The sequence below is a fragment of the Myodes glareolus genome, chromosome 10 (assembly GCF_982192425.1).
Source record: "Myodes glareolus chromosome 10, mMyoGla1.1, whole genome shotgun sequence".
In the NCBI taxonomy this organism is placed as follows: Eukaryota; Metazoa; Chordata; class Mammalia; order Rodentia; family Cricetidae; genus Myodes; species Myodes glareolus.
In genome coordinates this window covers 47,208,484-47,351,450 of record NC_142035.1, presented here as the reverse complement: position 1 = coordinate 47,351,450, position 142,967 = coordinate 47,208,484, and the positions used below count along the sequence as shown (strand labels likewise).

The 142,967-nt window shown below is 43.1% G+C and overlaps 4 protein-coding genes across 21 annotated transcripts; 3 read left to right on the top strand and 1 right to left on the bottom strand.

Moving 5' to 3' along the window:
• Window positions 1-2,248: 2,248 nt before the first annotated feature.
• Window positions 2,249-13,149, top strand: Ap5s1 (adaptor related protein complex 5 subunit sigma 1). Of its 5 annotated transcripts, XR_007236951.3 has the most exons (5): window positions 2,251-2,542; window positions 3,222-3,432; window positions 4,665-5,670; window positions 11,200-11,389; window positions 11,900-13,149. XR_007236951.3 is itself a non-coding variant. In XM_048459781.3 (4 exons), the coding sequence occupies exons 3-4, from the start codon at window positions 3,257-3,259 to the stop codon at window positions 5,089-5,091; spliced, it is 603 nt and encodes a 200-aa protein (XP_048315738.1). In that variant the 5' UTR covers window positions 2,249-2,542; window positions 2,642-2,777; window positions 3,241-3,256; the 3' UTR covers window positions 5,092-5,706. The 5 variants fall into 5 exon arrangements, 4 of the variants coding, with proteins under 4 accessions (XP_048315738.1, XP_048315736.1, XP_048315739.1 ...); XM_048459781.3 differs by lacking the exons at window positions 11,200-11,389; window positions 11,900-13,149 and adding an exon at window positions 2,642-2,777 and having other exon boundaries at window positions 2,249-2,542; window positions 3,241-3,432; window positions 4,665-5,706; XM_048459779.3 differs by lacking the exons at window positions 11,200-11,389; window positions 11,900-13,149 and adding an exon at window positions 2,642-2,777 and having other exon boundaries at window positions 2,250-2,542; window positions 4,665-5,706.
• An 8,329-nt stretch (window positions 13,150-21,478) lies between these two features.
• On the top strand, window positions 21,479-33,761 carry Mavs (mitochondrial antiviral signaling protein). Of its 6 annotated transcripts, none has more exons than XM_085696300.2 (7): window positions 21,479-21,569; window positions 24,890-25,037; window positions 26,359-26,536; window positions 27,553-27,722; window positions 28,638-28,776; window positions 30,976-31,466; window positions 32,205-33,761. In XM_085696300.2, the coding sequence occupies exons 2-7, from the start codon at window positions 24,921-24,923 to the stop codon at window positions 32,634-32,636; spliced, it is 1,527 nt and encodes a 508-aa protein (XP_085552426.2). In that variant the 5' UTR covers window positions 21,479-21,569; window positions 24,890-24,920; the 3' UTR covers window positions 32,637-33,761. The 6 variants fall into 6 exon arrangements, with proteins under 6 accessions (XP_085552426.2, XP_085552423.2, XP_085552425.2 ...); XM_085696297.2 differs by having other exon boundaries at window positions 21,481-21,569; window positions 24,857-25,037; XM_085696299.2 differs by lacking the exon at window positions 21,479-21,569 and adding an exon at window positions 21,579-21,801.
• A 23,037-nt stretch (window positions 33,762-56,798) lies between these two features.
• On the top strand, window positions 56,799-87,825 carry Pank2 (pantothenate kinase 2). Of its 7 annotated transcripts, XM_048459591.3 has the most exons (8): window positions 56,981-57,094; window positions 58,455-58,607; window positions 71,397-71,749; window positions 74,412-74,665; window positions 76,030-76,206; window positions 79,716-79,839; window positions 84,444-84,569; window positions 87,569-87,825. In XM_048459591.3, exons 2-8 carry the CDS (start codon window positions 58,544-58,546, stop codon window positions 87,617-87,619), a joined length of 1,149 nt encoding a protein of 382 aa, XP_048315548.1. In that variant the 5' UTR covers window positions 56,981-57,094; window positions 58,455-58,543; the 3' UTR covers window positions 87,620-87,825. The 7 variants fall into 7 exon arrangements, with proteins under 7 accessions (XP_085552428.1, XP_087767313.1, XP_048315550.2 ...); XM_048459593.3 differs by lacking the exon at window positions 58,455-58,607 and having other exon boundaries at window positions 56,806-57,094; XM_085696304.2 differs by lacking the exons at window positions 56,981-57,094; window positions 58,455-58,607 and adding an exon at window positions 56,812-56,967.
• Window positions 87,826-90,547: 2,722 nt separating this feature from the next.
• Rnf24 (ring finger protein 24) lies at window positions 90,548-135,729 on the bottom strand. 3 transcript variants are annotated; one of them, XM_085696307.2, is made up of 8 exons: window positions 135,591-135,680; window positions 108,794-108,877; window positions 103,296-103,372; window positions 101,578-101,727; window positions 99,086-99,128; window positions 97,399-97,440; window positions 96,300-96,379; window positions 90,548-95,682 (listed from the first exon to the last, which is right to left on the bottom strand). In XM_085696307.2, the coding sequence occupies exons 4-8, from the start codon at window positions 101,718-101,720 to the stop codon at window positions 95,544-95,546; spliced, it is 447 nt and encodes a 148-aa protein (XP_085552433.1). In that variant the 5' UTR covers window positions 101,721-101,727; window positions 103,296-103,372; window positions 108,794-108,877; window positions 135,591-135,680; the 3' UTR covers window positions 90,548-95,543. The 3 variants fall into 3 exon arrangements, with proteins under 3 accessions (XP_085552433.1, XP_085552432.1, XP_085552431.1); XM_085696306.2 differs by lacking the exon at window positions 108,794-108,877 and having other exon boundaries at window positions 135,591-135,709; XM_085696305.2 differs by lacking the exons at window positions 103,296-103,372; window positions 108,794-108,877 and having other exon boundaries at window positions 135,591-135,729.
• Between the last annotated feature and the right edge of the window lie 7,238 nt (window positions 135,730-142,967).

Sequence of the window (142,967 nt, the reverse complement as noted above, 5' to 3'; positions counted from 1 at the left end):
GATGTGTGGCTTAGTCATCTGCCAGAGGAGACGACGCCCAGGTTTCTTTTTATATTATAAACCTGAACCATGCTTAGCTCAAGCCTGTATCTTTCCAGTACAGGGAACAGATTCTATTACATTCTTAGTTTATTTATTTACTTTTGAGAAAGGTCTCACTGAGTATCCTTACCTGGTTGCCTCTGCCGCTCCAGTGCTGAGATTGAAGGTATGCAGTTTCTGGCTTTTAGTTTGTTTTTTGTTTTTATCCAAGACAGGGTTTCTCTTAGTTTTGGAGCCTGTCCTGGACTCCCTCTGTAGACCAGAATGGCCTCGAACTCAGAGATCCACCTGCCTTTGCCTCCCAAGTGCTGGGATTAAAGGTGTGCGCCACTACCGCCTGGCTTAGTTTTGTTTTAAAACCAGAATTCAAACTGGGCGGTGGTGGCACATGCCTTTAATCCCAGTACTTGGAAGGCAGAGGCAGGTGATCTCTGAGTCTGAGGCCAGCCAGGGCTCTACACACACAGAGAAACAACAATGAAAGAATTCAAAGTAAATGATTATTTTCGTGGATTTCCTACATTTTTAAAGTGCATGGCTAACACTAACATGAAGCGGACACTACTGAACTGGCTGCTTTTGATCATATCTGAGTCGGCATGGCTGAGTGTTTCCAGGGGGCCCCACAGACTCTCTGAAGCATAGCTTAAAATCAGAAGAGGCCAGTGCCACAAGAGAAGGCTCTTCCAAGGCACTCCTACAACAGCCCCAAGCAAAACCATCAGGTAAGACCTCCTCTGCTGCCTGTCCCCAGTGCTCACCAGGGAAGCCTTCTGTGATACCACATTCATCAGGGCTCTCCACCATCTTCCAGGGTGATGATGGTTCAGCGCACTTTTCTTCACACGCCCCACACAAGGTCAACTCTCTAGTGGTTTTGAACTTGACATGGACTGCCCGAGTGGTGAACGGAGGCCAGGATATCATGTTCCCAGTGCCCTCTGCCAGTTCTTAGTTACAATCTGCTGGCAGACATGAGGCCTGGCCCAGAGTGATAGGGACGGGGCACCAGGAACCAACATCATCCCCTGACTCTCTGATTGAGGCCCCACACTGCCTCTGGGCCCGTCCCTTCGCCTGCACCTGACATCAAAACCTCCATAGCCTGTGCACCATCTATTACCCCTGGCAGATGCCTGCCAAAGTCCTTCATGGGGGACTTTCTTCAGAAGCCCTGCCTGGGCCACTCTGTTCTTCTATTTCTTTGTCATCAGACAGTATTCAAGTAATCCCGGCCTTGGGGAGCGAAGTCGGGAACCATGGCAGAGATGGGCCCCACAAGAGACAGAAGTTTTGGTCAGAGTCACTTAGTAAATAATCTGAGGGGACAGCCTTGGTGGGGCCTTCGAGGCACATAAGACTGGGACAAATTTAAGGAAACCTAAGAATTCACATGCCTAGCAAGCGGTAAAAGAATGTGTGTGCACCTTTATCCCAAACACCGCTTGGGCCATGTTTCCAGACTGGATCTTCACACTAATGCTGGTAGTAGCACCACTTGGTTCAAACCTTAGTTTTAGATCTCTTAAGTTAGAAGTCCCTTGATGGCCTCCCTGTGAGGAGTCAAGCAGAGGCTGCAAAAGGGAAAGATAGCCTAAACACTTGCTCCAGCTGTCTCTAGATGGGGTTTCACTGGGGCCTAACAAAGTTGGCAGACCTGCCAGGGCTACACAACTACAACGAAGTTGGGACTAGAATTGGAATCCTATGTGAAATCCAGGATCAGTGAAATCCACTGAAGGAACCAACAATAAAGAATCTTTACAACTGCTCGCAGATCCGTATCCTTCCAAAGTCATCACCTTCTGGTGTGCGTTTCAGCAGGCAGGGCTCCGCTCCTGCAATTCGGTCGGTCGTTACCACTGCACATAAGTAGCTTGGGGGCAGCGGTGCGCAGGCCTCCGTGGAAAGTTCGGCTCATGGCGCGGTCGCCACAGCGCCCCCTGGCGGCCAACCCCGTGGTGGCCAGGCTACAGCTAGTCAAGGGCTTTCCAGCGCCTCCAGAGAAGCTCGCTGGCGCCCCGAAATCTCCAGGGCGCTCTGGCAGCTGAGGGGGATCGGCCGGTCAGAAGCCTGCGCGCCCTCGGGAAATTGGACCCCACGTCCGGGCCACAGGATTGAGTCCGCACTACAACCCCCAGAGTCCAGCGCGCCGCTGCCCGCGCAAGGCAGTGACGCAATGAGGCCGTCAGGGAAAGAGGGCGCACGGTGGCCGGGGTTGATGACGTATATGCTGGCGGCAGATAGGTGACCAGAGGTCAAGGCCTATAAATCTGACTTCCCTTCCTGAAGCGGGTTTGCGAACATACCTGTTGGATAACTGTGAATTCTTAATCTGTTTAGCCTTTACCGGGACTAACTACTGTGTCCCCTCAACCTTGCGACCCCGGGGTCGCCACTGTCTCACGTTGTCCAGAGCAGCCAGGGACTCCCCATATATCTGTGACTGACTTGAATTCCTGATCCTCTTGTCTCTACCTCCCGAGTGCTGGGATTTCAGGTATGTTCCACCATGTCTTATTTTTGAAATAGTTTTGGTTAACTAGATAGAGTCCTTTGGATAAGGTTTGCTACACTCGCTCTGTATTTTTTCTTCCAGCTGATCAGAGTTACGGCATTTAGAGATATTTTCGTGTGTATTTTCTAAAACAAAGACACATTTCTCCATTCAAACCAAGTGGCATTGATCAAGACTTCCAGCTCAGCCAGCCCTGTCTACAGAGCGAGTTCCAGGGGTAGGCTCCAAAGCTACCCAGAGAAACCCTGTCTTGAAAAACCAAAACCAAACCAAAACAAACAAATAAATATCCTTCCCCCTCATTTCATACTCCATACTTAAGTTGTCTTAGTGGCGCACACTGTGGAGTCTGGTTGTTTTTGTCCCAGGAGCACTCAGCTGTGGCCTCTGGTTTCCTTTGGGTCATCAGTTTTTCCTGCACTCTCATGACCTTGATGCTTTTGGAGATTTCCGGATAGTTTTGCAGAAGTGGGTTTAGTGTTGTAGGAGACATCTCCACCCTTGTTCTGCGATGCAGACCAGACATTACATTATTCAGAGGTTAGGCATATCTAAGTGGATAGGTGATTAGTGTCCAACCACAACACTCTCTGGACACACTCCCAGGCCACACCCTCCTTGAGAGTACCTCCTTAGCAGGGGTTTCACTTTCACCTCTTAGGTCTCTGGCTTCTCTGCAGCACCCACCCTGGAGCCATGGTCCATGCCTTCCTCATCCACACCTTGAGGGCCCCGAATTCGGAAGATACAGGCCTTTGCCGAGTGCTCTACTCCTGTGTCTTTGGTGCTGAGAAGTCACCCGATGATCCACGGCCACGTGGTGCAGAAAGGGACAGGCTCTTGCGCAAGGAACAGATTTTGGCCGTGGCCAGGTAATGTCACAGCCCTGCCCCAAGCTTCATCAGACACAGAGCTGATTATGAGGGATGCTGGAGTTGGACAGTGAAGGAAGACAAGGAGTCATGATGTTTCTCCTGGTCCCCACCACTGTGTATAAGTATTCCTATGAAAAAGAGTTAGAGAAAGAATGCAATTATCATTTTGGTGGTTCTGGGAATTTCATGTATATTATGTAATCCTCATAGTCCTCTGAGGTGGCTATATTATTATCTTCACTTTCCAGAAGAGTAAGCTGACGTTCGGAGGCTAAGGAACTTAACCTGCCCAAGGTTGTGCAACAAAAACATGGCTAGAAATGGAGGTTTGAGTATAAGCAGGCAGACTCGTGCACACAAAACATGCTTTTTAGTGGAAGTCTTCATAAGAGCGAGAACGTGATGATCAGCAGAGACTCAGGGCTGCTGAATGCCGGAGACTCGGAGCCGTTTTGGATAGCTCCGTATGAGGGAGGTGGCTAGACTGGGACCTTTCTTCCCAGACCCTTGTGAGTTGTGCAGCTCTTTGCCAACCCCTTATTCTTGACCTGGTTCTCCTCTTGCAGCACAGACAGAACTAAGCAATGACCTGTTGGAGTTATTTGTTTTGAGACAGAGCCTAATTTTCTGGTTCAGGCTGACCTCCACTTCTCTGTGTGTTCCAGGCTGGAGTGAACCGATCCCCCTGCCTCCTCCTCCCAATGCTAGAATTATAGGCATGCACCACCATACCTGGCTAAACGCAAGGCTTTAAAGCCAGTCTGTGAGCAGCCTGATCTAGAAGATGATTCAGGAAGCGGTGGGGGCAGCCTTGACAGTCACGTGGGAGGCGCTTAGGACTTGGAGAAGGGTGATTGGTTGAGAGGTCAGATGGCCACGCTGGACGACTTTGTTCTTCTCATCACTTATTTGCCTCTCTGTTGAGGAGGCATCTGCAAGGCGAGTGAGAGGAGACTTCATCCCTAGTCCTTTTCCCAGCCCAAGGAGCTGTGTTCAGATCCTGCCTTCTCTTGGCCATTTAGAGTAAAGTGATTCAGGCTGGAGCCTGGATTTCTGTATCCTCATATTTCCTTGACTCCGCATCACTGGGCAGATCTCTTAAGCTTTCTAAGCCTAAGTTTTCCTTACCCAAGATATGAGACATTAGCAGCTCCCAGCTACATTGGAAGTTGACAGAAGGGGGGGGGTGGCACCTTGGTGGTCTGCCAGTGACCTGACTTCTCTTCCAGGCAGGTGGAGTCACTGTGCCGGCTGCAGCAGCAAGCATCTGGATGTCCCTCCACAGACCCACAGCCTCAGTTCTCAGATGAGCCTGTGTCTCTGCATGAGGCTCCCCATGGAGCCTTCTACCTGGGAGCCGGGGACCCTTTCCAGGAGCCACAGACAGTGGTGTGGCTGGGTGTGCTCTCACTAGGCTTTGCCCTGGTGCTGGATACCCATGAGAACTTGCTGCTGGCTGAGAGTACACTTCGGCTGTTGGTCCGCCTCCTTCTTGACCACCTCCGGCTGCTGACCCCAGGTAGCAACTTCTTGTTGAGGGCTGACCGCATTGAGGGAATCCTCGCCCGCTTCCTGCCACATGGGCAGCTGCTTTTCCTCAATGACCAGTTTGTCCAGGACCTGGAGAAGGAATTCAGTGCTGCTTGGCCCCGCTGACCACCCACCAGAATGAGGCTTCTTGAAAGGACAGAGAGGGAGGGTAAAGATTACATACTTCAAGGAGAAGTTTGGCATCTCCCTCTTGCCCAGGCTGCTCCCTAGTTTGATAATGTGACTGCACTCAGGACAAATGGATTGGACAAGCTGGCAGGAAGGGGCCTGGGGAGAAGGCACAGGAAGCTAGCTGGGCCTTTTCCCAGTTCAGTGGAATTGCAGAACATCCTGAACCTGTAGCTGCCATGTGACACTCTGTGATGTTCACCATGCTAGCCCTTGACTTCCAGCCCTCCCAGCTGCCTGTACTGGAGCCATGTAATGCCTGCCAAGACTTTAGTTCACTTTCTCTATAACCCCAGCACAAAAGGAGTCTCTGAGACCCTGGCAAATCCTGGCCCCTCCCTTTGCACATCATCAAGGATATTTTCAACAAGGTCTGTTCTGCATCCAGCCCCACCACAGTTCAGAGCAGGGGGATTCTGAGGCTCCGTGTGTGCCGAGCCCATGTCCGCCGGGCAAGCCGAGTGCACAGCCGCTTTTCTTGTCTGTTGGCCAGCAAGTGCCAGGCGTCTGGCCCAGGTGATACCTTACTTTGAATTAAAAATAATGGCTGTCTTTGTTTTCTCTTTCTGTGCACCTGAGGGATGCAGTGCCCTCCTGCGCGTGAGCATTCGCCTGAGTGACCCCCAACCTCCTTGCCCTGCTACTTGCTCAAGCATCCTACGAGGCTTCCTTTTGAGACCTCCATTCCTCCTCCTCAATTGTTTCTTTGTGCTTTCTTTGGATGATGGTACTTGCTTTTTGCTGTAGTGTGTGTCACAGGTGGTTGGTTGTGTGGTGGTTAGTTAGTCTCTGAGAAGCAGAGACTGGAGGGCAGTTCTGTCCTTGCGCTGTGGGATTGTCCTTGCGCTGTGGGACTGTCCTTGCACTGTGGGATTGTTCTTGCGCTGTGGGACTGCCCTTGCGCTGTGGGACTGTCCTTGCGCTGTGGGACTGTCCTTGCACTGTGGGACTGCCCTTGCGCTGTGGGACTGTCCTTGTGCTGTGGGACTGTCCTTGCACTATGGAGCAAGCTCAGGCCGTCAACCTTCCTGGCAGGCACTTTTATCAGCTGAGCCATCTCTCCAGTATGTGATGTATTTTTTCCAAAGTAAAATGAAGCCCTTTTTTATTTCAGAAATGTTTTCCCAACTTGGGTTGTTAAGTAGCTGTTGTGTTTCATTATTCCATTCAGAGAGTCCAGCTGCACAACAGGTGAATCTCCTGTTGTTAATCTTCCCTTACCCTAACTGTGGCAGATAGCGGAAAACTCCAGAAGAGGAAAGTTACTTTTGGAAGATGGGTCGTTTGCGTACAATGAGAAAGGAACCACAGAGCAGTTCTGCAAGGAAGCAGTTTAGTTAACTAAGGAGGGAACCTGCAGGCTACAAAATAAGGTTCAACTGTATCCCATGTCTCTTCCCTCTTGGCAGTTCCAGATCATCCATCCAAGGTGGTTGGCTCTCATGGTATTCAGCTTCTTCAGCTCCCTCCTCTCTTTGCAATGGGGTGCCAATATCCAGTAACACCCCAGCATCTCAAGATCTGATGGAGCAGCTGGGTGGTGGTGGCACATGCCTTTAATCCCAGCACTTGGGAGGCAGAGGCAGGCAGATCCCTGTGAGTTCAAGTTCAGCCTGGTCTACAAGAACTAGTTCCAGGACAGGCTCCCTGTCTCCAGAAAGAAAAAGAAAAAGGAAAGAAAAAGAAAAAAGCTCTCATGGGAACATTTGTGTCTGCAAAACATGGTTTGCTCTACATTTCTGATTCTAATTCTTTGCATTTTGGTTATAGCTGACTATTAATGGACATTTAGGAAGACAGAGTTATACAGAACAACAGAGAAAAGAATCTCATAATTGATGATTATAGGATCCATATATTTTTCAGTTTTCAAACACTATAATGAAATACCTGAGGCTGGGTACATTTATAAAGAAAAGAGGTTTATTTGTTTGTTTGTTTTTCAAGATGGGGTTTCTCTGTAGCTTTGGAACCTGTTCTGGAACTAGCTCTTGTAGACCAGGCTGGCCTCGAACTCACAGAGATCCACCAGACTGTGCCTCCCAAGTGCTGGGATTAAAGGTGTGCGCCACCACCGCCCAGCTGAAAAGAGGTTTATTTAATCCCAGTTTTGAGGTTAAAGTATGGCACTAGCCTCACCTTGGCTCTGGTGACAACCTCATGGTGGGTGGCAATTCAGCGGTTGGAACGTGGGCAGAGAGAGATGGGAGGTGGCCGTACAGTAAGCTGAGGAGCAGACAGGAGCCAGTCATGACCTCACAGAAAGCTCTGCTGTAGATGACAGCTAGGGGTGCTTTATATCCATACTCTAAATTCTAAGAGAATATTGTAGTCTTGGGTAGAAAGTGTTCATATATCCATCTACTAGTTTGTTCTGAGCTAACCTGAAGTCTTTTTTTAAAAAAATTTATTTATTATGTATACAGTGCTCTGCCTGTATCCCTGAAGGCCAGAAGGGGGCACCAGATCTCATTACAGATGGTTGTGAGCCACCACGTGGTTGCTGGGAATTGAACTCAGGACCTTTGGAAGAGCAGGCAGAACTCTTAACCACTGAGCCATCTCTTCAGCCCCCTAACCTGAAGTCTTGATGTCTCAGGCTGAATGCAAGACTTTGTAACCTTGGTGTAAGTGAACGCCCCCTGTATTCCACACACAGGGAGAAGGAAAAGCAGAACGCAGATCCAAGCCAAACCACTTGAGTAAGACCAGACTGGACTTTGGAGTGATCGATTGTTTTTGTTTCCCCTCCCCATATAATCAGCCTACTAAAGACGAGGGGAAGACAGACTTGGAAAATGATAATCCTCTGTCTTCTCAGACTGAGCCTCTCAGAAAAGAGTGCAGTTTGAAGATTTACTCCTTTCTTTTTTAAGATTTTTATTTTATGTGTATAAATGGTGTGTGTGTGTGTGTGTGTGTGTGTGTGTGTGTGTGTGTACCATGTATATGTGTGCAATTCCCTGGAGGTCAGAAGAGGGCATCTGAACCCCTGGAACTGGAGTTAAAGATGGTTGGGAGCTGCCATGTGGGTACTGGGAACCAAACCCTGGTCCTCTGAATGAGCAGAATGTGCTCTTTACTGCTGAGCCATCTTTCCAGCCCCAAGATTCAGTTCTTTCCTCTGTTCACTGGCATCTGTAAGTATCCAGCAGCAATGAGCTCTGAATTCAGATATCTGGGTTACTTTAACTACCTCTGAAAGGTCTGCCATATACCAGTATCACACTTATTACCAAGATCCTAAGAAGTGAATCTGAGAGGCAAATTCCAGCACTTTGATTCTCCAGAGTTCCCAACTGTTCTTCCAAGGAGGTTTTAACCATTCTTGGTCTCTACTTGGGGCCTCTGCCTCCCAACAACTCTCAGATTGTCACTTTCTTCTTTTAAAGTTCAGGGCTGGGGAGAGGGTTCACTGAGTCCAAACACTTAGAGTGCAAACATGACTAGCTTGAATCCCAGAACCATGTAAAGCCAGGCTCAGTAGCCCACATCTGTAATTCCAGTGCTTCTGTGGTCAAAAAGGAGGCAGAGACAGGACAGTGCTGTGGGCTAGCTCATACACGGTGGCAAACAACATAGAAAAGAGACCCTTTTCCAAACAAGGTAGAAGGCAAGGATGGACACCCAAGATTGTCCTCTGATCTTCAGAGTGCTTCCTGGCACACACATGCACACTGTCACACACAAATAATATCTTAATTTAAAAGTTGTTTTTTGAAGGCTGTGGTCAGGCCTTGAAATTAACCTGTAGTCCCTCAGAAAACTGTGTGAGTATGGACGTTGGGGGTATGTTGCTGAGTAGTATGGTTACATAGCAAGACCTGATCTCAAAATGATAAGAACACTCAAATATATGCACAGTGTTGTTTCTTTTATGTAGCTAGATAAATATCCATGGACTTGGTGGACATCGAGGATGGGCCTCTCTCCTTGTGCCCTAGACACTTTAAGAACTAGTATAAAGTCCATCTTGTAATGTCAATCAGGGCAGTGGCCCCCTCGGTTGTTGCCCACTCTGCCTTGAGAGTGCTTGGTTTATTCTCTTTACTGTGATCATCAATCTATACTATGTGCTGCATATCTCTTTCAAATTAATTTAGTAGAGTGAAGAAACCGGACAGAGAGCAAAGTGAAACAAACCTGTTGACAGTTTCTATTTGTAGAGTGTTGTTATCATTTGAGACAAAAATCCTGTGCTTTGTGACGGGGTTTCTAGGGAATCCTTGAGGCTGGGAACTCTGAAATTTCACTATGTGCCAACCTTTTCTCCTTCAGTGCTGAATACAGAACAAGGGCTTTTTTATGCTTCCCAGGTGTTTTCCCACTGAGCTATACTCCTAGCCCCATGCAGGGATTTATCTCTCCTGGGATTCGGAAACAGCAGGCTCAAGGGTCCTGTTCCCAGGAAAGTGAGTTCTTTCTTCCATTGAGTGCTCCAGATGAGGCTAGAGCTAGAACTGGACATTAGTACACACCTATGGGTTCTGTCCTGAGGGAAAACAGGTGAAAAGGGCCCCAGAACTCCTCCCTCTTAGGAACAGTCACCTGATTTCTGGTGCAAGGTCAAAGCAGTTTCAGCCTGGCCTTGTCAGCTTAAAGAGCCACGAGCATTTGGAGCAGCAAAGATTTCACCTGTGGCAGGAGAGGGGCGGCATTTGGGCATTGCTTGGGAATGAACATTTGGTGGACTGGAAACGACATTAAAAGCCTTTGCAGTCCTCCATTTCATATGGTCTTGGGTGCCTACATGATCAGAACAAAGTGCTGGCAGACAGAGCAAACTTCAGCCTCTGAGAGGCCCAAGCAGAGCTGACAGTAAGAGGGTAAGCACAGAACAGCAGTTTCCTGGGTTCACAGACAGCAGGTTAGCAAAGATAAAGAAAAGATCCTAACCACTTTAAAAGGCAAAAATAAAACCCTCACAGTCAGGCATAATTAAAAATAAAGAGTCTGTGCAAAGACCTCCAAGGGCAGTGGGGAACAGAGTCTCAGTACCTGTCCCTGGGCAGTACCCCAGAGTGGCCTCAAACTCCCTATGAATGGAAGTTGACCTGAACTCTGTCTTCCATCTCCCAAGTGTGGGGTAACAGGCACACGTCAATCACCACATTGTATAAACTGATGGCGTGACCACTCCATGGTATGGTTAAGGAGAACGTTTTTATTGCAGATGAGATAGGGAACAACCAGAGACATCCAGAAGAGTCCAGATCAGAGAGAGAAAGAAGTAGACTGGACATGGTAGGGCTCTCTGTGAGAGAGAGAATACCAGGGGACAGAGACTAGAGAAAACTTAGCGAGTGAAGCAGGAGCCGCGCAGAGAGAACACAATGAGGATAGCAGGGTTATAAGAGAGTAGCTGGGGAGGGAAGCCCTCAGCTAGAGGGACCTTAGGGGAGGGAGGAGGTGAGAAGGGCCAGGATGCTAGTTAGTGTGGACTTTGAAGTGTATACCCGGTACCAGTGATACAGGCCAGCATAGGTTTTGCTATGCTGATAGGTGCCACAGTACCCATGTGCCCCTCCTGGCTGAGGTAAGGAAATGACTTCTTTTGGTGGAAAAGAACTCGTTTCCCAAGTTCCTGAGGATGTCAGCTTTCATGTAACCACCAGAAATCCTCCAAGTCCAAGTAAGCTCATTTCTGGATATTTGGAGTATCTTTGAAGTTTGGGGGTTTGGAGTACCCTTTGGACCTGACATACACCTGACTCCATATATTATTATTACTGTTGTTGTTTTGTTTTTGTTTTTGTTTTTGTTTTTGTTTTGTTTTGTTTTGTTTGAGACAAGAACTCTCGATACAGCTCTGGCTGTCCTGAAACTCACTATGTGGATCAGACTGGCTTGAACTCACAGAGATTCACATTCCTCTGTCTTTCAAATGCAGGGATTAAAGGTGTGTGCCACTATACCCAGCTCCAGATATTACTCTTATCTTAAATATTAACTAGAAAACTTGGAAAATAAAGCTAACCAACTAAGGGAGCACCACAAAACAGAAGGGATAATAGTCAAACGCAGGAATTTTTTTTTTTTCCACAGACAAGAAAGCCCAAATGTCAGTGGGGTGACGCACACCTTTAATCCTAGTACTTGGGAGGCAAAGGCAAGTGGATTTCTGAGTTCAAGGCCAGCCTGGTCTATATGCAAGTTCTAAAACAACAGACCTACAGAGAGAAACCTGTTTCAAAAAAAGGAAAGAAAGGAAGCAAAGAAAACCCAAAGACTCAAGGTTTGCAGCTGGGTCTGTGGGGGAGGAGGGATATGGGTGCTGTAGGCGGTCCTTAGAGATTTCCGTACTTTTCCACCCCATGCTTTATCACACCAGACAATGTGGCCTGGCATCACCCCTTGAGAGGGTGGAGGGTTTCTGTCCTTAGTGTGTCTGGGCTGGGCTAGCCTCCTTACTTGCATCGGCCCGGTACAATGTGGCAGAAATGACACTGCCAGTTTAGAGTCAAGGTCTCATGGGCATTTTGCTTTCTGCCATGAAAAACGTGTGGTTCAGGCTGATGAAGGGTAAGAAGCTACGTAAAGTGAAAAGAACCATCCCTGGGCTGGTGAGATGACTCAGTGGGTAAGACTGCACAAACCCTGGGACCTACTAGCTTCAATCTCTTTAACCCATGTAAAGATGAAAGGAGAAAACTGACTGAACCTACAGTTTCCTTTGACTCTCTCTCCTCTCTCTCTCTCTCTCTGGCATGTGCACCCCTCCCACAACAATAAATGACTATTGCAGCTAAAGAGAATCATCCCAGCTGAGTCCATCTGAGACTATCAGCTCCTAACAGAAGAGATGACTGACTGAAAAGAGGATTGATATCGCTGTCAGCACAGATGCCCAAGACCAGGTTCTCAGCACAAAGGAGATTTATTTGTTCCAGACGGACAGAGGGCAGGGAATAAGAGACCAACATGGGAGATCGAGAACGAGGGAGAAGGGGAAAGGAATGAGAGAGGGAGGAATATTTGCCCCCGAAGGGACTAAGGACTTCCTCTGGATAGAGAGGAGACAGGTGTGGCCGGTAGGCAAATGGTAAAAGGGGAAACCCTGTGTTAGGATGAGTTGGTTCATTTTAATTGGGTGTGTTAATTAGGTGAGCCAAAAGGGGGCTTTTGATTGCTGGACTTCAATACTTTGGTAGCTGGACATTGGTAGGAAGAGGAAGTGGCCAAATAAGGGAATAGACCGTGGTGAATAGTTTTGAGAATGTAATCTAATAGTTCTTAGCAAGGCAGAGGAAATGGGGGATGGGCAAAGCCCGATAGCCATGTTTGCCATGCTTGAGCCTGCTAGAGTCCTTCAGGTATAAGTGAGCCCAAGCATTGTGTAGCAGTCTCCTCTTAGATAAAACAGTCAGTGTTGTACAGAAGCTTGTTAAGGCTGGAGATGTTGGGTCTGGAAAGATGACTCAGAGGTTAGGAGCCCTGGCTGTTCTTTAGAGGACCCAGGTTCAATTCCCAGAACCCACATGGCAGTTCACAGCTGGCCATAATTCCAGTTCCAGAAGATCCAACACCCCTTTTGGCCTCTTCAGGCACCAGGCAGGCACACAGCTCACAGACATATATACAAGCAAGACACTCATTAAAAAAAATTTAAAAGACACAAGATATACGAAGACGAGATGAAGATGCTCCATCCTGAAGAGATGCTGTCAAGTAAACAACTCGAACGAAGTCTTCAGGAAGTCCCCGAAACTGACCAGACTCACTGGGCCCTTTCCTCCCCAAGCATATATAAGCAGTAAGCACTGCTTATTAACACAGCTGCCCAGAAGAGGTTCAGACCTCATAAGCTGCCTGGAAGAGAGTCTCCAGCCTGCTGAGCTGCCTGCACAGTGTGCAGCGTGCTCCGTTTCCCCAATTCTCCTGAGCTGTCACTCATGCTGGGAGCTCTTTGGTGATGCAGCTGCCTCTGAGTTCCTTCTTGTAAGTAACCTCAATAAAACATACTGGTTTACCACATTGAATTACGTGGGATCCTTACTCGGGAGTCTAAAGTTTAGACTGCCATAGACTCCCTATCTGGGGTGAATAGATAGGGCCTGAAGTTCGTGTCTTCCCAGGAATAGCATCACGCAACACCAAGTAAGATCAGAGCTGCCACAGGGAGGTCAGCCCCATGTCACCAGACAAACCACTGAACACAGCGGGCTCCTCTACCTTCTTCCAGGGAGAAAGGCTGGGGAACAAAGAACTATCCCACCTCCAGACATCTTGGTAGCGGGAACTGTAAATATGAAGTGAGTCAATTATTAGATGACTAATAATTAAATAGCCACATGAGCTATTTGAGGGACAGAGGACGTCTTCCTGATGTCATGTAACAACAATGACGCTAGGGTCAACGTCGGCTCCCAGCATTCTTGCCTCTTCTTCAGCCCCGAAGAGGCTTCTCAGAGCCATGTGAATGAGGATGGCAGCAGCCATCTCCACTTTTGATCAAGGTTTTCATGAGATTTGGGTTGTTTTGCTTTGTTTTAACCATTAACTTTAAATTTTTTTTAAATTTTTATATATTCATGTACATTGGTCTTTTGCCTCTGTGAGAGGGTATAGGATCCTGTGGAACAGAGTTACAGACAGTTGTGAGCTGCCATGTGGGTGCTGGGAATTGAATCCAGATTCTCTGGGAGAGCAGCCAGAGCTTTTAACCGCTGAGCCATCTCTCCAGCCCCAAGGTTGTTTTTTGTTTCGTTTTGTTTTTTTGTTACTATTATTTTAGGGACAAGCTCATACTGTGTAGTTCAGATACACTTAAGCCTGTGCTCTCTCAGTGGCCCAGACTGCATCAACTGACTCTCACACTGCACTGCTGCGATGGAGTCTCTTTGGAGAAGTCTGGAACTGCTGATAAAGCTAAATATAGCTCAGCCTCCGTCGGGCAGTTTACTCAAGGGAAATGAGCGTGTAATCCCACAGAAAGACTTCCTGTGGATGGTCATAGCAGCTCTACTCCTACCCATCCAAACCCGAGAGAGCCCAGATGTTCCAATATGAGCAGAGGAACAGAAGGAATGTGAGCATGCGAGATGGCCCAGTGGTAAGGAGTGTGCCTGGAAGCAGTAAGGCCCTGAGTTTGGATCCCAAGACCCTCATAACAAGCTGTGTGTGATCCTATTCTTCCTCTTTCTTGAGCCAAACCGTCTCTCATCTCCATCCTCAGTTGAAATGAACCAAAAGGACCGGTGCAATCTCCAGAAGCACACTTGGCAGGGACCTACTTCCTCCAGCTAGGCTCCACATCTGAAGTTTCCAGAACTTCATTGGTTGGGGTTCACGAGTTCAAAATGTAAGCCTAGGGGGAAATTTACATTCAAATCCTTAACAGTGATGGAATCAGAAAATTGATTGAATGGTGGGGGTGGGGGGGCGGGGTGTGATGGTGTTAGCACACTAGTAACCTCAGCATGCAGATGGTAAAAGCAGGAAGATCAGAAACTCAAGGTGGGGGCCACAGATGCTAGGATGGGAAAGGCACTGGCTGCCAAGCCTGATGAACTGAGTTTGATCCCTTGGACCCACATGGTGGAGGGAGAGAACTCTCACAGGTTGTCCAAAGGGGAAAACTCCAAGCACGCCAAGAAAGGGCTGGACCCTGACTTGGTACAAAATGATAGTCTAGGTTCAACTCAAGCTGGACTATAGAAGGATTTTTGGAAGATAGGTCAAAACCTACAGGCAGCATTCCTCAGGAACCTGTGAAATGGGTTTCTGCCTGCCAGAAAGGACCAGTTCCTTTGCCATATACCCGTGGTTACATACCAAAGTCCAAAGCTGACCTCCAGGCTCCCTCAGTTTCTAGTGATGCGCACCTCTTAGGAATATCAACGCCCACACCAGCCTTCTGGTTCTTTTTTTTTTTTAATTATTATTTATTTATTATGTATACAATATTCTGTCTGTGTGTATGTCTGCAGGCCAGAAGAGGGCACCAGACCTCATTACAGATGGTTGTGAGCCACCATGTGGTTGCCGGGAATTGAACTCAGGACCTTTGGAAGAGCAGGCAATGCTCTTTACCACTGAGCAATCTCTCCAGCCCCCAGCCTTCTGGTTCTCACCTCCCCCACGCTACCCCACTCTGCTAGCTCCCAAGCCGCTCCAGATTACAACTCACTCCCCTTCCCAGGCTCTGCTATCTTATCATGCCAAGGTCACCTCCCACACCACCGTCTTCTCTTGCTTCTCCTTCCTGTTTTCTCTGCTCCCAGGAGATAGCCCAGCAAGATTGTCTTTTTTCTCTCTACTCTGGACTCTTCCAGATGCTCTGGCTTCTTTCTCTTTCATATTTACAACAAAAACCTCCCAAACCATGGAGGAGTGATCATTTCTGTGGTTTCTTATTGTGTCCTAGCTTACAATCTTCATGGCTACTCTGTGATTCATGAACACACACACACACACACACACACACACACACACACACACACACTGAAAACCTTACAAGAGAAAAGTTCAAGGTCATCCTTTGTTATATAGCAAGTTTGTAAGTATCAGTTTTAAATATCAAAATAGCCTGGGCTATGTGAGACTCCCCCCTCTCCCTTTTTTTAAAGTGTGGGGGAGGAGTTTTTGAGATTTGGAACATTCTAGGGTTTTTTTGTTTTTTGTTTTTTGTTTTTTGTTTTTTTGAGACAAGGTTTCTTTGGATAGCCTTGGCTGTCCTGGAACTCTGTCTACAGACTGGACTGGCCTTGAACACACAGAGATCTGTCTGCCTCTGCCTCTGCTGGGCTCAAAGGTGCCTGCTACTTCCGCCCTTCTCATTCTAGATAGCCTGGAGCTTACAGCTGCAGAGAGGCCCTGCCACCAAACAAGGTAGGAGGTGAAGATGACACCTGAGGTTATCCTCTGACTTCCACACATGTGCTGTGGCGTGCATTTGTAACACACACACACACACACACACACACACACACACGTACACACTCACATAGATTAATTGATAGATGTGATTCACTGAAGATAAATTATGTTTCAGGCAGCCAAGCCTTTCCATGCATGAAGCATCCAGAGTAACTTCTATTTCCTGAGCTGAACACCTCACACTGAGGGACGGGCTCTAGACCAACAGGTAGCAAGGGGACTGAGGGCATGTATGGCCCCATGATAGGAAGCTGGAACCTGGAAGAGTCATGACCAGGGAAAGGTTCTTTGTATAATATGATTGGCATCTTGGAGTAGAGCTTACCTTCACCCAGTTAACCCTGCAGCTAATTGAGCAGAACGGAACAGAAGTAGCCAGGTCTGTGTTAAAGATAATAGAGCTAGCTGGATGATGGGCAGGCAGGGGTGAGGGTTGGGCTGCAACCATTACCCCTTTTCCTCCCCTCCCCCAACCACAAGTGATCTTGGGATATACTAGAGTTACAAGAAGTGGAAGGGGGTTAAGAGGGGCTCCACAATGCAGCTTCCGTGAGGTCATCATGCTGGGGTGGCTCTTGTGAGACAGCTGTTTTGAGGTCACCTCACCTGTGCTCTATAAGTGATAGGTAAGTATCTAACATTTTAAAGTTTAAAATTCTCTAATAATCTCTGTACTATAAGATCTGGTTTGTTTAGCTTCGTTCCTCCACAGACCACAAGAAAAGATGTTAATTTTTATTTTATGAGTATAGGGAGAGATACCTGCATGTATATCTGTACACTACTTGTGTGCCTGGTACCCACAGAGGTCAGAAGAGGTATGGGACCCCCTGGAGCTAGAGTCACCGAGGGTTATGATAAACCATGTGGGTGCTGGGAATTGAACTTAGGTCTTCTAGAAGAGCAGTCAGTACTCTTAACCACTGAGCCACTGCTCTAGCCACCCCCACCATGAACTTTGAATTGATAGCAAGTATATAAGTGCTAAGGCAGACTTGCCCATAGGAATAAACGTTCTGAATTGTGATCCAGTTTGTAGCCTTTGTAGAAGTTGGTGTTGTCCCTTAAAGGAGAAGGAAACCTGGGCATAAGGAATGTCTCCCCATTTGCCTTTTAACTATAAAATAGATCTAGCTGTAGTGAGTGTTAGAATTTAAATTACCTGACAACTTATGCTGGAGAGGTTGTGGGGAAAAGGGAACACTTCTGCATTGCTGGTGGGAATGCAAGCTGGTACAACCCCTTTGGATGTCAGTGTGGCGATTTCTCAGAAAATTAGGAAACAACCTTCCTCAAGATGCAGTAATACCACTTTTGGATATATATCCAAAGGACACTCAATCGTACCACAAGGACATGTGCTCAACTATGTCCATATCTGCTTTGTTTATCATAGCCAGAACCTGAAAACAACCTAAATGCCACTTGATCAAAGAATGGGTAAGAAAAATGTGGTACATTTTTGTCTACACATTTCTGTGTGGAGTACTACACAGCAGAAAAAAATGACGACAGCTTGAATTTTGCAGCAAAATGGATGGAGCTAGAAAATATCATTTTGAGTGAGGTAACCCAGACACAGAAAGACAATTATCACATGTACTCACTCATAGGTGGTTTTTTTTAATAACATAAAGCAAAGAAAGCCAGCCTACAAACCACAATCCCAGAGAATTTAGACAATAATGCAGACACTAAGAGAGACTTACATAGATCTAATCTACATGGGAAATAGAAAATATAAAAAGACAAGATCTCCTGAGTAAATTGGGAGCATGGGGACCTTGGGGGAGGATTGAAGCTGGGAGGGGCGAGGCAGGGAGGGGAGCAGAGAAAATGTAGAGCTCAAGAAATATCAATTTAAAAAATGTAAAAAAAAAAAAAGAATTTAAATTACCATCCACGGGCCATGCCTTTCCACCATAGCTCATACCTGGGCCACACTGTGTTTAAAAAATAATAATAAATGAGTCAAACAGTAGTGGCGCATGCCTTTAATCCCAACACCCGAGAGAGAGACAGGGAGATCTCTGTGAGCTAGAGGCCAGCCTGGTCTACAGAACGAGTTTCCAGGATAGCCAGGGCTACATGGAAAAACCCTGCCTCGAATAACCAGTGAATAAATAAATGAAGTCATCATTTAAACGAAAACATTATTTGGTATGAAGCTGTAAAGGATAATTTTATTTCGGGTCTAGAAGAGTTCCTGCACGGCTGAAGGATGTGGATGCTGCCCTTTTTGAGGTCCTCTGCCACTGTCTCTGGGCCTAACCACCGCTCTCTCGGGACAACATGAGCTGATTACTGCTGAGCCATCATAGTGGACACAGTCCCCTTGGAGCCCTGACCTGGACAACAGTGAATTGTGGCTATGGAACAGGGGAGATAACAAGCAATAAGACAAAGTAATATGAATAACCGGAGTCCATAAACTTCATTTTATCTTACTGTATAATTTCGAAAGAATTTCAGGTTTACAGTTTCCAAGGAACCCACGTGCCTCTTGTCCAGCTGCAGGGCATCAGTCGAACAGAACAGTAACATGACAGAGCGTAGTGCAGATCTCACCTTTGCCCCACTACTGTCCTTTCTCTGTTTCGGGACCCGGCCTAGGATGGCACCTTGCATTCAGTTATTATACCACTCTGGTCTCCTTTAGTCTGGAATAGTTCTCCGATCTTTCCCTAACTTTCGTGACTTTCACATTATCCCCCGCCCCCCACTTTATTTTTTGAGACAAGGTCTTGCTATGTAGCCCAGTTGACTTCAAACTTCAAATGGTCTTGCCTCTACCTCAGCCTCCTAAGTGCTGGGGTCATAGACTGTATCACATGACCTCAACATTTTTGAAATTATTCTGCATGCCAGTGCTATCCAGTAGAATGTTCTAAGAGAGACATGTTCTTTATCCATACCCAGATGAATTTCACATTTGGAATGTGGCCAGTGGGGCTCAGAATGCCAAAGGCATTTTTAAGAGCTGTTGACAGGTGATTGGGAACCAGGCAGGCCATGAAGCTGGATTGTTCCAATGCCCTTCAAAGTCCAGAAAGGACAGGGCTAACTATAACTACAATTAGAAGCCAGTTCTCACAGGCCTGATACTCTTTTTGCAAGAATTAAGTAAAAGCTCTGTATGGTGAATTCTAATTGGTCTTAATAATAAAAACCTGGAACCAGATATCGGGGTAAATACGGAAAGATCAGAGAAACAAAAGAGCAAGCCACTAGAGAGACTTCTTACCTCTACCAAATTCTCAGACCAAAGGGGCTGAGCTCCTGTCTCCTCTCTCCGCCCAGCCATATTACTTCCTTTCTCCACCTTCCTAGTGCTGAGATTAAAGGCATGTGATCCCAAGTGCTGGGATCAAAGGTGTGAGCTCTGTTTCTCTCTTAGACTGGTTAAACCTCTGTAAACCAGTGTGGCCTTGGACTCCTGATCTTCCTGCTTCCACCTCTCAATTCTGGGATTAAAGACGTGTGCCACCACTGCCTGTCCTAGTACTAGTGTCCTCTGCCCTCTGCCCTCTGCCCTCTGACCTTCAGGTAAGCTGTATATTAGAGCTCAAACAAAATATCCCCACAGAGGTCCTGCCTGCTTGCAGCAAGACTAAATCACTAATACTCACTTTTTAAAAAACTGCTTTTTACGTTTTCAAATTTATTTTGTAGTCAAGGGGACAGACAGTTGTGGAGCTCAGAAGGCGGCTTTCAGGAGTTCTTACACTGTGTTGGTCCCAAGGGTCAAACTTAAGTGTGATTTGTGTATGCTGAAAGTTGTGAACTGTCTACACAACTCCCAAGACCAGTGTGGTGGTTTGAATGAGGATGGCCCCCATAGGCTCATAGGGAGTGGCACTATTAGAAGATGTGGCCTTATTGGAGGAAGGTGGGTTTTGGGTTTCAGGAGCTCAACCCAGGCCCAGTGACTCACTCTTCCTGCCTGCTGCCCGAGGATCCAGATGTAGAAAGAGCTCAGCCTTTCTGCAGCGCCATGCTTGCCTGCACTGCCATACTTCCCACCATGAGGCTAATGGACTAAACCTCTGAACTGTGAGCCAGCCCTCAAGTAAACTGCCATGGTAATAGTGTCTCTTCACGGCAATAGGAACCCTAAATAAGACACACAGTAATAAAATCTCAGAGTTCCAGAATCATTGTCACATAACTAATTCTGTTTGGCAGCAGTAGTGATTTCCCATGGAATCCCTCAGACTTCTCTTTAGAATCTGTGCTAGACAGGAAAGTGTACCATTAAGTATGCCATGGATGCAGTTTTCAAAATTTTTCATGTTTTACATTTATGGGGGCATAGACGCCAATACGTTGGTAACTGATTCTCCTTCTCTCAGATTCTCAAGCTTGGCAGCAAGTGCCTCTACCTGCTGAGCCATCTCACCAGCCTTGCTGATACATTTTCACATATGCTCAAGCTGTGCACTCAGCACCCACAGACAAACTATAGGGCATGTCTACCCTTGGGGCGTGCCGCTGTAACAAATGTGACTTCTGTTGAAGGACATTAGTTTTTACTTCTTGTTGAAGCATGTGACTGGAAACAGAAAGCATGCATTATTTTGTCTCTGTTAGCTGAGCACCATTTAGCCACCCCACCCATTCCACTAAGTGAGATCCTACCCCTGTTATGTGCATCAAGAAGCTGTGACCTCTCACTGCTGTGTACTGGTCACAGTCTGCCCATTCATTTTACGGATGCACATTTTAATTGGTTTCATAATTTGCTTAAGAATAAAGACACTAGAACCTTTCCTAGTGGATGTAGTTTTTAAAAAGATTTTAATCTTAGCTTTAACTACCTGGGTAGGTATAGAGTGACTACAGGTGCCAGAGGAGGTCAGAGGTGTCGGGTCACCCTGATGTTGGAGTCAAAAGCGGTTGTAAGGCGCCAGACATGGGTTCATAGCTCAAAGTCTTTTGCTGCATCATATTCCCACGGTCCCTACTCGTGTCGCCTGGCTAGGCACTCACGCCCCTGTGACATTTGTGTGATACCGCACCTTTACGGAGCACTGCGTGCCAGGCACTGGTAACCCTCTCTCCTCCAGCATCTGGCTAAAAAGGAGAGTTGCTTTGCTTGAGGAGGTGGGACGGATCCAAGAACGCCAGTTTTCTGGGCTTCTGGACTTCCCGTGGAAACTGCTCTAGACCAAGCAGGGAGAGAATAATCTGCTCCTTCACGCCTTTGCAGGGAACCAGAACGGCCCCCAAGCAAGGTCTATAGAGCATTAGCAGCTAGACCAGCGGCTCATGAAACTCGGGGCGCATCCAAATGCCTCACGACCTGAATGGCCCTCCCCGGCTCAGGGCCTTCCTGCCCAACCAACAACCTTGCTTCCGACCCATCCTGTCTAGACCCTGCCCAGCCAATGGCAGAGTTTCCGGCCCCACCCCTCCATAGCTCCTCCCCACGCCCTGGCCAATGGCCGCGCGGCTCTCCCAGCGCCGCCCTCTCGATCTGGGAGGGTTCTGTACCGTCGCACGCGGGTCAACCTGTTGATTAGTCTGGTTTCCTCTCGGTAAGTTCGCAGCCCGGGAGTGGGTTGTCAGGGCTCAGTGCTCACCATTGCCCTTCAGGGAGGGAGCCTTGGCCGGAGCCCAGTGTGGCGCGGAGTCCGCAGGAGCGCCCACGGCCTGGGCACGCGGGGTCGGGGAGGCTCCTGACGGGATTATGGGAGAGCGCGTCCCGCCCCACTCGGATTCGGGACCCTGGGAGTTCCTCGAGCCGCATCCGGCACCTTTAGTGAGCAGGTAGGTGGTGCAGAGCGTTTGCCCGGGCTGGACAGGAGGAACCTCGGCGTGCCTCCTGCCTCTCCCTGGCCCTGATGACTCCAGCGAGGCCTGGCTGCGCGCAACGACCTGTGGCAGTCGCGCCAGGGAGTAGGCCTGCCAGCCCGGAGTACGGTCTGATCCCGGGTCTGGACAGTTGTGGGCAGTGACACCTGTTCAAAACAGCCTCCCTGCACTTGGAGACCTGGGCCCCGTCGGGAATCTAGTTTGAGGCCAGGAGACGTGTCCCTCGGGAGTGTGGATATTTCTTTCCGTGACCCGGTCGGAAACTCTGTGGAAGTCAGGTCGGAAGCTTTGCTGTGTCCAAGATACCCTTGCCATCTCCTTTTCTCTGATGGGAAAGAAGTTTGAGGAAAAGGATGAAAACAAAGGAAAGAAAAAAATGTTCTTTGGATACCGTCAAGCTTCCAAAACCTGAAGGGTGTTCGGCCTTGATCTCAGAACTCAGGTGTATGTCAGTGAGGGTGGCATTAATGCCAGCTGTGTCTGAGAGATTTATGCTTCCGAGAACCTAAGAGCTGCATCTTCTCACCCTGTAGACACATCCCCAGGCAGTGACCTTGACATAAAGATGGACTTTGTGACTCTCCTGCTGCTGGGGCCTCTGTGCTCTGTTAGTCCACGGCAAAAGGTCTGGGTTCAAATCCCACAGGGTCAGTATAGTATCACTTCCTTCTTGCTTATGATTGTGTCAGAGGACTAGCTGAAAGAACCGTAGGCTGCTCCTGGTAACATGAACCCTCAAGAGAGAACAAATGTGAGTCTTCTCTGCTTTTGGTGGGACTGCATGCCCCCCATCTGTGCCTTCAGGCTTGTGGCTGGAACTGCTGAAAATTGCTAGTTTGACTTCCTCGTCATATCTTTCTAGGTGATCTGGGGAAGTAGGGGCCAAGATTTTATCAGCCTGTCTGCCCTAGAACTCCTCTCTTCATCTCCCCTGAGGCTCAACAGACCTTAATCTTACCTCCCTGATCTCCTGGCCTTCCATCTGTGGCTCTCCAGAGGAATGTAGCATTTGGTAGTTAGCAGTGCAGGTGATACAGTGAGTCGTGGGTCACTAGGCAGAACTGGTATTTCCTCTCACGTGTGGCCAGGGCCTGCACCTGGAGCTGTCTCCCAGAGGTCCCATACTCAATAAAGAGCACTTGGTTCCCCCTTGCTTCTTCTCTTTTGAACAATACTCTTGGATTCCAGCAACAAGTTGACCTTGTCACAATGGAGCTCTGAAGTGCTGCTGTCTTTCAGTGACTTCCCCCTGACTTCCCTAGTGTAGGAGGTGGCACCTCCCCTGTCCCAGCTTCCAAGAAACAATGTTTCGTTTTTTTTCCCCCCACCTCCTGTGTACACAAAGCACTAGGAATGTAGCTGCCCAGCCCCACTTCTGTGATTGCCATCCTGGCCACACCTATCATCATCATCATCATCATTCCCCCTCCCCCATTGGTCTCTTGACTTGTCACTCTCCTTCCATCCTGGGCTTTCCCCTAGAGAGTTTTGTAATGCAAGTCGAGCTTCTGCTTTCCTGTGATTCCTTCTTTCACTCCAAGTAAAACTCAAAGTCCTTCCCACAACACCTTACCTGCTAGCCTCCTCTTTGACCTTGACTTCCGCCCCTCTTAGCATTCCAAACCACTTCACTCACCTGCTTTCTCTTCAGACACTCCAAGCACTTAGAATCTGGGGTGTTTGAGGAGAAACACACAGCTTAAACGTTCGCATCTGCTTTGCCTTCTGCTCAGAACTCTTTTCACAGTGAAGGACCGCACAGCTTAGATGCTACCAATCAGAGGGCCTTCTTTGAGCACTCAGTGTAAGCAGGGCATTTCCTCCTGGAGTTCTGTCCCATTGTCTCATTTCACTTTCTCCGTAATCAGAATACGTTCTGGACTTGTCATCTGGAGATGTGTTAACTGATCTGTGACCACTTCCACTCCATAGCACACAGGTCGGATGCCTGTGGAGGGCACAGAGACCTTGTCTTCCTTAGCCCTGATGGGGAGGATGCTGCATAAGTAATGCTTGCTTGCATTTAAGGGACTTTAAATGTTTACATTTAGGGCCTGACAGTGGTGGTGCACACCTTTAATCCCAGCACTCAGAAGGCAGAGGCAGGCAGATCTCTGTGAGTTCGAGGCCAGCCTGGTCTACAAGAGCTAGTGCCAGGACAGGCTCCAAAGCTACAGAAAAACCCTATCTCGGGGGGAGGGGAGAGGTGAGGAAGGTTTACATTTAGGGTCAGTGAAATGGCTCAGCTGGTAAAAGTGTTTGCTGTTTTATCCTGATGACCTGAGTTCAAGCCCTGAAACCCAAAATGGAAGGAGAGAATCAACTCAAAAACTGTCCTCTGATTTTCGTATGTGTGCTTGTGACTATGTGCACACATTCACACACCCACCATACACATACAATAGTAAGTGAATAAGAATTTAAAAGTGGCTCATTTAAAAAAATTTTAAGCCTAAGGGGACTGGAGAGAAGGCTCAGTGGTTAAGAACACTGGCTGCTCTTCCAGAGGGTCTGGATTTGAGTCCCAGCACCCAGATTGCATTTCACTACCATTTGTAACTCAGTTCCAGAGGATGGGATGCCGATGCCATCTGCTGGCCTCTGAAGGCATGTGCTGCATAGACGTACATGCAGGCAAAACACCCATGCACATAAAATGTAAATAAATCTTGGGGCTGGAGAGGTGGCTCGGTACTTAGAAGAGTGCACTGCTATTCAGAGGACCAGAGTTCAGATCCCGGCACCCACGTCTGGCAGCTTACGACTTCCTGTCACTCTTGCTCCAGGGGTCCAGTGCCCTCTTCTGGCCTCCCCAGGCCCCTTCCCTTATGCACATATCCATACTCATGCCCACACACATACACATAATTTTTTAAAATTAATAAAGGAAATCTTTTTTAAAAAAGTGAAAGTTTAAAAAAAAAAAAAAGCAAAGATCCTAAAAGCTGAGAAAGATTTGCCTTCTTCCAACCCTCTGCCAACTTGTTGCCCTGTGTGATCTTTCTTCCAGTCCGTCTCTCTCAATCCATCCCGTCCTTCCCAGGGCCGGAGTCCACTCCAGAAGCTGAACAGCCATGACATTTGCCGAAGAGAAGACCTATAAGTATATCCGCGACAACCACAGCAAGTTTTGCTGTGTTGACGTTTTGGAAATCCTGCCTTACCTGTCCTGCCTCACACCCAGTGACCAGGTGAGCCAGGGAAGCCACAGCTGGCCAGTGCTCTGAGCACAGAGCTGTCCCATCCAAGTTCAGCCTCTCCCAGCCCTTCTCCCAGACCAAGGCCTCTGAGGCTGCTGCCTGCCCTGCTTTTCTGACGTTTAGATCGAGTGTGTTAACGGTGGCTTTCCTAACATTGTTCGTTTCCTTTTGTTATTGTGTTGCACTCAGGAACTTGACCCCAGATCGGCAGGTGTCCAGGTTCTGGCTCCCTATTTTTCAGAACCTTCTCTTTGCCTGTCCTTGGAGCTTGGTCCTACTTGGCTCTGATTCGTTCTCTCCTAGGATCTTATCTTGGGATAGAGTCTGGAGTGTCAGTTCTGAGGACTCCACCACGACTTACTACGGGCTCCTGCTCTCACCAGCCAGTGAAGTGGTTTATATTTGGGCTCTTCTCAGATGGCATAGCTGAGCTCCCAGCAGCTGCCTGTGTGCTGTCGGGGTCTCCGGAGTACTGTTGTTTTCTGTGCAGGCTCTCGTGCAGACAGTGTTACAGTGCAGGGCTGGGCACCCCGGAGAGTCTCCTGGCCTCACCCTGCCATCTAGTGTGTAGTAAATATTTCTTGTGGTTTGTCACTTGTTTCTCTCTTCCTCTCTTCCTCCTAATCCTCTACCAAGTTTTCTTCCTCCTCCTCTCCCTTCCTGTCCTCTTTCCTCCTTCCTTTCTCTTTCTTCAAACAAGGTCTTCCTAGATAGCCCAGTCTGGTGCCAAACCCGTAATATCCTACTTCAGCTTCCCCAGTGTCGAGACTAACAAGCTGATTGGTTGTTTTCAAGTGGGGAATCCCAATGAATAATTAAAAAAAAAAAAAAACTACAGCTGCTGTCGTATTTCTACTCTTGCCTGCTTGGCTTCCCATTCTTGATCCCCTCCCTCTTCTTCTCTGCCCCTTTCATCCCATTGTTGCTGGGCCCCTTTTCCTTCTCAACTTACTCACTCTTCCCTTTGCTTTAGGAGCTGCCTGATTCAAGCTTTGCCCCCTTTGCTGCTTTGCTTCTGCTAAGCCTCTGCCTCTTCATGCGTAAAGTAGGGATGATCATAGCGTTTAATGGGACAGTGCCTGCAAACCTAAACATGGCCATTGCCTTTTCCTGGCAGCTGCCTTGATTGTTGATTGTGCTTCCTCATTCCTTACGTGGGCTACCACCCTGACCTTGTCCTGCCTCTCACCCAGTTCCAGGTAGCTGCCTTCGGCTTGTGGCTTTCTTAGTGTTCCCTTAGCAGTAGCTCTCGTCTGAGTGGAGGAAAGACGAGGCTACCCGGCCTGAGTAGGGCGACTGTGCTGTCTTCCAGGATCAACTGAGGGCTTCCTACAAGCAACTAGGGAACCGGGACACACTCTGGGACCTCTTCCATAAGCTCCAGCGTCGGGTTGGCTGGGTAGAGGTCTTCATCCGGGCCCTGAGAATCTGTGAGCTGCCTGGGCTGGCTGAGCAAGTGACTCGGGTGTATCGGAGCTACCTGCCTCCTGGTGAGCATCCTGCCCTTGCCTACTTCCTGGGCCCCATCTCCCTCTTCCTTCACCTTGTATCTCCTGCCTTTGTGTCTCCATCGCTCTCCATCATAGGATATACCTGGGTTTAAGCCAGCTAAGCCACTCACTAGCTGTGTCCCTTTGGCCATATCCCTTAATTTCTTAGTCTGTCACAGTGGGGCTAATGGCCACATTCCTCATGTGTGGCTGCAGTGGATAGACACCCCAGGGTGATGCCTTGAGTGTTAGCTAGGGTTTCATGCCTCCCCTATGCCCGGCACAAGGCACCTGCTGTCAGTTTTGTAGCTCTGATGTTTGCCTCCCTACTTGGTCCTCATTTTCTCTCCTATCTCCTCTCTCTACAATGTAGAGTGCAGAGTCTACACCTAATCGCTCGCCCCACTCTTCATTTCCCTCTCCCTCCCCAAGGTTTCTCTCAGAACATCCTGGTGTCTAAGCCCAATACCCAGCTGCCCAGTTGCTCCTTAATTCCTCTTAATGTCCCTGCCAAGTCATGTGGTGGTGGTGGGGGGGGGGAGGCGGTGTTGGTAGTTGTCCCTGAAGAGAAGATCCAGAAAGAAAAGCCGAGCCAATCTTGAACACACCGTGTTTGCTTTTCTTTCCCTTTTCCTCCCTTTCCAAGTTGGTGTCTTCATTTGTGGAGGTCAGCAGTGCTCTCTCAAATAGAGATGACTGTGGTAGGGTCATAGATGGGCCGTGGCAAGGGTCAGTTGAGGATGACAGCTGTGAGGGAAGCTTGAGACAGAGAGGAGTGACCACTGGCAGTGTGGCTGGGCTCGTGCCCCCCATCTCTCTTGCCACCTTTCCTGTCTTCTCCAGCTGCTCTCCCTCACCCCTCCCCAGTGATGCTTTCACCTCTAATGAATTCATCCCACATCAGGTCAGCTTTTGGAGTTATTTAAGGGAGACGAGACAGCCCAGAGCTTCCAGGTCTCTTCATTACCAGGACACTTGTGATTCTTTCTGGACATTACTATATCTTTGTCCTTTAGGGACTTCACTCCGCTCCCTGGCACCACTGGAGTCACCAGCAATTCCTGCCACAGCTCCAGGACCTTCTGCCTATGCTCCAGGCCACAGCATCCCCGACAATGGCTACCAAGAGAAACCAGGCTACCCCAGGCCTGTCCAGGACACCCAGCCACCAAGGTCTCCAGGAGAGGTAGGTTCTCACAGTCCACTTCAAGCTTGCTGCTTTTTGTTTGTTAGTTAGTTTTTTTGTTTGTTTGTTTTTCAAGACAGGATTTCTCAGTAGCTTTGGATCCTGTCCTGGAACTAGCTCTTGCAGCAGCCTGGCCTCAAACTCACAGAGATCCACCTGCCTCTGCCTCCCGAGTGCTGGGATTAAAGTTGTGCACCACCATAGCCCGGCCTGTTTTTGTTTATTTAAAGATTTTATTTATTTATCATGTATACAGCGTTCTGCCTGCATGTATGCCTGCAAGCCAGAAGAGGGCACCAGATCTCATTATAAATAGATGTGAGCCACCATGTGGTTGCTGGGAATTGAACTCAGGACCTCTGGAGGAGCAGCCAGTGCTCTTAACCAGTGAGCCATCTCTCCAGCCCCCCAGTTTTTGTTTTTCTAAAGCATTTGAGGTCATCCTGGGTGGCTGGATGTAGCTCTCAATTGTTGGAGTTCTTGCCTAGTATACATACAACCCTGAATTCATTTCCAACACCATTTAAACTGGGCATGATGACACATGCCTATACGCTAATGCAAAGGAGAAGCAGGTAGACCAGAAGTTATCTTTAGCTACATAGTAAGTTCAAGGCTAGGGTGAGATACAAAAGACCCTATGTGAAACAAACAAACAAACAAAAACAGTAACAGCAACAACAAAACCAAGTAGGCACTAAGAGCTCAAGACATATTAGGCAAGTATATTACTGATCAGTTACCCCATGGTATGTGAAGGTTACCTATGACCAGAAGCAAGGCAAGGGTTCCCAGGGTCCTGGGAACAGGAGCTGAGGCCTGTAGGAGATGCCCTATAAATATCTGCTGTTCTTTATAAATATTTATCAGCTCTTGGGAGAAGCAATTTCTTTATTACCATTTCCTCTGTTACAGAATTCAGAGCAAGTCCCACAGGCCAGCTTCGGGACTGGTGACTCCTTGATGCCCTCACCTAACCTCCAAGCTCTTAGTCCTCAGCCCTCCAGAGAGCATCATGGTCAAGAACCAGAACGGGGTGGCACGTCTACAGCAAGTATGCATAGAACGTGGTATCACAGGGTCTCTCAGACCTCCCAAGGGAAGGGTGGGGTTACAGTTACCACTTGGCCTTCCTCGGACAGGATGCAGGGTAGGAATAAAGGGTATTCACGTCAGAGAGCATGCGTGCTCGTGTGTGCATGTGTATGTGTGTGCATGCGTGAGTAGAGTAGCAGCAGCTTCAATCACAGTCATTTATTAGCACATGGCTCAGCTGGGTAGGTCTTCTGGTCTTGTTGACTTCCTCCCATGCATTCCCTGACATGACCATATGCTCTGCTGCTGTCCATTGACTGGTGCCTCTCTCATCCTCTAGCATGCAAACCCAACTCGTGCCGTCAGGGCAAGACTCTGGATAAGAGGCAGGGCTGTGAGGCATAGCTCAAAACTGGCCTCATTACTCCTGCTGTGTTTTATGGTCAAAACAATAAGGGCAGCCCAGATTCCGAGAACGGATAAACTGGCACAGTCACACTGGGGAATGTGATTGCTGTGTAGGTGTGTTGTTGCACATTGCTACATGTGATAGAGAGTTAGGGCCATGTCTGCACTCGGGCAAGAGGGCTGAAGATGGGAAGGATAACACAGGACTGGCGGATGAGGGAGCTCTGAACTGCTATGTCAGCTGTGGTGGCTACAATCAGAATGGCTCCCGGAAGCTCATACATCTGAGTACTTAGTCCCTGGCTGGTAGAACCATGTAGAAAGAACTAGGAAGAGGTGGGCTTAGAAGTTTATTTTCTTTTATTTTATTATTACTTTTTTGTTTTGTTTTGTTTTGTTTTTTGTTTTTTTTTTTTTGTTTTTTGAGACAGGGTTTTTCTGTGGCTTTGGAGCCTGTCCTAAAACTAGCTCTTGTAGACCAGGCTGGCCTCAAACCCACAGAGATCCACCTGCTTCTGCCTCCCGAGTGCTGGGATTAAAGGTGTCTACCACTGACTGGCGGGCTTAGAGGTTTCAAAAGCCCATGCCATCCCCAGTTAGCTCTCACTCTCTCTCTCTCCCTCTCTCTCCCTCTCTCCCTCATGCTTGTGGATCACATGTAAGCTCTCAGCTACTGACTGTCCCAACACCATGCCAGCCTGCTACCATGCTCCCCACCGTGATGGTCATGGACTCTAACCCCCTGGAACTATGCGCCCCAAATTAAGTGATTTCTTTTCTAAGTTGTCTTGGTCATGGTGTTGTCACAGCAATAGGAAAGTAACCAAGACCCAAGGAAATCACTGAAGTGTTTCAGCTCCAGATGAGCCGTCAGTCGGATCAGAGCCTGGTGCTCCCCCGGGACTGTGCTCGGTCCACCCTGGCTTTCCAGGCTAGAATGGCTCACCTCTGCTTTCTTGATTCTGTCTGTTTGTCACTGGTGCCTGGTCAGCCCTCAGCACCCTGGAATTGCTGTGTAAACAGTAAAAGGTTGGGGAAAAACATCTTAGTACTCCCGACTTTTTTCATCCCCAAATAGCCCTCAGTCAACCGTTTGTGCTTTGTAATGTCAACTTGTCACAAGACATTTCTCAGGAAATACTGCTGTGAATCATGGGGGCAGAGGGCACTTCGTTTGTAATATGTTTGTGATTCCATGCCAGGAGATTTTGTTAGGTTTAGGGTGAGACAGCAGGCATCACTTCTGATGTTCGTCAGCCTTGACATGTATATCCTGAGAGTTCTGTGCAGAGTCTCATGTCATCAGCTTTATGTATGTTACTACCTGCTACTTCTGGATTCCCCAGATCAGGGTCCGTTCCTGGGACTACTGGGTCTTTATTCCTGGGGCATATGCCTGTTGTTTGAGTGACTGGTGTTAGTAGTTCTATTGGGCTGCCCTGCTGTCCCTTGCCTTGATTCAGGACAGTTCCTGCTGGAAGGTAGTGGGGGACAGCAGTGAGGGGAATGTCTCAGGGAGAAGAGGCAGAAGTGGGGCAGGAGGCAGGTGTCCAGGGTGGAAGGAAAAAATAATAATTTATAGCAAGCATCAAGCTTTTGGGTGTGAATGAAGGTAGAGGCCATTTCATTTTGGTGATAGGACAGACTAGGGCTCAGTGTCTAGGACTGAGGGAAAGAATCTTCCCCATGAGCCGAAATTGGGAGACCAGATGTGGCAGGGACAGTGTAACCAAGGGCCTGGGGGCCCTTCTAGCCCTCAACACAAAACAGTCCTTTGAGTTTGTTTCTGTTTCTGTCTCCCCACCTGTAGGTGTTGACTCCATTCCCACACCGCAGCATGGACCTGTGTCTCCCACTGTCTCCTTCCAGCCCCTTCCACGTACTACCCGTAGGACAAGCCACGTGCTAGGGGCCACGGGATCTGTTCCATCTCCTGATGCCTCCTTGTCTCCCTCTTCCACTGAATTGGCTTATGCAAAGGGAGCTGGTGACCAGGCCAAGGCTGCCACCTGTCTCAGCACTGATGGGGGAGTACTCACCAATTCTATAACTACCAGCTCAGTGCCTTCCTCTACCAAATTGGTATCAACAACTACCGTATCTTCCAAAGTGTCCTCCAAGTTGCCCATCAGTCCAAAGCCCACTGCTGCAATGCCCTCTTCTGTGCTCACCAATACAGCACCATCAAAGTTACCCATCAACTCAGCATATGCTGGCGCAATGCCATCCAAAGTGCCTGCTAGTGTGGCCAAAGCACCTGCCAACATAATGCCACCTAACAGAAGCAGCAACAAAGCCAAGGTGAGTCTTTCTTCCTCCTAATAGTGACTCAGTCCACTTTGCTAAGACAGCTACCCCACCCTCAGACCCTTTTAGTCTTTGTGCTGTCTCTGGTCTGGTTCTTCAAGGTGTTGGGACAAATGGAAATCAGCCTCATCCAGCCCTTACCCCTTGTTTTGCAGGAGGGATGGTAGTCATGAGAACTTCTTAGCATGGACCTTCAGCAGGGTGGGGCATGAGACCACCCACACTGACATGTATAGTAACTTATTTGGGGCTTTGAGCAGTATCACTTTGTACATGAAGTAGTGAGGAATGAACTTGGTGGCTCATGTGCCCTGTTCTTCATTGGACAGTGATCTCAAACATCTGTCTTGGAGCAGCTACTCCAACCCAGTGACCCATATAGCCACTTTCTCCAAGGTTTATCTGAAGGAACCAAGGTCACAAACCTTTGGATCTTGTGGCTGCCTTGTGGCTCTCGGGCCCAAATACTGCAAGATGGGTCACACCCCGGCAAGGGCTCCCTAGCAGTGACACCCGCAGCAGCTCATGGAGTGGGAGAGGGCTGCCCTGGAAGGGTTACTACAGGGTCTTGGTCACTTCCTTCCCAGCTGTGTGTGTGTATCATTGATGTGTTGACTCCCCAAGAGAGGGTGGTTTCAGCTATTATGGGATGCAAGTGCATGCCCTGACCATACAACCTAGTTTGTCTTCCTGTCACCTGAACTCCTTCCAACACTCTCCTTGTGTTTCCAGGAGACCCTAGAGCCTCCAGCAACCACAGTCACCACTAGAGGCAACCAGCCCGGGCCAGATGGCAGTTTCAGGAGCTTGCACTCCACGACTGAGATGAGCAAACCAGGTGTGCTGGTGTCCCGGGTGGAGGAGCCATTCTCAGGCTGCTCTGCGGACCTTGCCATCAGCTCCAGCAGCTCCTTCGGCTCAGGAGCTAGTCGTGGTCCGGAGGAGAATGAATATTCGTCCTTTAGGATCCAGGTGGACGAGAGCCCCAGTGCTGACCTCCTGGAAGGAAGCCCTGGGCCACTGGCCACCCAGAAGCCCCCAGAAGAGAAAGAAGAACTTTGTGTCAGTTCAGTATCCTGGCCTAAGTGGATCGGGGCAACCAGTGCACTCTTGGCCGCATTCCTGGCAGTGATGCTGTACCGTAGTAGGCGCCTGGCCCAGTGAGGCCTCAGCCGTGTGTCACTCACTTGCTCAGTTCCGTCAAGCATGTTCTCTAGGCTCGGGCTGGTGGAGGCTGAGTTAGGGGAACTTAGAGATGGTGATTCCTTCAAGCGCTCCATCCTCTGGGGTAGGGGAGAGACTCTTTCCATCCTAGTTCATGCCATCTTTTGGTCTTTAGGTGTTTGAGGCACTGGGTTAGCTCCACCACTTCTGACCTGGCCACATGACAGTTTAGGATTTCATGCTATGTTCTTCTAGGCAGGTGTCCCCGTCAGCCTCATCCCTCTTGGCCCAAGCCTGAAGATCAGGAGGTGTCACTCTCTGTTGGCAGTGCCCCTCATCCTTTCCAGGTTCCATGAAACACAAGCACAGGTGTATTGGTGAGAGCTCCCACAACATCTTGTGCTTTTCACCAGCAGTCGGGCCTGAGGCCTTGGCACTAGAGCCTGGGAGTAGCAGAGTGACTGGTCTCTAGGGAGCTTTGAATCCCCTCTCTCCCCCTCCACAGGCAGGCTACCCTAAGGGAAGGTCAGGCGGTTCCCTATGGACTCCAAGAAGGCCAGAAGCAGTTGCCAGGCCTGAGGAAGACCCTGGGAGCCTTACCGCCCCCCCTCTTCACTTTCCCCCTCCTGGTCTCCATTCTCTTTGGCTTTCTACACTGGATGATGGAACACCTAGTGGGCGGAGCTTGGCTGGGCTTGGATTTCAGTTCCATTCTTTCTCTGGCATTACCTGATCGATGTTTGGCTTCTCTAGTCTTTTTCCCAGGGTAGACAGTGAGCAGCTCTTGCTTTTGCTGGGCTCTTCTGAGACTGGAGGATGTAGATATTTACATAATGCCTAGCCCAGGGGGTGTGACCACCAAGTACTTACCCTCCTGCCCAGCCTGGTCGAACTAAGGTGAGCCTGAGAGGCAGAGGTCAGGTTTGTAATGGCACAGTCTTTGTCTTTAAGAGGACAGCCTTGGCCTACATAGTGCTTCCGTGTCTCTCTGGCCCTGAGATCTCTGACAAGGTATAAACCTCTGTGCCTTACTTTTCCCATGTGTGAAATGGGGCAAATATGCATACATATGTGCTAATATGTTCTAATTTTATCAAGATAAATTAAAAAAGTTTATCTGTGCAAGTTTTGTGAGTTCTATATTTCTTAGGGGTTGGATACATGTTATCACTTTTAAATGGAAAGGTGCTAGGGCTTTTGACTGCACAGTTAGAGAATAGTGCTACATGTTCTTTCCTCCTCCATGGGCAGGACGTTTAGTTCCATCTACATCAGACATACAACGAAGCTTAGGCTGATTTTGGTAGTGCACACCTTTAATCCCATCTCTCAGGAGGCTGAGGCAGGCAGATCTCTGTGAGTTCGAAGCCAGCCTAGTCTACAGAGCGAGTTCCAGGATAGCCGGGGCTGCACATTGAGACCCTACCTCCAGAGAAAGAAAAGAAATCTGGTAAGACATATTGAGGGTATCCTCATGGGTTCTCTTAAGGTGCCCTTTGCTGGGCAAGGGTTAGGCATGGAGCCAACTTCCATCTCTGGGCTCTGTTGTGAACACAAAGCTTAGAGGCATCAGGGATGGGATTGCTGTCACAGTCTTCCCTGCATGCCCTAGGGAAAAATGAACTAATGACCTATACTTTCTGAATTTCAAGGTACACTTCAGCCTGTGCCATGAATCTTAATGTAATTTGTCCCCCTGCCAAGTCTGCACTGCTTTTATCACCTTTGTTTCTTTAATTTTTTTGGTTTTTTTTGTTGTTGTTGTTTTGGTTTGTTTATTTATTTATTTATTGAGACAGGGTTTCACTGTGTAGTCCTACCTGTCCTGGAACTTACTCTGTCTTTGAACAGAGATCCTGCCTCTGCCTCCCAAGTGCTGAGATTAAAGCATGCACCACCACTGCCTGGCTCACCTTTGTTTCCAACCAACCCCTGGACTTCCTACTCTCTCATGCTGGCTGTGCTACTGAATGGTCGTACAGGGCACTAGCTTTAGTGCTGCCATTCCAGGGTAGCTTTAAAAAGAGATATCTCGATAATGCAATACATAGTCCTACAGAGTGTCACCCAGATGGTGAAATTTCAAGTGCAGTAACAGGTCACTAGGCATCTCTTAGGTCAAGGATGTGTAGGAAGTGTCAAAGGCCTTCTCTGCACTTTGCCTGTTTTGATGACTAGGCCTGCATTTAATGACATCAACATCTCAGCTGGTTTCAACTTGGAGGCATCCCAGATGCCAGCTTCAGGAAGAGGAAGGCTTTTATCGGCGAATCAATCCCACACCAGTTTTGTTTTAAGGGGTTATTTATTTTGGGGGGTAAAACTTACATACACCATAAACTGTCAGGAAGGGAGCCTAGTCGCTGGAGCAGGAGCCCGGAGCAGGAGCTGGGACCAAGCGCCGGAACCAAGAGGGCCTGATCCGGATCTGTGTCTCTTTTTAAAAGAGAAATATACCACGCCCCAGTGGGCTGGTATTTCAGCGGCTATTAGCTGACGGAGCGGAAGTCGCTCACCGCTGCACCGTGGGCTCGTGCTTCAGCGACTATTGGCTGAGGCAGCGGAAGCTACTCCCACAACAGGCTTTGACCAGGGTTAGGTCCCAGGAGTCCTGTGTTTGTTGCTTTCAGCTGCAGTAAGATTCATAGCTGTAGAAAAGAGGGTTGGGTCAGGTTACCGTCATAGCCATGATGTGGACAAGATGTGGCCACAGGTGTCTGGGTACACATCCTATGGATGTCAGGAAACAGTTTCCTTTAGGATGGTCACTGTTGGCTGGAGGAACCTGTGCTTCCTAAGCATCCAGATGATCACAGTTGGCTGGAGGAACCCGTGCTTCCTAAGCATCCATGCACAGATGTACCTGCAAAAGAGCCAGCCCTGTCCGTCTACTTTCTCTGAAGAATTCCCCAAAGCTCAAGAACTATATTGCTCTATCCCCAGCAAGCCCCAATAGGCCCTGTTGTGATTAATTCAGTACAGTACCACCCCTTCACTACCTTCCCTTGCTAGATGCCCTCATTATGGGACTCTGTCAGAGATGAAAGAGACAGCCATCATGGGTGTGCTCCATTACATCAGGGACCTGTGTCTTCTCATGCTACCTCAGGCTCGGCAACCTTTTATAGCAGGCAGAAATTTAAATTCGGTAACATGACCCCTTGTGCCCCGTAGGAATAGAATCACTCGGCCCCTAAGGTCCATATTTTCCATAGATGTACTATCTCAGAGATGATGGCTAAGACACCCTCCTCTAAGGGAAATAGACGGAGGGTTCTTGGTCTAATGTGTCTGTGTCAGAATTGGTTTCTTTTCTTAGAGCTTAGCCATATGCTCTACTGTGCTCAGTTTTCTGCTTGTATCTCTTTAGCCCAAGGCTACAATGGCTGTAGGACCTGTTAAATGTGGTCGCTAAAGAATTAACCACTGTTTCCGCTACTAACAACAGCAGCAATATGGTAAGGAATCCATTTACGCTGCATCCTGTTCATGTTCCAGGCTCTTTGCCCAACACTTCCCATATATTAGGTCTCTTAATTCTCATGTTGACCTTGTGAAAGAGACACTATCATGGACTCAATTTATAGCTGGCTTGTAAGACAGCAGGTGGAAAGATCAGAGGGGACAATGATCCCTGAACTCCAGATATGGATTTCCTTATGTCAGTGAACTTCAGCTGACCTGGTGTCTATCTGGAGCCAGAACCACATTCAAAGGGAGATTTTCCCACTGAAACATCCTGACCAATATGTCAAGATCTAGTATCTGCTCTAATAGTAAAGTAACAGTCTATAATTAATATTGTTTCAGGGATGACATAACCATGAGACTATAATCCCTGTGTATGTGCCCAAAATCAGAACCATCAGGCTGGGTGTGATGGGGTAGGAGATATGAACCTATAATTCTAGTCCTTAAGAAGTCCATGGATTTGGCAGGCATTGATTATTTATTAAAGGAGTTCATAACCGTGTATCATGTTCAAGGGGTAAGGTTAGGAAGACAGAATGGATGTATTCTGCTAGCTGGGAATCACAATATATGATACAGGGCAGTAAGCTTTCATATTATTGGTTTTTTGTTTGGTTGGGTTTGTTTTTGTTTTTTCAAGTCAGTTGTTTTTCTCTGCATAACAACCCTAGCTGTCCTGGAACTTGTTCTGTAGACCAGGCTGGCCCCAAACTCACAGAGATCCGTCTACCTCTGCCTCCTGAGAGCTGGGATTAAAGGCATGCACCACCACACTTTGGCGAGCCTGCTTTCTTGTAGAATTCAGGACCACCAACCCACAATGGGCTGGGCCTTCCCTATCAATCCCTAATTAAGAAAATACTCCACAGGCTTATCTTTCCGAGCCTGATCTTACGACAGGATTTTCTCAATTTAGGCTTCCTCCTCTCTGATTACTATATTGTGTCAAGCTGACATAAAACTAATCCAGTCAGCACATTGCTTCAACACAGTCTGGGAATCACTGGTGGCCAGGATTGTGGACTGACATCCCTGAAATTGAGTTGAAGTAATTTCTCTCTGTAAGTTGTCTAGATAAGTATTTTGTCACTGCTATGAAAACATTAACTGTCACATTAATATTTAGCAATGAATATGAAAGAATTTGCCCTGCACAGCGGTGTGCGTATAGCACTTGTACATGTGATGTTGAGCATGCCAGTACACATGAAAGAGTACAATCTATCGGTTATCAAATACAGAAACAAGCAAAGTTGACCTATGGGGCCAGGTGTCAGCATGGTGAGCCTAGGAAGGACAGAGCTGAGAGGGGACATCTCGCTGCTGGTCTGTTTCCTCACCGGTGTGCTGATTTTATAAGTGTGTCTTATTTGTGTTCAGGCCCCTACCATGAAAGTAAAGATCAAATGAAAACAGAGAAGCCATTTAATCAGAGCCTGAAAGATAGTCACTGTGCTTGCTAGTTTTAAATCAACTTGACACAAACTGGAGTCATTTGGGAAGAAGGAACCTCAGTTGAGAAAATGCCTCCACCAGATTAGCCTGTGGTGCATTTGCTTAGTTAGTGATCAGTGTAGGAGCCCAGCTGAGTAAGATGTGGGGAGCAAGCCAGGAAGCAGCACACTCTTCCATCAGTTTGTATCAGTTTGTGCCTTCAGCTTCCTTCCCTGCTTGAGTTCCTACCTTGATTTCTCTGGATGATGGACCACAAGCTTTAAAGTGAAATAAACCCTTTCCTCCCCATGTCGCTTTGTTCATTATTTTAAATCATAGTGATAGAAACCTAACTAAGACCGTTTCTGTATTTGGCAGGGACTCAAAAGCAGGCCGTTAGGGGGAGGGAGATTAAGGTCCTGTCCTGGGAGGTTGGTATGGGGAATACACATACCAAATACGACTGGTTTGGCTTTTTCTCTTGGTCCTGATCATAAGATGTGAAGTGGTTGGTTTGGAGACTGGGAGCTAACGTCTCTAGCTCTGCATTGATTTCTGCATAGAGTCCCAGAGTGTTCACTGTCAGAATTTTGTATCAGACGTCTGTTGCCAGGTAGGAACAGTTACTTTCCATTTGCAGGTTCCTTTTCTGAACTAGATGGGCAGGAGCATTGAGAAGGGCTGCTGCACTGCTGGATGGTACATCCCCATTTTCTCAAGCTCTCCACCCTCCCTGAGGTCAGAGGTGCCTGCCAAAGCAAATGAGTCTATAGCTAGCCGGCTCTCCTCACTATTTAGAGTCACACCCACATCCTAAACGTTCCAAACAACAGAGAGGCAAATTTAATTACTCCTCACCCACCATCTCCCAAACATTTGAGGAGTCTGTGCATCAGGGAGCCTTGTACCAGAGCCTCCCACCTGGCTGAGATGGGACCCACAGGCTAGTTCAGTGTCATGAGCTAGTGTCATGCCCTTCACCTTTCCAGGAAACTAATTCCTGGAAACTCGTTCAGAATATCCAGGCAGTGCTTTGGAACTTTGCTAGACATGCCTATAAAAAAGATTCAGTAGGACTCTATTTCTCTTTTAAACTGTCAGAAGGACTGGAGAGATGGCTCCACAGTTCAGAACATTGGATGCTCTTTCAGAGGACCCAGGTTCAATTCCCAGCACCCACACAGCGATTCTCAGCTGTCTGTAACTTCAGTTCCAGAGGACCTGACATCCTCACACAGACATACATGCAGGCAAAATGCCAATGAATGCTCATAAAATAAAAATAAATTATTAAAAAAAATTGTCAATTGGATGCTGATTTACCTGACTTTTTTCCTTTCTTCTTTTTTTTTTGTTTTGTTTTGTTTTGTTTTTCAAGACAGGGTTTCTCTGTGTAATTTTGGAGTCTATCTTGGCACTCACTCTGTAGACCAGACTGTCCTCAAACTCACAAAGATCCATCTGCCTCTGCCTCCTGAGTGCTGGGATTAAAGGCGTGCACCACCACTGCCCAACAGCCTGACTTCTTTCACAAAGCTTCCAGGTGCTTGTTCCTTATGCAGGAGTCTGATGTAAACAAATTCCAATTACAGTTATGTCATCCTCCTACAGAACTCTGGGAGATGGTCCAGCCAGTTTTACAATTGCAACCTTATGTTAACTCTCTAACTTTATACACTGTTAATCTTGTAAAATTTCTTTCCTCAATAATTGTCTCTTAATGTTCTCCACAAGGTTGAACAGTTATTGCCTCCTGACTTACGTTCTGGATCTTTACAACTGTTATGTTTTATTGTAGCCCCTTGGATGGACCCTCCTCTGAAGCTCTTTGACAGCAGCTTGAGACAGTTAAAGAGAGATCAGGGGACCCCTAAACCCCTGTAAACAATTTGGGTGAACTCAGAAAGGGGGACTAATGGGCCATGGGCCATTCACCCCTTCACTATTTTCACCCCTCTGGGCATTGCTTTTGAGACTCAGAATTAAAATTGCTGTGTTGAAGCCTTTTTTTGCATCAGTTAACCTTTCTGTCTCACCAGTACTAAAAAATAAAAACCAAAACCAAAAACAACTTAGATCAACTTATCATCCTTCAGGACCAACTGGATTCTTTGGTGATTTGCAGTAAGTAGTCCATGACTAGATGTGACTACTGCTGAGGATGGGATCCTACAGGAATGATGCTATGTCTGCACCAATAAATAAATCCTGACTGGTTTGAGATGGGGGGGCTCTGTGGTAGTTTGAATGTAATTGGCCCTCATAAGCTCATAGGAGTGGCACTTTCAGGAGCTGTAACTTTGTTGGAGTAGGTGTGGCCTTTTTAGAGGAAGTGTGTCACTTGGGGCTGGGCTTTGAGGTCTCATATATGCTCAAGCCACACCCAGTGTTTCAGTTCACTTCCTGTTTGCAGATCAAGATGTAGATAGAACTCTCAGCTCCTTCCCTAGCACCATATCTACCTGCATGCTACCATGTCCCACCATGATGATAATTGGGACTAAACCTCTGAAACTGTAAGCCACCCAATTAAATATAATTTTTAAAAGAGTTGCCATGATCATGGTGTCTTTTCACAGTGATAGAAACCCTAACTAAGATAGGGTCTAAGGGCAGAAGTGTGCAGAGCCAGGCCAACCCAAGACTGTCTCAGAGGTTCTGATGTAAGGACAAAGGGAACTTTAGTTCTATGTTGGTGTCCAGGAATGGACTTGGCAAGGCCAGTCTGGAGTCTGTGTCTTAGAGGAGTTAAGGTTGGGGTTTCTGGAGACCCAGCTCCTCCCTGTGGGCTGTCTTATCAGTCTTAAGGCAGCTGTGTCTGAAGTAGCCTGTGTCTCTTTGCCAACATTGTCTGACCTAGCTCTCTGCTGACCTTGGCCCCCGAAACAATATAGGAGATGTTGTGCTTCCTTTTCTCTTTTTTTTCTTCTCCTCTCCTCTCCTCTCCTCCCCTCTCCTCTCCTCTCCTCCCCTTCTCTCTCTCTCTCTTTCTCTCCCTCTTTCTCTCTCTTCTCTCTCTCTCTCTCTCTCTCTCTCTCTCTCTCTCTCTCCCTTTCTCTCTCTCTCTTTTGAAACAGAATCTCTCTACATAGCCCTGGCTGTCCTGGAACTCACTATGTAGACCAGGATGACATTAAACTCACAGAATCTGCCTGCCTTTGCCTCCCAGGTGCTGGGATCAAAAGGTGTGCATCACCACACTCAGCTGGTCTACTTATTAATAAACTTGCTTGGTATAAGAAAAGGTTTGTGAACAAATCACACTGGTGAATGTTTTGTACTCAGGAAGCAGAGGCAGTTGGATCTCTGAGTTTGAGGATAGCCTGGTCTATAGAGAGAGTTCTAGGACAGCAAGGGCTACACAGAGAAACCCTGTCTCAAATACTCCACCCCCCAAAAAAGAAAAGGTTTGTGCAAGACCTCCCAATTTCAGCTTTTATCTTCTCTGTCTTTCTCATCCCCTGGCACCTCCTCATCAGGATCCTGTCACTGAAAAATGGCCTGCTGGTCCAGATCACACAGGGACCCGACAAAAATTCAACCAGAAGCCTCTTTCTATGTACTGGCTTTTGGTAACCCTCCACGTGGCTCCTCCCCTTGATCACTTTCCTCTTTGTTATCTCCATACATATCTTTTCACCCTGTCTTTTAAATGTTTTATTTACTGAACTTCCCCTATACCCAAACAAAATGTTCCACATACGCTCTCCCAATGGCCCTCACCCTACAACAGCTCCATTTGCTCTGGTTGTTACTGATACATCTGCAAACTTTTAGATGCTGCGGAGGACGTCTGGCTATGAGGGACCTCCATCCCTTTCACCCAGGCCAGAGAGAATTCTTTACATTAGTTCTCCACCCCCTTCTATGTTCTCTAGCTCCCTGCTGCTGCTGCTGGGCCAGTTTGGTGCAGCACTCTTGGCAATGGGACTAGTCACTGTCCCCCTAAATCAACTCCAAACCCCCTTCCTTTCATGGGCTCACTCTACCTCTCTCACATCTACTCCTCCCTAAGCCTCTAACTCCCTGGACTAGCTCTCAGTTTCACTCCAGCCAAATCATCTGCTTACAGCTGAGTGACAGATGACCAATGACCTCCTCTACAACGACCTGGAAATAAACCCCTCTGACCGCAGCCCTCCTTAACAGCAATCAGCTAAGAAAGAATCTACACTTCCCACTTCTTTAGAGTTTGGAATGGTGGAATTGTTTCCTCTTTAAAATCTTGCTGCACCTTGCTTGGTAATCTGCTGAGATAGCCTGTCCTGCCTTGGGCAGGCGGCTCTGGAAGGCTGAGGTGCTGTAGTCACCACCACCACCACCACCCTCAGCCCCTCTAAAGGCTCAAGTCATCTTTTTTCCTCTGACAGACTGCTCAGTTTCCTTCAGCAGAGAGTCTGCTCTCTGGCTGTTTGTCCTGCCTGTCTGTTGAAGGTCAAACTCCTCTATTTTTTCTGCCCTCCATCTCTTTAAGCTGCCTCAGAAATCTAACAACCCTCTCCAGCCCTTCTCTTTTTCCACTGGGTCTCACTCTGTAGCCAAGGCTGGCCTGAAACTCATTAGATATCATAGGCTAACCTTGAACCTGCAGCAATTTTCCCGCCTTGGGCCTTGACTACTCCGTGTTAGATTACAGGCATGAGCCATAACAATGGCTAGAGGTTTTTGTTTGTTTGTTTTTTAAAGTTATAGTGAATAACAACCCCACCACCAAACAAACAAACAAGCAAACAAAAACCAGAGCACAGCAAAACAGAAAACCTGGGCCGACTGTTGATATAACTTAGTGTTGTAGTATGGCAGTTTCCCTGGAACTGAACCATTTCCCTCTGGAAGAAAGGGACATTTCCTGAGACTCAGGAAGTAAATTTTACTTGTCCTAGAAAGCTGAATTTCATAAGGTTCCGTAGGGCTCAACCCCAAGCTTATGGAAGCAGTAAACAACTGCTGGGGCCTAGACTCAGGCCCTCTGAGTATACAAGAGGAGCCTCTCGGATCTACTGGACTTCTGCCGCATGTATACTCAGGGATGCAGCTTTTGAGAGCATCATCAGTGTCGAGGTGGACTTCACAACAATGCTCCTGCATTTTAGCCATCTCTGATCTGTAAGCAATTCTATCCATGTTCCTGTAGGTGATTTCAATAAGAACTCTTTGGTCCACCAAGTTGGACTTCGGTCTCTCATGGGTTTTCCTAACTGGGGTGAGTAGGCACGTGTTGTGTTTCCCCAGGATAAGTTTCATACAATTGGTAGAAAGCTTATCTAGCCCTGTGTTTGATCCCCAATGTGAAAAAGGGTTTTTTTTCCTTTATCAAAAATAATTAGTGTAATAAAAGTGAGGCAGAGAAGCAGACAGACTTGTTCTCAACAGGCTGAGATTGCTTTATTGTAACTGTGAGGGGCCCCAACCTTTCTATGGGGTGAAGGTTGAGTGCATTTAGAGGAGCTGGTGGACATATGTACATACATATAGTACACACACACACACACACACACACACACACATACCAGGAAGTTACAGCTTTTTTTGTGGTTTGGCTGGGAGCAGGGTATGTTGTTTTTGACACTTGGGGATATTGTTTCTGTAGGTGGAACAGGACAGCCAGGCTAGAGCTGGGCTGTTAGTCACTGCTCAGGGCTCTTATCCAGTGCAGCCAGACTTAATGACACCCTCTTCCCCTTTGCACTCTAATCTCTTTATGGGGTTGGGATAGTCTACTCAAAGACAAGTTCCTGGATCTTAGAGGGTGTGGCAGGCTGGGCTGTCACCTGCATCCTAGGCTAGTTTAGTGGAGCTCCTTGTTGCCAAATAGCCCAGGGCAGTCAGTTTTCTCCCATGAAATTTTAGCTTCTGTACTGCTAGTCCCTTGAAAACAATTTATTTATTTAGTTAGTTTTTTTCAAGACAGGGTTTCTTTGTGTACGTAGCGTTAGCTGTCCTGGAACTTGCTGTGTAGACCAGAATCGCCTCAGAATCATAAAGGTTCTTGTGCCTTTGCCTCCTGAGTGCTGTGATTGAAGGTGTGCTCCACAATTTTCAGCAAAAAAAAAAAAAATTGTTTTATTTTGTCCTAGTTAGGGTTTCTATTGTTGTGATAAAAGATCATAATCCAAAGTAAGCCTGGGAGGAAAGGGTTTATTTTTTTCTTACAACTCTGAGGTCCCACTCCATCACTGAAGGAAGTCAGGGCAGGAACTCAAGACAGGTACGTGGACAGAAGCCATGAAGAAGCTGACTTGTTCCTTCTGTCTTGCTTAGCCCGCTTTCTTTTTTAACTTGTTGGTTTTTAAAATATTTTCATTACTTTTAGTTATGTAACGTATGTGTGTGCATGTGGGTATGTGTTCAAGTGCAGGTCTCCTTGGACACATCAGATTTCTTGGAAATTGACCTTATATATGGTTGCGATTCATCCAATATAAGTGCTAGAAGTGAAACCTGGGTCCTCTAAAGAAGTAGCAAGTGCTCTTAGCCACAGAGTCTTCTCTCTAGACCCTCATCCAGCTTTCTTATACCACTTAGTCAGAGATGGCACCACCCCCAGTGGGTTGGGCCCTCCTGCATCAATCACTAATCAAGAAAATGCCCCAGAGACAGGCCATCTGGTAGAGGCATTTTCTTAATCGAGGCTCCTCTTCCCAGATAGCTGAAGCTTGTGTCAAGTTGGCCAAAAACAAAACGAAAAGCAAACAGATTAAAACAACAACTAAGACATAACCACTAATATGTGAACACATGTAAAACTTTGAGTTTGTCAAATTTTAATAGAAATTCAAGTCCAGGTTCTAACTTACTCAGTCCTGGGTGTGGACTGAGACTGTGTTTCTGAAGAACCTTTTTGTTTGCTTGTTTGTTTTAAATAAATGCAAAAAACATCGACTGAGAGCGGGCCCTTTATCCTGCTGAAACTGGACGTATCTCTTATAGCACCCTATGATGCGATCTGGCCAAGCTGGGATGAATTGAGTTTCTGACAATAAATGACGTGAGAGTACAAATAATTTGGTCTCTGTTTCAGTTGATTGAGGACCCTGTGGTTTTGGGTTTTTCACCGCATGCAGGATGAAGCACCTAAACCACTGAGGAAATGGAGACCATGGAAAAACCAGAGCCAGGATCCCACTGGTCATGTGCCATTATCATTTTCCCTCAGTAATCTAACACCATTCCTCACACCTGTTTGAGGTTACATTGGTCAGCTGTCCATCCCAATAATGCAATCTTGAGACAATTATTAAAAAAAAAAACCAAAAACCAGTTCATTTGGCTCTTGGCTTTGGAGATTCCAGTCCATGATCAAGGGGCCACCATTGTTTTGGACCTCTGGTCAGATGGCATATCATGACGGGAATATGTCAGAGGTCCTACCTCCTGCTGGTCCCCAGTATCCGCCCCCAGTGTGACGGTCCACTTTGCCCACTTGATTGAACTGGGAGCTGCTGTAAAGCACACTTCTGGTCTACGGGTTTTGTTTGTTTGTTTGTTTCTTTTTTTTTTGAGGTTGGATATTTATTTAGTGGTTATGGAAGGTAAGGGAGAAGGGGAGAAGAACAGAGAGGCAGAGAGGGGGAGAGAGAGAGGGAGAGAGAAAGAGAGAGAGAGAGAGCAGAAACTGAAGCTGCCTCTTTGAGAGGAAGCCGGAAAAGAGAGAGAGAGACTAAGGCTGCTGGTTTCGTTTCTTATTGGTATGACAAGACACCTGAGCAAAGCAACTTAAGGAAAGATGGATCACTTGGGCTTACGGGTTGGGAGTGGTCAGGGAAGCATGGTGGCAGGAGTGTGAGGTGACTGGTCACACTGTGTCTATAGTGAAGAGGAAGGGATACATGCTGGTGCTCTGCCAGATTTCACCCGTGTATTGGTTGGGTTTCCAGTGCATGGGCTACCACCACCACATTCAGTACTGGTCTTTCCTCTCAGTTAAACCTTTCTGAAAACATTTTTTACAGATAATGCCTGAGGTGTGTTTTCTAGGTGATTTAAACCAATTTGAGTTGACAATGATTATCAACCATCAATTTGTATGGGTATGTCTTAGGGTTTCTATGGCTGTGAAGAGACACCATGACTGTGGCAACTCTTATAAAGGTAAACATTTAATTGGGTGGCTTACAGTTTCGAAGGTTTAGTCCATTATCATCGTGGCAGGACGTGGCAGCGTGCCAGCAGACGTGGTTCTAGTAAAAGATCTGAGAGTTCTACATCTAGATTCATAGGCAATAGGAAGTGAACGGAGATATTGGGTGTGGCTTGAACATTTATGTGACCTCAAAGCCCTCCTCCACAGTGACACACTTCCTCCAACAAGGCCACACCTACTTCAACAAAGCTACACCTCCTAATAGTGCCATTTCCTATGAGCTTATGGGGACCAATTACATTCAAATTACAAAAGGATGTTCCTAGCCTAATAGAGTTGACAGTGAAGACCAGCCACCAGTTTGTATTGGCATTTCTAAGGGGCTTAACATGGGAGAAGACTGGAGCATTGGCTGCACCATCCAGTAGGCTGTGAGACCTGTGAGAATAAAATGGGAGGAGGAAACCCACTGGGACAGGCATTCTCATTTTGGCTTCCCTAAGATACATGTTTTTCTCATAACTTGACATTCTATCATGTCTCTTCTTCCACCCATGCTTAGACTGAGATCTTTAAAGCTCCCAGTCAAAACAAATCTTTTTTTTCTTGTAAACTATTTCTCTTATTTACCATAGTAGTAAGACACTACCTAACCAACACATCAGGCATCAGGCACTAGTCTTTTTTTTTTTTAATGTATGCAGTGTTGGCATCAGACCTCATTACAGATGGTTGTGAGCCACCATGTGGTTGCTGGGAATTGAACTCAGGACCTCTGGAAGAACAGCCAGTGCTCTTAACTTCTGAGTCATCTCTCCAGCCCTTCAGGCACTAGGTGTTAAAACTAGTGTTTAACACCTCAGTCTTTATGAGAAATGCTGTGGTGAGAACCTGTGAGAGTCTGGGAGAGGTTCAGAAGAATTTATTTAGATGTATAGTAGGGGAGAACACTCACTGATACAGGACTGCTTATACACCACCACAGTTGTACTGCCCAGGGGGAAAGAGCACCAACAGCAAGCTACCTGCTCTGCTCCTGTCATCCAAGCCAGTACGAGACCAAGAGAGTGACCACTACTGGTGGGAATGCAATCTTGTACTACCACTCTGGAAATCAGTATGGCAGTTTCTCAGAAAATTGGGAATCAGTCCACCTCAACCAGTGATACCACTCCTGGGCATATATCTCCTTCAGCCAACAACTTTAAGAGGTTGTACCAAGTTAGGGCATGACCTTTTAGGTACCCAAAGAAAAGCCATCAGCCTGTCTAGGGCTCACTGTCTCTCTCTGGTTCCCATGGTACACACCTAAGGTTGGATTTCTCATTCCTGTTCTGTGAGTTTGCCCCTTATAATAAAGAAATATAAATGAAATATTTTGGTGTTAGCTTGGGATTCTTTGACTTGCATCCTCAACCCCCTTTCCAGTAACATCTGGCACCCAACGTGGGGCATGAAGACCAGTATAACCCCTTTTCAGGACCCCCACAGCAGCTACGTACTGCATTTGAGCACTGACTCTCCCTGCCAGCAACTCCAGCTAGCTGCCACCAAGCCCTGCGTGGTGCATAATTATAACTATCTATTTTTTAACTCCATCAAAGACTCCAGAAAAATATAGTATTACCTAAGTAAACAGGAAGTGCATTGTGAACAACTTCCAAAACTCTAGAATTGACAGAGATATCTTGCTGCTCAGACAGTCACCCAGAGTTCTTTTGTATCATTAGAGCATCCATCTTCAGCCTACAGAAGACTTTTCCATAAAGCAGGAAATTTTAAAGACAGTTCCACATATACTGGCCGTTTGTCAGTTACTTTTTCTGTGTTTTGTAGAATGTCTTGCAGACTCTTTTATGAAGCAGGAACCCCAAAGGATGGTCTCACCTTTAGGCAAGTTCAGCAATTATTTTTCTGTGGGTCCTGTATGTTCAAGTTCACACAGCGTATCATCAAGAAGTCCAGGCAAGGACAGTTTCTTGCCCAACTGGCTAACAAACTCCATAAGGAGTCTCTTTGATGCCCATCATCCTCTTGAAGTAAATTGGTGCTGCCAGGGGCAGATGTATCTCATGGTCATGAAAAGTTCTAAGTTCTTAAAACATTTTAAATGCCCTATTTTGAAGGTTTTTGAAAGATTTGAAGATTACCTATCTAAATGAAATATATCTCTATATAGCTAGAAAACCTAATTAACATGACTATAAGCTTGACTATTATAGATGACTACTAACCTATATTTCTTAATTATACATTACATTTTTTAAAAAATATTTATTTATTTATTATGTATACAATATTGTGTCTGTGTGTATGCCTGCAGGCCAGAAGAGGGCACCAGACCCCATTACAGATGGTTGTGAGCCACCATGTGGTTGCTGGGAATTGAACTCAGGACCTTTGGAAGAGCAGGCAATGCTCTTAACCTCTGAGCCATCTCTCCAGCCCTATACATTACATTTTTAAATGAGCTGCACAAACATAATACCTGAACCAAGAGCAGAAATAGATATGTGTGTATGTATAATAAAATTGACTTTAAATTTGTACCAACAAACCAAAATTCATGCCAATGCAAATCTCTGTAGCATATTCTCCTTTAATATAAAAAAATTATTAACAATATTTGGGAATATGGGCATAGTTCTCTCCAAACTGTTTTTTGCTTTTTTGGGGGGGGGTATTTTTAGGAGTGTTTACTGTGACCTTTTGGGGATCTTGGTCCATCAAACCACATTAGTATGGAATTAATCCACAGATTCTTATCTTCTGTGGAAACAAAAGCACAAATCCTTAGGCCCAAATTTTGGAAGTAAGATATCTTTAAAATATATAGGTTGGTTTAGCTTAGCAGCCCATACAATGAAATGTCTCTCTGTACTTAGCACCTTTACAGTAAAAATATTCAAAGAAAGAACAATAATATACATAATCCAGACTCTCTGTGTATATTTTGTCTTTACATTGCTTATTTTTTTATTTTATTACTTTTTTTTACAAGTTTAATATTTATTTTATTATCTTTACTCCTGTAACCTGTGACTGTCTGTACTCTTTTATATTGCATTTATAGTCTCTTTACTATTTTTCTTCTCTCTCCCAAGACTACATTTTTAAAACACACTGTGTCTTATTTAGAGGTCTTTTATGTCTGAATCTGTCCTATTGTATATCAGAAATCCTTTCTGTCCAGGAATGCTGCTTTTTTGTTTTTAGTTTTGTTTTTTGAGACAGGGTTTCTCTGTAGCTTTGGAGCCTTTCCTGGAACTAGCTCTTGTAGACCAGGTTGGCCTCAAACTCACAAAGATCTGTCTGCCTCTGCTTCCCGAGTGCTGGGATTAAAGGTGTGCGCCACCACTTCCTGTCCAGGAACTCTTCTTAAAATGCTAAACTGCAGTGTGACTAGGACTAAGGCTGCTTTGCCTTTTGGTTCCGCCCAGTTCAACATGGTGGAGGCATGTTCACTGCCTCTGCAAGCTGTGCACACCACCCCAGTTTCAAGTATGCAGTGGGTCTACGTTGCACCATTAAGCAGTTTGTAGCACGTTGCTCACAAACCCTATTTATATGCTCAGTCTCCTGAAAGAACCAGAGCTCATGCTGGCAGCACGGCCCAGGAAGCCACTGTTTTGAAACTGCACATTTGTGTTTGTTTGATTTTGCTACCACTAAATCAGGAAGATCTCTCTTAAGGGAGCAGCGGCATGCCGCCAGCCAAAAAAAAAAAAAAAAATGCGACTAAACTTTGTTGTCTGTGTGTGTGTCTAGAATTTCTTTCTAAGCTTTATCAGGTTTTCTGTGGATTTATTCAGGCCCACGTTGGGCACCAATCTGTTGTAAGAGGCTGCTTGTTTGTTTCCCGTCTGCTCAGATTCCTGAAATGATCACACAGAAACTATATTATTTAAATTACCACTTGGTCAATCACTTAAGCATATTGCTAGCTAGCTCTTATATCTTTGGCTAACCCATTTCTATTATCTGTGTATTGCCATGTGACTGTGGCTTACCAGGTAAACTTCCCTCTGACATCCGGCATCTGTCTCCAGCAGGGTTATATGGCTTCTCTTTGATTCCACCTACTCTCTCTCTCTCTATTTTTTCCAGCCTGGCTATATTCTGTTAAGACATTGGCCAAAAACAGCTTCTTTATTCATTAACCAATACAAGCAACACATAGACAGAACGACTTCCCGTATCATATACTCAAAGGGTACTCAACCATATCATAAGGACACTTGCTCAGCAATGTTCATAGTAGCATTTTTCGTACCAGCCAGAACCTGGAAACAGCCTAGATGCCCTTCAACTGAAGAACTGATAAAGAAAATGTGATACATTTACACAACGGAGGATGACTTTTCTGTAAAAGATAATGACATCATTAAATCTGCAGGCAACTGGATGAAGCTAGGAAAAACCATTCTGAGTGAGGTAACCCAGATTCAGAAAGACAAACATGATATGTACTCACTTATAAATGGATGTTAGATGTAAGCAAAGGATGACCAGACTATTATCCACAGCTCCAGAGAAGCTAGGTAACAAGGAAGACCCTAAGAGGGACACATGGATCATCCAGGGAAGGAAAATTAGATGAGATCTCCTGGGTAGACTAGGGATGACAGGGGGTGAAGCCAGTAAAGGGGAGGGGAATGGGAGATGAGAACATGAGGGAACTGGATGGTCAAGGAGAGAGAGGGATGGAGTGGGAGAGCAATGCAAGAGAGATCTTGATAGTAGAGACACTATGGGATTAGGGAAAAACCTGGTGCTAGGGAAATTCCCAAGAAGCCACAAGGATGACCCCACTTAAGACTCCTAGTAATAGTGGAGAGGGATCCAGAACTGGCCTTCCCCTGTCATCAGATTGGTGAATACCCCATACAGTCTTCATCCAGCAACTAACAGAACCAGCTGCAGAGATCCACAACCAAGCAACAGGTCGAGCTCCAGGAATCCAATCAAAGAGAGGGAGAAGGGAATATTTGAGCAAGGGAGGTCAAGATCATGATGGAGAAATCTACAGAGACAGCTGAACCAAGCTCGTGGAAACTCATGAACTCTAGACTGACAGCTATGGAGCTTCCATGGGACCAAACAGCTCTCCATATGTTGGAGACAGTAGTGAAGGTTGGACTATCTGTGAGACACCTGGCAGTAGGACCAGAATCTATCTCTGGTCCATAAACTAGCTTATTGGAGCCCATTCCCTACAATGGGATGCCATGCTCAGCCTTAATGCTGAGAGGATCTTGGTCCTGCTGCAACTTAATGTGCCAGGCTTTGTTGGCTTCCTGTGGGAACCCTTACTTGTTGGGAGGAGTGGATGGGGAGTGGGCAGAGGTGAGGTGGGGGAGGGCGGGAGGAGAGGTAGAAGGAGAATTGTGATTGGAATGTAAAATGAAATTTAAAAAAATAAACACACAGACACACAAAATAAGAGATCATGTCCGCAGACAAGAAGTCATGCCCTAAGACCTGTACTCCAAATCTATTGGTGGAATGAATTCCTACAACAGGATGCTCATTCAAACTATAGTAGAGGTGTACTAAACCATTGGAAATTATGCCAATTTCCCCCTTCCAAAACAAACAAAACAAAAACAAAAAACACCCACCAAAATTAAAATTAGTACCTCATAGTTTTTCTGTTCAGGTACAGGTTAGCTGGGTCTCTTGGCTGCATCAATGCGTGCCAAACAATGGTGGGAGCAAGAAAAGAGCCATCATCACATGGCAAGATAGGATGGTAGAGATGAGGATGGGGAAAGGGATCCAGTTATAAACTCAGATTGACTCCATCTGCTAAATGTCTCAGCCTCCTATACTGTCACTCTAGGGGCCATGCTTCTAATACAGGAATCTTTAAAGGGAACAAACCACATCCTAACCACAGTAATTTTCTATAAAGAGAGAGAAGACGGGAGTATGGAAACGGCTTCTCTGAATATAACACTTATATATTGATTTTAAATGTTGTTTACTTTTATTTATCTATTTATTTGTTGAAACAGGAGCTCATGTATACCAGGCTGGCCTTGAACTCACCATACAGCAAAGGATGACACTGAACATCTGAGCCTCTTGCCTCTCTCTCTCAAGTACTGGGATTACAGATGTGCTCCACTGTGCCTGATGTATGTAGTGCTGGCAATCGAACCCAGGGTTTTAGGCATGCTAGGCAAGCACTCTTCCAACTCAGTGTATTCCCAGAACTAAATTTTAACATTAAATCCTTATCAAATTGAATTGAGTTGGAATGGAAAACAATTGTGTTGATTACTGATCTCCATGAAGAGACTTTCAAATATAACAATCCTCTCTGTGGTATATGCTAAGGACATGAAGAACTGCAAATAAAATTAACATTTTAATTCTAAAACCACTACCTTTTTATTAATAAACCAGATACATGCCAATGTTGTTAGAACTTGAAGTTTAGGGTGAGATAAGAGAAATATAAGTCAGATATATTGAATGTCAGCAACTATGAAAATTAATGGGGAACTATTACCATAAGTTCATGATGTGTTTTTCTATTAAAAAATGGAGTTTGAGGCTTGCAAGACGGCCTAGTCAGTAAAGTACCTGCCATGCAGGCATAGAGGCCTAAGCTTATCTCCTTAGAACACACAGAAAAAACGGGACATGGTGCTCTGTCTGTTCCCCCTGCCTTGAGGATGAGGTGGAGACAGGAGGTTCTCTGAAGCCCATTGGCCGGCCAGTCAAGCTGAAATCAGTGAGCCTCAGGTTCAGTGAGAGACTGGGTCTCAAACAACGAAAGATGTGGAGCTCAGTTGAGGAAAGACACCAAAGTTCTACTTCAGCCTCTTCTCGCCCCACATACATGCTCTCTCTCTCTCTCTCTCTCTCTCTCTCTCTCTCTCACACACACACACACACACACTATCTATCTTTCTATCTATCTATCTATCTATCTATCTATCTATCTATCTATCTATCTATCTATCTATCTATCTATAGAAGGGCCTAGAAATGATGAGCAACCCCGTATTACTTTTCCATTGCTTTGATAAAACAAGGAAACTTCTGGAGAGATGTAAGCACCCGGTGCCGTGTGGCTATCTTCCCAGGCAGGGGGCGGAGAGCAGAGACAGACGGTGGAGAGGGACCTTGGCGCCTTGAGATTCTCCCCGGCAGGTGGGAAATTGCCATACCAAAGACCAAAGATAAAACAAAGCCCTAGGCTAAATCACCAGGCTGGCAGAAAGAGCACAGACGTTAGCAGGAAGCTTATTTGCTTAGCCAAAACAGTCCTTGCAATTTGCACCTCAAGGAGCAGGGGGACCCCCCCCTCCCGGGCCCTACAGAGAGAAAGATTTATTTGGGCTTTTAGTTAATTCCATGAAGATAACGGTCTTTAGGTTTCTGTTCACCCAAGCCAAGGGCCTTCTGTTTAGGACACTGTCCCAGAACTTCTGTTTTGGATGATGCTATTTTGGTTCTAACAACAGTAATTAAGATAATATCACCTTTTACTCTAGATAATGCTGTAATTTAGTTGCATGAAAACTCAGTGGAAACTCAGGTTTGTCTCATCACTTGAAATGAGGTTGGACTCATTGGGAGCCCAGGGCAGACTGTGGGCTCTCAGTTGCTTCTAAGAGTTTTCTCTTTTCTGATAGTTTTGTGTGATACCAATCCATCTTGAATACATTTGGCCTGTTTAGTAACAGGATATTGCATAGATAATGGAGTATGACCTCCCAGCCTATGTCATAAAAGATACTGTCACCTCTTCCTATTTTTCCATAGGACACCGGCTCTGGAGAAGCCAGCTGCTATGTTGTGAGGACACGTCAGCAACCCGAGACAGGACCACATTTTGAGCTGAGGTTTCCTGATCATTACCAGTACTACCTTGCCACCCCATGATAGCCAAGCATGATCCTCCAGCCTTTTTTCATTGATAGTTCTTTATTCTAATTTTATGTGTATGAGTGTTTGCCTGCATGTCTGTCTGTCTACCATGGGTGTGCCTGATGCCTGCCGAGGTCAGAAGAGTGCAGAAGTCTAATTCCTCTGGATAGTTGTGAGCTACCACGTCGGTGCTAGAAACTGAACCCTGTTGCTCTGCAAGACTAACAAATGCTCTTAACCACCGAGCCATCTCTCCAGCCCAACTGTACCTTTAAAAAACCCTAAGGCCAGCTAAGTTACTCCTAATTTCCTTACCTTGTGAGTTTGAGGCCGCCAGAATCATGTAGTAAAAAAAAAAAATGCTGTTTCAAAAAGCTAGGGGTTTTCACTAATTTATTGAAACTTGACTCTGTGCTGTTCATTTTCTTCTTGAGACAGAGTATTCCTATATAGCCCAAGGTAGCCTTGAACTTGGAAGCCTCCTGAATGCTGGAATTATAGGCATGGACTACCATGCTTGGCTACAATCTGTGCCTTTTTTTTTTTCTTTGCCAAAACAGGGTTTCTCCGTAGCTTTGGAGCCTGTCCTGGAACTAGCTCTTGTATACCAGGATGGTCTCGAATTCAGAGATCTCCTTGCCTCTGCCTCCCCAGTGCTGGGATTAAAGTTATGCGCCACCACTGCCCACTTTGGGTCTTCTTTTTTTTTTTTAAATATTTATTTATTATGTATACAATATTCTGTCTGTGTGTATGTCTGCAGACCAGAAGAGGGCACCAGACCCCATTACAGATGGTTGTGAGCCACCATGTGGTTGCCGGGAATTGAACTCAGGACCTTTGGAAGAGCAGGCAATGCTCTTAACCACTGAGCCATCTCTCCAGCCCCTTTTAATTACAAGGGCAGAGAATAGTTTATCTTCTCCTCCCATGATGGGAGCCCAAATCCAGGCTTCTTCACACTAAGAAAGCACTCTCTAGCGGAATTATATCCCCAGTTCTCTGTCATTTTTAAAATTTGTGTTTCTAGATAATTGCCTCATCACTCAAATCTAAGCCTTGATTTCCATACTGTACAAATAAAACTGGCTGAATTGGTCGAAGTTTTGTAATTCGTCAAAGCCCCACATCCCTGCCTGACTCCCCTGACTCTCTCTTGGCTTCAGTTTTGATTGAGGCTGCAGAAGCAGGAGCAGTAGTGGTAGCTGTTGCCATTAAGGGCAGCAGCCACAAATGTAGCTGGATTAGCTAAGCAGGCCTCGACCTTATCAGCAAGTGGGGAGGTGTGTTCAGTTGCCACAGATGGTGGGAGGCACTGAAGGTAACAGCCAGATAACCAATCTGCACACAACACTGGAAGCAAGAATGCAGTTTCCTCTGTGATAGTAAGCACTTTGGGCTTGTAGATCCAATGAACACTGCAGGATGATCAGCCCAGAGGAGGCAGGGGGGCTGCTATGTTCAGTAGCATGGCTTTGATGCTTCTTACTTTGTCTCATCTATGTCTCATCTTTATTGGTTGCGCGTAATTCCAATGATGCCTGCAGATTTTAGTGGTAATTCCTAAAGTGTAGAAGCAGCTCTTCTCAGGCCCTAGCCTAGTGCTTTGGGTTGGCAAAGTGGCTACACATGGGAGAGAGACAGTGTCGTGACTGGGCAGCATGTAGGTGCCTGGTACTCCAGGAGGGCCAGGAGAGTGAAATCCCCTGGAGTTACTGAAGATTGTGAGCACCATGCGGGTGCTGGGAATCAAATCCTGGTCCTCTGCTCACAACTGTTGATTGCTCTCTCCAGTTCTGCTATGGGTATTCTTGACTCTTGTTAGATCTGTATGGGGTGTTTTCCTGCAGGATCTGAAAATTCAAGTTAGGAAATAGGGTTTCCAGAGTTAGTCCTACATCGTGGGGCACTAGTTTGGAGTGAACATGGGACTATTATTCCACAGATCCAAAATAAGCTCAGCCTGATACTATTAATGATGGAGTAAGTGAAGATAAGAGGGTTGTCACTTGGGGAACACTATTGCCTCTCAGAGAAGGTACTTAGGAAATTGTGGAAAAGCCTCCATCACTTCAAATTGAGGGATGTCTTAGGGGGTATAACTGGGTAGGAATGCTTCCGGGGTCAGGGCACCTTTGGTAGTGGGGGATGTTGGGAAGAGCCTGTTATATGAGGGAACCTCAGGACTGTTAGAAAAGACAACACCACCACCACCAAATCCAGCTGCCAAATTCTTTTCTGTTCTCCAACATAAAAGGGGAAAAGGCTTCTGCAAAAAGTCAACCCACGGGGCTGGAACTATTGTTCAGTGGATAAGAGCACTTGTTATTCTTGCAGAGGCCGGGGTTAGGTTCCTGGGACCGTCTGGTGAATCTTCTGGTGAGTTTTCTGTCCTCAGTGAGCACGGACACGGAGCACAGACATACATGCATGCATGCAAAAAGCTCAAAGGCACACACACCAACTTCCAGGCCTTCACACCATCATGGGCCACAGACATACATGCATGCAAAAAAGCTCAGAAACAAACACGCACACATACCCCAATCCAACTTTCAAGCCTTCACACCGCCATGGACTACAGAAACAGACAGGCAGGCAGACACACACACCAACCCAACTTCCAGGCCTTCACACCGCCTCCTTCAGACAGGAGGTAAGTGAAGGATTTAGAATCCACTTCCTCCAGCCAGTTTCCATGGAGACCAACCCCAGTCTTTTCTTCCCTTCTGGTACCGGGAATGAAGGATAGTAGCCCAAACACAAAGAGATGGTGCCTGTACAGTACGGATGGTTGTTGGGCCCCTACCGCAGCTACAGAAACAGATCTAGACACAAAAACTAAGGTGAGACGCGGCACAAAGTCCTTCCTTCTGTTAACACTGGCTACTAGTGGCTTCGGGGGTTCTATTGGGCCGAAGGGAAGGCGCTATTCACGAGTGCCGGCACCCAGCAGCGAGGAGAGACTAGGCGACGTCCCGGGAGAGTTCTACGGAGAAGGGGAGCCGACCGGCCCACCCCTCCTGTGTTTGCGCAAGAGGGGGCGCACCTCGCTCAAGTGCTCAGTGGACCGCCGCCATCGCTCCCAGCCTGCTCCACTCAGTTGCCCTGAATGCCTGTCATTGGGTGACAGCGCGGTACCCCGCGGCTCGAGTCGGGAAGCCGATTGGACAAAAGCCCTGCCACTCGCCTTAAGTCAGCTCGGATTGGCTCACTCTACGTTGGCGCAACGGAAGAGGCGGCAGCCCGCGTGCGCTTGCGCTCAGCGGGCTGCGCGAAGCCGGCGAGGCGGCGCTGGGGGGCTGGCTCGGGCGGCAGCGTCGGCTGCTGCGGATGGGAGCGGGCCTGCTCGGCGCGCCTATGGAGCGCCAGGGCAGGGCTGCCGCCACCTCAGCCGCGGCCGGCGAGTCGGCGTCCGCGGACGCCGAAGCGCGGAGGCGGGAGCCGTTCAGGCGCCGGGCGAGTAGTGCGGCGCCACCGGGGTCCGGGGCTGCGGAGGGCGTGAGACGGGAGCGGCCTGGCTCCCTCAGCGGCACCGCCTCGGTCGTCCGCCCGCGCGGCGAGGGCCTCCGGAAGAGGCGGCCGCGTAAGTGCCTCGGCTGGCCGTCGTTGTTGCGCGCGAGCGGTGCCCGCGCTTTGGGTCCCCGCCACTTCCCGCCTCCCAGGCCGTTCTTCTCCGGAGAATGCCTCGGTTTTCGTCTTGAGAAGGCGCCTCCTCTCTCAGACCCTTTGAATCCCCAATCGCGTTCACAAATCGAGCCTTTTATTTGGCGATTTCGAGCCCACTAGAAAATGGTTAACTGTTTCCGCCCCTCCCTGAAGCGCCACAGGCCTAAAAATCGACTCTGGGTCGGTACGCCTCTTGCTTGCTTTTCTTCCCGAGAGAATTCAGGTCATCTCGCACCCAGAGGTTCCCCCATTTTCCTTCCTCTAGTTCGCGGGAATTCCGGTTTCAGCTGTAGCGTTCTGTGCACTAAGGCCTTTTCTTTGGATGGGTGTCGACTTGCTCCTCAGTTTTGTCTAGAGAATTACGCTTTCCAGAGAATCGGTATCTCAATTTACCATCAATTTGTGTGTGTGTATGTGTGTGTGTGTGTGTGTGTGTGTGTGTGTGTGTGTGTGTCTTGCCTTGTGTATTTACTATTGTTTAAAGTGTCAGTTGCCCTGATACTGTAATAGGAACTTTACAACATAGCTGTGTTTTACATGTGGTGAAGACTTGGTTGTCAGATTACCACGAGGAAGGTAAATGATTAATTCAGGCTGCGAGAGTTATGGAAAGTGGCCTGATATTGAGGTCTGTGTTGGATTGTTTGTGCCAAGCCCAACTGCCCAGTTTTTTTTTTTTTTTTTTATCAGTGATTTGAGTGATTGGATGTAGCTGTTTTTCATGGAAAGTTTGGAGAGTTGATATATATGTGAATATAGTCAATTTCATTTTGCAAGAGATTTGAAAATACCAGCCGCTTGGGAGGTGAAGGCAGAGGGATCTGGAGTTTTAAGACTCTGTCCTAAAAAAAAAATAAAAAAATAAAAAAGTCGTTTACTTGATTTAAATTTTTTAAATTACATTTATTTTGTGAATGTGTGTGGATTAGTGCATGGGTGAGTGTGTGTGTGTGTGTCTGTCTGTCTGTCTGTATGTATGTATGTATGTATCGGAGGACAACTTTCCCTAGTTCTGGGGTTGGCAGAACTCAATGAACCATCTCACTGACCCTGATGTACCTGGTTTTTTTGTTTGTTTTTGTTTTATTTATTTCTTTTATGTGCATTGGTGTTTTGCTTGCATGTCTGTGAGGGTCTTGGATTACTTGGACCTGGATTGCAGACAGTTGTGAGCTGCCATATGGGTGCTGGAAATTGAACTCTGGTCCTCTGGAAGAGCAACCATTCCTCTTATCTGCTGAGCCATATTTGCAGACCCTGTTTGTTTTTAATTTAAGATGGAGAATTGCTGTATAGCCAAGTTGGACCCAGGACAGTCCTTCTGCTGCAGCCACCTTAGTGCTGGGATTACAGATGTGCCACTACCATGCTCCTCTTAGGCCTTCATCTTCTTCCAGTAGTGGGTTTGAGCACAGGACTTTTACATGCCGGTACGTGTTCTGTCACTGGGTATATTATAATATTCCCAGTCCAAGTACCCAAGTTTTGTTGTTTTGAGACAGTCTCACGTAGTCTAGGATGGCCTTGAACTCCTGAACCTTTTGTCCACCTCCCCAAGTACTAAGATTACAGCCTGTGCACCAAGCTTCTGATTTTTAAGCAACACAAAAACAATTTATTTGTGGTCTTGTATTACGTTACTTGACATGAGTGTCAATTCTAGAGGTTTAATGTAACGATTAGCCGTATGTAGATGGTTGGTTGTGGCCACTGGACACAGTATCTGGAGTATTACTTAGGATCAGTTCAGCCTTCAGAGCACCTGTGAGGTATGTATGTGGTGGTAGTCTGTTTCACTGGAATGGTGCCCAGTGACAGGTGGCTACTCTGGTGGAATAGAAATGAAATTTATGAATCTTAGCCTTTGTGCTTCTGCTCTTATCTACTCTTTTACTGAATTGTTTGTCTTACTAGTTTTTGTTGTTGTTGTTGTTGTTTTTCATTGCTTTAGGCCAAACGCAAACATGATCTTTTGTGTTCAAGGCTGTCTGGAGGGGAAAAATTGTGACTGCCAAGTACTGAACATAAAAAATGACCTACAGGACTAGGAAGATGGCTTGGTCAGTAAATTGCTTGCTTCAGAAGTATGAGGACCCAAGTTCAAATCACCAGAACCCAGGTAAAAAGCTGGGCGCACTGGTATGTGCCTGTAATACAGTGATGGCCATCCATGTAGGCAGAGTCCTAGCTGGCTAGTTAAGCCTAACTTATTTGGCAGAGTTTCAGGCCAATGAGAGTCACTGTCTCAAAAAGTAGAAGGCACCTGCGGAACTACACACATGAACTTTAGTTTGCATTTATACTTTCTCATATATGAATGATGTAGAGTTAGAACAGATTTCAGGGCCCAATTTAATGGTTGGATTAAGAATTGGAGAGGTGGTGGTTCACATGTTTAATCCTAGCCCTTGGGAGGCACAGGCAGACAGATCTGTGAGTTTAAGGCTAGTCTGGTCTACAGATCAGTTCCAGGACAGCTACACACAGAAACCCTGTCTCAAAACAAAACAGATGAAGAGGTGTTGAAGAAGCTGCCTTTGCCAGGTGTGTGGGTGGCCCATGCTTTTCATCTGATTGAGTAGTTTGGAGGTAAGGATCCCTGTGTTGGAAGACTAGCCTGATGTACAGTGTGAGTGCCAGGACAGTCAGGGTTACATAGACATTGATTATCTCGAAAGGGGAAAAAAGTGTTGCCTTATAAACAAAAGTCGTTCAGATCCAAGCCATTCAAAGACAATTCTGAAAAACATTTGGGTTGTGCATGTTAAAGTGGTCTCAGAACTTTTTTGAAGACACTAAGCAGACAAAAGTTGGGTTTATTTTGGAGGGACTGTGTTTCATGTTTCCCAATCTAATTCTTAGCTGTGTAGCTAAGCTTAGCTGAGAATGACCTTAGACTTGGTCATCTTTACCTCTTGGAGGCTGGGATCACAGTTTTTTGTTTTTTTTTTTTTCTGTCTCCAGGTCTGCTTTATCTGGTGCTGGGGTTTGAACCCAGAACTTTCTGCTGGTAGGCAAGAACTCTGCACACTGAGCTATATCCCTTATTTTTTTCAAGTTTAAACAAACCACAGGCATTTATTTACTTATTTTTAAATTTATTTACTTATTTATTTTGGTGTGTATGTATTTGTGTGCAAGTGAAGGGCATATATGGAGAGTTCACAGGACAGCCTGTGGAAATTGGTTTTCTCCTACTTGGTGAATCCTGGGGATTGAACTCAGGTGGTCAGGTTTGGAAGCAGGTGTCTATACCCACTGAGCTATCCTGCTAGCCTCTGATTTATTTTTTTAATATGGTGTCTGATATTGGACATATTCCTTTTCTTTGCTTTATCTGATTCTCTGATAAATCATGAAAAACTGTATTTCAGATAATGAACCTGCTGAAGAAATAATTTTTTTTTTAATTGTTGGAGATATGGTCTAAGGTAGCTCAGGCTGGCCTTGAACTCATGATTTATCCACCTCAGCTTCCTGAATGCTAAGATTACAAGCAAGACCACCATTCCAGGATTCAAACAAGGTATTGACTGTTCTTATATCCATTTGATCTTCTGTACTACCCAGGGATACCCTGCTGCATGAAGAGCACAGCTTGTTGGCTGTTGAACCCTTCCGAGAGTGTACTTTAGACGTAGCTCTGAGAGACTCCTCTGACAACTAAATAATTCTTTATTGAGAGAAGCCATCTGAGGTTAGAAACCCTTATTTTGTTTCTAATACTTTTCTTTCTTTCTCTTTCTTTCTTCCCCTCCCTCCCTCCTTTCCTGTCTTTTTTCTTTTTTCTCTTTAAAGACAGCTTCTTATAGCACAATTAATAAAAACCCAGAGACAGATATTAGGGTTCAACCTGAAGGTCAGAAAAGCAAAATAGCCAGCCTCTGGCTCTTACCTCTACCTCAGTACAAAATGGCGATTGATTCTACTTTCAGAAATCTTCAGAATGAAACTGTCTGAGAACTGTCTCCTCCCACCTTATAGTCTTCTCTAGGCCTGGGATTAAAGGCTTACACCACTACTGCTCAGTTTCTATGGCAACTAGTGTGACTACTGGGATTAAAAATGTGTGTCACCACTGTCTGGTCTGTAAGACTGACTAGGGTGGCTATATTACTCTCTGATCTTCAGGCAAACTATATTAAAATACAAATGAAATAATTACTGCAGGTTCTCTCTACACAGCCCTGGCTGTCCTGGATCTTGCTATGTAGACCAGGCTTTGAAGTCACAGATACCTGCCTACCTCTGTCTCATGAGTGCTGGGACCAAAGGCATGAACCACTATGCCAAGCTTATACTACTTTTCTAAGGCACCTGGAACTAGTAGGAGCTAATTTGTTTTGTAATCTGTGATCATGATTTATAATACTGTTCTACTCCACATGTTGCTTGAGCAGTGTGGTTTCCAGACTGGTTTCATTGTAGGCTTCTGAATGAGAAAGGAGATGAGGGGCATGTGTGAGAAATGTAAAGTATTATTACATAAATTTGGGCCGGAATGTTGGCTCAGCAGTCAAGAGCATGTGTTTCTTTTGCAGAGGGTCTGGTTTGGATTCCTAGTACCACATTGTGGCTCACAATTGTCTGTAACTCCAGTCCTAGAGGATCTGCCTTCTTTGGACCTCTCGGGGCACCAGACACACATGAAGTGCACACACATATGGTCAAGCAAAGTACTCATAAACACGAAATAATAAAACAAATCTGGAAAAATAATATTAATGTTGTAGGTATATGGGCACACGTGCTGTGGTGCATGTGTGGAAGTCAGGAAAAGTTACAGGAGTTGGTTCTCTCCCTCCACTTTGTGGGTTCCAGGAATGGAACTCAGGTTGTTAGGCTTAGTGGTAAGTGCCACCAATTACTGCCATCTTACTGACCCAGAAGTTCTTTAAAGATTTTAGATCAGGTGGATGTTCTGTCACAGGATGAGGAAATACTCAATAAAGATATTTTAAAATTTCAGGAATTGCCAGGGAGATGGTTTGGTGGGTAGAAACACTTGTCATGTGTTGTGAGAAATTTTGCCCTGGAAGGAGAGGGCAGCCTCTCCCCATCTTGTCCTAAGGTTCTAATGACAAACCAAAGTTCACACTGAGGAATCAGTGAGCTAACTGGGGTTATCTCCAGCCTAAAAGCCACATTGCAAAGTGGATGATGGCTTCCCTAAGACTAGCCCCTCCCCAAGGAGCCATGTGCAGTTAGCGCAGTATTGCATACAGATGACTGGGATTAGTGTTTGGATACTCAGGTGAGGATCCAGTGACCCTTCCTACCCCCTCCTCCTGTGAAAGAACATTAGCTTAGCAGTCAGCAAGCCCAGTTTTGATACTCTTTGGAAGTGGTAGAGTTGAATTCATGAACCCAGAACCCTCTAATTCCAGCCTTTCTACAGCGAGATGGGAGGCAGAGACAACAGAATTGGCTAGAAGCAAAAACAGAGTTCCTGTCTCAGTAAAGTGGAAGGAGAGAACTGATTCCTGAGAAGTTGTCCTCTGACCTCCACACACGCTGTCGGCACAAGAGAATAGAGAAAATAAATTGTGACGGCTGGGGCCATAGCTATTTGGTTGAGTCCTTGCCTAGCATTCAGAAATCCCTGATTGATCTCCAGGATTGTATAAACCAGGTGTGGTGGCACCTGTGTAATCCCAGCACTAAGGGGGACAATACAGGAGGATAAGAAGTAAGAAGTTGAAGTCATTTTTGGCTATACAGTGAATTCAAGACTCGTCTGGGATATATAAGATTCTATCTCAAAAAAAAAAAAAAGCTGGATGGTGGTGGCACACGCCTTTAATCTCAGCACTCAGGAGGCAGATGCAGGCAGATCTCTGTGAGTTTGAGGCCAGCCTGGTCTACAGAGTGAGTTCCAGAACAGGCTCCAAAGCTACACTGGAAAACCCTGTCTTGAAAAACAAAACAACAACAAAAACCAAAAAAAATATGTGTTAAAGATGTAACTCAGAGTTCTTGCCTGGCAAATATTTGGCATTTTTAGCATTACTTTAAATAGGTAAAAATGATGGTAACAAGACGCTAATAATAGCTACAGCTACCCATTTGTAGGTGTTTGTTAGACACTTTGTCGCAGGTATTTTATTTAGGCCTCATTATCCAATGAGGTAGCAGTTTTTGTGTGAGAGAAAATGTGTATGTGTGTGCAAGTGAGAATTCAAATGTATGCATGGTCTTGAACAGAACTTAAGGTGTCTTATATTGCCGTGTGATTATTTGAGTTAGGGTCTCTTATTAACAGGATGCTGACCCTATCAGCAAGGATGGCTAGCCAGTGAATTCTTGGGACCCGCTGGTCTTCATCCCCTCATTTTGAGGTTACATGAATGCATGGCTAAGCTGAGGTTTTTTTATGTGCACTCTAGGGATTTGTGCTTGCAGAACGTAAGTCTTTATTCACTGAGCCACCTTCCCCTTCTTTCAATTTCCAGGTGGAAAAGTAGGCTTAGTGAAACTTTAAAAATTTGTTTAAGATATAATGACATACAGTAAAACATCATTTTGGTAATATATATACAGTACAGTGTACAGGTGTTTAGGAAGTATGGGTCAGAGTCCTCCTTGATGTTGTGGAGGAAAAGCTCTTTGAAGATGACTCCTTATATGATATAGCTCATGAGGGAGCTCTTTGGAACTTTTGTTCCAAATCACTTTGGTGATTTTTGGACTCATTGCCAATCATGGGATGTCCTTAAATTTTATTAGTCTAGAAAACAAAGCTTTTTGTAGCTTGTCAATACTAATTTAGAAAAGAGGTTCCTTGACTTTTGGAGAATATTGGTGTTGGTTGAGTGAAGCTGGTTGTTTTAAGTGTTCCTAGGTGGTGCGGGAGAATTATCTGTATTCTGTCAATCATGTATTTTAATAAAACGCTGATTGGCCAGGCAGGAAGTATAGGCGGGAAAGCCAGACAGGAAGTAGGGGTGGAGCAAAGAGACTGGGAGTTTTCTGGGACACAGGAAGCTCTCTTGCCACTCCTGTGCAGACCACTGAAGAGGCAACATGTAAGCTGTCACACTGAGAAAGGTACTGAGCCCATGTGGCTAAAATAGATAAGGATAATGGGGTAACATAAGTTACAAGGACTAATAAGGAGCCTGACCTAATGGGCCAATCAGTTTATAACCTTATGGAGTCTTGTGTGTGATTTTCTTTGGGCTTGCCCGGCTTTGGGGTACTGGGCAGGACAGAAACCCCAACAAGCCGGCCCTTATGTTACACCTAGGTTTGTTTGGAAACTAAAAGGTCTACTCTGCCCACCTCCCCCGCCCCATCCACATGATAAAGATTTTTAGTGCTTTTGATTTTCATGTTTTTTTTCTTTCTTCATTGTGAAGTACTTAAAACCTTTTGTTGTGGGTATATGATTTGTGTGTGTGCATGTGCACGTGTGCAGGCATGTGTAGGACATGGCATGGGGTGGAGGTCAGAGGACAATCTTGAGTTTGGGTCCTTGTCTTCCATTTTGGTTGAGACAGGTTCCCTTTGTTTGCTAGCTAGAATTTTTCGGGGTTCTCCTGTTTCCACCTTCCACTTACCTTTAGGAATGCTGGGACTGCAGATGGGAGCTGAGGTGCTCAACTCCTTTCATGTGTTCTGGGGACTAAGGCCTGTAGCTTCCAGATTTTACAGTAAGCACTTTACCCATGGAGTTCTGTCCCTTGAGCTAACTTTTTATGAGTTGTCCCTCCAACTAATATTAGGGTCCCTTTTAAACTTTGATACTTAATTTTAAAGTCTCTCCATATGAACCTTTTCATCTTTGACTTTGTAAATTAATTAATTTGTAGAGAAAAGTTAGGGACTGGGAATAGCTCAGTTGTAAGGTACTTGTGCAGAGATGGGAACCTGATTTGTATCCCTAGCACCCACTTTTAAAAGCATGATGCAGGTCTACGATTGGGGCCTGCCAGTATATGCAAAAGCTTAAGTTCTGGCTTTAGTGAGACACTCATACAATAAGGTGGACAAGTGACTGAGGTAGATACTCAGTGTTGACTCCTGACTCCATGTTCACACCCAGTCATACACATGAAGCTACTAGTTACTAGAATATCTCACCCCCACCTCACTTCATGCATTCTAGGCAAGCACTCTACCACTGAGCTCTTATGTTCCTAGCCCCGTCAGTGTTTACTTATCTATGTATATATGTGTGTATCCATGTATCCATCTATCCATCTATTTCATTTTTACAACGGGGTTTCTATGTATAGCTCAACACTCTGGTTGTCTTGGAACTTGCTCTGTAGACCAGACTGGCCTTGAACTAGAGATCTACCTTCCTCTGACTCTTGAGTATTATTATTGTTATTATTATTACTACTATTTTAGTAGAAATTTTAATAGAAATAGAGACAGTTTAAGAAAAAGAAGACAGTTTCAAGAATGGGAGTGTACTAGTAGGCTTGCAAAATGTATGTACTCAAAAGCTACTTTTTTTTCTGTTTTAATGACTTTTCCAAAACTTCATTTAATTTATTGATCAGTAGTACTATAGCTTTATGCACAATATTTTTCCTGTTTTTATTTATATCTTCCTTTTGGTGTGTGTGTACATGTACACACGTATGTGTAGGTATGCATGCCCCTACAAGTGTGGAGGTCAGAAGAAGACATTGTTCTATACGACCTGCCTTTTTGTTTTCTTTTTTTTGAAACAGGGTCTCCACTGAACTTGGACTTGGGCTGGTGGCCAACAAACCTCAACATCCTCCTGTTTCTACCCTCTGCAGTGATGGGGGAATAAACATCTGTGCAGCAACAACCACCTTTTTACCTGAGTGCTGGGCTACTAATTTAGGTTCTACTCCTGTACAACAGGTGCTCCAACCACTGAATCAGCTTTCCAGCTCTTGTTCTTGTCCGTCCGTCCGTGTTGTCCCCCCACCTCCCCTGTGCTTTATAGTCCTCGCTACCTGGCTATTGTGGTAATGCTCTTCCTGTTCAGCCTCCAGAGTGCTAAGACTGCCTGGCTTGCTTCTGCCTACTCTAGGTCTAGTCTGCTTTGTTTTTCTAGCACTTGAAGTTGTATATGTCATTATATACGTATATTTTTCTTCGATGAGATAGGCTTACACTATGTAGCCCAGACTGTCCTTGGACTTGTAGTCTGTAGATGGAAGTTTCTGTCCTGCCCATCAGTTCCCGGATAACCAACACAGAGGCTCAATATTAATTACAAATATTCAGCTGGTAACTCAGGCTTATTACTAACTAGCTCTTAATAACTTAAATTAACCCGTTTCTATTAATCTACATATTGCCATGTGACTCGTGGCTTTACCTCTCTTTGTCTCATAATGACTCTACTGACTCCACCCTTCTTCCCAGCATTCTCAGTTTGATTGCCTATACTTCTGCCTGGCTACTGGCCAGCCGGTGCTTTATTAACCAATGAGGTTATTCCACAGCAATTCTCCCCTTTTATTTAATTAAAAAGGAAGGTTTTAACTTAACATAGTAAAATAATATGTAACAAAACAGTTATTAAGTAAGAATTACAGTTATAATATCCAGCCCATTTGTATTTGGCAAATTTAGAGGAAATACTGTTATCTTATTTTTATGACTCTAAAGTTTTATACCTAATTAACCTTTTATCATAACTAAGGAAAACTTCAACTATGACTATCTAGTCTTCAAATCCATTAAAGACCCCAGAAGGATGAAATGTTACCTAACTACAAGGACATCTTGCTTGTTACCAGGACAGTTAGTCACCCAAGGTTCTTCTGTAACATTGGGGTATCTATCTTTGGCTAAAGGTCTTGTATTTCTGACACATTTCTGAGAAGCAGGGAATTTTGAAGGACTGTCCTACCTTGCCTTGGCAAAGTTTGACAGTTGCCTTTTTTGTGTCTTTCTGGTCCAGTTAGGACAGTATACTGTCAGCAGTTGAGACAAGGACATGTTTTTTTTGTTTGTTTGTTTGTTTGTTTGTCCCCCTCTCCCCCCGAAATGGCTAGCTTTTGCTATAAAGAAAGTAAATTCTATACAGAGTTTCTTCAATGCCCATTATCTTCTCTGAAGTAGACTGGTGCTTTCAGGAGCAGACATGTCTCGCTTCAAAGAAAAGCCTCAGGTTATTAAACATATTAAATGCCGTATTCTGTAGGTCTTTGAAGTGTTTGAAAATCATCTATCTAAATATCTCTTTATGACCTTGAAAACATACCTAACCTAAGTTTGACAATAATAGATGACTATTAATCTGTATTTCTTAATTATACTTTACTTTTTAATTGAGTTACATAAGCATAATACCCTAAACAAGAGTAGAAACATGCATATAGTATAGTAAAAATAACTTTAAATTTTTTTTTTAAATTTATGATTTATTTATCTTTTATTTTATGTGCATTGGTGTGAAGGCGTCAGGTCCCCTGAAACTGGATTTTCAGACAGTTGTGAGCTGCCATGTGGGTGCTGGGAATTGAACCTGGGTCCTCTGGAAGAGCAGTCAGTTCTCTTAACCGCTGAGCCATTTCTCCAGCCCAACTTTAAATTTTTATCAATAAACCAAAATCCATACCAGTATAAAATATTTTGAGATTAATAGTTGTTTTTTTGGTTTAAGCTTAGCATTTATAATTAATACTCAGTACCTGTGTTGGTTATTTGGGAACTGGTGATGAGGAAAGAAAAGTCCACCTACAGTAGTCCTCTTTCAGTTTCAGCCTCTTGAGCACTAGAATTACATACTTGTGCCACCATACCTAACTTAAAATTTGTTTTAGCTGTGTGTAAAAATATTCCTGTTTACAGAGATCTGTGTGATGTCTTGACTCATGTATCCATTGTATGTTTAAATCATAAGTGTTAGTTAGCATATCTACTCAAATTAATTTCTCTTTGGTGAAAATCTGCACAATCTTTTAGGACTGGGGATACATCTAAGTGGTGGGGTGTTCACATTACAATATGTGAGACCCTGGGCTGGATCTCCTGCCTAACCCCACCCCCAAACAGATTTATTACCTGTATCTAGTTATTTGAAAAATCTTATGTTCCTTCTCTCTTCTGGAGCTGCTTTTATCTATCTATCTATCTATCTATCTATCTATCTATCTATCTATCTATCTATCTATCTATCATCCATCCATCCATCTGACATGGGGTCCCATGTAGTACTAGCTGGCCTGGAACTCGACATGTAATCATGCTGGTCTTGAACTTGCAATGATCCCCCTGCCTTTGCCTCCCGAGTACTAGGATTACAGCTGCTACCACTGCATGTTTTGTTTTGTTTTAAAGCGTCCCTTTTTTGTTCTTGTCTCCAGTTGCTCAATCTTTTTCTCTTTCCTTTCCCTACAAGACAGACGTGCTGTGTTCACTTTCTACTCCTTTTCTCCTTGATGTCCTTTGTTGAAATTGTGTAAGTATTTTAGATCTTAAAGTTAGCATGTATTTATTCCTCTACTTATAGCTAATGGGTAAAAGTCTTTCTTACAGCTCTTGGAAGTGTAAAATTAAGCTGTTGTGCATTTACATGAATCAGAGACTTTCTTTGACTAGCAGTCCTTGTGTGTGAAGTTGTTTTTGAAAAGCTGGTTGACTAGCTAACACTTACAAATCTTTCCCTTTCTTTTTTGAAGCCTATGTACCTTTGTCTTCTAATACTCATGTTACTGATGAAGAGCACTGCTTACCTTTGTATAATTTATGTCTATTCCTAGGAACTTTGGTTCTTACGGTTTTCTGAAATTTCAGTAAGATTTCTTTGCTTGGGGTTGGACAGATGGCTCAGCTGTTTGGAGCACGGGCTGCTTTCCCAGAGGACTCAGATTCAATTCCAAGCAACTACATGATAGCTCACAACTGTCTGTAACTCCAGTTCCAGGGAATCTGACACCTTCATACCAAATGCACATAAAATAAAGTTAAATAAATATTTAAAAAATATTTCTTTACTTATTTTATTTTCATTTTTTAAGACAGAGTTTCTCTTTTAGCCTTGACTCTACTGGGACTGTATGGATCAGGCTGACCTCAAACTCACAGAGAAATACACTTTTACCTCTGCCTCCCAAATGCTGGGATTAAAGGGTGCACCCCCCAACCCCCAACTTCTTTATTTTTTTGAGACAAGGTCTCACTGGAGCACTAGGTGGCTTAGAACTCACAGAGATCTATCTGCCTGTGCTGGGAAAAAGTACCATATCTGACTCCAGTAGGATTTTTTTTTTTTAAGTCTTCCCAAGTGTTTCCACTCTGTCCTGAGAAATTTCTAGAGCTTGTAAAAGATAAGGCTTTGGGCTTTGAATTCTACCTGTATTTCCGATACTTTTTTGTACTTGAGAGACAAGCTGAGAGGGTTTCTTAGTTTTGTCTTCTACTTAGTGTGCCTGTACTCCCATTTTACTGCTAAGTGTATTTGTATGGCTTAGAGTATATAGCTCTGTGATTCTCATACCGCTGACCTGTACCTCTGAAGTCCTTACTCCTTTTAGCAGTGTGATCATACAGTTGGCGCTCTCTCCTCGCTGTGGAAGTGACCAGTTTGTATTTTCTCGAGACTGTAGCCTTTTCTGGAAGACTTCCTTCACTCGGCTTGTTTTTGAGTTTCATAGATAAATTTATGCTTTCTTTTTGCAAGGGCAAGTGTTGAAAGCACTCCCCCCTGATTAGGAACAAACTCTATTCGTCTATTTTTTTTAAAAGATTTATTTTAAAATTGTGTATATGTGTGTTTGTGTGTCAATATGTGCATGTGAGAATAGATGCCAGAGGAGGCCAGGAGAGTGCTGGATCTCCTGGAGCTGAGTTACATGTAGTTATGAGCCACCTGATAGGAGTGCTGGGAACGGAACTCTGGTCCTTTGCAAGAGCAGTATATGTTCTTTTCCTCTGAGCCATCTCTCCAGCTCCTATTCATCACTTTTACACAAACTTATAAGTATCTGATTCTGTTTGCTTTTGAAAATCATGCATTAATTCTTGTAGTTTTGGCAGTTTTTAGTTTCTAATTTTTCACAGATGAGATCATATTATGTGTCTGAAGACATTTACTATTCATTATTCCTGCAACTCTTTCTTCGGATACTTTCTCATTTTTGTGGCACTTGTTCCCTTTTGGTGATTCATCCTTTGGTGAGAATTGTTGTTGATCTGTAAATGTCTGTAGATTCTGTTTATTGTCTCCTGGGATGGGGTATAGTGGGGAGATGGGTGGAGGCTGTCATTCCTTGGTGTGGCAGCAGCCAAGTGGATGCCATCCTGACTCAGGGAAGAGATTGTTTGCCTTTGTGAGGGTGAGAAGTACTCTTGGTGGCCTGTCGAGTTGCTCCAAGTCTGTTTCCTGACCATATCCCGTATCAACATGACTGCTTGAACTTGTCCCTGTGTCATCCTTGGCAGCCACTCCGTCTGCTGCTTGGGTAGAGCACCCCTGTGTGCTTGCCACCGTCACAGCTGTTTCCAGAGCTCTATTAGCATTCCTGTTGGTTCAGAACAGACACTGACTAGAGTTTTGTGTGTGTTCCAGAGTTATTTTAGGGGAGAATGTTAATAAACTTAAGCCTTCATTAGTCATTTCTAGATTTAGGGTTGGGAAGGCACATCTGTGTTCAGCCTGAAACCTATGGAGGCCAGAATATCATATCCCCTGGAACTGTAGTTAAATATGGTTGTGAGCCACCAAATGACTCTCCGCCCTCTATTTAATTTTAAAGTGTGTTTTGGCAACAGATAGCTTGGACTTAAAGGCCATTGAAACCTTTTATTTTTAAGCTTTTCCATTTTTTCTTTTTTTGGCTTCCCAGAGAATGAACCTAGGGCCTGATGTATATATAGTAGATTAAGTTCTCTATCCCTAAGCTGTACGACTAGCCCAGAATAGCACTGAGAGGAACTGACCCTGGAGAGTCTTAGGTCAGGCCGGGCCTTTCCGAGCTCTGTAGTCTCAGTGCTCCTTCCTTTGAAGTTTAGGAAGGCTGAAGATTTTGTTTCAGTCTTTGTTTTTCAGGGTTGAAACTTGTTAGCTTTTAAGTATTCACAGTATAGTTTGGGCATACAGAAATATTAGTTTGTCCTAATACTTTGATATTTTTGATTCACATTTCTTTTTCCCAAACCTTTTAGTTTAGAATTTTATTCCTTAGAAACCATAGCCTATGGAATAAGTTGCTAGTCAAGTAAATACAAACTTTTGTTTTTAGAAAAAGGTATTTTGACATTTTTTTTCCTTTCCCATTTAGTTTTTCCATGGTTTGGCTTGGATATTGGTGGAACCCTAGTAAAGCTGGTTTATTTCGAACCTAAAGACATCACTGCTGAAGAAGAAAAGGAGGAAGTGGAGAGTCTGAAAAGCATTCGCAAGTACCTGACCTCCAATGTGGCTTATGGATCCACAGGGATTCGGGACGTGCACCTTGAGCTGAAGGACCTGACTCTGTGTGGACGCAAAGGCAATCTGCACTTTATACGCTTTCCCACTCATGACATGCCTGCTTTTATTCAAATGGGCAAAGATAAAAACTTCTCGAGTCTCCACACTGTCTTTTGTGCCACTGGAGGCGGATCATACAAATTTGAGCAGGATTTTCGCACAGTATGCATTTTTTTAGCTTATATACAATTTATGAAAATTTGATTGTTTAAAATGATGCCAATTACAAGTGGTAGAATCACTTCCATTTATAATGGAGCTTGAATATTCTTGAGGGAAATGAACATCATATAAACTAGTGATAGTCAGTAGTTGATCTTCTGGCGCTTGTTGGGTAGTATGCTTCTTAACTGGTTAAAATATGTTGACATATATCAGCATAGCATTTTACCATTCCTTTAGTATGAAAACTTTTGACTATGGGATAAGCACAATAAGAGTCTATGAGGAATACTATCATTACATTTTATTAAGGGGTTTTAAAAAAATGAAAAATTTAGTCCTGGACTAGGGAGATGGATCAGTTAGTAAAGTGTTTGGAGGACCTGAGTTCATTCTTTAGAACCCACATAAAAAGACTGTGTGGGCTGGAGAGCACTGAGCATTAGGTTTTGTTTTCCTTTTGTGACTACTGCAAGGTCTTGAGGCTAGATCTTTTGAGGGTCAACGTGGTGAAGGTGTGAGTACTAACAAATGAATTGTTCAATACCCTAGCTTTCAGAGGCAGTGTGTACAGAGTTAAAATGTCTTCACTAACCTCTTTTCATGCTACCAAATGAGAATGTTTGACAGAAGGAGTTTTTCCCTTTGTCTCTGTCAACACAAAGCATAGCTCTTGCTTCATAGGAATTAAGTTTATTCTGAACCAAATACAAGTAGCCAGTCTTGGCAACACAAATTTGGACTGCTCTGAACAGCATGAGTGACTTTTTTTTTTTTTTGTGGGAGAGGTTACATAGCAAAAGGAAGCCATAGGCAGTGCCTTTCAAAAAATAATGGTGAAGATGTCAGGTTGGCAGGTGCTATTTTAGATGTTGTCTAATAACTTTCTTAAATTTAAGCTAGTGGTCTACTAATACATTCCAAAGATTTTAGCTGATAGTCTAAAAGGATGTTAAGTATAAGAATTGGTGATGTCTATTAAGAGTACTAAAGAACAGTTAAGAACTAACCAGTTAGTCGGTATGCAGACTTGCCAACATGTACCTGGCTTTTCCAGGGAACTTGAGTTTATATTGTTTTTATGTCTCACTCTTTCCCCCTATGTGTCACTACATACTTTATGGCCTTGCTCTTTTCTGATTTTCTCCCCCATCCCCCAGCTGGCTGTTGTAATCCTAGCAGAAATGACATTCACTAGCTAATAAGATTTTATACTCTTTTTTGTTATTTTTTTGTTTCAAGGTTTCTCTGTGTAGCTTTGGAGTCTGTCCTGGAGCTTGTTCTGTAGGCCAGGCTGGCCTTTAACTCAGAGAGATCCGCCTGCATCTGCCTCCCAAGTGCTGGGATTAAAGGTGTGTGTGCCACCATGTCTGGCAGGTTTTATACACTTCCCTTGATTTTTCTTGTTTACTGGTTTTCAGTGGTTTCTTTTCTATCTATAAATTCAGGTAAGGAGTGGAGTAGCAAGTGCTCCTTTGTGAGAGTCTCCCAGTGAACTCTGGGTCATAACTGTTAGGTAGGTGGAAAAAGATTTCTGTTTCCAAGATGCTGTAGAGGCCCCATAGCAACAAACATTTGAAAATCATTCAGGCCATGAACAGAGCCTCAGTTGTGTGAGGATTCAAGGGAAGAGTGCAGACTGGACTACGTATCCTGTTTGTTAATTTTTTTGTTGGTTTTTGTTTTTATTTGTTTTTCAAGACAGGGTTTCTCTATGAAAAAGCCCTTGCTGTTATGGAACTCGCTTTGTAAACCAGGCTGGCCTCAGACTCACAGAAATCCACCTACCTCTGCCTTCCAAGTGCTGGGATTAAAGGTGTGAACCACCACTACCCGGCCTGGACTATGTATCTTAAGAATAGGCATCTTAGACATTGATACAGAAATACTCAATAAAATACTGGTAAACCGAATCCAAGAACACATCAGAAAAATCATTGACCATGATTAAATCGGCTTTATCCCAGAGGCAGGGATGAGTTAACATACGAAAATTTGTCAGTGTAATCCACAGTATAAACAAACTGGGGGGAAAAAAACCCCAAAAACCCCCACATGATCATCTCATTAGATGCTGAAAAGGCCATCGACAAAATACAACATTTCTTCATGATAAAGGTCTTGGAGATAGCAGGGATACAAGGATCATTCCTAAACACAATAAAGGCAATATACAGCAAGCCAATAGCCAACATCAAACTAAATGGATAAGCCATGGCCTCAACTACATCTATTTCACTGTCTCTTTCAGCAGTGGTTCTATGTTCTGCTGGTCACCTGTGACTTGGCACACAGCCCCACAGTTGCAGTGGTTTGGATGGAAACTCTTTGGGTCTGTGGGAACCAGAGTTTGTCTTGGCAGTCCATCCTCCTGTTTCCTTCCCCCAGATCTGCTCTACAAGCACATATAAATGCCACACATCCATGGGCAGGCATGCTTTTATGGTTCCTTCAGTGTACAGATGTCTTTTTAAGTGAAATTTAAAATTTTTCTGTTGGTTGCCAGAGGTGGTGGCTCATACCTGTAGTCCTAGCATTTAGCAAGTGGGGGCAAGAGGATTTGGGACCAGCTTAGGTTACAGTGAGACTTTGGTTCAGAAAACCATATTTAAAAAATTGTTGGCTTATTAGAAAATCTGATTACTTTCTTTTTTTATTACAGATAGGTGACCTTCAACTTCACAAATTGGATGAATTGGATTGCTTAATAAAAGGAATTTTGTACATTGACTCAGTTGGATTCAATGGACGGTCACAGTGCTATTATTTTGAAAATCCTGCTGATTCTGAAAAATGTCAGAAGTTACCATTTGATTTGAAAAATCCATACCCTCTGCTTCTGGTGAACATTGGCTCAGGTGTTAGCATCCTAGCAGTGTATTCCAAAGATAATTATAGGAGGGTCACAGGCACCAGGTAAATCTTTCATATAAATCATTGCTTATACTTGATATAGGTTTACTGAGTTCTCAAGTATCACAGAACCATACTTACAGCACCCATTAAAATTTTGTGAAAGATTAAAATTTTTGAAACTGTGCAAGGAAACATTGCTTCTTTTTAAACATTCTGATATCATGAGCTCTTTTAATCTCTTTTGCTTAGGTTTTATTGTTGTTTCATTAAGTGTTGACTCAACAAGACTCGATGCATCCAAGTTTATGGTGTGCATATATAAAGTAGCTGAAGTTAACCAGGTAGACTTTTGGAAGAGAAGGCAAGAAAAAGTCCTTCCTTTGAAACCTCTAGATTTTGTACATATACATGCGTACATGCTTTAACATGTGCATACATGCACTTATACCACAGGTTGGTATAAGGTGACCAGGGGATGACCATAGGATAAGGGATATTGATATTCATGGGATGGTGTGTATGATAGTTTGATTGAGGATGGCTCCCCATAGACTCATGTTTTAATATTTGCTTCCCGTTGATGGAAATGTTTGAGAAGGATTAGGAAGTGTGGCCTTGTTGGAGGAGATGTGTTACTGAGGGTGGACTTGAAGATTTCAAAAGCTAGGCATTCTTAGCTTTCTCTGTTTCATAGTTGTGTCTCAAGATGTGAGCTTTCAGCTAGTGCTCCAGTGCCATGCCTGCCTACTGTCATGCTCTCTGCCATGATAGCCATGAACTCTAACACTGAAACTGTATGCCCCAAATAAACTCTTTTCTATATAGGTTGTCTTGGTCATGGTGTCTTATCACAGCAATAGAAAACTAAGGCAGTATGGATCTAAAAGTTGAGGTACTGATAACTAGAAAAAATGATTTGAAAAGGGAGAATTAGATAAAAGAAGAGAATGAATGTTTTGGTTAATGTTCAAGGGTTATTTGAGGAAAAAGAACTGAGGATTTGATTAACTTTACCTAATAAGTATTAGCCAACAAATGAGAGTAGTTTGGGGAAGAAAGGTTTCAATAGAGGGATCTTGTGGTTTAGTGACAGGAACTGGAATGACTTCAGAGGTCATTCTGCACTTGAAGACAGAAAGTAGGTGCCAGTATGATGCTGGGTATGTTGGCCTTACTTATGTGTGTCTGAGGCTTTTCATCCTTGGCAAGAGTAGACTGCACTGGGAACATATACAGGGAAATGGGCTCTATGCATTTTGTGTTTATGAGGCACTTGTATTTATCTTCTTGAAAACTTACTGGTATTATGCATGATTTAACTGGGGCAAGAGTAGACTGATAATGAATGTTGTTTTGGGGTTCATAAGTCTTAACATCCTTTTCCTGTGTTTTAAAAATACTACATTGTTTGCTTTTAATCATAGTCTTGGAGGAGGAACTTTCTTTGGTCTCTGCTGTCTTCTTACTGGCTGTAGCACTTTTGAAGAAGCTCTTGAGATGGCGTCTCGTGGGGATAGCACCAAAGTGGACAAATTAGTTCGAGACATTTATGGAGGAGATTATGAAAGGTTTGGATTGCCAGGCTGGGCTGTAGCTTCAAGGTAAGGGAGTATGTACATAATAAGAAACATAGGAGTAAAATCCTGTTAGATATATGTTTTATTTTAAGCAGTTTCATTGAAATATAATTTATAAAGTTAAGCAGTTTCATTGAAATATAATTTATAAAGTTATCTGTTTAAAGTATTTAATTTGGGGCTGAGGATGTAGTTCAGTTAGTAAAGTATGTACTAATATGAAGAAGCCCTGTACTAGTGTATATGATCCCAGCACTATATAAACTGGGTATGGTATATACCTATAGTCTCAGCTCTGGGATGGAGGCAGGAGGATCAGGAGTTCAGATCATTCTCTGCTTCATAGTGAATTGGAGGCTAGTCTGGTATACACAAGCACTTGTCTTTTTTTTTTAAATGTGTAATTTAGTGGTTTGTTGTATTTTTAAAGAATTTTGTAGCTATTTCTATAATTCAATTTCAGAACATTTTTATCATTCTAGAAAGAAACCTTGCAGTCCTTAGCTGTCACTTTTTCATTTTACCCTTCCACCCTTCCCAAGACTGCTTTTTTTCTGTCTCTGCATTGCTCTGAACATTTTATATATATGGTATCATATAGTCTGATCTGTCATGAGCAGCTTCATGTCACTTAGTGCAATGTTTATATAATTCTTTTTATTGTTGAGTGATCTGTTATGTGAATATACCATATCTTATGTATTTATTAGTTAATAACATTAGGTATTCCCATTTTTTTTGTCATTAATAGTGCTGAAGACCTGTGTATTTGTCTTTGTATGGACATTTAATTCCTGCCTGCCTGCCTGCCTGCCTTCCTTCCTTCCTCTCTCCTATCCTCCCCACCCCCCCCAAGCCCCAGGGCTGACCTCAGACTCATAGAGATCTGTTTGCCTCTGCCTTGCTATTACTGCCTAACCGAGCGTAAAGAATTCTTTACATGTTGTTGATAAAAGTTCTTTTATATATATAATGTATATATTATATATGCATGATACACATAATTGATATACCCTCCTCTCCCCTTTTTTTTCTTTTCAATTTCTTGATGATATTTACAGTACATAAATTTATAATTTGTGGGGTAAGGTAAGGGGGGCAAGGTCTCCTGTATCTCAGACTGGCCTTGAGCTTGTTATGTTCTGAATTTTTGTCTCTACCTTCTGAGTACTAAGATTACATGTTTGTGTCAATACATCCAGATTATTTAGTGCTAGAAATCATGTGTATGGTTCCATATGTGCTAGGCAAGCAATCGAGACTACACCTGTAGCCTTATTTGGTCTTTTTGAGACTGGGTTTCAATGTGTGGTTCTTGCTGGCCTCAGGTTTTTGTTTCTCCTTCTACCTTTGCCCCTTGATTGCTGGAGTTATAGGTAAGTGCTATCAAACCCCGCCAGAAGCTTGCAATTTTGGTGAAGGCTCTTATGTGTTTATCTCTTGTGCTTTTAGTGACATTTGCCTCATCCAGGATGTGAAGATTAACTTCTAAGAGTTTTATAGATTGGGCTTTGACATTTATGTCTAAGACCCATTCTATGTTAGCTTTTCTGTATGGAACATAATAGAGCTCCATAGTCTCTTTTGCATGGTGTTTTTCACTTTATCTCTGAAGACTGTTCTTTCCCTGTTCTTTGGAGCCCTTTGTCATAGTAGTTGACTCTAGATGTTTGACTTTATTTCTGGATTCTTACTTTTCTTCTGTTCTGTGTATTTGTCTTTAGAACAGTATGACGTTCCCTTGTTTACTACAGTCTGGTACTAAGGGGGAAGTAGTAAACATACAGGATATAGCCCTCTAACTTGTTCTTCCTTTCCAAGATTATTTTGAATTTCTTGACTTTCTGTATGAACTGTAAGATTAACTTGGCAATGTCTATAAAGAAGACAGCTGGGATTTTGATAGGGACTATGTTAAATCTATTGACCAGCTCAAGGAGTATCGCCAACTTTTATTTATAATTATTATTTTTAAATTTTATATGTGTTTCCCTTGGATGTATATATGTGAACCCAGTGTCTGTTTGATGGCCGTGGAGGTCAGAAGAGGATATCAGTCTGGAAATATGAACCGTTGAACCTCTGTATGGGTGCTTGGAATCTAACCTGGGTCTTTGTAAGAACAAGTGCTCTTAGCCACTATCTCTGTAGACCTGAATATTACCAACTTAACACCGTCAAGTCTTTGGTTTAGGAAGGTGGGCTTCTTTCCATTTACTTACATGTTTTTTTGTCTTCCAGCTGCAAAAGATTTTTAGTACACAAGCATTATATTTTTTTGTTAAGTATATTTCTACTTAGTTCTCTGCAATTCTGTCAAAAATGGAGTCTGCTTATGCTTCCTCTTTCTGTTTTTGAGACAGGATTTCACTGTGTAGCTCAGGTCTCCCTTGATCTCTCACGTGCTGAGATGTTGGCCTGTGCTACCTTGCTCAGCTTGGGAGCTGTCTTTAATTTTATTTTGTTTGTTGTAATTTTTTAAAAAACTACTTTTATGTGTATGAATATTTTGCCTGAGGTATGTCTGTACACCATGGGTGTGCCAGGTGCCCACAGAGGCCAGAAGAGGGCATCAGATACCCTGGGATTGAAATTTTAGACCTATACTTGGTTATAACTGACATGTGGGTTCTAGGGATTGAAGGGGTTCTCTGGAAGAACAGCCAGTGCTCCTAACCACTGAGCCATTTTCTAGCCCCCTTGGGGATGTAATTTTGTTTTTTTTTGTATTAAAGTACATGTGTGTTGTTTTTGAGGTAATAAGGTCTCACTATGTAGTCCTGACTGGCCTTGGACTCTTAGAGATCTACTTGCCTCTGCTTTCTAAATGCTGGTTTTAAAGGTGCAAGTTACCATGCACAGCAGAGCACTTGGTTTCTAATAATAGAAAAGGCATTCGTGTGCAGGTATTTTCTGAGTAATAGGCACTGAGTAATGCTGTAGATTCTGTTTTGTTTGCAGCATTTGATCACTGGTCTTGATTGTTTCCTTATTCTTATTCTTGGATTTGGGTCATAATTACTAATGCAGCACTTTTGCTGATCAATAAATTTGGAAGTCTTTTATTTAACTTCTAGAACAGCCAGGTACTTTAGTAGCACACTGTGGAGTTCAGCTGTTTTGTACTCTATGCTGATAAAATGAGTTTTCTGTATTAGATGTGACTGTGACCCATCTGAGTGGAACAGTTGCACATAGGGATGCCCTGCTGATGAGAAATGTCTTTCTGGAGCCCTGGTGGCAGATCAGGCAGTGTTGCCTCCCAGTGGATCTGTAGGATGCTACTTGGATAGGGAACTATCTGGTACCAAAGTTGATTTTAGTAGAAGACAGGGCAAGTTACCTGCTCATTTAGAGTGCTTTGTGAACTTTTGTTTGAAGCTGAGCTCTCTTCAGTGGATGCTTCTATCATTCTGTAATAAAAAATGAAATGCTTATTGTAAAGTTGTTTTATCATAGTAAAGTAACTTTGAAGTTCTCTTGGACTGTATTGCCTTTGTTTCACCAATGGTGTATTTTTCCCTCCACCTCAGTTTTGGAAACATGATGAGCAAGGAGAAGAGAGAAGCTGCCAGTAAGGAGGACCTCGCCAGAGCTACATTGATCACCATCACCAACAACATTGGCTCCATAGCAAGAATGTGTGCCCTTAATGAAGTAAGGGGACATGAGATTGTTCTTTTCTCTAAGGGGAAATGATGACTTCCCTAAATGGGTCCCACCTTGGCCTTACACAGTGTCTGTCTTCTTACAGTAGTGCCCAAATGTAGTTACATGGGGGTAGACTTTAAATATGAGCTTTATTCTTGAGGATGAACTTTCTCCTCCCCATACACACACTTTTTCTTTTCCTGAAGATAAACATTGCTGCTGCTGGAGGTGAATGGCTTCTTTTGAGGAGAAAGTAGAAGGGGGTCAGGAAGGAAGCCAGAGTTAACTGGGGAGTGGGGTGAATGATGGGTAACAATGCTGAATCTAGATGCTGTGTTTTTGGGTGCTGTTGAGGTGTGGAAAGGAATTCACAGGAAGCCACTGAAGCTGGGAGAAGACTGAGCGGTCAGAGGAAGCCCACCTTGGTCCCCTCATCTCAGCAGAGCTGTCTTCGTGCTTTCAGCTTCTTTACAGTGCTGCCTTGTAGCATTCAGGTCAAGCAGCATTGTACAGGGCTATGAAAGAACCAAGAATGGGCTGCCCTCAGGGACAGAGATCTAGAATCCAGTTGGTGCAGCTTTATGGCTTGTCCCTATTTACACACTTTGGTTTAAATTGTTCTTTAAATAATATAGACATGTACCTTAAAACGAGACTTCAAGGCCCAAAGGATTTGCCTAAATTTTAATTTAGAAGAAACCATATACCAGATTTTAAAAAGTACTTCATTTGAGTAACATTATTTTACCCTTTATCGCATGTTCTCTTACCTGTGCTTAAGTATTTTAAAAATTTTTGAATTGATGTGCATACATTATATTTTTAACCTGAAATATATGGTTTGTGGCTGAATTGTGTATGTGTAAGTGCATGTGTGTGTTTGTGCAATTGTGAAGGTCAGATGACAGCCCAAGGTGTTCTCCGGTTCTGTCCATCTTGTTTTTTGATTTTTTTTTTTTTTTCAAACTGGCTATCAAGATCAGCTGGTCTCAAACTCTTAGAGGTCTGGCTGTCTCTGTCTCCCTAGTGCTGGGATTAAAGGTGTGCTCCATCATGCCTGGGTCTCCTTATTTTTTGAGACAAGGTCTCTCACTGATTGAAACTTGATTAGGTTAGGGTTGCTGGCCAGTGAATCCCTGGGATTTGACTGTCTCTGCCTTACAAGTGCTGGGATTATAAACTTGCCACTGCCCCTGCTTTCTTAGGTGGATTCTGGGGAATTCAACTCAGCACCTCACACTTGCATGGCAGGCACTCTACTGACTACGCTACCTCCCTAGGTCATAGGTATATAGTTGATTAGGTTTTTATTTTGTCATAATTATTCAAATAGAGCTGGGCATTTGGTTTCTTGAAAGTGGTGACTGGGGTAAGTATTTTGAAGTATGAACTTGTTCTTTGGCTCTTTTATTCATGATACAGGGCTGACTTGGGAGTGACTGTTGTGGTATCCTACATTATGATTGTACTTAGGGATCCTGATTGAGATTGCCTAAGAGTTTTGCACAGGGGTGTACCCATTTTGAACATCTTTAGCATTGATGATTGGACTACTTTACTGAATTTGGGGGTGGAATTTCAGGTAGACGTTTAAACTGCCCTAAGATTCTGCTTTCTTAGTTCATAGCTGAAGCTGAATTGTTTTTATCTGTCACTACCTTGCATATAATTTGCTTCTTTGTGCCAAGCCCTCTTTTTAGTTAGTTACCTTCTCTTTGCCTTGACCAAATACCTGACAACAGTAACTTAGGAGCGAAGTTTATTTGTGTTGGCTCACAGATTGAGGGTATAGTCTGTCGTGGTAGGAAGGAGGAACTTTGGTAGAGTGGAGCTGCTCATTTACATCTGGATATGCCAGGAAACAGATGAAGACTGATTCAACTGACATTTCAGTCTGTAGGATGGTGTAGCCCATGCTCAAGACGAGTCTTTTCTTAATTACCCCTCTGGAAATGCCCTCATAGACGTGGCTAAAGGTGTGCCTCACTAAGGCTTCCTACTCCAGCTATGCTAACAATTTTTATTGCCCATCTCAAGCTTATTCCTTGTCAACTTGTCACTAAACACCTCACTTTAAATCTAACGTTTCACCTTGTCTTCCTCCGAACTCCTCCCTTTTCTCCCCAAATTCCCCACCTACCTCATATCTTTTTTTAAAAAATTGTGTTGTTTATGGCCCACTGCACTTAATTAGAGTTGTTTGCATGAGTAAGGCATTATTTACTTTAGTAAGGCGGCTTGGTTTTGAAGCTGGGCATGGAGAACCATACCTTTAAACCCAGCACTCAGGTGGCAGAGGTAGGCAGATCTCTGAATTCCAAGACAGGCTGGTCTACAGTGTGATTTCTAGGCCAGCTGAGGCTGCGTAGTGAGAATCTGTCTTAGAAACAAAGCAAAACAAAGTTGGTTCTGAGACTTACCATAATCTCATAATGGTGAGTTTCTATACGAATCAAGGTGTAGAGTACAACTTCCAGTATGATGAGGCAGAGTAAATATTTCCATCCTGTAAGGGAGGAACTATGTAACAGAATAATAGGATAAATGTCAACCTTCGCAGCTCCGTGACCATCACTCGGGGCTCATGATGACTCATGAAGACTTGAGCAGGCTTTCATAGTTCTCTTCCAGCTATTGTTGGTGGCAGTTGTAGTTTCTCTCTTGAGCTGACTTCACATGGAGTCTCCAGTTTTCCTTGGCAAATACGCCATGCTCCTGGCACCTCCAGTATTTTAAGAGTCTACATTGCAACTTAAGGACTTCACTGTTTCACATAGTCACCTCTGGGAGCCTCCTTGTAGGGAATTCAACCCCATCCCATATTACTTGGTCCTATTAGCTTTCTGGAACCGTGGTGCAAACTTCAGAGACTCATGGCTCTTGGATCTTTTAACAAATATTATTTATTTATTTATTTAGTGGGTGTGTGTTTGTGCTTGCATGTCAGAGGTTGTGTTAAATCAGAGGATAGATTTTGGGAATTGATTATATCCTTCCAATATGTTGAATAAAACTCAACTTATTATGCAAGTGTCCTTACCATTTTACCAGACCAACTCTTGAGTTTGTGATGCCTGCACTGCAGTACCTTGTGGAATCACTGCTGCCTCCTGCCTTCAGCTCTAGATACAGCTGTACCTCATTTTTAGTAGTGACAGGTCTCTGAGTGTCATTACTTGTTCAGACAGTCTTCTTTTAAATGCAAGTTTTTCAAATAAGTTTACACTCTTGTGGGGGTCTTAACCTCAGAGTGTCTTTCTGTTGTCTTGGTGCACTATCTCTGGTTTCTCTGTAATGGCAATAGTCTCATTAAGAGTTAGCGTCATTTTACCTGGATTCATGCTCCTTTCTTTCAAATTGAATTTCATTCAAATCTCTTGATGTGAAAAGTCTTCACGTCTTCAGGTCCCAGACCTCTTCACATCCTCCTGCGCTAGAAGGCCTTTGTACCACAGTCAGTGCTATCACAATAATAGCCTCGTTTCTTGGTACCAGTTTCTTTAAAAATTTAATTACTATTGTGTATATGGGGTGGAGTGCCCATGTATCATGGCATGCTTGTAGATGTTAAAGGGTAACTTGTGGAATTGGATCTGGCCTACCTTTGTGTGGATTCTGGGAATTGATCCCATGTCATTAGGCTTTGAGGTAAGCATTTTTTCTATAGCATACTGTTTCACTGACCCATTGGTACCAGTTTTCTGTGTTGCTTTTGTTTTCTTAAGAAAGATATCCCTCCTTTTTTTCTCTCCCTCTTTTTTCCTCTCCCTCCTCCTCTTTGTTTTTTTCCTCTTTTTTCCTCTCTCTGTCTGTGCGCCTCCATCTCTCTCTGCTTATACATGTGAATATGTAGATGTACATACCCATGCTCATGTCTGTGGAGGCTACGACTCCACATGTCTTTATTTTTCTACATCTTACTGCCTTGAAATAGATTCTCACCTGTCCTGGACTCCTGGTGCTGTGATTACAGGTGTGTGCAGCCAGTCTGGCTTTTTTCTAAGTGCTGGGATTTGACTCAGGTTCTCCCTTATGCTTGCGAAATAAACACCTTATCTATCTCCTCGACCCTCTGTATTTTTTTTCCTGTTGCTATAACCAAATTCCTGGCAAGAGCAACTTAGGGGAAGAAAGTTTTACTTGAAGGCATGGCTGTAGGAAATGCTTGTACTGTGGCAGTGTGAATGTGAGGCTCTTGATCACAGTGGAGGGGAGAGGGAATGCTGGTGCTTAGATGACTTTTTTCCTCAGAGTGTCTTCCAAACTTAAACTTCTGTAAGTGCCTTCACAAGCCTGAAGTTGTGCCTCACTAATGCCCTAACATCTTAATCTAATCAGGTTGACAAAATCAATCATCAGGGGTTCTAATATTTTTTTTTAAGCTTACTGTTAAGTTTTCCTTGTTTATCACATTTAACACACTTTCATAATCTTTTCGTGGGTCAAGTTTGGGTGAGCCCATAATTGTCTTAATATCGAATCTTACTAGATATATGAACCATTTGGATTGAATTTGATCCAGTCATGTTGCTCTGAAAAACTCTATGGGTGTAGCTTTATGAGAAAACAAAAATCAGAGTGTAAACTCACTGCTACTTTTCTGTGCTCAGAACATTAACCAGGTCGTATTTGTCGGCAATTTCCTGAGAGTCAACACAATCGCCATGCGACTTCTGGCATATGCTCTGGATTACTGGTCCAAGGGGCAGCTGAAAGCGCTGTTTTCAGAGCACGAGGTAAGGGACTTGTTTCCAGGAACTGACCTGGGCTGCAGTGGTCCTGTTCTAACTGCAGTGGCCTTGGACTTGTATTGTTGTTTCTGAAAACTGTTTCTTACCAAATGTAACGAGGTATGTGTTCAGTTAGTTTAGTTTAAGCAATTTTTTTTTGTTACTGTTTAAAACAGGTCCTTCCTGTGTAGTGGATGTCCAGGAACTTGCTGTATACATCAGGCTGGTTTGAACTTTTACAGTCTCCCTAGTCTCTGCTTCCTAGTGCTGGGATTAGAGGCATGAGCTTAAAGGGGGAATTTTTTTTTTTTAATTTTTTGGTGGTGTCAGATCAAACCCAGGACTTTTTACTACGTGGCAAGGGTTCTGTCACTCAGCTATACCATTAGGCCCAAAGGAAGGTAATACTGATGAGCATTGCCCGTATGTCTCTAAACAAGCCATCTGTTCTATTTTTTAATGTCAAATATCGTTTACATATGTATGTATGTTCTGGAAATGAATGGATGGTAATAAGGGCATTCCACACTGGAAACCACACTATAATGAGAATATAATACGTAGACAGCTAGAAGCCAGAGTGGAAAGGAGTTGGGATTGCTCAACAGGAACTCCTGTCTTAGGAGTTCTCCCTCTTCTTCCCGGTTTGGGGACAATTGGACAGGAGCCATGAATGGCTGTTTCTCTTTCTTCCCCTTGGTGGGTGGGTAGTTGTTTTAGTTCATATGTTATTGGAGCTTAGATGGTAATGTTACCACAAACATTAATGAGATTTTAATATGTGCATATTTAAGTGTTTTATGACTTGATAAAAGTTCTTTTAAAAATTCTGTACTTCTTAATTAAAATCCAAAGTACACACATCCTTTCATCAGAAAGATTAAAGCTTAAGTCATCTAACTTTTATTTATTTTCTGAGACAGGGTTTCTTTGTGTAGCCCTGTCTGTCCTGGAACTTGCTTTGTAGACCAGGGCGGCCTTGAACTCAGAGATTCGCCTGCCTCTTGAGTGTTGGGATTAAAGGCATATGCCATCAAGCTTGGTCTAGCTTTATTTTTTATTAGTACTTTACAGTTTGTGTGTGTGTGTCTATATGTATTCATATGCACATGTGTTCATGGGGTAGGCTCATGCTATGTTAAAATTAAAGAATAACTTCGTTCTCCTTTTTACCATGTTGGTTCTAGGTCAACAAGACTTGATGACAAAGTCTCCAAAAACCTGCTAGTTTTTGGAGATATAGTCTCAAAGTGTAGACTAGTTTGGCCTTGAATGTACAATGATTCTTGCCTCTTCTCTTAAATGCTGGGATTATAGGCATGTGCTACTGTGCTTGGCTTTTTTAACTTGTAAGGTTATTATATTAGTAAATTGGTACTAATTGCTGTTAAGTTTCTTACAGTTTATAACCTTTCCCATATTCCTATTTCTATAACACGTGACCTATTTTATTTTGCTTTTTATTAGAAAAAATTGTTAGCTGGGCAGTGGTGGTGGCGCACACCTTTAATCCTAGCACTCCTTTAACTCCTAGCACTAGGAGGCAGAGGCAGGTGGATCTCTGAGTTCGAGGCCAGCCTGGTCTACAAGAGCTAGTTCCAGGACAGGCTCCAAAACTATAGAGAAACCCTGTCTCGAAAAACAAAAAAAAAAAAAAAAAAACAAACAAAAACTGAGAAATAGAGAGATAGGGATCTTTTTAGGTATAATATTTAATGTGTTCTTTAGAATCCACCACCTGAACTTGAAGATTTTTCTGTTTCCTTTTAATTTTATTGTTTTGGGTGATTCTGGGGATTTAACCCTAACCTGGCCTGATGGTCTGCGACTGAGCCACAGTCCAGTTGAGTTGTTTGTTCTTAGAATACTTTAATTGCTAACCATTGCTTGGATCCTTTGTATGATTCTTCTGATTCCTGCTGCCATTCTCCTTCTTTTGGTGAGGGTTTTGTCTCAATTTTTTTTTTTGTTCTTTGGTGTTTGGTTGGTTTCAGGTTCCTGTTTGAGCCCACTCCTTACTGTTGGAGACAGTAAGGCATGTATCTTTTTTTAATTTCTATTTTTAAACTGGGTCTCACTCTGTCTGGTCTGGAACTCCGTAGGCCAGGTTTTCCCTTCTGAACGGATACCAATAGGTTTGGACCCCTTCCTCTTCCCCCTCCTTTCAGACCAGTCAGGCTCTGTCCTCTGTGATTGAGCTTAAGTGTCTCTTCTCAGCATCAGTCTTTGGCTGTTGGAAGTGTCCAGACCTTTGCTCCAGGATAGGACAGCCACCATCTGTCTTTGTTAGGGTTTTATTGCTGTAATAAACACCATAACCAAAAGTAGCTTGGGAAGGAGAAGTTTTATTTGGCTTGCATATCCCTGGTAACAGTCCATTGAGGAAGGCTAAGGCAGAAACTCAAACTGGGGTGGGGACTTTGAGGCAGGAGCTGATGCAGAGGCCATGGTGAAAAACTGCTTACAAGGCTTGCTTTTCATGGCTTGCTTAGCCTACTTTTTATGGAGCCCAAGACTGCCTACTCCAGGAGAGCATTGCCCACACTGAGTTGGGCCCTCCCATACCAATCACTAATCAAGAAAATTCCAAATAGACTTGCCTACAGGCTAGCCTAACTGGAAGCAAAGCGTTTTCTCAATTGAGGTTCCTCTTCTCAGATGATTCTATCTTGTTTCAAGTTGACAAAACAAAACAAAAACAAACAAAAACAGAATAAAATCCTTGCCAGATCTGAGCCTTTCTTTCCTTAGCTGCTGTAGTGCCCACTCTTCTTGTTGGAGTTAAAAATGACCTCATGGGGTTGGAGGGATGATCCAGTGGTTGACAGCACTCATTGCTCTTTCAGAGGACCTAAATTTGATTCTTTGCATCTATGTTGTGTGGCCCACAACTGTCTAACTCTAGCTCCAGGGAATCTGACACCTCTGGATTCTGTGCACCTATACTCACACTTCCTATGCATATTTTAAAATAAATCTTACTTGTGGTGTATTATTTTTTTCAGGGTTATTTTGGAGCCGTTGGTGCACTCCTTGAGCTATTGAAGATACCCTGAATGTTACTCGGAGGACTTCCTGAAACCTACCACAGGGGCATCTATGGACCTTTTTTTCTTTTTCTTTTTAAGAGACGTTTTATGATCGTGTACTACCCAAATCAGAGCAAGAAACAAATGTATTTTTCTAAGTCATCAAGATAAATTCTTAAAATTCTGTCTAATCTAGCAACCAGTAAAGAATTTTTTTTTTCTTTCCCTGTGTAGACAGTATGAAGATTTGCTGTTTATAAGCTACTGTTATAGGTGGTGGCACACGCCTTTAATCCCAGCACTCGGGAGGCAGAGGCAGGCAGATCTTTGTGAGTTCAAGGCCACCCTGGTCTACAAGAGTTAGTTCCAGGACAGGCTCTAAAGCTACAGAGAAACCCTGTTTCGAAAAACAAAACAAAACAACAACAACAAAAAATAAGCTGTTGTTCTTCAGATTAGCACTATTAACTCCAAGGTGCTTTGAACTCCCAACATCAGCTGCTATGTATGCAGTGGAGAGCTGTCTGTACTTCTGGCAGCAGGTGACTGCTTGTCCTGGTGAAATGTGTGTTAGAATCTAACCAGTTTTATCAGGATGCCTTTGGAGATAGTCTTCTGTGCACATTCTGACTCATGTTTAGCCTCTATGTTAACATACTGAAAATGGTTTATTTAAGGGTCTACAAACTAGTGGATTTTTGTTCTGAGCCCAGTGCTCATGAATTTTAGAAGGGCACTTCCTGTTCTTTATACTCTTAACCCTTAGTCTATGTGGAAAGACTTCCGGTAGAATTCTCTTGGGTTAGGTGATTGGGGGACCTGATGAAAGTGGGTGAGCTAGGTAAAAAAGTACAGATGGGCAGGAAGAGTGCAGAGGAGGAACAATTTATTGAATAACTCGTGTTCTTCAGCATGTGGGGTACTTGTGGGGAGATGATTCAAGTGCTGAAATGAACAGGCCACAAGTCACTCTCCTTCTGTGTAGAATAATTTAAGAAGCATTCTCTGCTTTCATATTGTACACACTAAGAGAGGTCTGCACCACAGCTGAAGGCAAGGAAGGGCCTGTTTACAGTAGCCTTGCTGCTGGAATGGATACTTCAGGCTCTGACTAGGAATATGTTTCTGCCATTCTCAGCTATGGGTTCTGATGCCAGCTTTTGGGCAACAGAAGGCTCTTGTTGGTTTGGGCCATGGTCACTCAGGGGATGGACTTGACTGGCTGGCTAGCCTGCTTGATGGTTCCCAATTCCCACAGGGACAGCTGCCTTTTAACAGTGCTTTGGCCCATTGGACTTGTGGTGCCATTGGGCTGGGGCCTTATACAGCACAGTACCTGGGGCTCCAGGGATGGCTAAGACTCCTCAAAACTGACTCTCCATCTACCACCAGTACCAGGAAGTTTTTCCGATCATAACAGGGTTCTACGTTTCCTTACCACCTCCTTGAGTGACTCCTGTGAACTTACTACTACTCTGGGGCTGACTTACTAAGCAACTGAGCTGTGTTGTCTACACCCTGGCTATTTGACAGTTGTGACCAGTTAGTGCTTTGTATTCATAATTCTTGTCTTAAACTAGCTCAGCAGGAGGCATCTTAAACTAGGCAGAGGCAGGAGGATCTCTGTGGTGAGTCCAAGGCCAACCTAGTCTACAAGAACTAGTTCCAGGGGAGGAGCCAAAGCTACAGAGAGAGAAACTGTCTTAAAAAAAAAAAGACAGAAAGAAAAAAACAAACAAAAAAACTAGCTCAGAAGAGCAAGTCTCAAGGTCACGCAGCAGTGGTACTGTTTTGCACTTCTCATTACTGGTCTGTTTCCTCTTTCCTCATTATGTTCAGCCCAGTGTCATTCCATGAAGGGTTCTTTTATTTTTTGAGGCAGTGTCTCCTGTAGTCCAGGCTAACCTCAAACTTGCAATACTGCAATATAGCTGAGTCTGATTTTGAACTGCTGATCTAGTTGCTTCCATATCTGAAGTGCTGGGATTATAGGTGTGCACCACTAGTACAACTCCATTGTAAAAGGTGTTTTCAGGGCCTCATCTTATCAGTTCTAACCTGCTTCCCTGGCAGCTGTGGTCCCAGCACTAATGTACACATTACATTTTATGGCCACCTGACCTGTGAGCTGCATCCAGTGGCTTTTGGAACCATCTTGTCTTCTCTCATCTGTCCAGTTCAGGTAGTTTCTTTGGTGACCAAAGTTCCATCTCACTCCTCCCACTAAGGTAGAAAGGAGGGTTTGTGGTCATGGAGCACAGAGAAAGTAGTCTGAACTAAGCTGGAAGATGAGAGAAGCCCCAATGGCTGGATGTAAGTAGGTGAGACAGGAGGTGCTGAGGGTGTCTAGGTTGGTTTCAGAGTACCCGGTTTTGATAATCCCCAGAGCATGGGAGCATTTGAAGAGACAAAGTAGAGGATGTGAATATAGGTAGGAATGTGAGGAGTCAGTGAATCCCCAGAACATGAGAAAAATGTAGAGATGAGTAGTGAAGGAACAGGCTGTAGGGAAAACAACATGAGGTAAAAGGACCTGGGGGTCAGAGAGCAAAGTGCTCAACAGGTACTTGATAGAAGGCATAGAAGGGTTGGTTACAAGGTTACTGTGGTGAAGCCATGGGCTGGAGCTGGGCAGCAGAGAGCTGTTCACTGCCTTGTGAGTGTTAGCAGAGGAAAGCAGCTTTATTTACAGAACTTTGAGTGTTAAGGTTGGGCAAGTACTAGGAGTGTTGCTTATTATCCAAGGACAAAGCTATGCATAAGTCACCCCAAGTGACTAGTGACAGTAGGAATGGATGGCGTGGTCTGGCTTTTTGCTGTCATTGAGGCCTGATGTGTTTTCCCCCATCAGTGTGCCCCACGTTACCCCATGTTGAAGGAGGACAGGTCAGAAGTCGTTCAGTCTATCCATTTCATGCCCATCAGTGCATAAGTTGACAGGTACATATTACAAAGTATTTCAAAATCTGCCCTTTATTTACATGTGTTTGGGTCAATTACATGCATGTTTTATTTTAACAAGTGATTAGCAAAAAATGCATTAAAGTTTTAAAATAGCAATTAAATATACAAAAATATAGCTTACAAAAACCAATATTTAAAAATATTCTGCTGCAGAATTCTTAGTGTACAAACAGTCTATGAAACCTGAGGCTCAGCATTTCATAAACCTTTTTTGAGGGAGTTATATCTAGTAAATAAGCCCCAAAGGGTTAAACTACAAGACTAAAGTGCCACTCCCCTACTTTCCTGGCAATGACTTGTCAAGAGACCCAGAGGTACCAGTTCCAGGTCATCACCAGGAAGATGTCCTGCTTCTCCACATCAGCCAGGCTGGAGTGGATAGGTGGTGCTGAGGTTTCAACCGTGCAAGTCCCTTAACACTGGTGGGGCCATGTCCTTAGCTATATCGTGCCTTTGAAACAGCAAGGGTGTTCTCCCTGACCCTGTGAACAAAGGAACTAAGACTGTGGATACTTGCTTAGTCTAATTAGAATAAAAGCATCTTGAAGCAATTTGAGTTCTAAAGCTGAACTTGAAAATGGGCTAGTGTTCAACTCAATTAGTGTACCCAAGGCCTGTTAATTTTATTAAAAAGCCTTTATTGGCATTTCAGGTCCTCATCTCTAAGATTTAGTTAGATACTGTGATGCTTCCATTTTTGGTAATTTTTTTAAAAGTTTGGCTTTTATGTGTATGAGTGTTTGCTTGAATGTATGTGTGTGTACACCTGGTGCCTCAAATGCCAGAAGAGATCTCTGGGAATTGAAGCCACACGGATTGAAGCTGTGAGCCAACATGTGAGTGTTGGGAACTGAACCTGGGTCCTTTGGAAGATCAGTAACTGCTCTTAAGCCATTAGCCAGGCTAGAGGTTGCATGAAGGATGGGTCTCTACTTTTCAGGGTTCATCCTGAGTGGGCACAGGGACACTTTATTCACTGGGCTGCTGCGAAACAGGTGAGTGAGTGGGGTAGAACTTTGGGTGGTGGATGTTGAAGAGCAAGGCACATGTCTGCTCTCCCTTATGGTTGCCTAGAGGAGGCTGCTTTAATTTTTACCTTAGATGGCAAAAATGAACGTAGGAATGATTTCTGTTAATCAGAAAGTTGAGTGAGGGGAGCATTTTGTAGGAAGCATTTGCTTCTGTGGTGTCTCATTTGTAGACACTAAGATGTAATGACTATTGGCCCTGAGGACCAACTTGTGACCAGAGTGACTTGAAAGGCAGCTGGTCAGGCACCTGAAGAAAGTGTTTAGTGCTAGGGGGAAGACTCATCCTGGAGAGTAGGGAAATCAGCTGTGCTGTTTTATTAGATGGATCTGTAAAAGAATCTATATGAAAAAACAACTTCCATGTCTGTTCCTTTCATGTAGATATTCTGGAATGACTCTCTATATAAAGTCTCAATGTATGCATACAACTGTGTGCATGTGTTCTGCCCCGCCCCGGGAGACAAAAGGAACAATGAATTGAGTGCTCATGGGATAGATTTTTTTTTTTTGTGCAAGGAAGACAACTACTGTGATATGTGAATTTGGTGAAGAATTGCCTATTTAAAGACTCAAAGGAAGACTGAGCAACCAAGTCAGGATTCAATGTGGAGCTCAGACATGGTGCCCCGCTTTTAATTGCAGCAGGTGCAGAGGATCTTTGATTGTGAGGCTGCAGTTTCAGGACAACTGGAAGTACATAGAACCTGTCTCAATATATTGACTGTAGCAGAGCCAGGGGAAGACCCACTAGGAAGGTATGTGCTATCAGTAGCTCCTGTCCCCCCTCCCCCATGTCTGTGCCCACCAGACTTGACAGACATGTCTTCTAGGAACCTTGCTACAATTCCTGGGTGGTGGTTAAGGAAAGGATGCTCTAAGAGGCTGACCTGAAGAAAAGCACAAAGCAAATGAGCAGTGAGTAGACAATTCAAACTAGTGTAAGCACTTCTGCAGAGATCTCCCTGAAACCTCTGTGGGCATCTCAGATTCCCAGAAAATACGTGCTGTAGGTGTTCAGCACAGCTCAGAGTGACTGTTAGAAATCAGAGATAGCATGCTTTGAGACAGAGCCAAGGAAAAGATCTTTTGTCGAGAACAGTATTTGGCAATGGTGGGAGGACCCCCTGTATTCCTCAGTATAGACCTCACCCAGAGGCCACCTGTCCATACCTGGCTCCTTTGTCCTGCTTCCTGGTTAGGTAAGTACATGCTACAAGAACCTTAATGGTCAGGGCTAGACCAAACTAAATTACACCTGGCAGAGAAACACAGATGTCAGCTTACACGAGAGTGACTCAAGCAGAAATTTGATCAGAGCAGGTTTGTTCATTTCTATGCCAGCTGAATTCAGTCGCCTCCCTGGCAACAATGATCATGGCATGAAGTCCAGCTAGGGCTGATTTTTGTTCCACTAACCCATAGCCCACAAGTAGCACCCAATCCTAGTTATTTAAGATACCTGACAAGATTAAAAATAATCTGAGAGTAGACCAAAATCTTCATCCCCAGATAAATGTTACCAGAAACTTAGGAAATGACCCAACTGCAGATGTACAGGGAACACTGGTGGGGACCCAAACATCAGTGTAAATGTTGAGTTGCTGTCACTAGCAAGGGCCAGAATGACGTGGGGGGGGGCTGCTGCAGCAGGAGGTGATACCCACCAAGCCAAGAAGGGGAGATGAAAAGCATACTTTGCACAGTTACAGCTTCCAGCCCAAGGAATGTCTCTTAGGAAGCAGTCACATGAACAGAAACGTTTAGGGGACCTCATTCAGGCCCAGCAGAATGGGTGTCCTGATACAGAGCAGAGTACCCGAGTACTCTTCCAAAGCCTGACTATTCACTGCATATCATCTACTCAACCTGTCTGGAGGTCTGATGAGGAATTCTGCCTTTACAAATACAGAGCTTTGGTAAGTCTGGCTTTTTACTAGTAAGGACAGGATTAGAAAAGGTTCCAGTTGAAGGTTCTACAAAAACTGTGAGTGGTAATAATTTACAGTACTAACCATTTGGTGATCTTTAAGGGGACATTTTCTTACTGTGTCCAGTTATGCAATATGAAATGCTGAATGCTAACCTATAGCAAAACTAGGCCAGAAGAAGCCCACTTCTGGCATTGGTCACTGAAAACATTTCACTGTAAACTGAGTATCTGGGCATTTGACTCTGGTGCTTCAAACATAACAGAGGAGCAAGAGGAACATAGGCATGAATTCTAGGGGCCAGTCAGGCTAAGACTCAGAAAATGGTTTCATACCCCTTGCTCTGTATAGGAATCCAGCTGGCCTGCCTTAAATAGAGCACACACTGGGGACAGCCAATCCTCACCAACCAGAGTTGTAATTTTCCAAATGGACTCTGCCAAGAATCAACCCCTAACCCCCTTTTGCAAGAGAATCTCACTGTGAAGCCAAGGCTGGTCTCAAATTTGTGACCCTGACTGCCTCAGCTGGGACTATACAGGTGTGTGTACCACATTTGGCTTCCTTGGCACTCGTTAGACAAGAATTTTCTTCCCCATCTGAACTCAGCTACAGGAGGCAAAGGCAGGTTCCCTCTCATTCTAAGATTGGGTAGATGGCAAGAACATAGTAAAGGCCCCCCCTCCCCCCATTCCTCTTCATGCCAGGCTGTACTTCCTACAAAAACTTCCTCCATAACTGTGGGACAGCAGGACAGCAATTGAGGCATTACAGTGGCACTCTTGTGACGAGGGAGGGGAGAGCAAGCTGTAAAAGAATGTTCTGTGCTTTACATGGCTAATTTACAGTGTCCACAAAGCCTATTGGAGGCAGTTATCTCTAGAAAAGTTGGACAGGAAAAGCCAAAGAGCAGCATGCATTTCCTATAAAAACACCTTCAGTTAGGGATCTCAAGTACAAGTAACTGAGGTACACACCAATAGAAGGCCAGCCATGCAGGAGCTTCCTCAAACTATTTACAACTCCAGGTGGCTCACTGGCTTCAGGCTTCAGAATTACAGGGAGCTTATTTGGGATAAACGTTTAAAAATGCAGTAACATTTTTCTTACATAGAAAAGAAGCAGAAGAGAGGAGGGGAGGGAAAGGAGAAGAGAGAAGCAAAGTGTCAGCGTCCTGGTCATTCAGGTGGGTGAGCACTGGCCTTGGTGCGGAAGGAGCTGAGAGACTCCTTAGCCAGTGGGCTGAGGCCAGCAGCTATAATGGAATCATACTGCATTTGTGGGGTACTTAAGCAGTAGTACCCTGGCTCCTGGGTTACATAAGATAGTTGAGGTTCAGGGTCAAGCTCCTGCTGCATCTTACTGATGACTGACTAGGAGGGAAAACAGAAGAATGGCTCCTGACCAGGCCTTTCCAAGTGTGTCTAATGGCTTCAACTTGGAAGATCTGACAGCAAGTGTGAACTGGTGTGGCAAGGAGTTCTGCTGATGCTGTTCCATAGTCTTCAGGTTCCCAGAGGCCTTATTAAAGGGATAGAACCTGAAGAGACTTACAGGGGCTGCCTCACCACACACTGGCAGTCAGTTGTGCTTCAGCTGATGGAACAGCTGGTTTCACGACTCAGGATGCCAAGAGGGCAGAGACAGGTGAGGTCTGCACAGCAGCTTACAGGTCCACAGAAGGGTGTGGCATTGAAGTCCCATTCTCAGTTCTTTTTCTAATACCTGTGTTATCTTCCCTTCTGGTTGATGTGGAGGTGCCTGGGAGACAGCAAGAGATGCTCAGGAAATTTATGAAACCAAACCTGCAGGCTCATCTACCCCTCTTGGCCTAGGGTGATGTCAGAATGCTTTGGTTGTCACAAGATCCAGAGGCCTAGGGTCTCAGCTTGCCTTGGCTCAAGAGTTCTTCATGAGGCAAAGGAAGTGATAGTGGGTGCCCCAGGCAGCGAACAGCCCAAACAAAGTCTGCTGTATTCCTCCTGGCTCCACACTGATGTATCCAGCAAGTCTGATCCTTTCAGTGAGCTATACAATGTTCTCTGCCCCAGGGAGGGGCTCTTGAGGGGGACCACGGTCCTGTTTACTGTGCAACTGGGCCAGCTGCAGCACCGGCATGTTGCACAGGGGACACACTTTCCGGACTTCCAGCCACTTAACAAGGCACCTGCAAACAAGACAGGCAGGTGGAAGACATCAGCTCCAGAGTAAGCAAGGAGTCTGGGGTGGAATCTCAGTCTTAGAGTCCACATCACCCTCTGACATGCCAGAGCTTTTTGTCTCCCACAAGGTAACATAAAAGTACCACAACCAACACATACTGAGTCACATATGACTTCCTGTTAAGTATGCAGATGAGGGAAAGCAGGAAAAATAGAAATTTCTAATAAACCAAAATTTCCAGAAGGAATATGGATGTGTCTGTAGAAAGGAAGGTGTCCCTGCAACACCATGTATATCCATAGTATTTATTGTGACTTAAAATAACTGGTTTTGATTAAAATACAGCTTCAAGAGATGGAGCGGTTGTTGGAAAGTTCCAGCTAAAGAACTGTTTATAGAGGTATAGGGTGGGCTGGGCCTCTGCCCAAGCCTGCAGTGTTGGTCATGCTCCATTTCCCTGGTTCCTCCTAATGTCACGTACACATGCATGTGCCCCACCCTGTGGAGTGCTGTCAGTTTTCTGCATTATAGACAATTATGAAGCCATCAAGCTTGGTTGGCAATGCCCCACAGCCCACAGTAAATTAGATCACACTAAATAATTCCATAACAAATACTCACTTTCTGTGGAAGGCATGCTTACACGGGCAAATCCCCAGTTCATCTCGAGGCTTAAAGTCTTCTAAACACACAGCACAGAGCTGGAAGGCAAAGTCACAAGTGAGGCCAGTGTCTACCACAAAACGTGTGGGTTCCTGAAGCTCAGCTAAGCAACAGGACATATGGCTTCCCTAAGGCTCCTAGTGAGAGGATCAGGCTGCACATCCTGGACATTTGTAGTTAAAGTCAGCATGTGGAATAATATTAAATGCAGTCCTTAAAGCGGGCATGTTGAGTTGTTCCTACAAGCCCTTGGGAAGCTAAAGCAGGAGGATTGTTGTCAATTCAAGGACAACCTGGGCTACAAATAAGAATCTATCTCAAAAACAACCCCTGAAAAATCTTGAGACTTCGTGTAAGGGTTAAGCCTCATCATCAATCTGACTGGCTTTTAGTGGCTTTTAGAAGTCACCGAGGACACATTACGTGTTTCCAGAGAGGCCTAACTGAGGAAAACACACCTTAAGTATGGACTGGGTATCCACACTGAATATAAAGAAAGGAGGGGTAGGAAAGCCTGGTGAGCGTCAGTGTTCATTTCTCTGCTTCCTACTGGAGGGCACAGTGCGAGCTCTTCATGCACCTACAATCACTAAAGCCTTGCTTGCTGCCAGCTCTTCACCATGCTGAATGAATACCCAAACTGTGAGCCAAAATAAACGCTCTTGTGGCCGGGTGGCGGTGGTGCGCGCCTTTAATCCCAGCACACAGTAGGCAGAGGCAGGCGGATCTCCGTGAATTCGAGGCCAGCCTGGTCTACAAGAGCTAGTTCTAGGACAGACTTCAAAGCCACAGAGAAACCCTGTCTCGAAAAACCAAAAAATTTAAAAAAAATTTAAAAAAAAAACCGCTCTTGTCTTTTAAGTGCTGCCAAGTGTTTTGTCACAGTGGCAAGAGTAAGAGTGACAATACATGACATGCCTTAGGTATTGTCACTGTAGGGACAGAGGAGGAGGGAGGTGCCCATCTTTATCAGCTTCTGAAAATGAAGGTATTCAAGCACACCACTTGTACTAGAAAATTGCTCAAGGAAAGATTAAAATACTTAAAAGCAACTTACCTCATGTAAATTCAGTTCTTTAACTTTTTCTTTTAATATAACCTGTAAGATAAAAATATGCTCTTATGCCCACATAGACATATAGGCATGTACCTTTACCCATGGCACCATCTCACCAGCCACATAAACGTGTACATAGTGGTTACAGTATTTACCTAACGTGTACTGGGCTCAGGTTTCAATTCCCCACTGCCACATTCACAGAAGTGATTGAAGAAATGTGTATACTATATAGAAACACACACACATATATGTATGCATATATGTGTATATATAGCTCATTTGCCTCAAACAATTACAAGCAATCTCTTTTACTCTTCAAAACAGAATATTCTAACTTTTTTTTTTATAAGGCAGGGCTAGCCTGGGATTCACTATGTAGATCAAGCTAACCATAAACTCATGGAGAGCTGTCTGCCTCTTTCTGGGTGCTGGGATTAACAACATTCTTTAAAGTATTCTAAGCCAGGCAGTGGTGGCGCACACCTTTAATCCCAGCACTAGGGAGGCAGAGGCAGGTGGATCTCTGAGTTCAAGGCCAGCCTGGTCTACAAGAGCTAGTTCCAGGACAGGCTCCAAAGCTACAGAGAAACCCTGTCAAAAAAAAAAAAGACCAAAATAATAATAATATAATATATTCTGAAAAGCACTTTTTTTTTATTTTTTAAAGATATGGTCTCCTGTAGCTCAAGCTGTTCCTGAGCTTACTGAGTAGCTAATGATGATGGTGAAACTCTGCTCTTCCTGTCTCCACTTCCTGAATGTCTGGGATTGCAAGTGTGTAATCCAGTTTAGGTGGTGCTGAGGGGTGGGTTTGGAACCTTCTGCATGCTCAGCAAACCTCTTTTAACTGAGCTACACCTGCAGCCGTACTGAATCTTTTTCAGGGTAGAGCAAATCTTGAGGAAAGACATTAACACATGCTCATCTGGATTGTGATGAAATTGGTGGAAGGAATAACCACAATTCAGTAAGGCAGCACTGCCGATGTTGTTACCACACACCCAGGATAAATCTAGATGAAATTTTTCTGAGGACTTGGGTGTATAATAATAAACAAACTTCTAAAATTAAAATTGACTTTACATTTTAATCTTTTATAAATTACTAATTCTCAGTAGAATCCTTGCCTGTCACATTCGCTTCCACAAAAGTCAAACAGAAGAATGCATAACCCTAAAATATGACATCAATGCCAGCAAGGTTCCAGGTCAAACTTAGGTACACAGTAAGATTCTATTTCAAAACAACAAAACCTGCCACTACCAACAAAAGCATGCTGAGATTATAAAAACATGGGTGAAAAGCTATGACCTGGAGGAAGAGAACAGAGAAATACATCTGGTCTCCTCTGAGCGTCTGATGAATTCTTCATGAAGGAGAAAGATCCACTCAGGGATGTGCATTCTAATTGAAGGTAATTTGAAGGGTTACAGATGACAGCATTTATTTCAGCAAATACTGGCTGAAACTCTGTCATTTTATTCTATCATTTAAATTTTATAGCTTCAAATAATACTAATAAAAGATCACATGAGAAAATCAAATTGATCTATTCTGTACTGCACACTGACAAATGAAAATCTAAGATGAACCCATATTAAGTGAATCTCAGTTTAAACTACAGACTCAGTCTCAAAGTTTATGGAAATGCACAATAAAAGCTAACTGTAATTAAATTTCTCACCTGTTTGTAGGCATAAAATTCTTTGTGTGCTTGATGTCTTAGCCTAAAAGACACAAATGAGCAGTGTGATATTGAGATTTTGGAGAAAGTACCCAGTGAACCATGGGATAGCACCCACTGTAAGTTCTAGTAAAATCTCAGCAAAACAAGAATCTCAACATATCAGATATTCTAATGAAGATAACAATTTTGTGTGTTAAGGAAAGTCTTCTTACTTAAGTTAATTTGTCTAATTCTTAAATAAAAATTTAAAACACTCAATGAAGTGCAAAAACTAAGTACACAGTTCAGAAATTTAAAAAAATGCATCTGCTGGAATAATTATCATCCACATCAAGATATAGGTTATTTCCGAGATCCCCAAAGCTTCTGAAATTGTCCCTCCCAATTAGTGTCCACCCTTAAAACTTGCCTGATTTGGGCTTTTATCACGGATCAATGTAGATTAGCTATGTCTGCTTTTAGATTCAAGCATGCATTGTTTGGTGTACCCTCCTTTGTGTTTAGTTTCTTCCAATCTATAGTCCCTGAGATTTTTTTTTTTTGTGTGTGTGTGTCTAGTTACAGAAATGTCTGCCTAGCCAAAAATTAAGAAGTTAATTCTCCTGAAGTCAATGTCTGAAGACAACCCAGCAAAGTGGTAGAGGGTCAAAAGTTCAAGGTCATTTTTCATTTTTGGCTACATAAGACAGACTCAAGACAATATTACACATTAAAAAAACAACAACCATGTACTATTTTACCTACTCCATTTAGGGCTGAGATCCACCTGAACCTAGTTTATGTGTTGTGAGGTAGGGTTTTAGATTCTTTTTTATCCCTATACCGGATTTACTGACTTTCTAACATTTATCAAGATCCTCCTTTCCCCATGAATGCAGTAGTTACGTGTCTGGTATCTGCATATAACTGCATCTGCAACATATGGATTTTGCACCTTGCCCCAGTGTTCCATCTTCCTGTCCTTGCATACTGGTTCCAATGGCATCCCTCAAAAACTCCGAATCCTGAATCTTGTGGGACTGGTATCCTTAGTCAATGGGCAGAGGCAGGAAAGAGGTCAGGTGACCAAGTGATTGCAGAGCAGAGGCTAAACAGCATCCACAAGCCAAGGAAATAAGGGTGGCTCGGTTGTCACCAGAAGCTAGGGAGAGGCCTCCAATGGACATGCCTGAAGAGACAGACACTTCTGTTGTCTAGACTCACCTGTTTTTACAGTGCTCTGTTGGGAGGGTCCTAGAAAACTAACACCCTGTGTCAATACTATGCTATTTTAAAATGCTTTATTCTAGGGGCTAGAGAGATAGTTGAGCAACTAAGAGCACTTAGTTACAACTTACTTACAACTCTAAATATGTAAAACACGCTGGCCTCAAACTTACAGAGATCCACCTGCCTCTCCCTCTTCAGTGCTGGGTTTAAAAAGTGTGTGCCACCGTGCATGGCTTCATGGAACACTTTTAATTGTTTTTTGATAGAGGGTCTTGCCATGTAGCTTAGTTGGCTTTAAACTCTTGATCATGTTGGCTCTACTTTGCAAGTGATAAAATTACAAGTATTTGCTACTAAACTTGGCTTATACAGAATTTTTATAGTTAGTTTTGGATTCGAAAATTAGGCTCTATTTAACAATGTGAAAGGTAAACGTGTTTAGATAATAACAACTCAGCCAGGCATGAATCATTAGTGACAAAATCTAACACCTCACCTGAGGCATCCTCTTCTGTCTCATGTCTCTGTGTTCCATGTTAGCATGGTGTTTAATGTGTTATGCAGATAAATAAACAGAGAGGTGTTTAAAGTCTTGAAAGACCAGCTGCAAGAGGCTTTTTTTGTTGTTGTTGTTTTTGTTTTTCGAGACAGGGTTTCTCTGTAGCTTTGGAGCCTGTCCTGGAACTCACTGTGTAGACCAGGTTGGCCTTGAACTCACAGAGATCTGCCTGCCTCTGCTTCCTGAGTGCTGGGACTAAAGGCTGCAAGAGGCTTTTTAAGGCATAGCTTGTGTCTTAAGACATTATCTTCTGACCCATGATGACTTCAGATGACAGTGATGCAAAATGCTTTTTACAAGAGCAACTTCTAGTAGACTAAATCAGGACTCTAGAGGCAGAGACAGGTAGATCTCTGAGTTCAAGGCCAGCCTGGTTTACATAATGGGTACCAGACCAGTCAAGAATGCAGAAATCTGTCTCAAAACAAAACTTAAAAAGAGAAAGATTAAATCTTGGAGATGATGACGTAAGTGTATTGGATGGGGTGCTAATACTGTGGAAGAACTATTGAAGAACATTTTCTACTGCAGAGTAAAACCCCTCATTAACCAGTAGGGTGAAGACTGCATAGCAGTGGGTTACTGAACACCACAGACAGTTAAAATGCTAAGCCACTATGGCCTTAGAAAATGGGCCCATTCTTACACAGATTTTGACCTTATGGTAGAAATAACTGTTTAACATATTCTGAAATATCAGAAAATAATAAAAATTGATTACCTAATCAGGTAGCAACAGAAGAGTAAACTAAGGATGAAGACAAATACAGCAGTGCCAAAAACCACAATATATATGTTGAGAGGCAGATTCTGGAATCCAATATTAGGCATCCTGAAGTTGTAATGTGGGAAATCTGAGCTCATGGATGAACTGTGGGAAAGAAAGATCGGAAAAGAATTAGGTGTGGATAAGCATGGTGGTACATGTCTGTAATCCCAGCCCTTGGGAGGAGGCGGGAGGATTGTTATGAGTTTGAAGTTAGCCAAAGCTACATAGCAAGACTGTAAAAATAAAATAAAATAAAATGCCAAACCTCCAAACACCCCAAAACAAATTCTCAAACTCCCTTAGAACCAAATAGCATTATTTATTTATGCATGGACAGGTAAAAGTTTTCTGATGCTTGACCTGAACTAAAATAAGCTAAAGTATTAATATCTTATTCTTCCTTCATTTATCACACCAAATATTTACCAATTTTATTAGATTAAAAACATAAAGCATTTCAGCTTTCATTCTTTCATAAGGCTCTTCATGAAATAATGCCAGTAGTTAATCAACACAAAAGTCTCAAAATGCAAAAAGAAAAAAATATTAAAACTCCTCAGTTTATTTACTTAATAACCCACCCCTTTATGTAGCAGTATTTACCTTATAATTTACCCCTACTTATAATGGAAATATATGAAATATAATGAATACCTCATGTGGGCTGGCAATGTGGCACACCTGACAACCTAAGTTCCATCCTCAGAGCCCATGTGAAGGGGAGAAAATGGACTCTGTGCTGTGGCACACGACATGCACAATAACAATAAAACACATATTTCTCAGAAAAAGAAGATTAAATAATTATATAGCATCAAATGTTACAGTTTGGTTGTTTCTCAAAAAGTTAAAGAGTTGGACCTGGTAATGCTCAGAAGCAGAGGCAGGTAGATTTCTGTGAGTTCAAGGCCAGCTTAGTCTACACAAGGGGTTCTAGATAAGAAGTTCCAGGGATACACAGTGAGAGACTACAAAAAGAAAACAAAATGAAAAGTTAAATAAGATTATCGTGTGATATATCCCACAGATCTGAAAATAAATTCTTGTGTGCTCTTAGTAGCACTATTCATTGTTGCTCTACAGTGGAAGAGCCTAGATGTCTACTGAGATGAACAGTAAAACAACTGTTGTTTCTCACCTATAATGGAGTCCTAGTCAGTCATAAAAAGGTGGACTGAATTCTCTAGGAACCCATCGGCCAGTCGTGAAGCAAGTAAGCTAACTTCAGCTCTTCACCTTTCCCTCCTCTCCTCCAAACCCAATTGTCAGTCTCACCCAGCTCCATAAGAGACCTTCCCTCTTTGCATGCCCCTCCCCTATCTCCAGCAGATCAGACAGATCTTCCCCTCCAGGCTTCCTTCCCCCAATTCCTCCATCTCTTTATCCCAGCCCCCAATTACACCAGGCATTCCCTGGGAAACTGCAAGCCAAGCCTGTCACAGCAGTGAGCAGGCTAATTGCTGATCTTCACTCTCCCTCTTCTACAAATCCAGTCCCCCCCCCCCCAGCTCTACAGCAGACCACCTGCTGTGGCCTCTCTTCACTCTGCCCCTATTCCTAAGGGACTAAGCAGACTCTATAGGAACACCTTGCTTTCTTTCCTCCTGTGGACCCCTTGAAACCACTCCCCAAGCCCATCCCCATTCCCAAGTGCTAGAAACACATTTTACCTGGAACTCCCAGTGGCCACACCTGGCAGGATCCCAGAAGAATTTCCTACTAGGCATCACACAGTCACCGCGCTCTCCTAAGAACCAGAGAGGAAACAGAAACTAAGGAACAAAACACCCACACAACAAAGACCAGATATTAGCCCTAGAGTTACAATCATCACAAACCCAGATGCCTAGACACCACCATAAAAACACAGTAACAGTCAAGACAATATGTCTCCACTACAGTCCGGCAACCTTACTACAGTAGTAAGTACTGTAATACTCCGAGAACTGCAACACAGTTGAGGCACAGGACAAGGACCTTAAAAGCCTTTATAAATATGATAGAGGATCTTAAAGAGGAAATTAATAAATCCCTTAAAGAAATCTATGAAAACACAAACAAAAAGTAGAAAGAAATGAGTATAACAATTAAAGAGCTGAAAATAGAATCAATAAAGAAAGCCCAAACACCCAGGTGGTATCCCAGCACTCAGGAGGCAGAGACAGGCTCTCTGTGAGTTCAAGGCCAACCTGGTCTACATAGTGAGTGCCAAGACAACAGGACTGTTTCACAAAGAAACTTTGTTTTGGAGGGAAAAGGGAGGGAGGGAGGAAGGAAAGAAAAAAAAAACCTAAATTGAGGAAAATCTGGAAAAGAAAAATAGAAAAATTTGGGAACTTGAACAGGAATTTCGTGATGAGCCTCACCAATAGAATACAAGAGATGGAAGAGAGAATCCCAAGCATTGAAAACATGATAGAAGAAATGAATACCTTGGTCAAAGAAAATGTTACATCTAGAAAAAATACTGGCACAAAACATCCAGGAAACTGGAGACACTATGAAAAGACCAAATGTAGATTAGAACTAGAAAAAGAAGAAACAACCCAGGGCAAAGGCACAGAAAATAGACCAGATGAGAAAAGAAATTCCCTTGGCACACAATAATCAAAAGCAGTAACTATACAGAACGAAGAAAGAATATTAAAATCTGCAAGGGAAAAAGATCAAGTAACACATAAAGGTAGACCTATTAGAATAAGACCTAATTTCTCATTGTAGACTTTAAAGCCTGATGTAGAACAAAAAGATGTCTTATAAGCTGAGATCACAGATGCCATCCCAGACTACTATACCTAGCCAAACTTTCAATCACAATAGGTAGGGAAAACAAGGCATTTCAAGATAAAACCAAATTTAAGCAATATCTCTCTACAAATTCAGCCCTATAAGATGCTAGAAGGAAAACTTCAACCTAAAGAGGTTAACCACACCCAAGAAAACACAAGGAATAAATAATTGTAGACCAGTAAGTCAAAAGAGGGGAAACACATACACATTCATTATAAAATAACAGGAGTCAACAAATACTGCTCTGCCGTGGAATATTTCTTTACAATGTATGAATATATACACAATGATTGGTTTAACAAATGAGCTGACTGATCAATAGCAGAACAGAATAAGGTTAGGCAGGAGAGCCAAACTGAGAAGGCTGGGAGGAAGGAGGATAGAGTATGGAGTTGCCAGGAGGACGCAGAGGGAGCAGGAGATGAACATGCCATGTTAATAAAGGTACTGTCATGTGGCAGAGCATAAATAAGAAATATGGGTTAACTTAAAATGTAAGAGATAGTTAGTAGTAAGCGTGAGTTATCAGACAAGTGTGTTTATTTGAGAGTTAACTGGGGGACAAAAAAAACTCTTCCTACAAATGGTGCCACCATCTGGTGTAGATCCACATAAGACCTAGAAAAGCTTTTAAAACGTTCTAAATACACAAATATGGAGCCAGCCACAATGCAGAGATGTATCTCCCAATAGCAGCATACAAAATGGAGTCAGTCACCAACCACCATGAGTTAAGCCGAGTGTCAGGTTCCTATAGTCTCTCCACGTGGGCCACGGTTCAGAAAAGCTTCTCCCAGCTGCTGTCTGTGGATTTAAGAGCTCCACCAGCATGCTCTATGGAGGGTTTAGGGTTTTTATCATGAAAATAGAAAAGGTTGCAGATACACAATAAAGACATATTCAGACAGAAAAAAAAAAGGAAAGAAAAACCTATAAATGGGTTATTGTGTTAAAAAATATGGTAGAATCAGGAGAAAAAAGAAAAAGGGTAAAGAAGGCTCTTTAAAAAATCATCTTTGGATGACTTGTGTACAATGCAGTTTATATTTATATATACACAGATATGTATGTTACCTTTAAAATTTTATTTATTTTCAGAACAAGGGGATCAGACACCAATAAAAATGGATGGACCAGGTGACCCAGCATCTAAAACAGCTTCAAGGGTGCTGACTGAGATGATCCAGCATCACAGAATACTCCAATCAAGATCTAACGATTATCCTGATTTTCACAAAGTTCCCTCAAAGATTATCAGCACCCCCAGATAACAGGAAGCAGTTTAGAGAAAACAATGTCCACATTCCCAAAATATTGGTTATAGTTGTATGTTATCATTTAAGGGGGGTGGTTAAAAGTTGTTATTGGTAATGGTCAGGAAAAAGTTGAACAAAGGAGATTAGATTCAACGATCTCTCTCTGAAAAGAAAAAGGGAAATATAGAAATGATAGGATAGAATGGTAGATTATTGAATCTACTTTTAAACCATAAAAGCAACTACTAGACTTAAATATTTTACACTGGTATAGATTTGTGTATACTAATGCAAATTTGAAGTTAATTTTGTTATACTGTATGTATGTGTCTATTCTTGTTTGAGTTATTGTGCTTATGTAACTCATTGAAAATGTAATGTATAGATTAATAGTCAAACCTATAGTCATGTTAGATATGTTTTCAAGGTCATAAATAAATATACTTAGATAAATAGATGGTCTTCAAACACTTCAAAGACCTACAGAATATGGTACTTAATGTTTAATAACTTAAGGCTTTTCATTAAAGTGAGACATGTATAATCCTGGCAGCACCGATTTACTTCAAAGAAGATAATGGGCATTGAAGAAACTCTATATAGAATTTGCTTTCTTTATGGCAAAAGCTAGCCATCTTGGGCAAAAAAACTGCCCCCACCCCAATTGCTGACACTTAATGTCCAAACTAAACCAGGAGGATGCAAGAAAGGTGACTGCTGAACTTTGCCAAGAGAAGGTAGGAAAGTCCTTCAAAATTCCCTTCTCAGGAAAGTTTGTCAGATATGCTAGGCCTGTAGGTCAGAGCTGTATGCCCAAATAATACAGAGGAACTCTGGGCGACTGTCTAGGCAGCCTGATGTCCCTGACATTAGGTAACATTTCACCCTTCTGAGGTCCTTGATAGAGTTGAAGACCAGATAGTTATAGTTTTCCTTAGCCATGATAAAAAGGTAAATTATATGTACAACTTTAGGATTTACTATGAAAGGTGGATAATAAAATATTTCTCTAATTTTGCAAAATACAAATAGACTGGACATTGTAAGTATAATTCTTACTTTTTTGTATATAATTTTACTATGTTAATGTTAAAACCTTTTTTATTTAGACAAAAATGGAAAATGTTGTGGAATATTCCTTTACAATGTGCAAATATGTGTCACTATAATTGGTTCAATAAACAAGCTGACTGGTCAATAGCTAAACAGAATAAGGTTAGGCAGGAGAGTCAAACTGAGAAACCTGGGAGAAAGAGGGGTGGAGTATGGAGTTGTCAGGCAAACCCAGAGGGAGCAGTAGACGAATGTTAATAAAGGTACTGCCATGAGGCAGTGCATAAATAAGAAATAAGGGTTGACTTAAAATGTAAGAGCTTGTTAGTAATAAGCCTGAGCTATGGCAGAGCATTTATAATTAATATAAACCTCAGTGTGTTTATGAGAGTTCACTGCAGGACAGGAAAACTCTGCCTACACTGCTCATTGGTAACTCTCAACACCAATGGTCTCAATACCCCCCACAACAAAACACACACACTAAAAGACTGGATAGAAAACAGGATCCATCCTTCAGCTGCATATAAGAAACACACTTTTACATCAAGAATAGATATTACCTTGGAGTAAAGGAATGAAAGAAGGTATTCCAAGCAAATGGACCTAAGAAGCAAGTTGGCATAGTCATCTTAATGTCTCACAAAATAAGACTTCAAACCAAAATAATCAGAAGAGATAGGGAAAGACACTACTTACTCAAATGAAAAATCCACCAAGAAGACATTGCAATTTTTAACTTCTATGCACCAAACACAAGGACACTTATGTTCATAAAAGAAACACAACCACGGCTTAAATCACATGTTAACTCACACACAATGATAGTGGGTGACTTCAGTACTCCAGTCTCACCAATAGACAGGTCATCCAGACAAAAACTAAACAGAAAAAACTAAATGGAGCTAAATGATATCATAAACCAAATGAACCCAGCAGATATTCAAAGAACACTCAATTGAAACAGTAAAAAAAAAAAACCAAAAAAAACCCTTCCTTCTTAGCAGAAGTTCATGAAACTTTCTCCAAAATTGAGCATATACTTAAACACAAAGTCAAGTCTCAACAGATACAAGAAAACTGAACTAACATCCTGCATCCTCTCTGACCACCACAGACCAAAGCTGGATATCAACAATAAAAACAAGAAAAAGCTTACAAAAACTAGAAACTGAACAATTCACCACTGAATAAAAACTGGATCAAGACATAAATTAAAAAAGAAATTAAAAATTTCTAGAACTGAATGAAAATGAATATACAACATACCCAGACTTGTGGGAGAAAATGAAGGTAATTCTACAAGGGAAGCTCAAAATACTAGGTGCCAACTACAAAAAAGGAGAGATTTCATACTAATAAAAGCACACTTGAATGCTCTAGAACTAAAAGAAGAAATCATACCCAAAAGGAGTAGATGGCAATAAATATCAATCTTAGGGCCAAAAACAATAAAACAAAAACAACAATGACAAAAACAATACTAAGAATCAATGAAGCAAAGAGAGGGTTCTTTGAGATCATCAGTAAAATTGACAAACCCTTAGGCAAATTAACTAAAAGGTGTAAAGAGAAGAAGTAAATTAACAGACACCAAGGAAATCCAGAGAATCTTAAGGACAGACTTTAAAATCCTGTACTCCAAACTGGAAAATTTAAAAGAAATGGATATTTTTCTTGATATATACATACCACCTACCCAAGTTAAATCAAGATCAGATGCACAATTTAAACACACCTATAACTCTATTTATCACTTCTATTTAGAAATAGTAATTAAAAGTCTACAAAACAAACAAACAAACAAACAAAAGGGCCAGATGGCTTTAGTTCAGAATTCTATCAGACTTTCAAAGAATTAATACCAATACTTCTCAAATTATTCCACAAAATAGAAACAGAAGGAACTTTGCCAAATTCATTTTTTGAGGCCACAGTTACCCTGATACCGAACCCATATAAAGATTTAAAAAAATTAAAGATGAATTTCTCTTTTGAACATATATGCAAAAATTCTCAATAAAATACTTGCAAACTGAATCCAAGAACACATCAAAAAGATCATCTACCGTGATCAAGTGGCTTCATCTCAGAGATGCAGGGATGGTTCAACATATGTAAAGTCCATAAATGTAGTCTACCATATAAGCAAACTGAAAAGATAAAAACCACATAATCATCTCACTAGAAGCAGAAAAGGCATTTGACAAATCCAACACCCATTCACAATAAAGTCCTGGAACAATTGGGAATACAAGGGACGTACATTCCTCAACATAATAAAGGCAGTTTACAACAAGCTCATAGCCAATATCATTTAAAATAAAGAGAAACTCAAAGCAATTCCACTAAAATCAGAAACAAGACAAGGCTATTCATCTCTCTGTATGTCTTCAACATAGTATTTAAGTGTTAGAACAATTAAGGCAAATGAAGGCGATCAAGGGTATACAAACCAGAAAGAAGTCAAAGTATCTTTATTTGCAGAGATATGATAGTATATGTAAGTAAACCTAAAAATTCCACTGGAAACTCCTACAGCTATAAACACTTTCAGAAAAGTAGCTGGATACAAAATGAAGGCACAAAAATCATATACAAGTGACAGACTGAGAAAGAAACAAAACCTTTCACAATAGCCTCACATAATATACCTTGGGGTAACTTTAACCAAGAAAGTGAAAGACTTGTATGATAAAAACTAAGACACTGAAGAAACTGAAGAAGATGGATTGATAGAGCACAGTAAAAATGACCATCCTATGAAAAGCAACCTACAGATTCAATGCAATTCCCATCAAAATTTCATTAATGGTCTCGATAGGACAATTTTCAGTTTTATATGGACACACACATGCAAACACACACAAAACAAGAATAACTAAAACAATCCTGAATAATAAAATAACTGCTGGAAGCATCACCATCCCTTACCTCAAACTGTACTACAGAGATACAGTAATAAAAACAGTATGGTACTGGCACAAAAACAAACACACTGATCAATGGAATTAAAGACCCAGACATAAATCCTCACACTTATGGTATGGACACCTGCTTTTTGGTAAAGAAGCTAGAAATACACACAGGAAAAAGGCAGCAACTCCAACAAATGGTGCTGGATGTAGAAGAATCCAAATAGACCCATACTTCTCACCCTGGATAAAACTTAACTGCAAATGAATCAAAGACCTCAACTTAAAACCAGATACACTGAACCTGTCAGAAGAGAAAAATGAGCAATAGCCTTGAAGGTATTGATACAGTAAAGACTTTCTGAAGCATAGGGGTGAAGATCAACAATAAATGAAACGGAAAAGCTTTTGCATGGCAAAGAACACTACCATTTGAACAAGATGGCAGTCTACAGAAAGGGAAAAGATTTTAGCAATTAAACATATGACAGAGGGCTAATGCCAGAATATATAAAGAACTTGATCAAAACTGGATATCAAGAAAACAACTCAATTTAAAAAATGGGGTCCAGATCACATCTAAATAGAACATTCTTGAAACATTTAATTTGGAGGCTCACAGTTCCAGAGGATTAGAGTCTATAACCATCATGACAGGGAACATGGCAGCAGGCAGGCAGGAATGGCACTAGAGAAGTCATTAGAGCTTACATCTAATCAACAAGCATAAGGCAGAGAGAACTAACTGGTAATGTTGTTGGCTTTTGAATTCCAATACAGCCAAGGCTATATAGAGACCCTGTTTTTAAAAAAAAAAAAAAAAAAACTCAACCAACTAACCCTAATGCATAGGTCCTTCAATAAGGTCACACTTTTAAAAAATCCTTCCAACAGTTCCACCAACTGGGGACCAAACATGAGTCTATGGGAGCCACTCTCATTTAGACCACTACACAAGGTTAGCCAAGAAAGTCCCTGCTTCCTTCACCTCCTCAGTGCTCAATTGTAGGCATGCACTAAGACACTCAGCCTTCTATGTAGGTGCTGAGGATCCACATGCTTGTGTGGCAAGCATTTTACTGGATAAAGTCATTATCAGCCCCTCTTTCAATTTTAATATTTTAAATTCTCCAGTCTGTGGGATTCTGTGATAGCAGCACAAACTGGGTTAAGATACACCTTTATACATAACACATGTTATTCTTTTCATTTATCCTAGACTTATTCTATTCCTTGAGATAAATTTGGTTTTAGTTTTTTTAAGATTGGGTCTTATTATGCAGCCATGGCTGACCTTGAACTTGTCATGTGGATCAGTGTGGCCTTGTATTGTGGAAATCCACTTACCTCTGTCCCGCCCCTGAAGGGCTGGGATTACAGGTGTTTGCCACCATGTCCAGATAAATAGATTTGTATAGTTTATTCAATCAAGTTTATACTTTTCCAAGTTTATGTGTAGATGTACACACACACACACACACACACACAATTATATTTAATATTTTCTAAACTGGTTCTTTTGACATAGAAGAAAGCTGTTTTTTCTTAACATACCCGGAAAGGTTAAAGACAGATGCAGCTACTGCTGCTATTAGTAAGTCTTAAAGCACCTAAACTTTACTCAGCTCTTCTAAGCAGTGAGTGCTTCAAGAGAAGCTAGTTTTAAAACACATATAAAAGCAATTGAACACAGAATTTAATGTGTGCTTTTTACTTATATGCCACTAAAAATAATTACAAAAACATGCCAACAAGCAAAACTACTTTTAAACTTGCTGATCTGTATAGTTCATCTTCCTGACAAGTAAGTCGGCAGTTGCTCCAGGCTCTGCAGTGTGAGCACACGCTTGGTGCTGTAGAAAATGCAATCTTTTGTGTTCTAGCTTAACCAAAGGTGGTCTTAGTAATCGATTAAAAGAAAAAAAAAACCAGCCTAAAGACCTGTTTTATGTTGCTAGTGTAGTAATAATTGCAGAAGACATCATTCATTCTTACTGACACCTGGTGATGAGCCACAGTGCAGCTTCACTGGATAGGCGAGCATCTGGAACCACTCCAATGACCCGAGCCTTCCAGAAACAGCTCTGGATCTGCCTTGACAACTACTTGGTCTACAGCCAACTCTACTACAACAGAGACCAACAAAACACATGGATTGCTAATAGGCTTAGCATATTTCACCAGAGAATATAGAAATTTACTTTGTGTTTTATTTTTGAGGCAGGGTCTTGCCTGGGCTGTTCTTGAACTTCAGATTTTGATGCTTAACTACCCAAGCCTGGAATTACAGGCCTGTGTGGCTCATGATATGCACAGCTGGAAATGGCATGGACTACAAAGCCAGGAGGATATTAAAAACTGAAAAGCCAGAGGCAGAACGCCCGACCGCTCCGTCCAAGGACCCGAGTTCGATTCCCGGCCCGGCACCCCATGTAGTTCCGCATACCGTCAGTCACACACACAGTCTCCCACTGTCCACTGTAGATCCACGTAGAGTAGTAGGCAAAAAAAAAAAAAAAAAAAAAAAAAAAAAAGAACTGATAGCATCTGATAGCATGGACTGCTTTGGTGAGACAATAAGGAACACATTTGATTTTTGTCAACTTGACATGAACCTAGACATATCTGGAAAGAGAGACTCCTAATTGAAAAAAATGCCTCCATAATATTGGCCTGTAGGCAAGTCTGTGAGGGCATTTTCTTGAGTAATAATTGATGTGGGAGGAACCAGTCCATTGTTGGCAGTGCTGCCCCTGGGGAGGTAGTACTGGGTTGTATAAGAAAGCAGGCTGAGCAAGCCATGAGAAGCAAGCCTGTAAGCAGCACCCCTCCATGGTCTCTGCTTCAGGTACTGCTTCTCAGGTTCCTCCCTTGTATTCCTATCCTGGAATGATGGACTACAAGCTGTAAGAAGAAATAAACCCTTTCCTTCCCACGCTGCTTTAGATCATGATGCTTATTACAGCAATAGAAATCTTAAGACAACAGGGAAGTGAATATATATTCTTTTATTTCTTGAAATTAGTATGTTAAAATTTCTCTAGTGAACCTTTTCTACATTGTTTGAGTTGAACTGAGGTCATTCTAATTTTTTATTTTTCCTGGTGAAGAAGCTGACTTATTAGCTTAGTAGTGCAGGCCTCTGCAATCCCAGTACCTCAGTGGGGCTGGGGCAGGAGAGCTATGAGACCCAGGCCAGCATGGGCAACCCAGTGAGACCGAGGCTCAAAATGTAAAAAAAAGAACTAGGGAACATAGTTTAGTAGTAGAATGCTGTGCAAAGCTCCAGTATTTAAAACCCGCCAACAACAAACGATGACTATCTGAGTGCTGTCTTCAAGTGCCAAATCTGGGGTGGGGTGGGGAGCAAAAAAGCCCTGCCACAGACTAAATCTGCAGGCAGAGGACTTTTCTCTGCAGGAACTCTGTAACCTCCCTCTGCTTGCATTCCCACCCCATCCTCATTGTTTAGGAAATTGGAGAAACAAAAACCTACACAATTGCAATGCTAAATTCTAGTTGTTTGTCTCATCTCTATTTCAATGTAGATCTTTCCAATTTTCTTCACTCCTAAATCATATTATTTTGATTCTACTTTTGTTCATTAAAAAAAAATGCTGTTAAGTGGGCTGGTGAGATGGTTCAGTGGGTCAGGTCACTTGCTGCCATGTCTGGGCTCAATCCCTGGAACCCATATGATGGAAAAGAGAAAACTGACTTATAAATTGTTCTCTGCCACATACACACAAATAAGTAAGTAAAAAAAAGTTATAAAACTTTTATTTCTTTATTTGCTTTTAAGAAAATTAAAAATTCTAAACAGCTTGCTGTGGGGCAAAAGGCTTTAGTCCTAGCACTCAGTAGTTAGAGACAGGTGGATCTCTACAATTGCAGGCCAGTCAGTGCTATACAGTAAGAGCCTGTTAGAAAGAAAAAGGAAGGAAGGAAGAAAGGAAGGGACGGGACAGATCTGGGGTTGGAGAGATGGCTCAGCAGTTAAGCTCAGTGGGTTGCTATTCTAGAGGACTGGGGTTCAATTCCCAGCACCCACATGGCAACTCACAACTGTCTATAACATCAGTTCTGGAAGATATATATGCAGATAAAATACCAATGCAATAGAATAAATCATTTTAAAAAATCTAAATAGTTCCTCTAATAGTCTATCCTCCCCTGCTCTATAAATGGAGATGCCGAGCCCTTTGCTGTTGGGTTTTTCTTTCAGCTGCCACTGATCCCTACGGGTGTGCATCCAGCACTCCCCTTAGGTGGTATTGCCCAAGTAATCGGGCCTGAGCTGCTGCCTTTAATTTGTGTACCGTAATTGGAGCATGAGTGTTTGCTATTCTGATGGGTCCTTTACTCTGCCCTATTCCAAGTTTCAGTTATTCTTTTTCTGTGGTTTTGTTTTTGAGATAGAGTTTCTCTGTGTAGTCCTGGATGTCCCGGAACCTCACCTATAGACCAGTATGGTTTTGAATGCAGACCCTCTAGGCCGCCACAGCCCAGCAAAAGTGTCAGTTTCATAAAGATCCATCTTCATCTTTTTACAACTGAAGTCTCCATTAAAAATTTTAGGAATCTCATCAGACCTTTAAGAGACTTCACTGTGGTGATGAGAGATTCAAATTAGTCATCTCCTATTCTCTTCTAATTTATCTCAGGCACACGGTGCATACCCTATATTACAAAAAATCTATTTATCAGCCTCTAATTAATGGATTCTATTTGATTCATGGTTTTACAACCAGCTTGGTGAAAGTTCTTTTCTGTTTGCTTAGGGTTTTTCTTTTTTCTTTTTGAGATAGGTTGTCCTCATCTAAACCTCAGTCTTTAGTCTAACACTTTCTTAATTGAGTTATTTCACAACTAAACCTCAGTCTTAAAATCACAAGCTTCCTAACTCTTCCTGAGTGCTGAGGTGTATACTTCTATTCATGGCTCTAAGCGCAGAATTTTTTTTGAAATATTTATTTATTTATATTTTACATACATCGGTGTTTTGCCATGAGTGTTGGGTCTCCTGGAACCAGAATTACAGACAGTTGTGAGCCACCATGTATTTGCTGGGAATTGAACTCAGGACCTTTGGAAGAGCAGGCAATGCTCTTAACCGCTGAGCCATCTCTCCAGCCCCCATCCATCCATCTTGAGACAGGTTCTCCCTATGTATCCCTGGCTGGTCTGAACTCAGATATATAGATGAGGCTAGCCTCAGATGCACAAAGATCTGCTTCCCTCTGTTTACTGAGTGCTTGGATCAAATGCATGTATACGACATCTGATCTAAGTACAGAATTCTTAGATTGTTAAAAAGAACATATCTACCACCATCCTGTAACACTCAGACAGCACAGAACACAAACTATAAAGGAGACTTTCAGTCAGTTCCAGAAAGGCACTGAAAAGAAGTAGGCAGAAAAGAGAAGGTCCCTTCTCAATCTGCAATAAACTAGGTATATTATCTGCTTAATATTAGAAAAAGCTGCTTTGTTCTCAAGAGAATAGTACATCTTTCTCACAACAAAAGAAATCAAAATAATAATTATGTCAATAATAACTTTACTTTTGTTTTTTTGAGACAGGGTTTCTCTGTGGCTTTGGAGCCTGTCCTGAAACTAGCTCTTGCAGACCAGGCTGATCTCAAACTCACAAAATAAATGTAATTAAAAAATTTGTAAGACTGTCACATTGTCAGTACAAAAGGTACTTTCTGTTGGTTTTAATATAACTTTACATATATACTAGAATATAAAGACAGATCTAAAGAAAGTCTTTAGTATGAATTTGTTTGAAAACCATGTGATTGGTTTGATTTGGTGTGGGTAACAACAGCTGCTGTGGGCTGATATGTGCTTGTCATGTCATGTCATGTCATATCCGGAAACCACCATTTCACAGCTCTCTTCCTCATCCATCAGTTCTCATTCTTTCTGCTCCCTCCTCTGTAAGGTTTCCTGAGGCTTGGACATTGGTGGGGATGGTGTGTGTGTGTGTGTGTGTGTGTGTGTGTGTGTGTGTGTGTTACACAGCTGACCACTCATCTTACTTAAAGTCAGCACATTAAGCAGTTATGAGTCTCTGCATTAACCACTATCCACTACAAAAAGAAACTTTTCTGACTGAAGTTGAAAGCAACACAAATCTATATTTAGAAGGAAATCTAACAGCATGACTAACAAAACTGTAGGTTCCTCCAAGACCTATTTTCTCACTATTTGTCTCAGGATTTCTATTGCTGGGATAAAACATCATGATCAAAAGCAACTTGGCAAAAAAAGAATTTATTTCATCTTTCACTTCTTGGTAACATTCCACCACTGAGGGAAGTCAGGGCAAGAATTCAAGCAGGGTAGGAACTTGGAGGCCATGGGACAGTGCTTATTGGCTCGTTCCTCATAGAATGCTCTTTATGGATTCCACTGGTGTCTTGGGCTTTATATTTCATATCTGAAATTCTTTCTAGTGTCATGATTGTCAAAGTCCTAGACACTGGTTGTGTATACATTGTGAAATCAGTGCCAGAGAGGCTCTAAAGACAGAAAAAGAGCCCTTCTTGTGTGTGCACTGGAGGAAATGATGAGTGTGGAGGTATATGTGTGCCACAGTATGCACCTGGAGGTCAGAGGACAGCTTTGTGGAGTTTGTTCTCTCCTTCCACCTTAACATGGGTTCCAGGAATTGAAGTCAAGTGGCCAGGCTTACACAGCGAGAGTTTTTACTCTGAGCCTTCTCACAGGCCCCTGAGAGCCCTTCTCTAAGTAAAGAGAACTGACTGTGATAACCTGCACTTAAGACACCTGTCAATAAAACAAAACAAACCAACAATTAGTCATAAGTTCCTGGAAAAGCACAGGTCACCAGATAGAAATCAATACAACTTTGTTTAATGGAACAGTTATGAAAGATTTAATTTGTTTTTAAATTAAAGGACTTGACTTTGTTCAGTCTCTAGACAAAATAAATTAATAATTTTATTAATAACTAAATTCAAGTATACAATGGATATTAAAATGTACTGGGTTTTCTCTCCATGTGAACTCCCTTTTTCTCATGGATGGCAGTAAAGTTGCTAAGTGATTTTAATTTAAATTCTGAATCCCCAGAGAAAGCATAGTCTTTATATAATACTCAGCTATTACATATTGAATATATATATATATATGTATATATATATATACATATATATATATATATTCAAGCTGCTTTAGGAGAAGTGTTAAGATTCTCTATGAAGCTCACTCGGTTCTCTTATTTTAGCACATCAAGTTCAGGACTTTACTGCTGAGTCTCCTTTCTGCTGTTTAAACCCAGGGCTTTAAACATGCTAAATGCATTCTGCCACTGAGTTGTAATTCCAGCCTCACTGGTGGGTTCTCAATTCCTAGGAAAGATAAGAGATTTTCAGAATCCATACAGAACCTGAGAATCACTGAAGAGGAAAAGTACTAGAAGAAAAAAGCATATTTACTAACAGTAACATAAAGTTTAATAACCATAGCCACATTTAGAATGGTACAAAACAAACAAAAATTTGAAGAGTCTGTCACTGTATAGGCTTTAAAAAGACAGAAAACAATGTAACCAATGTTTTAGAAATTCATTGGCAGAATAAGGAAAATAAGAGTAAGCTTCATGGTAATACTCAGAATCCAAGCAAGAGTCACAATAGCAACATGCATTAACCTCCCAGACTCCTGCTTTACCGCCCCTCCTACCAGGGTGGTAGCCTCACCCACAGAAGAGGATAGCTACAACAACATCTACCCCAAGGGATGTGTTTCATAAACGGCAAGCATCATTGCACAAAGGTTAGCTTTGGTTTAAGTGCGTGGTTGGCTTTTGGGGTAGGGATGCAGTTAAATGTAAAAATTTCAAGTTAGCAATCATCTTGGCTTAAGCCACATCTTCCTGGCCCACTTTGGGTCACAAATATACTCCTTTCTAGAGTGATTGGCTTACAGTATGGGATTCTGAGGAACAGACATTAATTGAACATTTTTTCCAACAAATTCTAGATAACTAATGTATATAAACTAAAAACATACCTGTTTTTGAACCTTAATTTGTAGAAGGAAAATTGATGAACTAAAACAGCCATCTAAGAGGCTCATGACTAACTCAGCAATCCCTAAATGTCTCTCTCTAAATCCAAAATATGAAGGCTACTTTTTGTTGTTGTTTGTTTGTTTTTGTTAAGACAGAGTTTCTTTGTGTAGCTCTAGCTGTCCTGGAACTCACTCTAAAGACCAGGCTGGCCTTGAACTGGGAGATCCAGATGCTTCTGCCTCCTGAGTGCTAGAACTTAAAGGCATGAGCCACTATCACCTGGCTGAGGCAGCTTTTTATTGTACTTTGACAATTGGTGATAATTACCTCAAGTTTCTAGATAGTAAATTCTAAGCATGAGACCCAATATCTTTCTGTCTTCTAGAATCACTTTGTTCTTTTACAAAAGATCTAAGGAGGGGCTGGAGAGATGGCTCAGAGGTTAAGAGCATTGCCTGTTCTTCCAGAGGTCCTGAGTTCAATTCCCAGCAACCACATGGTGGCTCAAACCATCTGTAAAGGGGTCTGGAGCCCTCTTCTGGCCTGCAGGCATACACACAGACAGAATATTGTATACATAATAAATAAATAAATAAATATTTAAAAAAAAAGATCTAAGGAAGTTTTGTGTATATGTGGTGCTGAGGACTGAACTATGGATCAGGCTAGGTAGGCACTGTACTGTGCCACAAACCCAGCCTAGCTGTATGCTTAAGACAGTTTCAGGCAGAGTACGGAATTCCTGGGATAATGGGGGTAGGGATGAAATGTGTTTCTTCTGTGGGTGAGTCTGGTTCTGCTTTTATATTTTAAAACATCCTGAGAAGGTGATAATCATTCCAGAATGATGAACAATCTCTCTCTAAACAGTTTTTAAAGAGTCAAGTCTTGCAATATCATTAGTTCTGAAAGCTTTCTTTTGTTTCTGGGCTGGGTCTATTCCCTACTGATTATTTTCCTTAGGAGTTTCTGAGTTTTGTGGAATGTTCACACAACTTATTTCCTAAGAGGCTGGCTCATAAATCACATCAGTTCTCACAAGTGTCTTTCAGACATCTCTTTACAATAACACAGCTACAGAAAAAGGAATTTATTCTTTCTTTTTGTATTTAATTTTTGAGACCAGGTCTTGTCGTGTAGCTTTGAATAGCCTGGAACTTGGGATATAGATCAAACTGTCCTCAAACTTGCTATTCTCCTTCTTCAATCTCACAAATGCTGAAACTACAGTGGCTAGATACCAGAATGACATATTCTTTTTGTTTTAAGATTTACTTTTATTACTTTTAGTTACGTGTGCACGCGTGTATATACCTGCATATATACAAGTATAGGTGCCCATAGACGCCAGACCCTGGAGTTGGAATTACAGGCAGTTGTAAGCTGAATGACATACTAGGAACTCAAATTGGATGCTCTGCAAAAACACTACTTACCCTTAGCCACTGAGCCCTTTCTCCAGCCCTGGTAATGCTATTAAGAGACATTTTTTTAAATATAAAAAAAAGTTGGGAAATTTATTTAGGAAATTAGTATCAGGTATTAGAAACATAGAATCCTTCTTTAGAGGAAGAGATATAGTGAAGAATGTCTTTGGTTTTCTCTTATGATTAACAAGATAGTAAGTAGCATGGGGCTGGAGATATGGCTTAGCAGTTAAGAGCACTTAAGTCCAGAAGACTTAAGTTCAAGTCCTAGCACCTACACACAGTTCACAAGCATCTCTAACTCTAGATCCAAGGAATCAGAGACCCTTGTTCTGGCCTCTGCAGGCACAGACACATATTTGGCACAGAGACATAAATATAGGCAAAACAGTCATACACATAAAATATGTCAAAAAAATAAAATGCTTAAAATAGTTTAACAAAAAAAGATTGTGGCAGAGAATAATAGTTTGTCCTCTTCTCTTGCCTCCTGCCACATCTGTCTTCCTTTGCTTCGTGTGATTAGATTTCTAGGTGGGTACAGGACTACACTTCCTAACTCTGCTTGCAGTTACCCTCGTCCACATCTTCGTTAAGACACATGCAATGGATGCACATGAAATCATGCTTATCAAAGCACTGACAACTGTTTTCTACTTTATGCTTCATTCTTTTCTTTACCTTGTGTTCTCTAATGGGGATGCTATGTCACCAATCTACTCAAGAAGGTCTGGAGATATAGTTCACTGGCCCAGTGCCTGCCCAGAATGCACAAGTTCTGGGTTCCATTCATAGCATTACAAATATAGGAAGAGGATGAGGTCACCACAACTTGAAGGTGGAATGACAAGAAAGAAATGGGTATGTTTAGTATTAAGGTCCATGATTCTTCATACTAGACATGTGACAACTTTTACATTCATAAAGAAATAATTTTAATGTTTTCTAGCACCCGTTTTATGATAGCTGATCCCTAATCATACACTTGTCATCTAGGTCAGTACTATTTTTAAATTATTTTGTATTCACAGACATTCAGAAAACCAGATCACAGATCCTAACTCTAGTTCAGAAGTACACACCTTTTGCTAAGATCATATATATTTCCTAGCCCCATATTCTGACACATTATATAACTAATTAGAGCACAGAAACTTGACGTTACAATGTGTTCTAATACAACAGTGGAGGTAGTCTGGAACCAACAGCAATACATTTACTAATTACCTAACTAACATTATCTGACATATATATCCTGATCCCAGAATCATGTCTATGCTGCAGGTTGGCTATCACTTTACTAAAGTATAAATAAAGTCATTTGTATTTTTATATATTGACTAAAATAGCTAAAGCTGACTTTATTCAATTTTTAAAGTATCTATACTGTAACCAGTCACATGAGGACTTGTTTAGTGCTCAAAAAGTCTCAACTTTTGGAGCATTTCAGATTTTCAAATTAGGGATACTCAGCCTGTCACACACAACAGTTGGTTGTTCAAAATAAAACATTTAAGTTTTCATCTCATAAAACTCAATAATTAAAATGTAGTGTGTAAGCCTAGAAATTATATCAATAATGTTTAAGTTCTGCAGAACAATGAAGAGAAAAACAACAAGTAAAAGTGACAGTGGTGCAACCATTTTGATACAATGACTCCAGATTGTACAATGATACAATTATTATCCTGTATATGGAAAGACAATCATGACATTATCCATGTATAAAGGAGGCTCAGAAGGATTAATCTTTTCTCTTCTCTACCAGAACACCATTCTTTACTCCATCTATAGCAACTATTTAGAGAGCATTTCTCATCATTTGTGACAGAGTGAGGCATGGCAATGGCACACAAGTCAATTTTCTCTATTAACAAGTCATTCCTTCTATTCCTCCTATAGGTCAGTGTGCTTCTGAGAATCTTAATATTTCAAAATGATAACCAAAATGAACTTTGAAAACATCATCGTTAAGTCAAATGAACCAATACCACATGGTCGCATAGTATATGACTCTCTGAAAGACTGAGACTAGAAACAGAAGCCGTCGAGAGTAAGGAGTAGAGTGTGATGGCTAGAGGAATAAGGTTCCTTCATAGGACAATGATACTGTTCCCAAATTATGGTGATGAATGCCCAACTCTAGAAACAAACTAAAATCCAATGGATGTACATTTAAAGATTTACTTATTTGTATGTGCGTGCCTATGTGAGTTGGTCTATCACATGTGGCAGGTGCCCACAGAAATCACAGGTGTTGAATGCCCTAGAACTATAGTTACATATTGTTAGCTGCCTGAGGTGGGAGCTGGGTACCTGATATGGGTCCTCTGCAGGAGCAGTAAAAACTCTTTTTGTTGTTTAATTTTTTTTTTTAGATTTCATTTTATCTGTGAGTGTTTTGCTTGCATGTACATATGTGTACCACAAATGTGCCTGGTGCCTGCAGAAGTGAGAAGTGCAACTGGTGTTATAGATGGTTGTGAGCCACCATGTGGCACTGAAAACTGAATCTGGGTCCTCTACAAAAGCAGCAGATGCTCTTAATGACTAGGCCATCCTTCCAACCTGGAACTGAATCATACATTTAAATAAATTGTGAACATGTAAATTTTGTCTCAATAAGACTATGCAACCTCTGATCAGGCACATCTTGGCAGTCAGGATGGCAAAGCTTCTGTGTTCCCTCCTTCCAATAAACTAGCTCTCACGGAGCAACGACAATTATTAGGACAGTACTTTATTAAAGGAACTAAATTACATTCATAGTAACTCAAGCATTTAATTGTAATTACTTCCATCTGAGGCTAAGAACACAGCTAATGAATAAGGCCAAAACTTGCTCAACTACCATATGCCATCCCCATATCACTCTGCTTTTCTCTGTATTCAAAAAAAAATCAATGGAATTTATTGTGAAAAAATGTATAAGTTTGATTTTTAGAAAAGTTGAGAATTAGCTAATAAAAGTCAAATGCAAGCTCTACTTGATTTCACTGCAATTATAGGAAGTTAGCCTGTGGAAAGTATTGAAATGCCATAGAAGTTCCTATTTAAGTTTTACAGGAAGTTTTCAGACTGTATGAAATATATCACAAAAAGAATATTAAAATGACAACTGGAAAAAATTAAAATGTAACTTAGTGAATCACATAAAGAGTTATTCATTTGTAAGTTCAGACTAGATGATGCCTGGTATATAAAAGATGATAAATGAGACATGAATAAGGATGGTAAACCCAAGTAGAATGTTCAATGGAATAATGGGAATATTCTTTATGAATTGCATATTTATTTACTGTGTATGGGAGGGGCATGTGTATACTGGAAAGAATGTCAAAGTCAAAGGAAACTTGAAGCAGTTGGGTCTTTTTTACCATGTGGGTTTCTGGGGATCAAAAGTGCTTATACCTAAGCCACCTCAATGGCCCAACTGACATATCTATCTTAAAAATACAAAAAATTACCCTTGTTTGTTGTAAAATGTACCAGCTTTGTGAACTTCAAAGGGTTTAAGAGTGCTAAGTACGGTGGTCCACTGCTTTATAGACCCCCCCATAAACAGTAACAGTAGGACACTGAATGGTGGACCTACACCTTGTGGGCTCTGGTTGTAAGAGACAAGAGGTTGCAAGGGTGTGAGGCAACAAGGTGGTGACACAATTTCCTAGAAAGACTCTTTACAGAAAGGAAGTGTATCTTAACTAAACACATGCAATAACGAGCCCTCTGCAGGCACAATGACTTGCACACCGTGACTATTCTAAAGCAATTGTTGAACTCAGCAAGTAGAAAGTTCATTTTCTGCACTAAATCACTTTGGCTGAGATGAGGAATAAAAACACCTGTAATGCTTGGATCACCTGATTAAAAACAATTATGCTGATTTTATCTATGGGCTTCAGTGAGGGGCTGTTTTGTTTTGTTTAACTGTGCTAGGGACTGACAAGGCCTCCTGCCTGCTAAATAAGTACTCTACTAATACTCCCCAGTTCTTGTAGACAGTCTTTTTTTTTTTTTTTCAATTTTAAAAAATAAAATAAGCCGAGTGGTGGTGGCACACACCTTTAATCCCAGCACTCGGGAGGCAGAGGCAGGTGTATCTTTTTGAATTTGAGGCCAGCCTGGCTCCAAAGCTACAGAGAAACCCTGTCTCGAAAAACCTATATATATATATATATATATATATATATATATATATATATATATATATATATATTTAAAAAATTACATTATTTCCCTCTCCTTCATCCTACAATCCTTCCCATGTCCCCTTTTGTTATCTCTCAAATTGATGATGGTTTCTTTTCCTTTAATTTTATACATACAACATACATACATACATACATACACACACACACACACACAAATATGACTTGCTGAGTTGCTTGTATGTACACGATTTCAGGGCTGACCATTTAGCCTTGGATAACCAATTGGAGGTTCATCCCAGGGTTGACTCATTCTCCCTCCTGCGGCAGTGATTAGAGGCTGCTCCCTTTCATGTTAGCTTGTCGTCTATTGGTGTTGTCATTGTTCAGGTCTTGTTTAGGAGACGCACTGTTCAGGTATCATGGGTTGACGAGGCACGGTGCGATCGGTAATAAAAGATCCGCCAGACTAGCTTAATACAAAATATACAGCTTTAATAAACAGAAGGAAGACTAACACCAGCTTACACCAGAATCCAAACAATCCATCTGGATGCAGGAGCCAGGCGAAAGAGAGAGCTAGCAGGAGCACACTCGCCAGGTTTATAGGTAAACTTTAGCCTAAGGGCGACACGCCCCATGAACAAAATGTGATTGGCTGAACTCCCCTATCAATGGGTGTAGGTTCCTTTATCATTCCTAGGAGACACAACTGTGTGGCTTGCTGATCCTCCGATTCTAATAATCTTTCTGCCCCTCTTTCATGAGATCCCTCTGAGCCTTCGTTCGGTACTGGAGTTTTGTTGCAGATATATCGGGCCTGGGTACTCCACCATCAGCTGTTCTCTGGATTGTGGTCAGTTGCGGCTTTCTGTATTTCTCTGCCTATCTGCAGTCTTTGAAGGCATCCCTTTACAATGGCATACTTCACTTTTAGGAGACCACAGTACAGTATTATTCCTTTTTAAGTAAACAGTATAGCACAGTAAGGGCTCATATATGAAGAAATCACACTAGCACGTACTTTTAATGACCCTCTCAAACAGTGTAATTAGAGATGGTCTAGAGATGGTTACTAAGTTAAGAACTCTAACCTCTTTAATTTTCCTTTGAAATCAAGACTACTTTCCTGGAAACAAGGATTCAGGGAATAACTAAAAACATAAGGTAAATTGGAGCAGGACAAAGCGAGTAAGGCTTCCTCGGCATTAAAGAAATTTATTAAAAAAATTTGATGTTAAGAAGTATCAGGAGATACTGGGTGGTGGTGGCACCCTTTAATCCCAGCACTCAGGAGGCAGAGGCAGATGATGTCGGCAGCTCTGTGAGTTCAAGGCCAGCCAAGACTACAAAGCAAGTTCCAGGACAGCCAGGGTTGTTACAGAGAAACTCTGAAAAACAAACAAAACCACACACACACACACACACACACACACACACACACACACACACACACACAAATAAACAAAAAAAATAACAGGAGAAATGATCAAAAAACTCTTTAGCATAAAGTAAAACAATTTTTTTCAAGACAGGATTCCAATTCATCTGTTATCTGTGTGCTTATTTTTTTAATCTTGTTTTTTTATTCCAGATTCATTTTTTTTCCTGGGAACTTAGTAACATTTACCTAAAGAGCAGCCCATGAAGAATGAGTGGAATGAGCACTCAGGTGCATCTGAGGAAGGGCTAGGTCAAATCAACTTTTGGGAATCCTGACTTTGTATCCTAAACTAGTAGTATCCTTCCATTGCTTGATTTAAAAAGGCATTTATATATTTCCACCTTTAGCTTGCAGAGGTATTAGAGTGCATGTCAATTTTAAAAGAAATAATTCACATACTGATATGGTATTCAAAGGCAGCACCACAAAGACACAAGATTAAATCCTTAAGTCAAACAATTCAATTTCCTTCCTTATCTGATTAAACTTATTTTTATCACGTATACAACAGTATAAAATTACAGTGACAGCCTCTCATTTAAAGTGAATTTTATAGTTGCCCTAAAAATCCCTTGGATGAGAAAAAGACCTTACAGAATTCTTGCTAACAAATGTAGAAGAGATAGCAGAGTAAGGAAAGTCATTATTACTCCACAGATGAAATACCTTATACTGTGACCATCACACTGGTCTTTTAGCAATACAGGAAGTGGGGTAGACAGATACATAAAGCCTCTAGGTGTGATTCAGTGTTGAATGTGATACAGAGAACAGCAACAAACTACATCATGTGATGAAGAAGCAGACAAAGCCCAAATGTGAGAGTCACAGGACCAGGACCCAGCTTGCGTGATGCGTTCATAACATAAAACAAAAAGAAGAGGAACTTCCCTAAATAAAAAAAAAAAAAAAGACAGAAGACCTGAACTTATCTTTAAAATATCTCAGCAAGGGAAGGTGAAAGAGAAAAAACTAGAAGAAAATATGTGACAAACCCTGTAATTCAGTGTTTCTTAACTTCCTGATGCTGCAACCCTTCAGTACAGTTCCTCACGCTGTGATGGCCCCCCAACTATAGAATTATTTTCATTGCTACTTTGTAACTGTAATTTTGCTACTGTTATGAATTGTAATGTAACTATCTGGGTTCTATAGCTGTCTTTGGTCACAGGGTTCATCTGACCCACAAAGAGGTCTCAGGACACAGGTCGGGAACTGCTGCTCTAACTACCGAGATGGCATATTGGAGCACTCACACTGCTTTTGAGGATGTTTACAGCTCTTCCTAACAAAACCTAAGCCCCTTGCAAACAGAAGTTTGAGCTCAGTGTGTTGGCCCAAGCCTGCAATCCCAACATGGCAGGAGACAGAGGCAGGCAGAGCTCTATTGAGTTTGAGGCCAGTCTGGTATATGTAGCAAGTTCCAGGCCAGCAGGCTACATGGAGAGACACTATCTCAAACAACAAAGCAAAACAAAAGATAATTGAGTCTGTAGTCTTTTATTTTGGGGGCTCTTTGTTCTTTTGTTCTTTGGGGGGGCTGTCACCCACCTCCCAAATAAATCACACACAGATTCTTATGCTTTCTTATAAATATCTGGCTTTAGCTTGGCTTGCCAGCTTTCCTTACCTTAAATTATCCCATCTACCTCCTGCCTCTGGATTTTTTCCCTTTCTTACTTCTTCTGTGTATCTTACTTTTACTCCGTGGCTGGCTAGGTGGCTGACCCATGACGTCCTCCTCTCCTTTTTCTCTTCCAGAGTTGTTCTATTTATACTCTCCGCCTGCCAACCCAACCTATCCTTTCTCCTGCCTCATTATTGGCCGTTCAGCTCTTTATTAGACCATAAGGTGTTTTAGACAGACAAAGAATCACAGCTTCACATTTAAACAAATGCAGCATAAACAAAAGTAACACATCTTACATCGTTAAACAAATGTTCCAGAGCATAATCAAATGTAACACACCTTAAAATAATATTCTACAACATGAATCTAAGAATATTAATCTCAGGCAGAAAATAAGGGGACCCAAGGCTAAAATCCACCTTACTGGTTTTTCAGTGTGTAGAAGTAGGATAAGTTATATAGTAAATATCCGTCTCTCCTTGAGTAAAACAACGACATAACTATAGAATGCAAATATTGTTTTATACCTAAAATAAATTTTTTTACTGAAAATCTATAACATAGAACAAGCAGTTTTAACAACACACACACACACACACGCATAAGAAGAGACAGAGTCTCCAAATACACACACACATCCTTTTACAGATGCAGCTGCCCACATCTCAGAACTGTCCTGCTTTCAAAGAATTGAGCTGTAAATGAATGGTGGCAGGGAACTGAAACAGAGAACTGAGACCCACAAAATAGTCACAGCTACATTCAGAACCGAATGTTTTTTCTTTTGTTTACACTTGATTACTTCACATCTTTCCTGAGATCATATCTTAACATACAACATTCACAACAAACAAAACAAAACAAAGCAAAACAACAAAAAAAAGTACTGGCTGTTCTTCTAGAGTGCCTGAGTTTGATTCCCAGCACCCATATGGCAGCTCACCACTGTAACTGTTCCATGGAATATGACAACTTACTTCTGTCTTCTGTGGGCACTGCATGTAGGTGGTGCACAGATATGCACACAGGCAAAAAGCATCCACACACATAAGTAGAATAATTTTAAGAATCTACAAGTAGGTGTGGTAACTCATACCTGTAACTTTAACAAAAGGCATGCCACACAGTTGAGGCTTAAGCTACAGAGCGAATTCAAGATGAGTGCTGGTTATAGAATAACCTCTCTTAAACACAAAGGACCCTGAACTTCTTTCATCTACTGCAGTGCATCTGAACACTCTTCTGGGAGTTGGTAGCATAAACTGAGAGATAATGGGTGATGGAGATGTCTGTGCCACGGTCCCTGACTTGTTAACCTCAAGAAATTACTTCTTTGGGAGCTGGAGAGATGGTTCAAAGGATGAGAACACTGGTTGCTCTTCCAGGACCCTGGTTGAATTCCCAGCACCCACATGGCAGCTCATAAGTACCTGTAACTTCAGTTGATCTGATACCCTCATAAAGACATACATGCAGACAAAACACCAATGCATATAAAATAAAAGTAAATAAATTATTTTTAGAAAACAAAATTACTTCTTTGATCTTTAATTTTATCATCCATGAACTGGTTTCGGAGTAGTTGTAAGGAGGAAATAATAGCTGTTTTGCTAGAGATATACAATGTTCTCAGTGTAGGCTAATTCATGAAAAAGTTCTATGTAGCTATTGATACTGCTTTGTTATTTAGAGAAAACAAATCTTAAGTTTCCAATCTTAATTCCAGCACCTGGGAGGCACTGAGTTTGAGGTTATTCTAGTCCACAACTACAAAGAGAGTTCTAGGATATCCAGAGCTACATAGTGAGACCCTGTCTCAATAAAGAATATTACTTTTTGGCTTGTTTTCAGAGACAAAATAGAAAAATCAAAAGATTGAAGAAACTTATTTTTTTTCAAAGATTTGTTTGTTTGTTTGTTTATTATGTATACAGTATTCTGTCTGTCTGTATGCCTGTAGGCCAGAAGAGGGCACCAGGTCTCATTATGGATGGTTATGAGCCACCATGTGGTTGCTGGGAAATGAACTCAGGACCTCTGGAAGAGCAGCCAGTGCTCTTAACCTCTGAGCCATCTCTCCAGCCCAAAGAAACTTTTTTGCTTTGTTTTTTTCCAGATAGCATTTCTCTGTGTAGCCTTGGCTGTTCTGGAACTCACTAAGTAGACCAGGCTGGCTTGGAACTCACAGAGATCCACCTGCCTCTGCTTTCTAAGTGCTTGGATTAAAGATGTGCAGCACCACCACTCATCAGTTGAAGAAACTTTAATTACAGACATGTACACAATTCAGTCCAAGCTGTAGACACTAAATCCTATTTTAAGTTTAAAGCACAAAGTATAATTTCACATGCTCAGATTCAAGAGAAAATAATAAAGAAATTTAGGTAATTTCTAATGCTTTTTGGTTTGATTAGATGAATTTAACAAACAGGTAATATAGAACCACTCAATCTCCAAGTGAAAAAAAAATTAAGGCAACATACTACTGTGAGATAGTTTTTTTCTATCAAAAGTACTTTGCTCAATACCATTTTATAAATCTCCACATGATAAAACTTTTGTTTTATAGAATGTCCTCCACCACACCCCACATACTGTAATTCACCACAGGACACCCTTGCAATTTCAGAACTAGATGGTTTGAAGTATTGACCCCTTTCGATCATTTCCTTTGCACCAATTCTTTAAAACTAGCCAATCACTAAAGACTCAAGTCTGAACAAGACTATTAATGTTGAGAATGAAAGATAGCATCATCAGATGAGATGTGTGCTCATACTGGCAGTATCACACTTATTCTTTTGCCCTTAATTAAATTAATATATTAAATTTGCTAAAGGATTTAAGGAACTGCCTGATACAAGTATCTGTCAAGTTAGGAAAATATTAGCAAATAAAATGAGACTAATTTTAAGATAACATATAGAATTAGCCCTCTATTGAGGCCTATGGTGTTTATAAAGCAAATCTTATATTGAGGAAAAAAATTTTACTAAACCAAATCACCCAAATTTTATAAGATAAAAATGAAAATAACAGGGAAACTTTATTAAGAGATGTTAATAAATGAAAACAGATAAATTGGAGGAAGTCCCAATATGAAAGCATTTACTTTTATTGACAAGCAATTTTTCTATCCTTAGCATTAAATTCATAAAAATTCAGGTTGCATTAAACTTTCCCACAGCAATTCATAACACAGAGTTCATTTGCTTTCCCTTAACACTGCAGACTGACTTCAGCTCCATAGAGGGAGGCCTGGAGCAACTAACTTTTTGGCATGACTATTCTTAGGATAGATAGAAGGCCCAGGCTAGCTTTCCAATAGTGGCCAACCCAAAATAAGGCCACTGGCCAGCTATTCATGGGCCAGCTGGCATGGAACAAAGTGTCTAGTTCTTACCTCCAGAGCAGAGGTTTATCCAGCTGGCTTTCAAAGGATGGCACTAACTGGAGTGCTCGCAATTCCTTTTCAACCATCTGGCATTCTTTTAAAACCCTCAATTTACACAGCACTACATTTTGAGGTCTGAAATGCTCAGATTCCAAAGGTTCCCATTATGTATCTAGATAAGAAAGAAGTAGAGTAAGTACCAAATTAATTCAAGAAACAATTTCTAAAACCGAAAATTACCCATAGCTTTCTCTTTAAAAGGTCCATGGTTGTTAAGTAAACTTCCAATATTATATCAAGATTATATATAGATAGATAGATAGAGAGAGAGAGAGAGAGAGAATAATAAGAACATAAACTAGACAAAAACAAAAAACAATTTAACACATAGAAACAAATTTCTTAGGTCTAAGTAAGATCTAGCCCTTCCTAATGGGACTTATACAGCCTGTCTATATCCTTCATGCGGCTCCCAAATGTTGAACTGCTACATCCATCTGCCTAGCTACCTTGCTAGCAGATAGAACATCTATAGTTACCTGAAAAAAAAAATCTGTTTTCCAGGTACCTAACACACAAACACGCCTCTAAGGGTGTTTATCTATAATCCTAGCACTGTAGTAAAGCCCTGAGGATCAGGCGTTCAAGGTCATCTTCAGCCACTTAGTTAATTAAGTTCAAGGCTTGCCTGGGTTACATAAAATACTGATCTTAAATAACCAAAATAAATAAGCAAATCTGCTCGATGACACATTGGGCATTTGAAAATTTTAGCACACAACCATAATCTTACCACACAGGTGACAGAGGTAGCAGGAGGGTCTTTCAAGCTGGAGTTCAGCCTGGCTAACATAGTGAGATTCAGGCCAGCCAGAGCTACACTATAGTGAAACTGTTTCAAAAAGGAAAACAAAATTAGTAAAGAAGATTACAATGAGTAACATGAAGAAAGAACCTTTGAGTCAAATAAACAAATAGTACTTGGTTCAAAATTAAACTATTTTATCAAATAGATTTTATCAAATGATCAAAACAATTTATCAATTTACCTAACTGCTAAGAAGTGCTGTAAGCTGCTCACTTGTCAACTGTAGATCCTTGGTTTTTTTGAAATAGATTTTTCTCTCTGTAAATAGCCCTGGAGCTTTCTTTGTAGACAGGCTGGTCTTGAACTCAGAGATCCCCTTGCCTCTGCCTCCTGAGTGCTGGAATTAAAGGTGTGCACCACCACCACCTGGCCAAGATCATTTTACCAACCTATCACATGATCTAATCTGGAGAACCGGTGGGCAAGAAATCGGGGGAAGGGGAGTGAAAGGAAGAGAAGGAGAGAAAAACTAAATAGGTCATATTTATGACCAATATATCTTAGGAGATATAAGTATTCTAAACTAAAGTATTTTAGGGATGATAGGTCTTATGGAAGGACATAGGCAAAGTGTGTGTGTCTCACTTGAGACATTGAACTATCAGGTAAACAGGACAGATTGATGGGAAGCAAAGAAAGTTTGTTAAATTTGTTTTTATAGATGGATGTGATGGACATGAGAACATGCCTGTGGCCTGACATGACCTGTGTAAAGTTAATGATGCAAGAGAGAGGGCACAACAGGAACTGTGAGTAGTGAAGGGGAGAGACAAAGAATGGGGGTGGGGAGGGTGGTTCTGATACCAGAAAGACAAGAGTCCTAAGGACAGGTTTCCAGAGTTGGTGAGAGGAAGAGGGGTTTCTGTCTGAGATCTTCTAAACCTTTACAATCTTAAGAGAGAAAAAGAGAAAGAGAGAGAGAAAGAGAAGTGGGAGGGGGGAGGGAGGAAAGAAGGAAGGGCCAAGTGACTCTTGAAAAATTAAAGTTCAGCCAGGGGTAGTGGCACACACTTTTCTGAGTTCAGGGCCAGAGGTCTATAGAGAAACCCTGTCTCAAAAATAAATAGATAAACAAACAAAATTTACATTTTAAAATCCAAGCCTATCACATCATAAAAGTTAACCTTTACTAAATTAAGGTCTTGTCATCCAAGGCAGGGCCATCTTTCCATTTGCATGGCCATCATTCCCCTTTCCCTTTCTCCTGAGAAATGCTTTTATGTGACCTCATGAATATAGCCATATAAAACTGACTTAAAATTAAATCAAACATTTACTGATAATGAACTTAAGACAGTTTTATTTTAAAGTAACTCTTTGTCATATACAATTTTACCACTTATTAAAGACAAAAGGCAAATTTGTATATTGATATGAATGTTTGTTGACTTTTATATAGAAAATTAGATTGTAGCTAAATATTTGATACTACCTAGAGCATCATTTTCAGAGGTGAGTGATCTTTTGACTTTATAATGTCAATGCTGAAATGCCACTTTATATATAGTACAAAATGGAAGAAGTATGTTTGGGACCTATGATGGTTCACATTGATTTCCAATTTGATGGGACTTAGAATAATCATAAAAACACACCTCAGGGTGTGTCTATTAAGATATCCCCTGTCCCTGAAAGGTTTGACTCAAGAGTAAGATCGGGCTAGAAAAACAATCCAGGAGCTAAAAGCACTGGTTGCTCCTCCAGAGGACTGGGGTTCAATTCCCAGCACCCACAGGACAGCTTGCGACTGTCTGCTACTTTAGTTTCAGAGAATCTGATGCTGTCTTCTGGCTTCCTCTGGCTCCAGGCAAGCACACTGGCACACAAACACACTTGCAGGGAAAACATCCATACACAGAAATAAAATAATATTTTGAAAAGGGAAAAAAGGGGGAAGACCCTGAATGTGAATGGTGGGATCAGGGCCTTGTGCTCCTGTCTTAGACTTTACCATGACACCTCAAGATGTCAGTCAAAACAGACCTTTCCTGAAGTCATTTTTTGTCACAGGAATGAGAAAAATAACTAACACAGAGCCATGTCTGAAGTTGTTGGAAATCTAATCCCAAACCAAAATTCAAATAATGATTGTTTCTTTTTTAAAAATGAAATTAAAGTTAGCAACTCAAACAGCTTTTCTTTTGAGATAGAAAGAACCTGTAGACCAGGTTGGCCTTGAACTCATAGATCTATCTGCCTGCCACTGGCTCCTGAATATTCTATCCTGGTCTACACAGTGAGTTATAGGTCTATGTAGTGAGACCCTGTCTTTAAAAAAAAAAAAAAAGAAAAAGAAAGAAAATTAAACACAATACAATAGGTACAGTATTTTTCTCTAAAGATTTATTCATTCACTCATTCATCCATTCATTGATTTTCCAAGACAGGGTTCTCTGTGCAGCCCTGACTATCCTGGAACTAACTCTGTAGACCAGGGTGGCCTCAAACTCAGAAATCCACCTGCATCTACCTCCTGAGTGCTGGGATTAAAGGTGTGGTACCACACACCCAGTTTTAAACCATTAAGTTTCAATAGGATCACAAGATTTTCTAAGTGCAGAAAAAACAAACAAACAAAGAAAACCACTGTAATTCTAACAGACAATAGCCTAGAGTCTGAGCCAAGGTACTTCAGGCAACGTTCACTGGCACAATTGGTATATTAACGAGTTTGCCAAGCACGCTCAGAAGCAAGGCTGCAGTGAACTGCTACACCAGCAATGCCAGAACACCTCAGATCTATTCTGTGTTTGATTGTAAATTATTCTTACTACTCTCATTTTAGCAGGGTCTCTTGTATCCCAGGATGGCTTCAAACTTATTAATGTAGCCATCCATTGCCTCCAGTCTCCCAAGGGGAGATGGATTACAGGTATGGGAAACCAAATCTAGTTAATTCAGTCAAGAGACCAAGCCCAGGGCGTGGTGTTGCACATGCTAAGCAAATATGCCCTATCAACTAAACTACATCTCCAGCCCCTTGAATTAATTTTTGATCACCAAACATGCTGAAACTTCTGATTGCTAATTATTGTGACTCCCACATTCAGTTATGCAATCCCATTTTGGGTTGTGACCCACGGTTTAAGAAAAATGTATAAGGCAAGAATTTTTTTTTTATAGAATAATGGATTGTCATCCAACCAGTGGAAATTTTCCTTCAAATTAAAGGCAAATGTTTTAAGCAGGGAGTCTATACATAAACAGATGCTGTGGAGGTTAACATTTCGTTTTGTACTGAAATTTTACTAGGAATGAAAATATATGCGATTCAAAAATAAATAATCTTGAAAAGAACTTTAAAGAAAACTGAACCCACTCAATTATTCATATATAAACTCCTCAGTCTTTTTTTCCACCATCGCTATTTTGAAACAAAAGATTATAGCAAAAATATTTCTGAAATGTGCTTTTTCGTTCTACAAAATTATAAAGGTAAAAAAGAAACCAAAATATCATTATCCAACTAGAGTAAGAACTACCTTATAAGATTCAAATAATCTGTTTTAAAATAACAAGATATAGCTTGCTGGTTTGTTGAGACGAGGTCTCAGTATGCAGTTCTGGCCTGGAAATTCCGAGGTAGAACAGATTGACCTTCAATCATAGAGATCCTCCTGTCTCTTCCTCCTAAGTGAGGGGGGATGACAGGCGTTGGCCGCCACACCTGACTGGTGCTAGCTTAACGACCTCTTTTAACCAGTTAAGTGAACAGGCAGACAGGCAGGCGGTCCTATCAAGTCAAAGTCTATGGGACCCAGCAGGGCTTCCTACCCTCTTTGGGTGGCTGAAAACAATGGGGGAAAAAGGTGTTGTTTTCTGGTAGTCATGTAAGATGAGCTGTTGAGCTGTTCAGATCAAAGCCAGAGTGCATGCCAGAATAATCTGCAATAAAATCCTTTGCCAAAACATGGGGGGAGGGGGGGAGGCGATTACGGAGCGACCAGACAAACAAGGAGGTGGAGAGAACCTGCTGGACCACCTCTTATTAAAGCAGGAAGGCAAGAAACCCAATCCACCTGTACAGAAGAGTGGGTAAAGCGGAGCCCTGGATACATGGAAGTATTCCTATACACACACACACACACACACACACACACACACACACACACACACACACACACACACACACACACACACAAAGACCTGTTATCAATCAGCTAAGGCCAGAAAGCAATGCTCTGGATGTTGGCGTAACCCCGATACATAAATACATCACCATTAACCCTAAGAGCAATGTGTTCTAAATAGACAGCGACATAAGAATAGACTCACACTTTCAATGAACAGACCCACTGATTTTACAAGAAACCAAAAAACAAAACAAAACAAAAAACCGAAAAAAAACAAAACAAAACCAAAAAACCCTGCACCAGGGACGGACGAATAAAGATGTGAAGTTATCTTTACACTTATTTTTCCGTGTGCCCTTTTAGTTGATCCCAGACCGTCTCAGTTCACAGGACACACACCCCTTGGGTCTCCGAAAACAAAGCAGAGACATTAATTCTCTGCCCTGTGGGTGCACACACACGCCCCCCACCCATAGATGATGAGGCCGCCAAACGACTTTCACTAATCAATAACCCAGTGCAGACCACTGCCTTGCACAGTGTGACAACCAGGCACGAGACAAGCACCACAAAGGAAGGAGTGGCTCGGGACCAAAAAACCACTGCCACACCGCGTCCCCGAGACGCGCGTCCGTCCCCGCCACCAACGCGGAGGCAGCGGCTCCTCCATCCTCCGCCCATCCCGCCTCCCCCCGCCCGGGCCCAGCCCGAGGTGACCTCCGGGTGACAGCCCGAGTCGCCCTTTGTGCGGGTGTGTGGAGACTGCCCCGCGGCCCCCCAGTCTCAGAGCGGGTGCGAGGCCGGCGCGCAGCCCTCAGCATCCCAGACACGGACCTGCGGAGCCTGCGCCTCAGCCTGCGCCTCAGCCTGCGCCTCAGCCGCGCGGCCCTCAGGCCCGGCCCTCCCCTCACTCACCCGGGCGGTGGGCAGCAGGCGTGTGGGCTGCGGCGCCCGGCAGCAGCTTTCGGGCAGTGATCAGCGTCCGAGAGCCCGAGCGGCTGAGCTGGCGACTGCTTGCTGCTGCCCCGGCGAGGGGCGGGCCCGGCGGGGGAGGGGCGGGCGCCGCGCCTCTCATTCATGCCGCGGAGGCGGGGTGTGGGACCCGGATGCCCGAGCAAGTCCCGCCTCCTCGCTGAGGGCGCGCGGCTTCATTGTCTGCAATGCGCAGGCGCGGCGCCCTGTAGCGAGCCTAGGTTTGCAGGCTGCCCTGAAGCATAGATTCAAGATGCTGAGCTGTGCGTTTCGTGTCTTCTCAACTATTTAGTATTTTCCGTGTCTGTGAAAAAATTTAACAGTTAAAAGAGTGAAACTTAGCTTCTGTCGTAGCATCCGGATTAAGAGTCCTCAAAAGTGGGGTACCCCGTAGTTAGATGTTTCACCTGCTGCAGACCCAGTGCCTGCAGACAGTGGAAGGAAGTATATTCAAGAAACAGTGCGTTCCTTTATTTAATTACCTTTAATTATTTATTTATCTATCCATTACTCTCGGGCCCCAGCTCCTGTTTTACACTGTAGACAAGAAACTGACTCAGGATTTGGGGGCAGTGAGTTCTAGCATATCAATGGGAGCATGCAGTCATTCTCATAGCCACCACCGCTAAGGCTTCTTACCCGCTTACCTTACCCCCCATTGCCCCGTCTGAGACATCTCTCCCCTCTACACACACACACTTCCAGATCCTTCACATAAACCATAAATAGTTCGTGGCTTAATTCATCATGGAAAATGCCTAGCAGCCCATTCCTTCTGCTTTGGCAAACCTTAAACCTCCTAGGAAAGGGGAAGTAAGAAGGATCGGTAAATGTTAGATTACAGGCCCTCTACCCAACTTCCTCTCGTTCTCCCAGAATGAGGCCTCAACTGCCTGCAATCTCCCCTCCCATGTTCTCCCCTCCCTCCTCCCCCCTCCCCCTCCCCCTCCCTTCTCCCATTCCCTCTTCTCCCTCGGCTCTCAGGAGTCCTGCTGTGCTTTAGCCTCACAGCTCCTCCCCCTTCGCGGCTGCTCGCAGAAAGGCCTACCTAATTCCTTCACCTTGGCAGATAAACTAAAACAGATTGTTAACCCAAATTAGGGTACAGTGTTTTCACGTTGCTGGTTTCTTATTTAAGGAATTTAAATAAGAGCCCACACAGATGTGCAAAAGTAGCAAGAAAACTTTATTTAAAGAAAAGCAAAAAAGAAAAAGAAAAATATTCAGAACACAATGCAAAGGAGCAGCAGGCCACAAGAGTGAAGACACTCAAGTGCCTGGATTATTGTCTGAGGCCTTCTTTTAGGGGGCACAAGAGAAGAAGGGACGTGGCACAAAGGAGTCATCTGGGAAGAGGGAACCTCAGCTGAAGAATTAGTGTATCAGGCTGATCTGTGAGCACATCTTTGGGACATATTTTTGATTAATGATTGATATGGGAGGCCCCACCCTCTGTGGGCTGTATTACCTGTTACCTTGTGTAAACCTAAAAATGTCAGGTCTCCTGTGGAAAAGATTGTGTGACTAGTTGTTTTTGCTTGTTTGTTTGTTTTGGGTTTTTTTTTTTTGTCAGCTTCACATAGTCAGTGCCATCTGAGAAGAGAAACCTCAATTAAGAAAATGCTTCCATTAGATTGCTTACAGGCAAGACTGTAGGACATTTTCTTGATTAATGACTGATATGCAAACCACTGTGGGTGATGTCACCCCTAGGCAGGTGGTCCTGGGTAGTATAAAAGAGCAAGCCAAGCAATCCGTAGGGAGCAAGCTAGTAAATAGCATTCTACTGTGGCCTCTGTGTGGGCTCCTTCCTTCTGATTCCTGCCTTGAGTTCTTGTCCTGACTTCCCTCAGTGATGGACTGTTAGCTGGAAATGTAAGCCAAATAAACTCTTTCCTTCCCAGGTTGCTTTTGGCCCTGGTCTTTTATCACTGCAGTAGAAGGCAAACGAAAACAATGGTCTTACCCAGCACAGGACCCTACATGCTCCTATGCCGAGCTGTCAGTCAAGATTTTCCCACGGAAGCAGTGATGACTGTCGTGGTTTAGCCGAATACTTTCTGATTGGACCTGAAGCCGGCCTCACCAGGAGGAATTCATACTTGAGACTGTAAACTTGGTCAAATGCCGATGGCTTGGGAGGTGACCCGAGGGGGATCCAAGTCCTGTTCTGTTAAATGTTCATGTTGTCATGCTGCCTTCTAAATATTTCTCTTTGTACCCATATATGAGTGCTACTCCCAAGACTGGCAAAGAACCTTCAGTTTGCAGTTGATGTAGAGATTCCTAAGTGGTCAGAGAGTAAAGAATAAGTGACTCTTAGATGCTGAGCCCTAAATAGGACATCTATTATTGTCCCAAGGTCCAGGGAATATCATGCAAGGGGGCAGAAAGGATGCAGAGGCCCGTGTAGGAGTGTGAAGGGATGCTGTGAAATGCTTTCTTCTGAGCATGGCATGGTACTTGTGGACCACCGCAGCTGTGCTGTATGCATGGGAGTTAGCCGGTGAACATTCCAGCAGCGATGGAGGGGAAGCTCACAAGACCCCACCCCTAAGTGAGAAGCTATTGGCAGTTGATGGCTGCTTGGGGGAAGGGACATAAATTTTCTTTAGGGATGTGTCTGCTAGTATGTTGACCATACTGCAGTGGATGGCACCATACCCGTGCCTGTGTTAGCAGTACTAATTAGACCCAGTGAGCTAAGAGAGAAGGGGGTGGGCAGGAAAGTGGGAAGGAGATGAATTAGGGAGTTTAAGGAGACTGGGTAGAGAGAGGGGTAGATACAATCAATATACATTGTATACATGTATGAAATGTCAAAAATAAGTCAGAATACTGTAAAAAAAAATCTCCCTTGTTTGGGGTTATCTGAACTCTGCTTTCAGGATGTCTGTCATGCTGTACGTGGCAGCTCTGTTTTCTATTTAGGCATTTAAGCTATCTCTGCTGACGAGGCTCCTCTCCAAGTGTTGGGACAGAGTCCCCCTCTTTCTTCAAGGTCCAACCATGTTGTCTCTGAGATGATGCTCTGTCCCTGCTGGGGCTCTCTTACCTTAAGCCTGAGAATGGCCCTCCATGGTCTTGAGACTGTCTCGTCTAATAAAGCTTATTGTGAACCAACCTGCTGTGACCACTTCCTCCCTCAGCCCTCAATGTCGGGGTCTGGACTGTCCCCCTCCCTCCTGGCTCTTAATCCCAGCAATTACCAGGACAGCCTTTGGGACACAGGTTTGCTGATGACAGCTCTCACTTTGGTGTAGACCAGACCTCCTCACCTTTGCTCTAGGCTGCTGCTGACTTCTCATGCAGATTTATTTATTCTCTCTGTCTCTCTCTTTTTCTCTCTCCCTCCCTCCCCTCTCTTCAAAAATATATTCTCTTGATGTGAAAATCTGCTGTGTCTGGCTTTTCATTTTTTTTCTGCCCTGTCTGGCACTTGAGCCTTATTTTACAGCTGTTTCAAGATCAGCAACCATACTGCTTCGCTCTCTGCAACTGGGGCTGATGGCCCCTCTGCTAGAAAAAAAAAACAAAAACAAAAAAAAAAACCACTTACCTGGCAACACAGAAGAAAACTTGTTTCCTCTTAAAATCCACCCAGAATTTTTAGAGCACTGGAAATACCCTAAATGATGCTGTGTTGGTGAATACAAGTCATACGTCTGTGCAAACCTGTAGAACGTATGGCAACAAGAGTGAACCCTAATGTAAGCTGTGGGTTTTAGATGATAATGACAATATCAATGAAGATTCATCAGCTATGATGAACTTCCCACTGTGGTGGGGGAGGTTGGTGATGAGGGAAGACAGATAAGGTGCAACTTCCCAAAATGTGGGTAGGGATCCACACTGAAGGTGGGGGGTCATGTAAAAATTGGCAAAGTAAAAGTTTCTTGATGTGCAATAATCGAAAATTCATTCAAAAGCAAACACATAATGAATCTGTAACATTTCTGGCATCCCTAACCCATGTTGTACTGTGATCAGCTGGGCATTCTCTCTCTGCCTCTCTCCCTTCTCCCCCTTCTCCCTCCCTCTCCCCTTCCCCTTCCCTTCCATAACCCACTAAATAAGTATCCAACCTCATTCTGCATGGCATGCCTACCTGTCTGTCTGTCACCTGCTGTGAATGGATCCGCTGCCCCTCATGGCCCACTGCCTGCTGCTGCCACTTGGGGAATTGTGCCATTTTATTTTTACCATTACATTTGGTGACCCCTGCTGTGAGAGACCACTCAGAGCGGCCTTTAACCTCTGGCTTCCAAGTTGCCCAGACTGGAGCCAGTCTGGGTTCATCCATACCCTGCCTGTAGAGAAAAGACATTTTCCTACAGGCTTTGCGGTGTCACTGTTTCATTAACACCCCACCTGAAGAGAGGAGACATACTCCTATAGGCCCTGTGGTGTCGCTTTTTCTCGGGTTTTTACGTTTTCAGCTATGTAATATAAACCCTCAAACTATCAGCTACCCGCCTGTAAACGCTCTGCCGGTGTCCTGCAGGCTCTGTTTTTCCCTGCCACTGCTACCGCTGGTCCTGCGGAAACCGACAAGAGTAGTTGGATCCGCAAGGCAGCTGTTTTCAATTGCAGCCTTTGCTTCCCGCTGCAGCCTATGGTGTGGTGGCTCGGCAACAGAGCTGATCATGCCTCTAGGTCTCTCTTGTTATTATGTTTAAAATTTCCATGGCTCAAAAAAAAAAAAAAAACCAAAAAACATGCCTTTCCCATACAACATGTGACTGCCGCCTTTTTGACTGAAGTTAGGTGACCTTACCGCCATCTTAACTGAGGTCAGGTGACTTCATCGCCATTTTAAATGAGAGCCAAGTCAGGTGACCAAGTCCTGCCATCTTTACTGAGGTATTCCCTGCCTGGTTCCCTGGTGCTGACTCTGTTACATGTGTGTTTTGTACAGTGGCATGCCTTTGGTAGGGCCCACCAAAGCATCCACTTTGCCCAATTCTTGTTCACTCTTGTGTGTGTGTGTGTGTGTGTGTGTGTGTGTGTGTGCATACATGTAACTTAAATGCACCCATGTTTACTGTTAAATGTTATAATTGTCTCTTCATTGTATCTCATTCCAGACTACAAAGTAATGGGTCTCATTTTTTAAATTTTGGTATGTACTCTTAAATCTCTTAATTCAACCTGCTTTACCTGTTGAGTTGAGAGCCAGTACAGTCAAGCTTGGACCCAGCTCTCCAGGCAGATTCTATACTGTAGTTATAACTCATCTATACTCAGTAAACAGCCCTCAACTGCTCAGAGATCTGGGGAATATGGAATTTAAATATTTAATTATTAAAAAACTTTTCATAACGAAAAGAGACAGTTTGGCTCCTAGCAGCAGCACTCTACTTCCTCCCAAGAAGACAGAAGACAAATGGGCACAAAATAACATCCATGCACAATTCACTTCAACTGCCAAGCACTGACCACTGGAAAAAACTGCCTTTCATCTAACTGAAAATCTCCAGACAGTGGACAGAATCACTGAAATTGACAGCCTAGCTGCTCAGGTCAAAGTAGGCTTGTCTTCCTACAGATTTCTTAGCCCACAGGATCTTCTGGAGCCTGGCAGGCCCTGTGCTAAACAGTAAAAGAAAAATACAACCCTCAGCAACCATGGAGGACCCTGAGGAGGAGCTCTAGGTACCAATCAAGTAAGTTCTCTTTTGGGGCCAGAGGGATTTTAAGCAGTTGGAAATTAAACATGGGCAAATTTTCAGTACTCACTGGAATTCCCTCCCGATACTATCCTATATATTTCTCTGTTTTATTATTTTCATTCACATCTTCATATTCTTTACTATATTTCTAAATCTCCACACCTTTATCCTGACAAGAGGTATTTTTGTCTTTGCTGGTCCCCTTAGCCTCCTAATTCCAAATCCAATCCAGGCAAAAATGAAGTTGAATGACAATTGTGCCTTAGGTTACCCGGAGTTATGGGGTGTTCCATGCAACTGATTTACAGAGGGCAGGGGCTTGGAAGCAGCTCACTTTCTTGCTCTCAGAAGTCATAAAGAAAGGAGACCATGGAGGTAGACGTGGCTAAAATTTGGACTCAGCCTGATCCATAGAGAATTCTGAAATAGAAATTATATCAAAGGAGTAAAAGGACTGATTCCTTATATATAGTTATTAATAGATCTTTGGCAACTGACTGCCAAGAAAGAGGTCACAAATTAGGGAAGGCAGTTCCTGGTCAAAGACAACTCTGTAGAGAAAGGAGAAACAGCCCATTGGCATCCAGACACACAGCAGCTGGGCATGGGTAGACACCAATAATATCTAGTGTAGATTATTAGATTACCATATATACAGAAGATAGAGGACAAGTAGCAGCAATACATATTAAAATAAAGAAATAGGAAAAAAACAATTTAGGAAACATCAAGACTTATTCTCAAGGATGAGATACTGTAACCACAAAACAAGAATAAGATGCTATCTTAAGGCAGGAAATAAAACGCAGCTTAAAAATAAACATACATTCATGCTCATAGTACCAGAAATGATAAAGTCAATAGAAGATGTGTAGGCGAAGTCTGAGGCAGTTCATAGAAAACAAATGCAAAACACATGCAGGAGAAATAGTCAAAAATAGTAGGACTTCAAAAATGGGAGGGACAGTAATAAGAAGTGAGATAATTCAAGAAAAATTTGTCAAAGTAGAAAACATAAATCACCAGGTGTTGAGGCTTCACTGTATTCAGTAGATAAAACGGGCCCCAGTAAGACATGGAAATTGTGAAATTTCAGAACTTGGCATAAAAAGGTTCCACAACCTTTAATGGAGAAAATTAAGTCATATACTGAATCTCAAGAATCAGAACAGCTCTAGACTTCTCTTCTCCAAACTGTTGCCAGAAGCAGAAGACTTGACTGGTGTTTCTCAATGTGGCTTGAGGAATCCCATTCAGGGTCTTTGGGGACCTTGACTGAGTTGTACTTCAATTCTTGGCACCTTCCACAGAAGAGATTTTCAGGACAAGTCAAAGCAAAGCCAAATGAGCGACTCTACTGACTGAGCAAAAAGATGGCACATTTGAAGGGAGTCTGTGTGAGTGAGCCTGAGTCCATGGGTGAGAAACGCAGATGTGCTCAGGGGAAGCTGAGTTTGGCACTTTGAAGCTTCTTCATGTGCAGCTAATTTGAAATGTGTTAGGGAAAGTCGTGTACTCCTCTTATTCACAGAATTCTGCTCTTGAAGAGGAGCATTTTCAGGCACATTGAGTGGCCTGCGGTCTGAGAGAGAAGGACTGGCAGAAGCAGAACACCACCAGGAAGGTTCCTTACTTACGTCCAAGTCCC

Excerpts from the sequence above, each read along its gene's own strand:
- Rnf24 (XM_085696305.2), bottom strand. The coding sequence starts at position 101,720 with ATGAGCTCAGATTTCCCACATTACAACTTCAGGATGCCTAATATTGGA. Across the intron at positions 97,441-99,085 it reads AATTTTATGCCTACAAACAG|GTTATATTAAAAGAAAAAGT; the intron begins GTGAGAAATTTA and ends TTTATCTTACAG. Across the intron at positions 95,683-96,299 it reads AAGCATGCCTTCCACAGAAA|GTGCCTTGTTAAGTGGCTGG; the intron begins GTGAGTATTTGT and ends TCTTGTTTGCAG.
- Ap5s1 (XM_048459781.3), top strand. The coding sequence starts at position 3,257 with ATGGTCCATGCCTTCCTCATCCACACCTTGAGGGCCCCGAATTCGGAA. Across the intron at positions 3,433-4,664 it reads CAGATTTTGGCCGTGGCCAG|GCAGGTGGAGTCACTGTGCC; the intron begins GTAATGTCACAG and ends CTTCTCTTCCAG.
- Mavs (XM_085696300.2), top strand. The coding sequence starts at position 24,921 with ATGACATTTGCCGAAGAGAAGACCTATAAGTATATCCGCGACAACCAC. Across the intron at positions 26,537-27,552 it reads TCGGAGCTACCTGCCTCCTG|GGACTTCACTCCGCTCCCTG; the intron begins GTGAGCATCCTG and ends TTTGTCCTTTAG. Across the intron at positions 27,723-28,637 it reads CACCAAGGTCTCCAGGAGAG|AATTCAGAGCAAGTCCCACA; the intron begins GTAGGTTCTCAC and ends CCTCTGTTACAG.
- Pank2 (XM_048459593.3), top strand. The coding sequence starts at position 56,842 with ATGGGAGCGGGCCTGCTCGGCGCGCCTATGGAGCGCCAGGGCAGGGCT. Across the intron at positions 79,840-84,443 it reads GAATGTGTGCCCTTAATGAA|AACATTAACCAGGTCGTATT; the intron begins GTAAGGGGACAT and ends TTCTGTGCTCAG. Across the intron at positions 84,570-87,568 it reads CGCTGTTTTCAGAGCACGAG|GGTTATTTTGGAGCCGTTGG; the intron begins GTAAGGGACTTG and ends TATTTTTTTCAG.